Source organism: Delphinus delphis, chromosome 9, assembly GCF_949987515.2.
Source record: "Delphinus delphis chromosome 9, mDelDel1.2, whole genome shotgun sequence".
Lineage (NCBI taxonomy): Eukaryota > Metazoa > Chordata > Mammalia > Artiodactyla > Delphinidae > Delphinus > Delphinus delphis.
The window spans coordinates 99901564-100045742 of NC_082691.1; the positions used below are offsets into that span (position 1 = coordinate 99901564).

Sequence of the window (144179 nt, forward strand, 5' to 3'; positions counted from 1 at the left end):
ACAGCCAAAAAATAAAAAAAGAGGAAGCAGTTTCTAGGTAATTATAAATTTTTTATAAATTACAAAATATTGAAGAGAATTTTGACACACGGAACGGTGTTGTCATGGTGCCTTCAGATTTGCTTGGGGCAGTTTACTCTGAGGCTGAGGTGCTGCCTGTATTTGGACATCAGGACTGCGGTCAGACGTGTGGGCCCTCATGACCATCAGGGGAAAAGCTTCAGGACTACAGACACCGGCCAGCTGGGCAGCCTGTTGTCGGGTTCTTTATCCTCAATGAACAATGGGTGGCATCCCTAAACCATGGAAACTATTTGAAACGTATCCGTATCTTGTGGTAACTCGTTACACTCATCTCATCCTACTTAGGCGTCTGTTTTCCCTGGTAGGGAACTAACCACCAGGCTTACCCACATACAAAGTCAATTACCACCTCGGTGAGGGGAGCAAGGGGAAGGGAGAAAAGCATGTACTTAAACTTAGCTTTTGCCAATCTTCTCTGTTACCTGGGTATTTGAATACGTTGTGTCAGGCTCTGTGGTTTTTTCCCCCCATTACAGATAAAGGAAGATCTAAAGCTGCCTGGACCGAAGGACGCTCTTGATCACATGGGATGTAGCCGTGGCTGCGTGTCAACAGTGTTTCTGGTCAGAATCTCCGTGTCCACGAGGTCAGTGGGTAGGTTACTGGAGGTATATTGCAAATCAGGGTACAAAGCCTGCTGTGCACCGAGAATACACACCAGCTGGTGCTCGCAAGGACTGCCGTCCATCGGTACAACTGCTGTCTTTCTGCTGCATTTGGGCCTCTGGTGTACTAAACGAGCAGAACCTACCTGAGCTCAAGGACCCACCTCCCGGTGTTGGCGTCTGGGGACAGGTTGGGAGCTACACACAGTAGAAAAGTTGTGGCTGGAATGAGCTCTGTCAGTAGCTGCTGTTGGGGGCGAGTCATCCCTGGGGCGTCCCGAACAGGCCCACGTGCAGCAGGGAACAGACGGGCTCCGCTGGGGCTGAGTGCCAAGGGCTGGATGCGGTGATCAGGCAAACGTGGGGTGACCCTCCGTGAACAGGTCAGTGACAGGCGGCCGAGTGCAGGTCCCGCTTCCTGGGTGGGGCGTGGGGACAGGACATCCCAGCAGGGTGGCGGAGAAGACACGGATGACACACGAGACTAGCCCCCAAGGCTGGGTCTCTTCTCTTCGGTGCCAAAGCCAAGGGGCCCATGAACTGTGTGCCAGGACTCAGGTGGCTGTGGCTTGTGCGTGGATGCAGTGGGAACCAGTCTCCTCAGCGTTTGTGCAACTGCAGAGGCAGGTGAGTTCTGACGGAGCTTCCCGTTAACCATTACCATGTTATAAATCAGTGAAAATTTACCAAACTCTAGTAGAGGCAGCTACACACCCGGGCTGACGACAGCCGTCTGGGCTCTCCCACCACGACGGCGTCACTGTGCCACCGCCGCCTGGCCCGAGGAGCAGCGCCACCTCCTTGGGACGTAAGAAAGAGGGTGTTCTTATTACTTCTTCAAGGAGGTATGAACCTAGTCTGGCTACATATCCCCGTCGTATCTGAAGGGCTGTATCTTCTAGACTTGTGGGATTTAGAGCTAGATCGGTTCTCAGAAGTCGCTTCCTCCGATTGTCTGTTGTTTCACATGGAGAACGAGGCTTAGAGGGTGCGTAGCTGCAGGCCTCTCGGCAGCCGGGGACGTGCCCCGCACTGGTCTCCGATGCCAGCAGTGAGTCCCTTATTAAATTGTGACGTGTATTAGTGGTAGTAGGTTTATATGTAGGCATATATTTGTTATATTTGGTATTAACTTGCCTAATAAATAGGCAGTATTAGTGAAACCAAGATTTCAGTAGGATGGCTACTGGAAAACGGAAGGAGTTAAATGTTTTTCCCATTAGACTCAGTCGTCTTTTTCTAAAATCAATCAGCTGAGGAAGCTGTGTGACAGATGACAACGACGAGGAGAAGTTCAAGTATTCTTTATTCAAAGTTGAAAAATGTACCACACTGCATTATTGCAAAAATTCACTGGTACAAAACACTTTGCAGCTGGTGAGAAGGCAATAAAAAGTTGATTTTTAAACTCATTACTATAAATTATTCTTACAGTACTTTTAGCAAATTCAGAATTTCAAACTGCATTTTCTTTTTCTAAATCGCCCACAGTACTCGAGGTTCCTGAAGCTAAGGCAGCTGTTCCAAGAGGAGAAGGGGGGAGGTAGCAGACGTCAAGGGATTTCCATTTCTCTTTCGATGCCCACGTACTTGAGGGCGTCAGCCTGGCTGTATCTGAAACAAACAGCAAGAAAAAGGGGTGAGTACTATCTGAAACAAACAGCAAGAAAAAGGGGTGAGTGCCCTCCAGCCCGGGGTGAGATCCAACACAACCAAGTCCGCTTTGTTGAGTGTGTTGCACTCACACGTCCACAAGGAAAAGCACACACGCATCCTGTTACACAGCTGCATCATTGGGCCAATTCCAGTTGCAAAGTGGATGGAACTGGTAGTACAACCCTTCCCCAGTTCTCTCCCCAGCCAGCCCTGTGCCCCTGAAACCAACCTCCAGCGAAGGCAGGCCCGCAGCGCGGTGATTAGGCCTAACACGGGGAAGGCAAAGTAACTGCGACGCGGCAGAGCCCTGACTTGGGCCCTTAGTCAAAGCAGCCAGAGCTGGTCACACCCCGCCCCCGCCTTGAAGAAAGAACAGGACAGAGGCCAGAAGAGGCACCTGCGACCTCCACTGCCGGCTGGAACCTACAGTGCACCCAAAGGAAGGTCTACCAGCTGCCCCTCACTCAGAGCTGGGGGGGCTACGGCTTCGTAACCTCCCACTAATTTTGCCATTGAAAGTGGCTACACACGGGCCCTACTTTACGACAACTCAGCACTCAAGAAACAGCTTCTGGATGGGATGTACATTCAGCCACAGGATTCGTTTAACTAGACAGACATCTGAGTGCATTTAAATAAAAATTATAGAACTTGTCAGTTTATCCCCCAGAGCTTGACAGCAGAGGCTGCTGGCCGGCGTGCCTTCTCCCGCAGAAAGGACCCCAAAGGTAAAATGCAGCTGTCCACATTTTTTTTGACTTATATTAAAGCATTACTTGTATAATGGAAAACTACGTTACCAAACTCCCACCACTGCCCACGACAAATAACGACCAGAACTCTGTTACTCTAACGACAGAAGCTCCAGCCTGGAGCTGGACCAGAGAGGAAAAGCCCTTGATGACTCTAGAAATGTACTGTTACCAACCTGTAATCAAAAAACAGCTCTTCACCAGTCTGGATGGCTCTCTTAGCAAAAATCCCTATCCTGTGATCGCCGTTAACCATCATCACTGCAGAGAGAGATGCCGGGGTCAGTGAAGTCGGGCCAGGAGAGGTGCTGACCGTTCACGTAACAAGTGTCAACCCAGAACCACTCAGGCCAACCTGCGGCAGCTCCACCTCCGGGGACACCTACCTTTTGCATAGCAGTTTGGATTTACTGAGTGATTTGCAAAACGAATTTTGTTACCCTTGCGGGTTGCATCCACCACAAAATCTAAAGAAAGAGAAAAAATAAGCACAATCCCATAAACAATTTCAGCTATACAGAGCAGTAAACACAAAGTTATTACGATTCTGGAAATACAACTGGTTATGCTTCTTCAGGGTTCGCCTTCAAAAGCAAATCATTCAACCAACTTCACCTAGTATGAAATGACATTTGGAAGAAAATGTTCTCTAGGTAAAAATTAATCAGTGATTCCAGACAGTTATATCAGCTGTAAACACCTGTTACTGACCAAAGCATGGCAAAAAATAAAATCTAACTAAATTCTTCCCTTCACATTTTAAATTATATTAGTTTTCTTCATTATGGAGCACATTCATGAAAGAACCCACTCTACCTGCTTCAGCTGAGAGGCCCCCTGAATAGCTTGGGTGTGACGTGCACACTCCCAGCAGTGACCCGACTACACCAGAAGTTTTCCACCCAGGATCAGCATCTGCACACGCAGCGCCCTCTACCCTCGCTGTCCTCTGAGGACCCCCAGGAGCGTTGTGGAGATGCTTCACGAGGCCTTGCTCCACACCCTTCCCAGGTCAGAGGCACTAACTGGAGGAGGTGGGCCCAGCCAGCTGGTACCTGTGGCAAGAGGGGCACGAGAGGAGAGCCAGGCAGTGAAGCCAAGGAACGGCCCGGGGCCAGGGCAGCGATCTCTCCCTGCACACAGAACCCCCTACGGCTCAGGGAGCCTCCACCTCCACCCCCAAGTTACACTCATCCAACCTGGCTGGCTTCCCAGCAAACAGCCCATTCCTTAGCCCAGGCTGGGGCTCCTTCCAACACTGCAGACACTGGGGGCCCCTAATGTCGTTTCTGATACTCAAGCCACCAGAAGGGCCCGTGCAACCCGGGAACCAAATGCACTCTAATTCATCAACATACCATTGTTCAAGTTGAAGAGAAAGCTGCACATGTATTTATCATATACTTTCCCTCTTCTGTCTGCTTCATCTTGAGAAATAATCTAAAAGGAAGGACATGGGGGAGGTTATTTTGCAACAGGTGAGCCTGGTAGGCGAACACACACCAGCTCATCAGGAACAGTTGGGACCTTGAGGGGTCACTGTGGCCAGTTTCTCTCTTTGTCAAAAACAGTGATATTTTGAGGACTCTAACTTAGAAATATTGAATCCTTCCACATTTAAAGTAACTATGCTTGGACAAAGTGATGAACAAAAGTCTTTTTACTCAGTACAAAATACAAACCGGGTGGGTTAATCGCACAATGAAGCCAGCCCCAGGGTTTTTCCTGACTTAGGTCCTTATCAACTTGGCTGTGGATTAAGTAGGACAGACTCCTCATTTTAAAGCTCTTGTTCTCCCCCTTGTCCCCAGGTGATAAAAGCTGTGACAAGGACTGAAGCCGTGTAGCTTAACTTCCAAACAAACCAAACCCACAAGCCCAAGCTGAAAAGGCATTTTAAATTCACTTCTCATCAAACCCAACAGACTTGCCCAATGAAAATCAGTCCCAAGCAAAGTGAGTACAGATGACGCCCGCGAGCATCCCTCTGTCTGCAACTGGACGGCTGTGCCTTACCTCTCCGCAGTATTCCGAGATGAATTCGTTCTTCTGTACAGGATCTTTGATGAAAATCCCCCAGCCCGCCACATCAGACGGTGCCAGCAATAAATGCTAGAGAACAATAAGCACAGTCATATGATCAGAGGAGAGCGAAGTGGACAAACCAGACATGGGATGACCCAGGGTAATTCAGCCACGGGCGGGGGAAGGGGTCAGCTCCCCCGCGTTACCGAAGGGCTTGGCAAACTGCAAGAACGTTTTGGTTTTTGTAAATCAAGTACAGAGCCTGAGTATCCTCTCTCTCAGAAATACGACGTCACCTATGCTGGTGCGGGTCCCTCCGACTGCGGTCCTTGCACGAGGCATCCTGACACGCTGCACCATTTGCTTCCCTGTCCGTCCTTCCGCCCTTGACTTCCTGGACTTCACGTGCAACGTGCCTGTCACACAGGGACCCCTTGCTCCCCCCCTGTCCGTGCCCCCCGCACCTCCCCAAGGCGGCCTCTATCACCACCTCCTCCGGGTCCAGTCCCAGCCCCCGTGGGGCCCTCTCCTGGCTCTTCACCAGCTTTTATTCCTCCCGAAGCGCTGCCCTTCCTTCCAGGGCGCTTTTCTCTTGGGCGCATCCTTCCACAGCCCTTCCTCACGACAGCATGAAAAACCACCACGAGGGGCAGCACGATCCCGTGGGCCAGCATTCTGTTCTTAGCGGATGCCAAGATGGCTGATCAGTGCTGTGGCTTCTACCGTTAGAGTCTGTTTGGGAATGAGTCCCTGACCTTTCATCGTGGCTCATCATTATGCTTTCATTCCAAGTATCCTCGTGGCCTCAAAAAAGACCCCCGGGTCCCCAGGTTACCGATCTGTGCTTGTTCTGACTCAGCCTACACTCCCTGTCGGGGAAGAATTAACCAAGTACCTTCCTGACCAGCGAAATACTGTTAAGCAAATGAAACCCCGTTGGTACAAAGTATCTACACAGTTTTCTGTTTTAGGAGATAAAAGATGTGTAGAAAGACATGTCGCCATTAGGATTATCCACTTTCTGAACTGAAGGAGGGGTTTTCATCATACAGTGGGAAAGTACAGGATTGAGGGAGAAATGGGAGTTCTCAGGGCTGAATGGGTGTCCCCGGGAAACCACGCCAGCATCACTGTGACGTGAGGACCTAGAGTAAAACCGTCTGAACGCCTGATAGCAAACGCCACAGCCAAAAATATAAAGCCACTGCCATAAACAGAACTTCCAGTAGAGCAGGACTGACAGTACTGCGATCTCAGTTACATTACACACTAGTTCAAGACCCTAAGAGAAGAGCGTGCTGCGTGCACACGGGGTGGTCACTCACGGCACAGGGACCGGGGCCGGAACGCCTGGCTGAGTTCCTGCTCCTTTCCTGACAAGTCTCAGAACGTTGGGTTTAATGATTATTCCTAACTCAGGGAGTTAGGAAGACTAATGAGTTAATACACAAAGTGCTTAGACCAGGGCCTGCTCTGTATTAAATAATAAATGTCAGCTATTATTATAAAAATGATTAACTGAAGAAATCTATCAGCTACCCTAAAAAGCCAAGATACTGATAGTACCCTAAAAACTAAGTTTCTTTTGGTCAGCAATAAACTCCCTGGTTGCAACAAGTCAAGTCCATGCAATGCCCAGGCTTCAGTTATGTAATTCCTGCCTGTGTTATTTTCAAGGTTATTACAGAAACTACTGTGGGAAGTCCCACCTTTTACTCTGTGCAAAAAGGAACCCAGAATACTATTTGATAAGAATGGGTCTCTCTGTTCTGACAGGAACACCACTGATTTGCTCTAAGGAGACTAGATAAACCACTTGTTCTATTAACTAAACTTAAAAAAGAAAATCGAATCATCTATTAAACAACTAGAAAAATACCTCTTATTCAAATCCGATACCATTAACAGCTGCTTCTCAGAGTTGACTGGTTCATCCTATAGCAAACTATTCTACAGAAAAATCAACCATTTTCCTTTTACCAGCTGTACCATTCAATAATCACTTTTTTGCCCCAGCTAAATGGTCTAAGACTATCCTGACTTTGACATCTCTCGGAAGCCCACCAACAACGATCACGCCCTACCTTCTTAGAGCCCCGCTGAATGCTACAGTTCTTGCAGGACACGTTTTTACTGTCCCAGTGGTCAGCGGCTCCACAAGTAAGACAGAGGTCGGGGTCACACTCTCGGACAGCCAGGTAGCACGGGCACTGCTTGGTGTTGCACTGGGCTTTGCAGCGGCATCCCGGAAAGCGGTTCTGACCTTCAGAGAGATGTTCTTCGTCAGACGAAAACCTTGCCTAATGGTGCAGCTCAAGTCTGGCGCTAAGGCCCTGATTAATGCACGGAGGCCTCACAACAACTGTATTATCCCATCGTACACATGAGGAAAGGGAAGTAACAGGAAAGTTAAAGCTGTCCATGCTGAAAGAGATCACTGAGTTCCTGTCTCCCCTTTTTTGTCTGTTAGATGGCATGTGTACGTACAGTTCTTTGATTTATAAAGCAGGTGTGAAGGAAGGATTTGGACTACATAATATCCACGGATCTCAACCATTCTGATAGTCAGAGTTCTAGGTACTTCCTTGGTATCCAGGCTTCAGTGCAGTTTCATTAAATCATTACAGTCGCTACCCTGATGCTACACATTCCTGTATTCTGAAGACTAAACCCACCTAACTCTTAACAGTTTCTGGTGTCCAAAAAGTATTTGGGTAGCTATTTCTAGAGTCCCCTTCCATTCTGTGTCAGCTCTACTATGATTTAAGTTAAATGATCAAGGGGGAAAAAATAAAAGCTCCTTTAACCCACATTCGCCTAAACCTGCCCACATACCCGTGTCAGCCAGGAGGCTGGCTGGATACAGGCCCAGCGCCACTCCTGGGCGCCATGCATGCTCGTGGCATAAGTGAATTTCCCAAAGGGAAGAGCACGCAGGAGCTGCCGTGTCCTTGTGCCGACTGAGGTTACAGTTTTAAATTGCTGGCCAACAGCCTATTGAATTCTCACGTAATCACATCAAGACAACATACTTACACTCTGAACTACATTGACAAAACTTTTCACAAAAATTCTGGGCTATCACACAAGGGCACGAGCTGTCGCAAGGCTGCCGCGGGTGGTCACAGGGCTGGTAGTTGTAAACATGGTTGGAGGAGCCGTCTGCACAGAGACAACAGCACCACGTCAGTCCAGAGAGCAGCAAGGGGAGCACACGCCCGACAAGCACATGCTCTCCCCGTGGCCCTCCGAGCTTAGCGGGTTGTCTTTCCGTGTCCGCAACGTCACACACACTGTTTACAACAGGTCAGCAGAAATTAGCCCCACCCGCCAAGAGCTCGGGAACCCTGGGGCACTGTCACACACACCTCAGTCAGGTTCCCAGAGTCGTTCTCCTCTAACCGACTGGAAATTAATCAACAGACAGCCTCCATTTAATGCACTTCTGTGCATTAAACTTCAGTGCACCAAAGTCGGTTATATTAGAATATCCCAAACTCTAATCCAATTACTATTCTAAGACACGAGAAGTAGACCGAGTTACTAATGAAGCTGAACGGAAAGGTGCCGACCCTTCTTCAGCTGTATCTTTCTGCAGTGCGCAGCCCACAACCTGCAAAACACAAAGGAAGAAAACATCACCCTCGTGACCTGGGGCGCACAGTCAGCCACATGTCAACAATCGCAACTTAAATGCGTCAACCTGGGCCATGAATGCAGCGGGGCTCTTAATCCAAGTGACCATGAAAAAGGAGTCACACGCCACCCAGCTCACACCTGGCGCAGGTGTGGAGCAACGTGGGAACAGCTTAAGGGCTGTGGCCTCAGAGAGCCAGCCCAGCCCCCGGGGGCAGGTTTATCCTAGTGTGGATGATTCTGCCACAGCACACCTGCTCTCATTTCTGGGCTCTTGCATCATTTCAACTGAGCTATATGGTCAGAGAGAATCCAAGCAAAAAATGCCTAGGCGTCTACTGAAGCCTGAATTAAGCTGTAGACAGTTTCTGAAGCATAATGTAGATGTTCCCTTACCCAACACCCAACTATGTTTCTCTCTAAAAAGAAAAAAAGGACCGGGTGGTGGTTACAGCAAGTAGTCCATCCAGCCTCCACACATCCGAGTCGGCCTGACACCTTCACTGCCCCCGTCACTCGCTCACCCAGGCCGACGGCAGGGTGGGCGTGGAAAACTCAGGCTCCTAGAGTGAAAACCGGCCCAGAGCTCACAGCCTCCCGAGATCCACACACGAATGCCAAGTAAGGGTTTATGCAGCCTTCACTGCAGAAGCTACTCAATAATTCTTCGTGACCAAAATGTAGCATAGTAATCATAAAATTTTTATGACTCAACACACCAAATCTCCTGACAGCCACTGTGTTCTTACAGAAAAATGCCAGCAATGCCCATGGAAACAAGACCCCACAGGCCTATTTCTGAGGCCACTTAAGCTTCCTTCCTAATCAACGGAGTGGAGCCACCACTGCCCTCACGAGCGCCAGGCCCGCAGCGGCCTCCGCATCACGCCGCAGACTCACCGGTGTTTCCTCTTCTTCTTCCTGGGAGGGGTGTCAACGTCCTCGGCGGGGGCTGGCGCTATGACACTGGATTCTTTGACTCGAAACTCATACACCTGACAAGAGGCAAGGCCACAGGGCCGTGAGGATCGTCTCTTTAAGCAAACCAGTCTCCTGCTCATTCCCACCAGAAACTCTTTGTCTGTCCTGGGACGCTGCTGCGATTACACTCTTACTGAGAGTCATGAGGCTAAATCTAAATCGTTCCTGGTTTTTAAAACCCATCGCCAGGATTCCCTGGCTGTCCAGTGGTTAGGACTCTGCACTTACACTGCAAGGGACACAGGTTCGATCCCTCTTTGGGGAACTAAGATGCCATGTGCCATGCAGCATGGCCAAAAAACAAATAAATGAATGAATAATAATAAGATAGAACCCATTGCCAGCTAACCTAAAACATCTAAAGTTGAATGAGTAATTTCCTTTCAGTATCCTCTCAGTGAAAAAAAAAATTTTTATACTTCTTTTCAGAGGAACAGCAGTTTGATAACCACGAGTGTTCGTATGTTTGGACAGTGACCACGTATCTCTCCATTTGAAGCTGACAGTATTTTTATCAGGCACGCTTACCTGTCGACATGTTTTGGTCCCAATCAACCTGGCGATGGCACAGAAATTGTCGTAGTACGTGCCGATGAGGACCCTGAACATGGAGGCCTCAGCGCCACTCCACTCCACGTTCTCGGGGGGCTCGGCGTTGGGCTTCATCTTTATTGGTGTTTGACACCGAGAATTCGCTTCTACGAAACCAAAGTTAAGCAATGGTCAAGAAATAGCAATGGGAGGAAGGAAAGGGAAAGGGAAGGAAGTATCAGTAGGCTTTTCCCCCATGGAAACCATGAGAGCAGGCTCCCTTTAACTCAGCCTTCTAAAATGAGAGCAAATGGGGTTACCCTCCTGTTACTTATGGTGTAATCCTAGGGCTGAGAAGACACTCCATAACATACTAGTCAGTGGTTCTAATTCTCTCTCCTAACCAACACTACCCACAGGGCGTCAGGAGGATTCAACTGAATGATGAGAATTCCATCATGCCCCTGTGAAAGCTGGAAAAAGGAAAGTGACCCACAGAGTGAAAATAAACCGGATGGTCAACTTGCAAGTAACCCAGACAGATCAACAGCACAGGCGAGGGCTGGGTGTGGGCCAGAAGAGAGCAGTAAGAGTCACAGCCACACAGCTGTGCTGCTGGGTTTCTCACCGTGTCTGTAACTAACCAACCGAGGAAAGTAACTAACACCTTACACGACCCAAACCTCGACAACATGAGCCCTCCGAGCGGCAGGAAGACCCCGTTACCAGACGCGTCTCACCTGAGGAACTGGAGGTCTCGTCCTTCTTCTCCTCCTCTTCCTTGTCGTTGCCCTCCCCTCCAGTCTCGGTCCCCGCCTCCCTGTCACTGTCCGTGTCCTTCGACTCGAGCACGTTGGTGGTGGGGGTGCCGGGCCTGCTGCTGTTGTTGGGGAGCCGCCCTCTCCTGCGGCCGCCTGGGCGCTTCGGGGGCGTCTTTATCCGCTCGGCAGTGAGGGCGGCAGCAAACTCCTTCGCGCCCTCCTACGAAGGAGGAAAAGTGCAGACATCAGGGTAAAGTTCTGCAGCTCATTTTGGCAGAGGAGAAAAAGAAAAGGATGGCGTTAGCACGTTAGTCAAATGTATCACAGTATCCGGCTTTCACAGACAGTCGCACATCTACATACAACTGTTTTCTATCTGCTTTTGAGGGTTTGAAGATTTGCGAAAGATAAATATGGCTTCCGTACAGTGCCAGAGCAGCACAAAATCAGGCAAGACGGCTCTATATTAACTGATTATGAGTTAAATAGAAATATACTTTAGGTAACAGTCTATTTAAAAGTGAATTTTAAGAGGAAGCACACATCTAATGTGCATCTAAAGTCACACTTTCCTATTTCAGGGTTTCTTAAGCCAACATGTCCCCTTCTAAGGTAATATTTAAAGTATACAAGAAGAAAACAAAACATGTACACATACTCCACTCTTTCACTTTCTGCCTTACAAGTAAAACATCCCATTTATTTTTTCCCTGTGAGGGATGCACAACCCAGGAAGACATGAAAGGAACTCGACGAACAAGGCGGTGAGGGTTACATTCTGCGTTACCAGGTGTAATAATCCAGTCTCGGAAAGTATACAACAACGGGAAGGGCGTGGACTATAGAGACACCACAGACACATTTTAGATGAGCCAAATAAAATTCTGCCTTGTCAGGAATATTATATATAAAACAGTGCTCAAGAATTCCATTTTTAGTGGCAATAGAAGGGAGAAGTCTGAGAGCAGCCAACAGTTTTATACTTCATTCTACAAAAACCAAATTGCTTAAAAATAGGATACCTTCTGCAGGTGCCATTCAATGAATCTTCTGTCCAAAATCCAACAGGCAATATATACCCATTTAGTTCCTAGGTAGGAGTGGCTTGGTTCAAAGAGGGGAAATGGTAAAAATAAGATAGTACCCGTAAAAAACAACTTTTCTACCTCATATTTTCCTAAACCCTTACCTTTTCTCCATCATTAAAAAAAAATAAATAAACATACAAAACCTCTCCGGGGCCTATATATAATATAGCTCAACTACAGTGGGTCTACAACTCAAAGAAGGGCTATGGCTCTGAGCAAGGCCCGGGAACTACTGCACTTCTGGGGTTTAAAAGGGTCCTCTGTGCTTCCCATTCTCGTAAGCTCTGTGGAGGTACAGGAGGCCTGGATCCTAAAGACCTCCATATGCTGCTGAAAAGACTAACAGAGATAAAGAATAACGCGAGATAACAAAAGACTAGAACGTGCAGTACTACCAAGAAATGTGACTGAGAAACCTCTGCTATCATATGGCCAATCAAAGTATGGGAACAGTGAGGTTACCGCTGACTTTACAGACCTCACCGAAGTTCAAAATTAAGACTTCTCCAATTCCCTCTGGAGCCCCGCTGTGCATGCTTACCAAGTGCTGGTAACACTGGGGGCCGCAAGGCTTGTTGTCCAGAGCCGTCTCAGTGTTCTTCCGCTTGTAAGTGTTGGGTGTCGCATGAAAAGCTGCAAAATAAACATAAAATATCCAAACATAACTAACATTACTTTTACACATAAACATAACATTACTTTTTCATGTCTCCAGTTCCAAAGGAGAAAGTCAATTACTACATTACACTTTTGCTAATAATGTTTACATTACAGAACTTTCCTTCAAGCTCTTATTGAATTTCCACAATGTATTCTCCTCAGGTCTCCCCCAGAACACCTGAGCGCTAATTATAAACATTTATTTGGGTCTTGAATGTCTCCATAGAAACAACTGATGTATCCTCTACACAGAAATCAGATTTCCTCTTTTTACAAAAGAATTCTGACATCTACAATTTATCGATTTCCAAAGAAAGGTCAGCAATCAGCTTGTCAAATGGGGGAGAAGAATGGGACACCAATTGTTAAAAACCAGTTTTAAAAGATAATGAGGACAGCCTCGGAATACTACAAGTCAATTTCTTTGAATCACACACAATTCAAGAACCCAGCGGGAGCCTGCACAGTCAGCACCCTTTCTGCAGGAAAATACAATGGTCAGATAAAACAGGTTTTAGAAAGATAAAAGTGTTTGAAACTTAAGATTCCCAAATAATATAATAATATAACAGAAAAATTCAAAGTCCAGCACACTGGTATACTAACAAGTATGAAAGCGCAGCAGCGAGAACTTCAGACAACTTGGGGAGGCTCTGCTTACAGCGCATAAAGGCAAATACTAGAAATGCCCTATCCAGAATTACACAAGATGAAAATTAATCTGGATGAAAACAAGTGACAGATTCATGAAATAAATCATTTAAAAAATGAGCCATGGCCGCTGAGCCTGCGCGTCCGGAGCCTGTGCTTCGCAACGGGAGAGGCCACAACAGTGAGAGGCCCGCGTACCGCAAAAAGAAAAAAAAAAAAAGCCATACTTCTATCCATAGAACTTAAATGGGAAATGAAGACAGTGATGAGGGAAGGAAAAAAAGTTATGTTTTTAAAATAGAAATTCAAGGCTCAGACTGTTTCAAGTATGTGAGTTGGTTTTTCCCAGAACAAGAGCTTGATACCATATGACTTATTTAGCACTGAATTACATTTTGCACAGGTGAAGACCCCAAAATACAGAGTGAGCACTAGAAGATTAAGGTCACATAAGCAGAAGGAATTACATCCATCCAAAAACAAAATCGTCCTGAGCCAGAGGCACATCCTGACTGACACGCTTTAGGTGAAACCTGTGTTTAGTCTGGATGTCTCCTCTAGTACATACTATAGTGAGAGACTGATAGTTTTGCCCCAATTCACTGAAGAAGACACACATGTATCTGTACACACACACGTACACAAATGAGGACAGCAGCCTCTGCTGGTGATGAGACAGAAGAAGCCGCTAAGTCAGGACTAGGTAACAGTATCAGCATCATAAGCCACAATTATACAGTCTCCAAGGTAAGAACAAATTCAGGCCATAAAGGAAAAGTTAGCATGCTAATAATAAAAGTACTTTAAAAATTTTTAAAGTACCATTCTTCATCTCACATTGCATTTAGCTAAAGAAAGAGAACTATTCTTACAACCACATTTCCTTCAGCAAAATTTCCAACTTCAATTCTTTAGGAAAACTAAGTATATAAAGAATTCCCTCTTCTAGAAATGTCCTGACTATTTTTTTAACATCTTTACTGGACTATAATTGCTTTACAATGGTGTGTCAGTTTCTGCTTTATAACAAAGTGAATCAGTTATACAGATGTCCCCATATCTCTTCCCTCTTGTGTCTCCCTCCCTCCCACCCTCCCTATCCCACCCCTCCAGGTGGTCACAAAGCACCAAGCTGATCTCCCTGTGCTATGCGGCTGCTTCCCACTAGCTATCTATTTTGTATTTGGTAGTGTATAATGTCCATGCCACTCTCTCACTTTGTCCCAGCTTACCCTTCCCCCTCCCCATATCCTCAAGTCCATTCTCTAGTAGGTCTGAGTCTTTATTCCCGTCTTGCCCCTAGGTTCTTCGTGACTTTTGTTTTTCTTAGATTCCATATATATGTGTTAGCATACGGTATTTGTTTTTCTCCTTCTGACTTACTTCACTCTGTATGACAGACTCTAGGTCCATCCACCTCACTACAAATAACTCAATTTTGTTTCTTTTTATGCGTAATATTCCATTGTATATATGTGCCACATCTTCTTTATCCATTCATCTGTTGATGGACACATAGGTTGCTTCCATGTCCTGGCTATTGTAAATAGAGCTGCAATGAACATTGTGGTACATGACTTTTTGAATTATGGTTTTCTCAGGCCATGTACCCAGTAGTGGGATTGCTGAGTCATATGGTAGTTCCATTTTTAGTTTTTTAAGGCACCTCCATACTGTTCTCCATAGTGGCTGTATCAATTTACATTCCCACCAACAGTGCAGGAGGGTTTCCTTTTCTCCACACCCTCTCCAGCATTTATTGTTTGTAGATTTTTTGATGACGGCCATTCTGACCGGCGTGAGATGGTATCTCATTGTAGTTTTGATTTGCATTTCTCTTAATGATTAATGATGTTGAGCATTCTTTCATGTGTTTGTTGGCAAATCTGTATATCTTCTTTGGAGAAATGTCTATTTAAGTCTTCAGCCCATTTTTGGATTGGGTTGTTTGATTTTTTGATATTGAGCTGCATGAGCTGCTTTTAAATTTTGGAGATTAATCCTTTGTCAGTTGCTTCATTTGCAAATATTTTCTCCCATTCTGAGGGCTGTCTTTTGGTCTTGTTTGTGGTTTCCTTTACTGTGCAAAAGCTTTTAACTTTCATTAGGTCCCATTCGTTTATTTTTGTTTTTATTTCCATTTCTCTAGGAGGTGGGTCAAAAAGGATCTTGCTGTGATTTATGTCATAGAGTGTTCTGCCTATGTTTTCCTCTAAGAGTCTTGACTATTTTAGACTTCCAGAAAACTGAAAATAATCTTTTCAAATAGACATCTTAAAATACTAGTATTTGCAATACATTATTAAAATGTATTTCAAACTAAGTATAATATGGGCAGGTTGGAGAGAAGATTATATAAAATTCCCTGATCAGGAAAATTATCAGATGGAAAATTAAAGCAAGATACTTAAAAGTTTCACAAAAAGAAAAGAACATGGATATTAAAGGCTTTTTTTTTCTTTAATTTCAAAAGCAACTTAAAAGAATCTTGGTGCAATATCTTATCTAAAGGTTTTCAAGCAAAGGTAAAAGACTTATAAATTGTAATATACAATTCTAGCTACGCTCTAGGCCTGTATTGGAGATTAAAGTCCCTCTAATAGAAAAGATCCATGATCAGATACCAAGCTTCTGGCCCAGATGAACTGCCAATCCCCTGCCATCAGAATATCTTCCGGGACTTCCTTGGTGGGGCAGTGGTTGAGAATCCGCCTGCCAATGCAGGAGACACAGGTTTGAGCCCTGGTCTGGGAAGATCCCACATGCCGTGGAGCAACTAAGCCCATGCGCCACAACTACTGAGCCTGTGCTCTGGAGCCCGCGAGCCACAACTACTGAGCCCACATGCCACATCTACTGAGGCCACGTGCCACAACTACTGAGCCTGTGCCACAACTACTGAGCCTGTACCACAACTACTGAAGCCCACGCGTCTAGAGCCCGAGCTCCACAACAAGAGAAGCCACAGCAATGAGAATCCCGCGCACCACAAGGAAGAGTAGCCCCTGCTCGCCGCAGCTAGAGAAAGCCTGCGTGCAGCAACGAAGACCCAACGCAGCCAAAAATAAATAAATTAATTATTTTTAAAAAAGAACATTTCCCTTAGAGATAAAAGTGGCAGACACCCCTAACATCTAAATAACAAGTAAGGCCCAACATCAGTGAGGCTGCCAGCACAGAAATAATAAAAACAGTTAACATCCAAAAAAGGCCTCTTCACAATGAAGTTTTAAAAAGTCTCCCTTTGGGCTTCCCTGGTGGCGCAGTAGTTGAGAGTCTGCCTGCCGATGCAGGGGACACGGGTTCGTACCCCAGTCCAGGAAGATCCCACATGCCGCAGAGCGGCTAGGCCCGTGAGCCACGGCCGCTGAGCCTGAGCGTCCGGAGCCTGTGCTCCGCAACGGGAGAGGCCACAACAGTGAGAGGCCCGCGTACCGCAGGAAAAAAAAAAAAGTCTCCATTCAACAATGAGTTAAAGGAAATACAAAACATTCCCTCAAATTCCTTTAAAAAAAAAATAGTAATAATACCAAATATCGGAACCTAAAAGAAGTTGAAACAGCGCTCTAGAGACAACTCACTGTGTTAAAATACATACATCCAAAAAAAGAGGAAAGAATGAAAATGACACAAACATCAGATTCACTAAAAGAAAAACAGTAAAAACTAATACAGTAGCTGATTCTCTGAGGGAAAAATATACAAAACAGATTTTCTAAATAAAATATATAAACCACTTCTTAATCTCTTCAAGAAAAAAGAATCAAACACGGAAGAACAATCAAAGAAATAAAAGAAATTGAAAGAATTATTAGAACATGCAGATCAAATTATACAAATAAATTTCAAAATCGGAATGAAACGGGTAATTTCCCAAAACTGATCGAGGAGCAGTAGGAAATGTATCTCCTAGCACCACTATTATTTAACATGCACTGAAGATACAGTTAGACAGGAGAAAGTAGTTAAAGTTACAAAGATTGGAAAGAAAGCAAAACCATTCATAACTGTAGATAATTACAGCTGGAAAACTCAAAAGAATCTATGCAGAAACTATCACAAACAAGGACAGCTCAGTAAAGTAGCAGGGTATCAAACATATATGATACAAGGGGAAAAGCCCAACACATTTAATGCCTAGAAATCATCTTACCAAAGAATGTAAATACAAGAGCTACGGGGAGAAAATCAGAAAGCTTATTTTAAAGGACAAAAGGAGACTTATCCCATAATTAAGACATACCCTTATTTTAAATTGTCAATTTCCCCTTAGATAATTTATAAATTTAATGAGATTCCAATAAACATACCACCTAGAATTTTTTTTTTTTTTCAGTACGCGGGCCTCTCACTGCTATGGCCTCCCGTTGCGGAGCACAGGTTCCGGACGCGCAGGCTCAGCGACCATGGCTCACGGGCCCAGCCGCTCCGCGGCATGTGGGATCCTCCCGGACCGGGGAACGAACCTGTGTCCCCTGCATCGGCAGGCGGACTCTCAACCACTGCGCCACCAGGGAAGCCTCTAGACTTTTTAATTAGACAAACTGGTTCTAAAATTTATATAGAAAAACAAGAATGGCCAGGAGATCTCTGAATAAAGCCCCTTGGACAGACTCAAGGAACGGAACCCAAAGACCAGAAACAGACCCCAGCACCTGTGGTGACAGTGATGAAGGCAGCGGCTCAGGGCAGCCCCAGAGGGACTTGTCAATAGATGGTGTGGAGGGAAGAGATATGGGAACATATGTATATGTATAACTGATTCACTTTGTTATAAAGCAGAAACTAACACACCATTGTAAAGCAATTATACTCCAATAAAGATGTTAAGGGGCTTCCCTGGTGGCGCAGTGGCTGAGAGTCCGCCTGCCGATGCAGGGGACACGAGTTCATGCCCCGGTCCGGGAAGATCCCACGTGCCGCAAAGCGGCTGGGCCCGTGAGCCATGGCCGCTGAGCCTGCGCGTCCGGAGCCTGTGCTCCGCAGCGGGAGAGGCCAAAACAGTGAGAGGCCCGCGTACTGGAGAAAAAAAAAAAAAAAAAGATGGTGTGGAAACAGTAGCCCTGGAGATGCAGAGAACGAGTTGGATCCAAAATTCTAACAGAATAAATTCCAAACGGATCAAAGAGTTAGATGTTATTCCCCCAAAAAAGAAAATAGCACCAAAAGCCTAAAACATACTAGAAAAAAAGTGAGACGTCCTTTAAAACCTTGGAGTAGTAGGGAAAGCCAACTGATAAATTCAACTACCTTAAAGGTTTTTTTTTTTTTTAACTTTGCTATGGGATTTTTACCAAACAACAAACTGGAAAAAAAAACCCACTGCAACTCATCTCAAAAAATTTCCTGACTATATAAAGAGCTTCAAGATATCAAAAAGACCAACAAAGCCAAAAGGATAAAAATAGTTCAGAGAAAATACAAATCTCTTAATCATACAGGAAGAAAAATGCAAATTAAATTACGCTAAAAAGCATTTTACTAATTCAATCAATAAAATCAAAGTTTGTTTTTTAACACACTCTATTGGCTGGGCTCTGGGAAACAGGCACTCTTACTTTGCTGGTAGTTCTTTAAATTGGCAGAGCCCCGTATGGCAGGTAGTTTGGCACTGCCTACACAGAGTGGACCGGGTTAACCTGCACTTGTGGGAAAGGACCTACAGGTCCACCACACAAGGTTATTCACTGCGGCACCATTACCATAAATGTTGACCTTCGGGGGACGGGCTCAGTACAGCAGAAGACTATGCAGCTGTCCAGACAGGAATAATATCTACAATGTTAAGTCCAACAGGGAAAAGACCTGGAGAGTATGGCACTATTTGAATAGGGTGGTTGGGAAAAGAGAGGAATGTATTTGTATTTGCCAGAAGAAACTACAGAAAGACACAGAACAACTAACAGCAGAAGTGGTTTACCTACAGGGGAGTGAGGATGCGGACAGGAGGGGTGGGGGATTTCGCTGGATGCCTTTTAATGCTTTTTGGAAATGTAAGTCATGTGAATGATGATTTATTTTAAAAAGAACAATAGCTAAACACACGCCAAGTGCTATTTTAAGTATTTTGCACATAGTAAATAATAAATTTAATCCTCATGACAGTTTGTATTATTCCCATTAGACAAAGAACAAAAAGCACAAAATGCTATATTTAACAGGTATGTTTAATAATGTATTTAATGACTTCTTTTACCTAAGAAAAATATATAGTGTGTGATATTTTGTCCAAGTCAGTGTAAAGCAATTAAATGCCTGTAGAATGTGTTAGGGTTACACTATGAAGAGCCTGGCTCTAGTGGAACAAGGGGGAAGGGTGGGCACAGCAGGGCTGGACCCGCGTCTCCGACGCACTGCAGTGAGCAGCCCACCGGTCAGTCCCAGAGAACCAGCTTCATTAAGCACAACACTTTTCTCCTCCTCTCCCCAGCATGAATAATGAGACGATGAGCAGGTTCCAGGTTCATCCAAATTACTCAGATTGGAATAGCACAATAAAATAACTCTTGTAATAATGTTTAAAAGTAGTACCCTCCTGCCTTGGCTCATCTGTACAAAAAAGGTCCATCAAATGCTACATCTATAAACAACAAATTGGAGGGACCACTGCATTGACTCCAATGAAAGAGCTCCCACCAACTTTTTTGCTATAGTGATATCTGAATGCAATTTACAGTATTCTTAAGAACTGGACATTATGTTATAAAATGATCGTGTGTAAAGGGGAATTAAATGCAATTCAAAACAACTACTTCAAGGCCTGTGTAACGACAATGCTGCCAAGCCCAAGTCAGTAAGCCTACAATGGCTGGAGTATGGCTGGCTTCTACGGATTATTACAACTACCAAGTCATCAATTTAGGAGCACGGACAACAGCTGCAAGGAGATACAATGGTAATTCAGGAAGTCTACTTCAAGTTTTTCTAAATTAAGATAACTAAACCACTAATACTTCACACACACATACACACAAACACACAAATGACCATTTCCAGACCTAGATACACATCACGTAACAAATTATGTGCTGCAGCAAACATTAAGTAGATAGAGCAAAAACTCAAAATAAGGCAAGATATAGCTGCTTAGGCAGCTAATTAACATTAAGAGGTACCACTGGAAAATGAGGGAAAAAATTGTAAAAGGTGGGCACAGGAACTCCAAAAGGGCAAAGCAACATGAACCCATTTAGCACAGAGACAAAGGTGTTATGCCACAGATGGTCACACAAAACTCTAATGTGGAAAAAGCTAACCTACATTAAGTAAACTCTGCTTAGGAACCAGGAGGTATGAAATATATTTTCAAAAAACGTGCCTCAAAAGTAGCTGGTACTTTCTAAATCGTACTTAATTAAGTTCCAGGTACCTGGAAATTTTACTAAGAAACTTCATTCCCCAGCAATGTCAGAAAAAGAAAGTAATATCCTATGTACCATACGTAAATCTCATTAAGAACATGTTATGCTTTACCTGTATTCAAATGCAGGTGTTTTTAAAAGCAACATATTCAGAGGATGCCCCTCCCCCCCCAAAAAAACCAGATTTGGCACTAAACAGACAAGAATATATAGAAACACCTTTTTAGCCAATTTCTTATTCACCAAGTTATTCATCAGTATTGGCAATGTTGCTCTGGGCCATCAGCTAGGTCACAGTAAGTTTTATTATAAAACAATTGTTCGGTTAGCATTTATGGAAAAATCACTGATCTGTATTCCAAGTTAGTGGGAGACAGAGCAGTGTCAGCTTAACATGTGCAAAAGACTTCAGAGCAACCCTTAAGCAGCAAATTAGAAAATAACAATACTATGATGCTAACATATTTTTCAGTCGTAACTGCAAGATTAAATGACAAATTCTAGTGGTAATCAATGACACTTCCCAAGTTGCTTTAACACATAATTCCACAACAAAGATAGAAAATGTAAACGTACAATAACTGCACTTACGATGTAGGAAGCAGTCATATTTAAAACATCGCCTACAGAAAAGCGTATGAAATGAGTGCAAGCTCTGCTCCCTCTGAACAGACTTGGCGTTTGGTCCATCTATGTTGGGGGTACACTCAGGGGGAAGTGCACCTGGGAGCTGCTGCTCAGTGAGTTCTTTGTACCTAACATTAACCAAGAAAAATGGAAGTAAAGGTGAAACAAGAATTACATCTTTGAAAATAAATTTTCTACAAGATTTCTGTGTATTATTTTTGATGTTTATCTTGCCTAAAACACACAAAGAAGTTTAGCCTACAACAATATTTAAATGAAGAGCCAATTAAATATTATGCATGGTATATCAAGAAACGAATTCACTAATGTGATTCAGATCTGTCATGAAAAATGTTACTATATTCATTAAAATGAAACATCAGCTGCACTAAAATTTCTACAGGCATCCCGAGAGATTTCCTCTTACACGCATTCCTGTAAATTGTGTGTGTACGTGGGCGTGTCTGCACGCACGCGCGCAAATTTATCCCATCTACCATAAATGGAGTACAGGGTACCAGATACATACACGTATTAGTTCAAGTATCCTGCAGATGTTGGGAACACACGAAGTGGGGAGCTCACTGGCTACATTAGTTCCATTTCTAAAGAACCAAAATGGTGAGTTAAAGACCATACGAGGCAAAACCATGGCCAAAGAACAAATCTTACTTTTCCTTTAGCTCTTCTGCTGTGCCCTTATCTGGAAACATTGAGGAAATAGCTTCAAAAATTTTATCAGAAGGAAATTTCCGAGGTGGGCGACTTTCTTTATCTAAACAGGGAAATGTGAAAGGAAAAAAGAATGAAAGTGAACAAGCTTGCCAGTCTTTCATTTCCCTCGTGCCTAACGAAGCTGCCTTCCCAGGAAATTGCCAGCTCTGTTTCACTTCCTTCCGACAAATCTCACAAGGACCTGGGAGGCTGGTGGGCCAGACGAAACTCAAGCTCAAGCGTGGGAAGCTGCAAGTGCGCCGGGAGGCTCAGCCCCTAACTGACGCCGCGGCCCTGTCTGGCCACTGACCCACCTTGGCTGTAAAATGAGGAGCCAGGTGATCACTAAGGCGCCTGTTATAAAAAACTGTACGCTTCTTTGAAACTGCAATTTTCCCCCATATTCTTCTATGCTGTCTTAATAACGAGCTTTGTCCGGTCGTCACCAACTGCCAAGCTCTAAGTTGGGACCCTCTAATTTTCTGGCAAACCGTAATTAGTGTAGCGGTTAAAACGTATGCTCTGGGGTCAGTTAGAGCTGGTTCCGAACACAGCATTTTCTGGGTTCTGTTTCCTCCCAATACCGTGATCTTAAGTTACTTCACCTCACTAAACCCATCTCCTCAACTATGAGGTGGATCTGATGATAAAAGCCACCTCGTGGAATATTATGAGAATTAAATGTCTATACGCATATAAAGTGAAGAGCACACAACTTGTTCATAGTCAATGACCAGTATGCTATATATATGTTATATAATGATTATGATGACTGCCCAGGGAAACCAAAAACAAAACGTTATTTTGCTAGCCAAGGGAAATAAAGTGCAGGATGAAATGTTATAAATAATATTCTAATTTTGATTATACTACCACTGATATGATATTTAACAAAAGAAAAAAGAAGGAAGGAAGATTTACCTATACTCTATTGTTTTTGAAAATTGCTGTAATGGCTACACGCAAATGTAACAGACAGACGTACCTTCTCGGTTCTCCTCTAGATCTTTCTGTTTTTCTTCTCTTTCATCAGGATCATCTCCATCATCATCATCATCATCGTCATTGTATTGACCAAGAGCATTCACCAACTCCACAAAAATTTCATCATTTATAAACCCACATTCTGAAATTCATCAAGTCAAATATCAGAAATACACAAAAGTTCACCTATGCTTTTGTTACTTTGTAAGAAACAGCTGGAGCCTATCAGTCAGTACCATAACACTATTATTAAAATGCAGTGAGGAAAGATCATTTTCAGGACTGGCCTGAGGCAAAGTCAGAAGTAGTACTTATCCTCAACACCTGTCATTTTCACAAGTTTCCAGTGCCTGCGACCACAGCCTAATTCTCTAGAGACTAACTATGGCCTTCGCCTCCTTCCAAACAATGCATCTGCCAGACCTTGCTGTCCACTCCTGACAGGAACATGTGAGGATGTTACACGTTACCCTCCTGCCAGGAACTTTAACAGGGTCTCCTGTTAAATCACCAAAGCTGTGATTCTAATGACAGGATTTCAGGTCCTGTGGTTGCCTAGTGGGGAAGGTATTTTTGAACATAGGGCCTTTTGGAGCCCATGTCACATAAGCAGAAGCCCTATTCCTCACTGATTTTATTGCTAAAGAATCTTAAAATCTACATACACTCAAACAATTCTATTTAATTTACATGTTATTGACATCAGAGTTTGTTATGACCAGCTATGAATTATTTTCAACTGGCAAGCATGATCCTTCAATTTAAAAATAGGGTGCTAACACATATATATGGAATCTAAAAAAAAAAAATGGGGCTTCCTTGGTGGCTCAGTGGTTAAGGATCCGCCTGCCAACACAGGGGACACAGGTTTGAGCCCTGGTCCGGGAGGGTCCCACATGCCACGGAGCATATAAGCCCGTGCACCACAACAACTGAGCGTGCACTCTAGAGCCCGTGAGCCACAACTACTGAGCCTGTGCTCTGGAGACTGCGAGCCACAACTACTGTTTTAAAAAAGTAATAAAATATCAATTCTCTGGCTGCGTTTCCAAGAGAATAAACACATGACTCACCTCTATCCCCGTGTACTTTTCCATCATAATTTTTTATTAGTTCTTCAATGAAAGTCCCGTCCTGGTCTAAAACTTCATCCCCCATGTAAGGAATGTTATGTAAAACAGTTTCATCTTCCACCTGAAAGTAAAAAATACTTAAAAAGCAGGCTTATCCTGAGTATCAAATTTTTTAAGAGTAAATGTAACATAACTGAAATACAACAATATTTTTTCATAAGTAGATGTCTGTACCCAGTTCTCCAGATCTAAAATAATAGACATCAAATTCTAAAAGCCACAAAGAAGTAAAAAACCCTTCATATCAATAAGCATATCTGAGAAAACAAACTGTTTACAGGGAAATAATTTAAGAAAAAATACTGTATTACCTAATCTAATATGTCATCAATCATTAAAACTTACCGTTATTTTATGTACCTCTAAGAAAGGAAAAAATGCTGCAAATTACGACTCATCATCAATTTTAAGACATGCCTATTTCAGACGTTTCAAAGTTTTCTTAGGATCGATGAAATATGGTTTATCAAAACCAGCGAGGGCTTCCCTGGTGGTGCAGTGGTTAAGAATCTGCCTGTGAATGTAGGGGCCACGGGTTCGAGCCCTGGTCCAGGAAGATCCCACATGCCGCGGAGCAATTTAGCCCATGCACCACAACTACTGAGCCTGAGTACTGCAACTACTGAAGCCCACGCGCCTATAGCCCACGCTCCGCAACAAGAGAAGCCACCGTGATGAGAAGCCCACGAACTGCAACGAAGAGTAGCCCCCGCTCGCCCCAACTAGAGAAAGCCCGCACGCAGCAATGAAGACCCAATGCAAAGACAAAATAAATAAATTTATTAAAAAAAGGATATTCCACAAAAAAAGAACCCATAAATAACCATACCCCCCAAAAAGGAAAAGGAAATAAAAACTAATGTAAGGGCTTCCCTGGTGGCACAGTGGTTGGGAGTCCGCCTGCCGATGCAGGGGACACGGGTTCGTGACCCAGTCCGGGAAGATCCCACATGCTGCAGAGCGGCTAGGCCCGTGAGCCATGGCCACTGAGCCTGTACGACTGGAGCCTGTGCTCCGCAATGGGAGAGGCCACAACAGTGAGAGGCCGCGTACCGCAAAAAAAAAAAAAAAAAAAAAAAAAAAAGACATGAAGTTTCTGAAGTCCATATCTAAATATGGAGACTAAAACAAGGATAGGTCTAAGTCTTAAGGGGCCTCTGAACAAGGTATTGGTTAAAAACAGAATTTCAGAAAGATAATTCTGATAAACAGAATGGACTGGCTAAGACTGATGGGAGGACATGGCAACTATGTCAAGTGTGAGGTGCCTACCGCTTCTCGGCCTTTTGGCTAAGATCAAATGTCAAGCGTGAGGTGCCTTAGGCTGGCCCATGATCGACAGGGAGGAATACGCCGGCAAAAGGCCGTGACACACACACGGAACTGTCACGTAGGAGCAGGCAGGAAACAGGAAGAAAAGGGAAGATTTTCAAATTATTCCTACATAACAAATTTAGGATAACTGCAGAGTTCTTAAAGATAATGGTACCTTCGACAAACAAGGAAAAGGGAAACTGGGAGAAAAAGTGCATATGGGGTATGAAAGGAAAATTTAGATGTTAATGTATTTATTGTTCTGTTCAGGGTCAAGCTTATATACAACTAATGAGTCTAGCTGCCATCACACCTCACCTGCACTAATCCCATTTAAACTGGGAGAGTTAATTATTTTGGACACAAGCCAAAATTAAATGACAATTGGCTATTTTGTCTTCCCAATTATAGCCATATAACCTTTGCACCTCAAAATATATCCCAGCCATAATAAAGACAGCTTGCCTGACCTAGCTTTCGTCACCAGCAAAACCCATGGATGATGACTCATAATGTTTATTGACACCTTTGGAGGGGGAGATAAATTAGGAGTTTGGGGTTAACATATACACATTACTATATACAAAATAAACAAGGACCTACTGTATAGCACAAGGAACTATAGTCAATATCTTGTAATAACCTATAATGGAAAAGAATCTGAAACAATCACTTTGCTGTATGCCTGAAACTAACACAACAGTATAAACTGACTATACTTCAATTTTTTAAATGGTTTAAAAAAAAAAGAAGTAAAATTTATTGACTTTAAACACTATATGCTTTCAGAATTACAGTCTGTGAAAATATGAACCCTCCCAGAAGCTCCTGCAACATGATTCTCAAACAAAATGTTTCTGAATAAAGCCTTAAATGCACAAAAATACACAATGGCAAAAGAGAATCTGAAGTTTGCCTTTAAGCCTCCACTGCAAAATTTTTAAGAGCAAAGTTACTGAAGCCATTAGAAACATCTATTTATTTAAAAATCTAGCAGGTAATTCTGTAAAGTAGGCTCACCAAGGACTTCCATCAACACTGAAATAGCCCTATTATTTTATATACCAACTAAGTAATAAAACTATGTATTTTTAATTTAACAACACAAGTCAAGAATGCATACTCAAATTTCTCTTTTGTTCCATCCTCCTTCATCCTACTTCTATAAAGAATTAAATACTGGCATTTCATTACAAAAGCTATTGTGCCAGTGTTATCTGTGGAAAAGTGCTTAACCTTGCCCTGAGAATATTTCATAGTGTACATTATCATTTAATAACATGCTGCCTAAAATTGTTTTAAGTAATACGTTCTCAATTAACAAAACCTCAAAGTCAGACTGAGATTACAGGATACTGACTAACATCTTCAAGGATAAGAACTAGAAGCTTCATCTTTCAAATATATTTTTAATCCCAGGTATGGCTTTTGCTTAATACTTTTCCTTTGGAGAATATTTTAACTAGAAAGGACTAAGAAAAGAGCAACATCAACACCGAAAAGGCTTAAAAATACATATATTAATTGGTTTAAAAAATTACTCTAAGTACTCCCATTTCGATAGCTATTTTTACTTATACTATCTTAACTCACCTTGACAAGAAAATTATCTATGCTTTTTTATTTAAAAGAAGTGATTAGCAAATAAGAAGACACACTATTTACATACCATGAAATTCTGCTGTAGAGGAGACCAAGAATACATTATGGGTACTGAAGCAACTGCATTCAGAGTCTTTAACGGGATGACTTGTGTTGGAAAATCCAAGTCACTGGTCACCGAACACTAGAACAGAAAAAAATAAAATTGACTCGTAAGAATAAAAGGACAACCTGAAGCTGTAGGCATCATATTATAAAGAGATGCTGCCTACTTACAGCATTTTGAAAAAGAAATTTCTTTACTGAGACGGTAAGTTCATAAAAACCAGAAAGGATTCTCTCCTCTCTTTTACTTAGCAATAGAAAAAGCTTCAGATTTTGCAAATTTTCAAAACCTTCCAACCCTTTCCATACTTACCAGTATCAATAAGAATCAAATATTCTAATTAGGCTGGCCTCAGATTAACTGCTCCTTGCTTTCACTATAAATTTTCTACCTCACTGCTTAATTTCATTTACATCTCATCCACATGGAATAATATATATATATATATATATATACCAAATACGCCACTTAAATCTTAATAAGAATATAGAAACTTGTAAGGTTAACCTTTCTTACCTTTACCTTCTCTTTTTAAAAACCCAAGTGTCATTTGCTGATATTATCAGATGATACACAAATATTAAAGGTAATAGACCTGAATTTCAATCACAACGAAATGGATTCAAATCAATTCGCAGAAGTGTAATCTCTAAATTATTAACAATAATAGCTAATGTTATTAAGCACTTCCTATGTGCTAGGCACTATTTTAAACACTTACACGTCTTATATTTAGTCCTCATAACAGCGCTGTATGATGGGGACTATTCTTAGCGCTCATTTTACAGGTGAGAAAACTAAGATAGAGAAAGGATACGTAACTGGCCCAAAGTCATACACTGTTAGGGCTAGAATTTAAACCCAGAACGTCTGACTCTGGAGCCCCTGCTCTTACCCACTACACATATTGTCAGGATACCACATTTCTATACATTTCTAATACTGGTTAAGTAAATATATTTCCCTGAAATACCGTATTTCATCCAATCTACGATGACATCAATTTCAAAGCACACCATTATCTTCTGTATCATTAAGAAAATAATGTTGCCAATTAAACTATAACACAATGCTTTCTTATCATAGTGATTCTAAGACGCATGCCAGTTTCAGATGTTAAAATGTTAAAAAGTTTGCATCTTTGACTTGATGAAATACGGTAAAGATCTGTGCCCAAATACCACAGCACTCTCCATCCTGTCTAGGAATCCAGCTTTTCTTAAAAGAGTACCATTACCCAATTATCAGGTCTCCAGAGCCTTCTCAAAAATACCCTGGACATATAATCCATGAAAATAGAGCAAAAAGAAGTAGAATTGAAGTAGTAAAATGAAACCAAAAAAGTCATGTCTATACAACACACATAATTATTAAATGTTTCATTTTTATTTAAGAGGACTTAAAAATCGCGGGTCTAGATTTGGTGAAATCAGAGTGGAAGTCTTTGGCATCCAGGCCCACCTGGCCCTCAGCACTTCCTCAGGCCAGGGGGATAATCTTCCAATAGTCACAGTCACCGCAGCACAAAAATAGTTCCTTCCTCAGTGGAAGTGAAGGTTTAAAGATAGAGTAGTTAGGAAGAACTGTGACAGTGATTAATCCATTAATTTGCTTTCCAAAAGGGCAAAGATTAAAGATAATACTAGAAAGCTCATAGCTCAAGTAAATAAGAAGGTGTGAACAGTTTACTAAAACTCCAGAACCCGCAATCTTTCCGTTTCCTTCTTTGGCCTCTGATGCAATTCCTCATCCATCCGTCCAATAATAACAGCAGTTAACATTTATTGAGCACGTACTATGTTGCAGGCACTGTGCTAAGTGCTTTATATACATTTTCTTAACCACTTCTCATCTTAGCCTTTGGCATCACGATTTCACAAAATGAGGAGGAGACTGAGGTTCAGAGAGGTTAAATAACTTGCCTAGTCAGAAAGGTAGTAAATTACCAAGCCAGGATGGAAGCCTAAGTCTGATTCCAACACCCACAAGCTTCATGCCTATGCTCTAGTTCTCACCCTGAGATGCCCGTGCAATGGGTGCTGTGCAAGAGAGACACCCAACAGTGTCACAGGGCATCTCCTCCCCCAGCATCTGCCTCTTGTCCTATTCCTACCATGTCTTCATTCCTTCTTAAGTTACTTAACCAGGTCACTCTGGGGCAAGGAGTGGTTATAACTACGGAATAAAGTGCTATACACTACCCAGTGATTTTAAATACAAAATAATTTCATTTCTTGCAAAACAATTAAATTGGAGTTTTTGATTTTTGTTCTACACATGGTGGAGGTAAATTAATTCTGTGATTTTAATTCTGAAGACTGGCCCCCTTTAAAGCCTGGGGGGCGAGGGGGAGCGGCTGCTTCTCCAACTCTGACTTATTCACCTGCTTTAATATCTAAATCCAAGGTCACACTTACGGGAGGACTGCTGAATATCCTATTCAACTACCAGACAGGAGGAACGCTGGCTCTGTTCCACCTGTTTGCTCTAGTGACAGAAAATGCTCTGAGTCTACTGAACAAGGTCAGCTGACTTTTCCGTTAACAGAAAGAACGTAGAGAAGCACAGAAAATAAGACAGCAAAGGCTGCAGCGCTAAGTACTATCTCCAACCCCACACCTGCCATACCCCCATGACCCATCACCTCAATTCTGAGTCATAAAAGTGTCACCAAGGGGCTGGAAATAAGCTCTCAAAGCGGCTGTGGCAGAGTGTGGTTTTACCTCTGTCTCGCAACAATACTCAGCACAGTGTCTCAAAAAAGAGTAGGCACTCAAAAAATGTTTCTGGAACAAACCGACTGCATTTGCTGATTTTTCCCTAATGGAGACTTCGACTTCAATTTCTTTTTAAAGCTAAGAGAACACCTATTTAGCAAATTGAAGGTCTATACCCACCTCATTATCTATGTAGTATCTCTAGAAACCTACCCCATTCTTTAACTATTAACCTTAACTAATAACCATATCCCTTTCATTTATGAAATAATATTCAAATGCAAAAGCATTTGTTGGTAAAACAAGTTTGGGAATTCTTATTTATTGACTTACAGGAAAATTACTCAAAAATCCCAGTTACTTACCAGTAACTTTTTTTCTTTGAAAATGTATCATCCTTGACACTTTATATTATTGTCTCGTATCACTCAGAGCACTGAAAAGGATTTTGACCTCATGGGTCTCCACAGCATTTTACCTGATCAGAGTCATATGTCTTGGACTCAGGAACTCACTAGGAGACCAATAGCAACAAATTAAATTCTCTAATTCTAGTTCCAACCTGAGGATCACACAAGGAAGTTGTTGTAGGTAATCCATCATTGATGGTAAAGAAAGAAAACAACTATATTAGTTGCCAAGGATGCTACATTTTCAGAGAAACACAGCTTACTGGTAAGTAACCAGGTTCCTCTGAGGATGGATAGACTTACATCAACCAGCTGGTACAATAGGCGACTGTGTGGCTGGACCACTGGGAGCTGGAGAGGGAAGTCAAGCCAAAAATAGTAGTTGTAGGAGTACACAACCAAACTGAGACTCTTGGCAGAAGGCTGGTTCCAAGTAAAAACTGTGTTATGGAAAATCGTAGAGGGAAGAGCAGGTGAATGGCCTGCAGGGAAGGGAAAGAAATTAACACACCCTACTATGTGCCAAGCACTGTGCTAGAGACTTTACCAAAGTTAACTTCTTTAAAATTCACCACTACCCTAGGAGGATGACTCCCCATCTTACAGTGGGACATCACAAAGGGCAACAGTCATAGCCATCGGTCTCTCAACAATCTTTAACATTAGAAGGGTTATGTCCGAATTCCATATAGTAGGGGGAAAAAATACACTCAGTTAGCCAAGTTAAAAATATTCTTGGATCCTGGTTGGTCCATTTAATTCAAGCCAGAGACACAATGAACTGGTGATGTTGTCTAATATCCTTTAGCTTTTCCGAGTAAAAACAATAAGGAACTGCCTCACATCTGAGGTGTATGAAAGAAAGCATCAGCTGCCACCCAGCTCCAGGAAAAGCTGAGGATTTCTGAAACTACCCACATTCTTCAAGATTTGAGTAGAGAAAAGATGACACACCAAGTTTTAAACCAGCTAGGCCTTCTGGTGAAAATGATCGTGTACATAACTTAATTTCAGACTGCTTTTATGTGAAGTAAGTACTGAAGAAAAAACTGGAATGAGGTAAGTATCAGGTCTGGGTCAAGAAAAGCTCATAGTAGAAGTGAGTTCCTAACTCACTCAGGATGATTAGGAGAAGGGTGGTTAAGGAGAGGGTCAGAAATAAAACATCCTGGTCAGATCTTGACACAGGCACATTTAATTAAAGCAGCTAATCAAGGGCGCTGGAGCTAAGGAGTACAAGAGTGGTTCACGCCGGACTGTAAATTATTCTCATTTCTGCTGCTGGATATGTATGTTGCAGAGCCGTCCGGACTGGGGGGAACCTCCACCAGCAACACGAGGCTCCTGCCCTGAGCTCACTTAAGAACAGAAAGATGCCGCCCTATAAGCATCAGTCTGGAGCTTCTTCCAGGGCGGGGGCGGCATATACAGCATTTCACACAGAACAGGTAACATGTGAAGTACAATTTCAGGAAGTTTGGACCCTTAAAGCTCTTCCCTGCGTCCTAGCTTCAGAAGCCTGAGCCCAAGTAAAGAGGTCATAAATCTATAAACCTGGTTAATATAGTAACTATTAAAAACCCAATGCAGTCTGGGTCTGAAGGGGGCTGTTAGGGTAAATCATCTCCTCATAATCTGCAGTTTTGCTAAAATACTGGAGATCAGAAACAGAACAATAGTCACAGGACATAAGTTGGTAAAACTACAAAAACACCCAACACAGCATGTAAAGCACGTAACCAGAGCCATGTTTGTCCGTGACATGCAAACTCAAGAACCTAATTCAGTAATAGTCCTGCGAGTGGCAAATAAGACCATTGCTATCATTGAAAAAAAAAAGGAAGTAAACAAAAACTAAGAAGCAGAACAAAGAATAAAGTCATGGTTTCCATCAGCTGTGGCAGCAGAGCCGTTGTGAAGCCTCGCTCCCGTGAGTGGACGTGGGGCTGAACGCCACAGAGCAGCAGAGCCATTGGCTAAGGTAAAAGGGCAGGACGGCCACCGGACCGTAGTCTCAGAAGCGCGAAGCCCTTGCTCAGGTGCTAAACCTGCTCCGTGACCACCAATCAGACAGGCCAATTCTGCTGATCTTTGCAAAACAGATTTATAACCGCTCCCCAATTGCTCACGGATTGATCATTTAGTGAATCGTGCTGAAACAACAAAGCCAAATAGAAAAAAAATTGAAAACAAAATTCCCCACTCACTCTTTACAAAAGGAAATTCCAAATAGGTTAAATGATGTTAAAATATAAAAATGAAAACTAGAAGGAAAGATGGGTAATTTATAATCTTGAAGTGGATAAAGGCTTTGTAAGCCTTAAAGAAACACAGAAATCAAAAGAAGAAATTCTAATTTGACTACATAAACATTTAAAACTTCTGTATAACCAAAACATCCCAGAAATAGCATGAAAATGGGGGGGAAAATCTGCAGAACGGATGATTAAATCTAGTATTTATAATATACAAAAAGTCCTTTAAAATCATAAGAAAAAGTCCAACCCAATTTTAAAAGATCCAAGACCATAACAGCCAACTCATAAAAGAAATATAAGCAAATAAGTACTTAAAATTAACTTCACTGATGAACGAAAGGAAAACAAATTACAGTAATGTTTTACCTATCACACTGACAAAGATTAACATTTTATGTTGGGAATATAGATAAACAGACACCACTATAAACAGCTGGTGAGAGTGTAAATGTAAAACTTTTGGGGGGCAATTTGGTAATAGCTATTAAAAATTTAAATATGCATATCCTCTTGACCTAGTAATACTGTTTCCAGAAACTCTTCCTACAAAATTACTCAAAAGATGCAAAGATGTGTATGAAGGATATTCACTGAAAGGCTAACTGCAAAAGGAAAAAATAAAAACCTAAATGTTCATCAATTATGAATAGGGCAATTAATTATGGTAAATCCGCAGGACCAAGCACTGTGCATTGTTGAAGATACTGAAGACCTGGACAGATGTAAAGCGATGGCCCCAAAAGGCAGGCATGTTTTATCTGGGAATAACTTTTTAAAATAAAATATATATTATCATTATAATTAACATGTCATAGAAAAAGAAATCAGAGAATAAAAGTCACAGGGCTTGGACGACAGGGCCTTTTGCTCCTGTTTCATATATTTCTGTTTTATTTGAATTTTTACAGTTAATATTTTACAGTGACCTTTTAATTGAAGAAAAAGATAAAAAACAAAAGTTTCATTGACCCAACAGATATTCACATTAGCTAGTATTAAAAGTGCCTCATCGGTTGCCAAGGTAGCTCATGAAATCTACCCAACCCTCTCAAAATGGTACTCAAATAATATTCTTTTACAAAATCTAGTAAGAGGAGATAAAACAGAATCCTAAGCAGTGGATTTAAGTCAATCCAAATTATCAAGCTAAATTGTGATAGTAGTTCTAGGTCTAATAAAATTTTCTTATTTCTTCAGAGCAATGAACAATTTTTAACATTGCAGACTAGATAAGCATTTCTTTGGGTTTTGGTTCATTCTGTTTGTTTTCAAAACAGCTGTCAAAATTTGGTTTTGCATTTTGAGGACAGACTTGATCTCTGTACTGGTCAATTTAACAATAAATTTTAAAACACAAACTATACACAGTGTTCTTGGAGAAAAACAGCAAATTAAACACAACTTCTGGTTTATTCAGTAGTACAAAATAAACATTTGACATTTTTGAAAAGTTCACTTTTTAAACTTAAGATATATAATCTTAAATTTAAAATATGAACTCAGACATCATAAGTGTATGATATATCTTTAATATATGATGATAATATATAAACTCAAACAACAGAAGTGATCTTTTTTTTACATGGCCTTTTTGGAAAAGCATAAAATGCTTATGTTAGCTTCCTTTCAAAAGCAAAGGAACACCTCCTTATGGTCATTAAGTAATATTCCATCTATTTCAGCCGAAAGAAAGCCAGAAAGGAAGCAAAGGCTGCCGTGATTTGAAAAAGTGACCCGAGCAGGAAAGACTGGCAGAGTTAACACAAGATTCAACCAACAGATGGTTAAGAGGGACAAAGAGCAGCAGAAAGCAACTAAGAAACCAGTTTCTTGAGGAACCAAGAAAGGATGGATATGTTCAGACTGAGAGTAAAGACACACACTTGGGAGAACCATTCATCTATGTCTAAGACATGAGAAAAATGACCCAGCTCCCTGCCACGTCTGCTCAAATGCTGGGCAGGACATATTGGTCCTATAATCCTGAAATTCACAAAGGAAAGAAAGCATGTTACTGTGTTGAAAGCTGGGAGTATATTTAAGTAAAGAGCACTACACATGGGGTACACCAGCATGTTATTTTTTCTTTGTGTGTAGTAACTAAATTTCTATTTACAATTAACTGAGGAAAGTGCATTACCACGTCAATAAATAATGCAATCAAGTGTTTACAGGTAAACAAGACAATGTTTTTCTTCTCCTTCAACAAAAATAAGCCCGAACTGCAAACTTACGAAAGAACTTATACATTCTGCATCATGAAGGAAGCCTCCCCCCCTGAAAAAAATTCATTTGCAAGTAACAAATGATAGGTGATGAACTTAAAATTTTAAGATATCAATAGGAAGAGCAAACCTGTACGTACTGAAAAGTCCAAAAGACTTTTAATTCTTCATGAATATGAGGGCTAGGAGGTCCTTCTGATGCTGCTTGATGTATGTGCTAAACATTCTGAAGAAGCCCCACTTTTCTTACTCTTTCATTAGTAAACAAGACACAGAATTCTTACAAGAACATTACATTCTCCTGGGAATCTAAAAATGCATATTGGCAGGATATTTTTAAATTATTAAACCAATCACACCACTTGCCCAGAAGACAGACATCATTTGAGCAAGCCTCCCTTTCACAGTCATAATACATACAAGTAATAAAAATCCTGATATGAAGAATCAATGAAAGGGAAAAGTGCCTTGTTGTTTTCAGCAAGAAATGGAAAATGTACAGAAAGAAATGCACTAGTAAGAACTACAAGAGTAACTCCTAAACCAGCTTCTTCGTCAAAACTGGAAAAACAGACACATTAAAGAACATGATTACCAATGTGCAGACTTAAAGAAGATAAAGTTCTTTACTGACTGATGAGACAAAGTAATGAATGTCCCCTAGAAATAGTCTTCTGACAAACAGCCACATATTATGGCAATACGGCATACATCCCTTGGCCTGTATGTATCGTTTCATAACATTTTTAAGCTGAATGCTCCTTAAAAAGATAAACTGAAGAGCAAAGAAAATATATGTAACATATATTACAGTCACTGTCTTCAAGAAGTCAGAAGTATTTTTAAAAAGAGAAAATAGACACATACTCTGTATTAAGATCCTATAGGCAACACGGCTTAGGTTCTGTAACTTCAACACCAAAAAATAAGTACCCACAAGTCTCCTAAAAGCATGCATTAAGGAAACAACAGACTAAAGATGTGGTCTCCAGGTCGACTGCAGGGCTCCTTGATCTCAAGTCAGAATCTACAGCAGTCACTTCATGAGATCAGAAAGTAAACTTGTCAGACTTTCTTTACTAAAATAACCTAGAGAAAATTGGTCATTTTAAAACTGAGCTTATCCCCTTCTACAAGTACAGAAGGGAATAAAGTAGAAGACTTGAGTGAATGACTGAAAATTGTCATTGAATCGTCGTCATGCTCAAAGGATTTAAACTGAAGACAGCACTTATAAAGGATCAGCTTATAAAAATAAGGATTAATTAAAACACTGTTACAACAGCACTTCCAAATGTTGAAAGCCATGGACGTTCTAGGTGTTTGGGTCAACAGTGCAGTCCCAAACTCTGCCAACCCTACAAGCCTATTACTAGGAAAGTCGTTGCAAAAGAGGCTAACTTATTTATCCTCCTGCTTCTGACCTAGTTGACTCCAACTTTTAAAGCATATAAAAGAAACTGATATATTGCTGGAAATGCTCAAACTGAAGAAAAAATAACAGGGATATAGTCTCATCTGAACAGTAAGGAGACTAGACAGAGATCATTAAAGTCCTTTCTAGCCCTAAAATTCTTATTTATTGTGATAACACCAAAAAGCTTATCACAAACTGTATAAACCTTCAGCTTCCAAAAGTCAGTGATGATGGTTTTAAAGGGGCCGGTGGGGGGGGGGGGGGCGCTAGGAGGAGTAGAAGACGAATCACTTCAAGCAGAATCAGTAATTAAGAGTGGCTCAAAAACAAACGTGCTTTGACCAGAGTTCCATGCAACAAAACCTGAATTCCTGAGGCTAGGGGTTACTTTCCTCCTTTTCCCCTCCTGTTTTGTGAAAATGTTTTTTCTCAACCTGCATGGGGTACTAAGTTTAGAAAAACACTTGTTTCATTAAAATGCTAATTTCTTCTTACAATTTCTCTCACGAACTCAATAAAAAGTTAGGTATCTTTACATTCAATAACTTTTATCTCCACTTGACAAAATTAAAAGCAAAATGCAATTAGTAAATACTCATTTGAATAAACTGTACTCTTAAATTTAACACCAAAAATTGTATCATGAGCAATTCCGGTTGTACATAAATAATGAACTTTAATAATTTCTTAATGTGTCTGAGCAAAGTGTACTCTTCCAGGCCCACATCAGATCATTAGAGCAAGGAAACTGACTTTAATTCTTCTAAGGCTCAGTTTCCTCACCTGGGAATAAAAAAGTGGTAATACAACCATCACGAAGACAAAATGAGGTAGAGTAGTACCTAGTGCAGTGCCAGAAATCATTACTGCTGTTCACTTTTATTATAAATGTAGGCTGGGCTTTCAACAGCATTTTGAGCATTTGAGGTTTGTAATGGGCGGCAAAATTAAGTATTCCGTGTGTTCCTACTTTATTTCTCCAAATTTCTAAAATGTATCCCTCTGGAGAGAAAAAAACGAGGTTTCTTCTTCCTTCCCTTCAAAATTTCCAAAAGGTCACTTTCGAAAGAATTAGAGGCTCCATCCTGATCCCTTTCGGGAACATTCTGACTGGCAGAGAAAAGAATCCCTTTCACCCTTAGTATATTAATTAGTCATTTACCTCTAATGTGTAGGTCCTGACCTGTTGCAGAAGACTGGAAGGTGTTAATAACATATAATACATATTTATACAACTGCAAGTCAGAGCTTAAAGAGCGGTCAACTGACAAAATGCATACATAACTAAGAATCATCCCAAGCCGTATGTATCAGCATCAAGACCACAACACCATCACTGAAATCACCACTAGGACCATGTCTGTAGCACAGACTGAGCTGCTATAACAGCACTGACCAGTCTCTGAAGCCAGTGCGTCACACAATCTCAACAGGTCTCATAAGACAGCAAATTAGTGCTTGATTATTACAATATCATATAAAAAATGACTGCTCATTGAAAACATTATTTTAGAACAAATTCCATTGTTTAGATGCCTTCCATGTTTAGACACCCAGGTCAACAATCATCTACTACATGGTATAATCTAAATTTCAAATCACTTTCTTCCCTCTTTTTGCATCCATGCCCATTCAAATAGCATTCCATATCATATGCCATGTCTTCCTGCATAAAACAGGTACTTAAACAGAAATGCTTTAACCAAAATCCTACTGATTGGTTCTATACTGTGTAAGTTTCTGCCATTTTCTTTTCATCTTTCTGCCACTATGTTTTAATGTGTTATCTCATTATAAAATCTACCACAGATTTATTGCCTTCCTTTGAAAACAGTAATTTTTTGGAGTGATTAAGATCTACCTCGTTCGTTCAAAAAAATTCTGTTAAAAAAGGAAATTCTGACCTCTCAACCCCAAATTTAAAAATTCTTATAGAGAGAGCCTTAGAATTTGGACAAAATGTATAATAAGAAGCTTGTTTACTCCATGAGTATGGATGAAAAAGAACCATTTCTTACAGCACGGCTAATTCATATGAAGGGGGAGGAAAAAAGACAACTATGCATCAGAAAGCCTTGCTCTAACTTGTGATCTGATGAGGACATTCGAGAGTATTTAAAGTTCTTTTTTAATGAACAGTCTTATAAAAATCTAGGAATCAGCTGCATGTTAAAGAGAAATAACAATAAAACAAGGGACATCCGAGGTCAATGGCCTCCTCTCGACAACCAACCAACATTCCAAAAGCAAAAACCAAAATGCACTGATAATTCATACAGCGCATGAGTTCACCAACCTCCCTGGTCCCGCGCAATGAGCTCACAGAAGTCAGGATGTGCACAGGCTGGATCCTTCGTTGTTTCCATTCTTGGTTTAAGATTTCTGTTCTTTCCAAAATTTTCTGACGATTGGAACTAAACATACTCTTTAAAAAAATGAAGGAGAGGAGAAAAGAAATTGTTCATTGTTAGAAAATTTGTAACATCTCTAATGAAGGTTAAAATTGAGTGATTCCTCAAAAGTATCAGGGACATTCCTTCAAAAGCATATGGATTTTACACTAAACTGTGGTTTCTCACGTTCAAGTAATACAAAAACACCACACCTATTATTTTACTGAGAGTAGAAGGGGAAGAGGAAATTATTTCCATCCTTTCTTTGTTAACTCTGTATATATCTATATTTTTTTTAAATCACAATGACTTTAGGAACACAGTACCATGAAACACATTCCTTTATATTTGGGTCCTGGGTCTCCACATGCAGTACAAAGTTACACTGAAAAGATGGTGATTTCCAAGTAGACTGAATAACCATTAGATTAAAATCTTTCCACTTCACTAATGTGCATGGTACGATTTTTATGTTAAGACAGACCAAGGACCTTAACTTCCAAGTTTTTATTTATCTTACAGTAAATAAGACCATTTACCCTTTCAAATTAAAACTTATCTTTAGGGAGTAAACCATCCTTAACTGTACCCGCATTTTCACAGAAGACGGAGGATACCTTGACTTCGTCAGCTCGCCTGAACCTCTTGAGCTGCCGCAGGCGCATGTACTCTGACTTTACACGCTTCCGCCAACACACTGGTCCCTTCTCAGATTTCTTCCCAGTCTGGCCCATGATTATTCTAAAAGCAATGGTTTCATATTAAAATCACTAATCTAACCAGCCTGAATATGACCACTTGTGTTTTAATCCCCAGCAAACTAACAATCAACAAAAGAAATGACACATAATTACACTGTTCATATTTGCAAGAAGGGTTCTCATTTGTTCTGCATGGTGAAGTCCTTAAAAACATTTCATTCCAAGTATAAATTTTTATTTAATACAACTTTTAAAAGACATTTTTATTTACAAAGATACTCCACTTCTAAACTGCAGTCATCCTACAGAAACGTGACCCATTACAGGAGTTAAGTATATACAGTAACGAGCTGTGAGATCCACACTTGTGGAGTGAAAAAAAATGTAGACAGATATTCTAAGTTTTTCATCATTAAATTAGTTGCTACAGGCATAAATGAATGACTGAAAAAGATAAATCTGAAAAAGAAGTAAAATCTACATACAGCACCGAAGGTAGAAAATATACAGTACAACATGTGATAACTGTACAAATTGAAGTATTCCTCCTACACGCACTTTCAACCATGCTTCTCACCTTCAACACTGTGATGAAAGTCTGTGTCTCTGCCTCGGGCCACCTTTCCTCCCATGGGGGCTCCTCTGCTAGCCAGAGGAGAAGGAAGGCAGGGACCCCTTCCGCCCCATCTGTGGTTGCAGAGGCTCTGGAAGCCGGTTATGTGCAATGTGGGCTCAGCCTGCAGTCCACCGGATGTCCAGTTCACACCACAGAGTCTAAACGAGTGTCCTCTTCCAGAACATTTGTTCATCAAAGTGTTAAAACTGTACTTGTATCTTCAAAAGATTAGGACATTCCTCTATCGGATGGTGCAAAGGTGCCACATTAGGGATTTGTGCTTTAATTTATCTAAGTGCAATGGAAAGTCATAGAGTGTTTTAAGTAAAGGGGCAGGGGGAAGATTTACACTCTGGAAAGCCCAGCTGACTGCAGTGCAGCGGCAGGAGGGGCTGGAAGAGAGTAAAAGGCAAAGGTGAGGCCAGGTGAGACTGGAAGGCGGGACTGTCCCTAGACAAGAGACGACGCAGCTTCTTCAACGACACCAGTGATGAGAGAAAGGAAATGATTTCAAGAGTCACTTGAGAGCCAACATGGCAAGGATTTCAATATGGGGAAGATGGCTTTTCTGGCCTGAATAACTGAGTAGGGTTTCATGTGCCTGCTTACATAGAGCCCTCGGGCATAGAGAAAATTGCCTAAGGAGAGGAATTAGAGAAAGAAAAGGAAACCAGAGGTCAGTGGTAACTTTCTGTACGAATATTCCACCACCAAACCACGAAAGAGAACACAAATGGTGGATTATTCAAGCTGAGAGAGGGGCAAAGAAAGCACGTAATTAATGACTAGTAAGAATCAGGCAATGAATATACAAAGATGAATGAAACGCAGAACTTGCCCTTGCGACGCTTATAACTGACCTAAGAAGACCTAAAGGAACGGACTTTACAATATGAGATAAATATGCAAAAGTACTGGGGCTGAGGGTGGGGGACACAAGCAAGGAGCTGCAGAAGGATGGCAGCAAAGTGACCACTCAACCTTAAAAGTTGAGCCGGGTTTCAAAAGGCAAAGAGAGAACGGAAGGGGCTCAGGTAAGAGCAGGAGCCAGCTGGGTTCGGGGCTGTAAGGGCGGCGAGGGGCCGCCAGCCGACCCTGCAAACAAAGGTGGACCCCAAATTAGGTAAAGAGCCCAAATTACAAGAATCGAGGGAATGAGAAGAATGAAGAGATTTCAGAACTTAAGATAAAGACAGTTGAACTTAAGATAAAGACAGTTCAATGAGATCACAGAGATAGGACTGAGTCCCATAAAAGCTTCAAAGTGCGACCTTGCCTGGGGTGCTGAGTGGAACAAAGATGACAGTCCTCAGAGCTGAGAAGACTAAACCCCACAGCCCATCCCAACTTGGCGGAAACACAGAAAGCGGGGAAGAAGTTAGGAAGACGGTGAGGCGGGCAAAAAGACGCCAAAGTTAGGGAGAGCCTGGAGCTTTATTCTAAAAACGATTATGTGGCAGTTTTTTGCTTTCACATCTGCTGGTTAGTTAACAGATGAGCTCAGGTAATTCTATGCAAATTATTTTCAGACACTTAGCACTTCAAAGGCCTAGCTAGAAAGGAGAGGAATCAGATAAAAAGGGATGATCTGTTGTTGCATTAGCTCAGAAACTCATCACAACTAGTCCCATCTGCTGCTTCCACAAATTCATGGTCCTGGGAGGCGGCACCACCATGCCTGATAAAAACCTGCACTGGGAACACGGCTTTCGGCTTTCGTTTTCATTGATACGCAACACGGGTATCACTACAATGCATTTTTTAAGGTGCATTTTTTATGTCGTGGTGAAGAGGTATCATTTCAATAGTTAGCACTTCATGTTTTCCACTGGAACCCTCCGTGTCTAACACGCTGTAATACCTTCTATGTGTTTCTACCATTAGTATCAACACCTCTGGAAAAGTATGTCAGGACAAAACCAAAGCTGTTACACTAAACTAACAAGTCGCTCCATCAATGACAAAACACTTCAAAGCTGATTTGGAACCAACCTCTCCGTAAGAGGGCATGAAAGGATACGTTTCCACGTTTATAAACGTCACAAAGTTCCTCCAAATAAAGAAGTAAGTAAGTGAAAGTTTTAAGCTACAGAACGATCTGGTAAATATACACAATAGAGAGGAAAAGAAAAAAGGACAGTGATTCATTTAGGGGAAATTATCAAAATATAAGAATCATGACCTCCGAATTAGGATAAGAAATGAAAGTGTACAGACTGTTGTTTAAAAGTATAGGGATAAACAGGCAGATCCATGGAAAAAAATAACAAAATTTAAGGCACCATCAGAAGGATGTTTTACATAAAACACACTGCCTCCGACTGTCATAGCATTTACAACGTATTAAAATCACATCTTCACCTTCTTCACCCCACTTCACCCCCACTGGAAGTTCCTCAGTCTCAAGAACAATTTTTCTCCATTTGTAAAATCGCAGGCTGTGTGCCTGGCAAACAGATTTAAAAACAAACAAAAGGCAGGTCTATTAACATGCGCTGATCATGAGCCGCTGTGCCACAAGGTATGAAAGGAAGGGTGGCTGCCATGCTGAGTGCGGGAAGGGAGGGGGAGTCACCCCACCCCACCACCGACAAACCCGGGAGATGAGTCTCAGGGGCTGTCAGGGCCCTATGGTCCCGCCGCCTTACAAAACCTGGAGCCTCTGGGTCTTCCTTAGGGAAGCTGATATTGCCTGAGAGACCTCATCCAAACAACTGGGGTAGCATCACCTACCCCACAGCTGGGTGCGAACAGCAGACACCAGCAGGCTCACCCACCTCTCAGGCCCTGCGTGCAGAGACTTCAGGCCTTCAAAGGTGAGCTCCCCCGCTCCTTCCCGCCCTGAAGGCAGACAAACCAGCTCTTCTGACTATTTCCCACTATCACAGCCCAGTAAGTATTATGATACAGCTTGGAATACTCGTACATTATTAGCAAAAAGAAACATTAGAATGACTTGCTACTAAATGCATGGGGATTTGTGAAAAATCCAATTTTTAAATTTCTCACTCAAAAGATTTGTTTAGTTTCATAGGTGAAATGGCACGAGTTTTATCCAGGAAAAAAACAGCTTCTCTTATTCAAAACAGGTTATAGCTCAAGTCTACTTGTATACAGTGAAACCAAAACAACAGTTATGCTTTAATTCAAAGACAAACCAGGTTATGGCAGGGAACCATCCAAACCTTAATACAATGTAAAGCTTTACAGGATCACAAACATGTAAATAAAATAAAGGAAAATTATACAGTCCAGAGTCTTATTTATGAATCAACCAAACTCAGTTTTTGCCGCCCTGCATCAGTTCACCTTCTCTGGGAACTTTGCACCCACCCTTCTCTAAGGACTGTCACCTCCATGGGAGGCAGCCCGAGGCCCTGGCCCACAGCCCCTGTAGTGACCAGTGCTGGGATGAATACACGACCAGATGTGAAAGTCTCAGGAGGTTCCCTGCAAGGTCAAGAATGCTCACCCTTTCCACTTAGGTTTGAACCTGGAAACATGCTGCCTGAAGAATCGCTGGAAGCCAACTGCAACCACAAGAGGAGAGCCTGCAAAGAACAGTCAACAAGAGAAAAAGAAAAAACACCCAAAGCCAAGAAATGGACTCTAGTCCCATCACTGAGCCCTGACCAGGCGTGCTTTGCCAAACCAACTCCACAACTGTTCAGTTATGTGAGTCAAGGAATTCCCTCTCTTTTGCTTAAACCAGTTTAGATTAGATTTTCCGCCACATGAGACACAGAAGGGGTCTGAGGTATCGTTTTAATATTGAGATTATATACACAACAACGCCTGAGTGAACAGAAGACAGGTTCTCGAGCCGTATTTCCTCATGGTCAACAGCATCGGCTCCACTCCCACGTGGTGAGGAGCTCCGCCCCTGCCCTGGGTTTGGACGGCCCTGGTGACCCCAAGACACACCTCTCTACCTCCAGTGACTGGGCCACACAGCACTGGAATCAGCATTCTTCTCCATCAAGTCCAACTCTAGTCTACTTGTAAGGGGTCTTTTCCGAAATAAGGTAACATTCCTGCCCCTCCTTACTCAGTTGCCAATGATTGAGGAATTAAAAAAAAAAAAAGCCCTAGGCATTTTCAGTGCACTTTATGCCCTTCTTTAAAGGTTTTTCATTCCTAAAGGATTTGCCAAATCAAGGCACTCGCCATCTACTAGTCTTGCTGAGTTCTGCTTCTACTTGTCTGAAGAAAACTAAAAAATAAATTACATGTACTACTTATCCTTCTCAACTAAGTCAATAGCATCAACTTTGACTCTAAACTGAAGACCAGACTAAGGAAGGTAAAATCCAAATTTAACAACATTTAAGTAATAATGATTGCAATATTCTCGATGTCCTTCCCTAACTGAAATTGCCAATTTTGAAAAATCACCCATCTTCAATAGTGCTTTTATATTTAAAATGCTTTGAGGGCAGCTGTTAGTCACATTTACCAATTTCATTTACTTTTTTAAGTTAAGATCCACTGCTTTAATAAACTCAAAAGGAAATTAATGGTAAATAAGATTCTGCGGGTAAGGCTAAGGGTTAGGGTTAGGAAAACTTAGACCTGTAGATGTAACTCTTGGTAAGAGATAAAAATTAATAACCTAAGAGAACTAGGTCTTACGCCTGAGGGGCTTTATGGAAAACACCCCCATGAGAAGGAGACTAGGAGTGAGGAGCCCAAGGAGGCAAGCGCACAGGGCTGCTGCCTGCGTCCTCCATTCAAGATTCGCGAGGACAAGCGGACTCCACTGCATGTCACCACCCTGAACCTTACAGCGACCCACTCCAGGCTGGCCATGCTCTGGCTCAGCAGGAAGGGCGCTCTGGCGATTAACAACACCTGTCATGGACACGGGGCAGAGAACGTGGGCAGCAGCGCTCTCCACTCCAAACTAAGTCCCAACAATAAACCAACAAGATGGCATCTGGTCCTATTAAATCCTAAGTCCTATCCACAACTTAAACAAAGGCAAGAGCACAGCCTGCAAAGCCAGCCTCCCTGGGTTGGACTCCAGTTCTCCCAGGACCAGCTGTGTGTGAACCTGGTCAAGTTCCCAAACCTTTTGGTTCCTCCCTCTCCGCATGCTGTGGGGAACGTCCTCGTCACAGAGTTGTCCTGAGAAGTCCACTCATGTAAGGATGTAAGGCCGCAGGACAGCACCTGTCAGAGCAGGCACTACACCATGTAAGTCCTGGCTACCATCACCCAACAGCAGGTGAGGGCGATCAGGATACGATTTGCATATAAAAAAGTTAAGTTAGACAACAAATCAATGTGAAAAGTCATTTTCTTAAATGACAGACTGTATGCAAGTAAATAAAACCAAAACAGGATGTCAGGGGACCTCAGGAAGGAATACAGACCACACAATGAGTTGAGGTATATTAAAACCACATGAGATAAGCCCATGGAAACGGGTGGGGAGAAAAGGAGCCAACCTAGGAAACTTTGGAAATCTGTGTTCTGACTGGACAGAGGAAGGCTAAAGACGAAAAGAACTGGACAGAAACACTGTCCTCTAGTTAAGCTTTCTCACGGGTACCAGGGCCAAATAAGCAAGAGGTGGTGATGGACTAGAGTCAGAGACAGCCGCGTGAACTCTTCTATTTTCATACACACGCAGAGAGGCGTAGAGAGACTCGCGTGCATCCCTGGGTGAGCAGACACGTGTGGGCTTCCAGGCACCGCCCACAGAGCCCAGGAGCAGGACCCCCAGCAGGACCCCCAGCGCCCACATCTTTCCCTCCTGAATCCCACTACCCGCACAAGGAAGCCGGGCTCTGGATTAACGGCCAGCTCATGGGCTGGGACGGGGAAAATAGGAGAAAAGCCTGTAGCAGGAAGGGAACGCCGAGAGGATGAAAGGACAGGAACCAAAGCGAAGGCACTCCCAGGGGCCAAAGCTGGAGCAATTTGAGCAGCAAACTAAATCACAACGGTATTATAACCGAACTAATGAAATAAGTATCCATGAGTCTATGAGAGAAAGAAGTGATTAAATAAACAAGTAAATGGGGGCGGAGGGGCAAGTCTTTCTTACACGAATTCCAAAATCCATGTGCACACTTCCCGAGCCCACGCATGGAGCTCTAGTCCCTTCCCAGGTGAGTCGCTTTCAAAGCAGAATCCAGGGAGGGGAAGGGGACGTCCCAGCAGAGAAACCAGTGACACCCCTGCCACGGTTAGATCACCCGCCACCTGCACCCCGATGTGTGCTGAGACCAGCACCGCACCCCAGTCGTATTCTTTCCCCAAACCTCACAACCTCTCACTTCAGTCATCGCTAGAAAACATCACATCAACCCAAACTGAAGGACATTTCGACCAAACATCTGACCAATAAATAAGGTCATGAAAACAAGGAAAGACGGAGAAACTGTCACAGATTGGAAGAGACTAAGGAGACACCTAAATGCGACCTGCTGTCCTGGACTGGATCCTGGAGCAGAAAAAGGACTAAACAGAAAAACTGGTAAAATCCAAATAGTCTCCAGTTTAGTTATAACAGTAACATAATAATACTGGTTTCTTAACTCTGACAAATGTACCATGGTTACAGAAATCTAAAATTATTCCAAAATAAAGTTTCTTTTTTAAAGAAGAGAATTAAGTTATACAACAACCTAATGTAAAGACATTCATTTTTAAAATAGGCATCGACTTTTTAAAATGATAAACAGAACAGAAATATTGATATATTAAAAATTAAAATGCTATGTAAAATGTTAAATAGGAAAAACAAAAAATATACACAGACGGAATTTGAGGGGGAAATTCCCACATCTAATTCTACTATTTAAAAACTCAGACATGACTTGAACAATTTAAAAAGGGGGGAAAAGATCTCCATATGAACTTATAAGATGGTGTTCACTTAAAAAGATAATACACTTACAGGCTATATTAATAGAAATACAGACTCTGAACCAAGGAAAGTAATTGTGCCACTGATTATACATATACTGATCAAAGAAATCAAACAATTCTATACAATTCAGGTCCAGTTTAGTTGTGTTTAGGATGGACAGAGAAACATGTCTTTGCCCCAGCTGGAAGACAGCATTAAACACATAACACAAGAGAAGAGCATCTGAGTTTGGGGTTTTAAAAGAGAAGTGTTAATATGCATTCACTCATTCATTCAATATTCACTGAACATTTAACACATGGCTAGGTACTCTTACAGAAACGGAAGGCTCAGCAATAAATAAAACAGACAAAAATCTGTGACCTCATAGAACTTAAAGTCTACTTAGATGGAAACGATTAAAAACAAAGAAAAATGTTTAGTATGTAACGTGGCGTTGAGGGCTATGAAAAAAAAAAAAAAACAGGAAAGTAAGGTGAGGCACGTCTGGTAAGGCTGGCAAACAAAGGAACCGGTGCTGAAGCGCTCAGCACCCAGTGCGTGCTGCAAAGCCAGTGGGATGCAGAGGTCACCAACTTGCATTTTGTTCCCACCAACCAGCAAACCCAGTAGTAAAATATGTAATGATATTTTCTAGTAAAGACTCCAAAAATAATTGATTCAATATCTATCCAATGCAGGCTTCAGTAACTCCACAGTGCTCCAAGGATCAACACAGCTTTACAGAATTTTCAACTGGCATTCAAGGATTGCTAGGTGTCACAGCGCAGGGTAACCACTAGGTCTAATTATCCTGAACAAATAAGGACTAAAAGTTAACAGCATTTTATAAAACACATATATGCAAACAGCCATTCTCTGTGTTAGCACTATTAAGCCAAATTAAAGAAATAGATTGGCTATTCATGTTAACAAAATAGCATCATTAAATACATGTTGCTGATTTGATTGTCCGTGTTTAATCTGTAACTTTGCTTTGGTTTTACCATAAGAAGTTTATATCTGTACATTTTTAGAAAGCATATAAAGTCAAGTCAACCCTGGGGTTGCATTCAACATACAAGTTTGAAAACTATATTAGAAACAACTGGAGTACTGAAGTAATTCAGGAATAAAGTGATAAGAGTTCTGACTGGGTTGACAGTAGTGTGAATGGAGAAAAAAGATGGCAAGAGACATTCTCAAATTTAAAAACCAGATGCACTCATGAGGAGAAAGAAGAACTGACCAAAAGAGGATAAGAAGCCCGAAGTGAGCCACTGCGACCACTAAGAATTTGAACTTAGATCCAGATTGAGACATTAACTACTCACATGGCAGTTACCAGCACAGACAAAGAGAGAGGGTAGAATGTTCAAAGAAAACACCAGACACCATTCTTAAGCATTTTGGTCTCAGGACCCCTGTAGTTTATATGCGGCGTATCTACTGAAATTTTGCATATTAGAAATTTTAAACTGAGAAAGTTTTAAAACATTAATTCATTTAAAAATAACAGCAAGCCTGTTACATGTTAATAACACATTTTATTTTTTAAAAACTATTTTTCTTTTAAAATAATCAGTGAGGGACACTGTTTTACATTTTTGCCAATTTCTTTAATATCTGTCTTAATAGAAGACAGCTGGATTCTCATATCTGCTTCTGCATTCAATCTGTTCCAACATGTTGTTCTGGTTGAAGAATATAAAGAAAATCCTTTCCCAAACAGATACTGAACTAGAAAAGGGAAGAGTATCTGGATAGCCTTCTGAGGTAATGGTGAATCTCATGCTCTGATATTACTCCAAAACTGTTTTAAGAAAAGAGTGGCGAGTGCAGCTTGTAATTCAACCTCATAGGTGCTTTTCCTCAAGACAACCACTACCCTTCAGTAAGCAGTGGCAGTTTCTTAAAAGATGAGTTGCAATGTGGAACCTGAAATTGTATCAATAAACTTTTCGTACTCTGCTACATTAAAATTCATTGGCCTGTCTCCTTTGAATGCATCTTTAACCCATGCGTGACTTTATAATATCATTTCCTCAGTATGAAAAACACTGACTGGTCCACTGAGTTGTGCAGATTTTCCATAAGTTCATATATTTCAAAAAATCATACTTGTTAAATCCACTGATGTCATCAAAGATGTCTTTAAGTATTTATTGGGAAAGTTGTCAACCTCACAGTGACAGATGCAAGTTTTCCAAAAATTCTAAATTTTGCTTGAAAACTCAAACATCATCACCAGCAACAAATAACGCTCAGTTGTTTTCCTTGAAGCGACAGGTTCACTTCGTTGAAAAATGGCTGCCAAATACCCAAGTCAGAATAATCACAGTTTGTCAGTCAACCCCTCTGTCACGTGAAAATGGTCCCCCATGAAAAAAGCAGCTGGTGCGGCCTGGAACTCCATCCATAAGTGCAGCTCCCAAAGAAGGTCACACTCGGGCAGCAATCGAAGCCCTTTAGGCACATTCCCATCCTGTGGCACAGAACATTAAGATGTGTGCACAGGATCAAGAGTATATAAAATTAACAACCTTTTTCACTTCATCGAGGACATTCTCAAAACTGGCTTTTTTTTTTTTTTACTCTCAGTGCTAAGGTGCCAACAGTCCTTACCTACCACTGCTTTTCCACCACTGGTACAGATGTCAACACGGTAAAAAAAAGGCAAATAACATCGTAAAATTATTACAAAAATAATTTTTACCTCACGGACCCCCTGAGGCCCACAGAGCTCGCTTGGAGAACAACTGCCATCAGTATATCCAGACGCCGTATGAATCAGAAATCCCAATACCCCGCCTCTTCATTTGCCTAGCAGAGAGCCTGAACTGGCATATATTCAACTTATATTTTCTAAAAGACAAGTCTGTAAGAATGAAAGCCTAGAAATCACCATTCTTGCAACTAAAAAAACAAAGCAAACAAAAATCTATGTGAAGAATATTTAATGAGGGATACTTTGCTATAACTGTCAACTATAGAATCCAAAAGAAAGTCTGCCATACATGTGTGCCAAATTAAGGGACTAACATTAACAAAATTTCTTTTAAACAAATTGCTTGTTTTCATCCATCTGTCCTACCCTTCATGCTCATAAGAAGATAATCACCCCCAATCATGGTCACTCTTCTGACCCCCTTGCTTACCTAAAACAACCCCATCCTCCCAACCAACTCCCCATATATTCAAACTTCACCCTACACACATAAAAGAAACATAAATAACTTGTTCCTTTTCACTTCCTAGCATGCCTCTATTTTAATTCAAAAAGGAGAAAAAAGTGACAAAAATACACAAGCTCACTACTGTTGGACCCAAACAGTCCACCCAAATGACCTGCAAAAATTTAAGGAAAAGGAACTTCTGAAACTTCATTTTGAAGGATTTGGGAAAGCCAGGAATAGAGGTATTATCAACCAGTCAATATGAATCTATGAAACATTCTGAAAGTGCTAAATCCTGTGACAGACACAAGTTTGCAAGATACAACAGGCACCTTAGCGCCTAAACTTCAGTGGACACGACTACAGGTGAGAAAGCATTATAAACAGCAATTGTATTCAAGAAGTTTTTAGGAAACACATGTGCCCCTGACTAGTGATAAGGGAAAATAAGGGAGAAAAAAATCCATATCACATTTGTAGCCCTGGTTTAAGTAGTGCTAAAAAGGCACAGTCGTGTTAAAAGGCACAGGAAAATTACAGTAATGTGGCAATCTTAGGTGAATGATAGAAAACATTCACTGGATTGTTTCAGCAAAAATGAGTAGACTCTGCAGTAATGTATTTTCTACAAAAATAAGATCATTTTCCTTCCAGCAGAAGAGTAAACTAAACTCCTAAGTTCAATAGTTCAATACGGAGTCTACAGACCAGCATTCCTGTGTTTATTCGTAAGTTCTATCCATTCACAGACCCGTCCTAGAAAAGAAATGGCATATAAATTTACACCAAGTGGAAAACTGAACTATCATAAAGGTTATAAATAGTTTGCTTGGACAACAGATAAAACAGATTAACTAAATTGGCATCTAGAGGGTAAAGTTTTCTTTCAAAACTGTATGAAACCTATTTTATAAGCTAAATCCTCTCATTTTGTTGGGTATATACTCAGTTTACTGAGACACTGTCGGAGGGGAAATAGAACAAAGACTGATGTACCTGAAACTAAAACTATGATACACAACTCATTGTAATTCAAGGATGGGACATGGGATACATATTATTTCTTCAACACTCCTTTTGATATAGGCAAAAGAATGAAAAGGTAGGTTAAGTCTGATGACAGCCTTTCTTCCTTATAGGAAGTCTATTTTAAATCTTATACCTCAAATAAGCCAACCTAGTACAAATTTAACAACATATTGATATACTGGCAAAATTTTAAGAGAAACTCACTTTAGGTAAATACAAGGGATCTACCCATCATTCCAAACAACAAGTTACCTAAGTGAGCATAAATAGGTGACAGGAATCTGCTGTCCCCACAGCCTGCTCTGCACATCCTTGACACTATTTCACCACGCAGAGTGATTCCAGAGCTCAGCGTTTTCCATATAGCATTGGCCCCTAACTGCAAACAAACAACTCTGTGCTCAACAGAAGAACAGTGATCTGTTCGCATACTAGAGGAAAGATGGGCTGCTTTTGGACCTAAAGAGAAGGTATTTATGATATGGAATCTTCCTAGAAACTCTCCATGGGCAATTCTGCCAACATACTATTGTTGCCTGAGACACTGACCTTGTATCTTAACCCCCAAACAAAACACAATTCCCTCTATATTCTGAAGACAGAATCATAAAAAGGACTTGGTAGTTCAAACTACTAATCCCAAAGTACTTACAGAACCTCTCAGAATTTCCAGGCATCCTACAACCAAGTAACCCTTACCTGGTAGTTTCAGCACTGGAGTTTGGTGAGTTTGGTGTACACCACAAGGGGGTAAAAATATTTGCAAGTGCCATTTATTTAGCCCATGGACGACAGAACTCCTCAGAAACCCTTCAGAAACTCCTTAGGCTCATCTCCACTCTGAAAGTCATTCTCTTGCTAAAAACAGTAGTAGTTTTGGGCCAACATGGAAGTATAGGAGGTAGGGGCAGTGATGAGCTATAAGTCTTTTCATGATTTTCCTATACTTAAGGTTCATGACAAATATCCATATAAATACATTGCTGAGGTACTAGAAAATGTCCAACTCTTCAAGTACTATTTACAATCAATGATATTTTCAGTATTTGTTACCAAAGTATATTGTCTCTTTTATTACTATAACATCACTTACCACAAATACTTAAGCCCTGAGAAAAAATATTTTGAGTCTCCAAATAACTATGGAAATGCTATAAAGAATCCACCAACTACAGGGAAACCAGTTGTACAATCCCTGCAGTCACCTCTCTGCAATTACCACACTAACACTAAGGTTTTTAGGCAGGAAAAAAATACTTCAATCCCAGCACTTCCTATGGTAAAAGAAAAGGAGGGGGCTAAAATGAGTGCCTTAACATTTAGGAATTTTAGACTCTGGGCACAGAAAAGACATGACTTTTTGTTTGGTAATCTAGATTTAAAAGTTGTAATAGAATGTCTCTTTCTCAAGGGTAAGGAAGAGAGTATCTCACCCTTTATTTGAACAGCCGTAATGGGTGAAGACTGAGGCACCCAATAAATAGTTTGGGGAAATTTCTATTCTAGGAAACTCTATGGTACAGCGAGCCATTTAGTTATATGCTGTTAGGGGATAACAAGTGACACCAGACTAATAGTAAAGAAAAACTATTTTATTTCTTTAACTACAAGAGTAAATTCTATAGGAAAAAGTGGGAAATAGTAGGTATGAACTTGCCAGTGCAGATCTGTGCAAAGTGTAATGTTATGATAGTTTTCATTTACATTACACACAATATTCTCTGAATAGTGCATTTCTGACACTTCCCGGTCACCAAACGTGGAGTGTTTCCCCTCACCAAGCAGTTCTCTGCGACACTAGCTGGGTATCCTACACTTCAACTCAAATCTGACACTATCTACCTGGAGATAGGTTTTCATTAATTAATTTGCTAGAGCTGCTCACGGAACTCAGGAAAACAGATTACCAGCTTATTAGAAAAGAATATAACTTAGGAAGAGCCAAACCGACGAGGTGCACAGGGCCAGGCACGTGGGAAGGGGCACGGGGCTTCCACGCTCTCTGGGCCTACCACTCTTCCTGAATCTCCATGTGTCCACCAACCCAGAAGCTACCCGAACTCTGTCCCTTTGAGTTTTTATGGAGGCTTCATTAAACAGGCAAGGTTGGTTGATTAGATAATTGGCCACCGGTGACTGAACTCCATTTCTAGCCCCTCTCCCCTCCCCAGAGGTTGGAGGGGGGTGGTGGTGTCTGAAAGTTCCAACCCTGTAATCTCAAGGTTGGTTTCCTAGCAAACTAGCCCCCATCCTTAGGTGTTTTCCAGAAGTCACCTCTTAGCATAAACTCAGGTGTGGCTGAAAGGAGTTGGTTACAAATAGCAAAAAACACCCTTATCACTCTTAACCCTTAGAAAATTCCAAGGGTTTTACTTAGGAGCTCCGTGCCAGAAACAGGACAAAGAGCAAATATATATAAACTTATTATAAATCACAATATCCCAATTTGATTGTTTAGAAAGCGAGTTTAGTCAGATATATCATAGTCCTAAAAGACTTTTAGGTGCTATTATGCCTATCATGCAGAGGCAAAAAAGAGGAAAGAAGAGGCTTATAATCAGCATTAGATGTTTTATGAATTGATGAACTGGTAAAGGAATTTGGGAGAAATGCATAGAACGCAATTAAATGCCAGCCAGGGAGCACGGCAATTACCTGCGATAGTAATGTGAACTCAAGTCCACTATTTCTCAAACTCTCCAGAGAAACAGATCTAAGTGGCTAACAGAAGCCAAGCACCTAGCAAGCATCTCAGTATTCGAGCTAAGCAGGACCCTAGAAGCAGCAAAAGCCTATTCTCAAAGGGATCTTGGTCCTCCTGGTTGCATGAATTTAAGCAAGTTACTTACCTTCACCAAGTCCCTATTTCTTTATCTGTGAAACAGAGACACAGATATCCTCTTTGAAGGCACAAGGTAGATCCTCAATAACCACAAGTTGCTCAGTTTGCTCACCTCGGTCATTTAGCAGTGGAGATCCACGAAAGCTACTTGCCAAGGAAACACAACTAGTTTAACGGCAGAGCCTAGCCTAGAGTCTGTGTTCTTTGCACAATATCCAGCTGCCTCTAAAATATCTTCTCCACAGCTAACTTGAGCTCTGTATTTCAGGCAGACAAATATTCTCTGAAGAGGCAAAATTACTTACGGGGCACGGAGAACAATTCATCCTCTCCTTCCTTTAAGCCTGTTCAAGCAACATTTCTGCCATTTAAAAGTCCTTACTGATTACTCTAGAAGGGCATTTCCCAACCTTTTCTGACCAATAAATCCTCTGCATGGTAATTTATCTCATGGTACCCATTAGAGATTTAAAAAATAATTTTGCAAATTTTGCTTACACTATTAAATAATCTGAATACAGAAACATTTTAGATCAGAATTTTATGAATAAGGATACTCACACCGTAGCTTTTGTCTACCTAATAATATTATACTGTCTACCTATAACATCATACTGTTAAAAGATTATGAAGTTCAAAAAATAAAAGGATTGTGAAGTTCATCTTATAGAATCTTTTATAATATTCAAAGAACAGATAATTATTTTCTCATTTAGCAAATACTATACGGTTTTTTAAAGTAATTAAAATGCACGACTTCAACAAATTTCAAAAGTAAAATGTTTGGTTTACAGGCTGCATGTATATTAGGCAAAGGGCAAGTTCACAATAAATAGTAGTTAGTTCCATTATTTGTAAGCACACAGTAGGTATTCATGTACCTATCAATAGCATACAGTGAAATTTCACTATAGGCAATGGCATCAAAGACAAATAAAAGTTGCTTTAATAATGATTGGAATTTTCCCTGTTTAAAGAAAATCAACTAGCTTTCTTAAATTTTTGTGTTTTGCTTATAAAGCACTTCTCAGATGGTCTTCAGTAACAAAAACCAAAGCACTAAAACGGATAAAACAGTCATGACGTTTTGTCTTTTTGACACTTTTTAAACCTACTAGAAACATCTTGACATGCTATGTACGACAGCATGCATTTAGCTCGCATAAACGCAACAGAGGGATAGAGATCATCCTGAGATAAATTTGCAGAATCATTATTTTATGTTCTCACTTTTTTCCATGATCAGAGTTTCTCAAGCTTTCTAACTTTAGTCAAGAGTATACTAGGGATATAGGGCCTCCCTGGTGGCGCAGTGGTTGGGAGTCTGCCTGCCGATGCAGGGGACGCGGGTTCGTGCCCCGGTCCGGGGGGATCCCACATGCCGCGGAGCGGCTGGGCCCGTGAGCCATGGCCGCTGAGCCTGCGCGTTTGGAGCCTGTGCTCCGCAACGGGAGAGGCCACAACGGTGAGAGGCCCGCATACCGCAAAAAAAAAAAAAAAAAAAGAGTATACTAGGGATATAAATTAAAATTGTATAATAGTACCTGACAGCAGGTAGCAAAGCTCACTGGGTGATACACAGAACAGCCGAAAAACTCACCTGAGACAGACTCTTGAAGGCTCTGCTTTAAAGGGTCGGGGTGCTATTTAAATCACTATTTACTGAGTTGCTGCTGAAGAAGAGAGCCTCAAGTTTTCAGGACTCTGGCCCTAAATCAATTTCACAAAATTTTATTTCTATCTACTATGTACAGAACCCTTTTTTTTTTTAAGGAAGGTACTTTTTCTTTTTAAAAAATTTATTTATTTATTTATATTTATTTATTTTTGCTGCGTCGGGTGTATGTTGCTGCACACGGGCTTTCTCTAGTCGCGCTGAGCAAGAGCTACTCTTCGTTGCAGTGCGCGGGCTTCTCATGCGGTGGCTTCTCTTGTTGCGGAGCACGGGCTCTAGGTGCGCAGGCTTCAGTAGTTGTGGAACGCAGGCTCAGTAGTTGTGGCTCACGGACTTAGTTACTCCGCGGCATGTGGGATCTTCCCAGACCACGGATCGAACCTGTGTCCCCTGCGTTGGCAGGCAGACTCTTAACCACTGGGCCACCAGGGAAGTCCCAGAACCCTTTTCTAACCTCTACCATGCAGACGTGTAAATTAGAGCTTAAAGTCAAGGGGAGAGGGAAAGAGAAAAACACAAGAGAACTGCTGTGCATTTCCCTCGAAGCAGGAGAGAAGCTGTCTAGTTTGGTTGGGAGAGGGGGATGGGGCATTCTGAGCCAAACAGGCTAAACAGCATCTTCAGATGCTAAAATGGTATGGAAGACACTGCGCAAAGAGGACAGAGCACAGACTCTCCATGTGAGGCTTCCTGGAGACAAGTAAGAAGACCAGTTGAGCTCAACAGAGGAAAAGTAGAAGAAAACTATCAGAGGTGAGACTAGTTGAAAGAGGTAGGGCTGTTCCGTAGCCAGCCTGCAACACTAGCTTCAGGAGTTTTGCGTGGAATTGATGACAGCCATGGAAGACTTGAGCTGGGCAAGGACGGGACCACCTGCAGAGGCATACGACACCCAGCAGAAACCCAAATGCTTGCTTTTTTTTTTTCTCCTTTATTTAACAGGGAAAAGGAGGTATCGTGTATTACTTGAATAATGAAGAAAAACTAAAAATTATTATGGGAGTAAATTAGCTGTTGAGCAAAAGAACTGATACTCTTCAGAAATAAAACAGTCCACAAATCAAGTATATACTCTGAAAAGCCATCTGATCATATAGGAAAAAATTTACTTAACTATCAAAATAGGTAAACGAAGCCTGGCAATCTTATCAACACTTCTACATTACCAGAGTCTAAGATCAAAGTCACTTTTACTATCCCCATTTATCCTCTGAAGAAAAAAAATGTAAGAAAAATGTTAACTCACTAATAAATGAAAAGGTCCAAATTACCCAAAATGATAATTTAAAGAATTACTAAATATTATCACTTTCAAAACTAGTTAGCTTAATTTTAAAATTCCTCATGCCACACACCTAATACCATCATTATAAATAATATCCTTTAAATGTTCATGTTTCTGCAAACACAAGACATTTTGTTATACCAAGAACTAAATGATTTGTGGATTAAGAATGAATTTGTTTTCACACAATTTAACTGGATTTAAACAATTACGCTTCTAGTACTATTACCTAACTTGATCTATATATTGTCAAAAACACAAAATCAAAGTAGAAAATTAAGGAGAAAACATTTGCAACACATACATCTGACAGAGAATGTGCACCCAGAATACACAGAGACCTCTTACAACTCAATGAGGCAAACACCCCAATTTTTTAAATGGACAAAAGGCTTGACCGAAAAATGCATACAAATGGCCAATAAGCACGTGAAAAGATGTCCAACATCACTGATCACTTGGGAAATGCAAATTAAAACCACGATAAGATACTCAGCACTCAGAGGCCAGCGGCTTAAATGACAGCAACACGGGACATGGGTGAAGACTCAGCAAAAATGTGGAGAAACCACAGCTCCCACATGGAAACAACTCAACCCTAACTCCACGCAAAACGGGACAATCGCTTGGTGAAATGGTCTGGCAGTTTCTCATAAAATTAAATCAATATTTACCACATGACCCCACAGTCCAACTACAAGGTATCTACCCAAGAGAAAGTAGAAGATATGTCCACAAAAGGCTTGCCCAAATGGTCACAGAGGCTTTACTAATAAGAGCCAAAACGGGACACAGACCCATCAACAGGTAAATGAAGAAAACATAGGATAGTCACACAATGGAATATTACTGAGAAATAAAGAGAAACTACTGAAACAAGCAACAACATACATAAATCCCAAAAACACGCTGGATCAAAGAAGCCAGTCACAAAAATGTATATTCTGTGTAATTCCATTCATGTGAAATTCTTAAACAGGAGAAATCTGACTGGCAGTTGGGAGCATAAAAGAACTCTGAAATGATAGCAAGGTTATATCGTGATTGAGGTGACAGTTACACAGATGGTTACATTTGTCAAAACTCTTCAAACTGTACCCTTCAAATACGTGCATTTTCATGTATATAAACTACACTTCAATAAAGTTGATTTTGCACACTAAAAAATGGATACCTCTCTAGAAAGTGATTTGGCAACATCTATTAAAACTTGAAATGTGCATAATCTTGAACCAGCAATTCTCCCTATAGAAAGCCATCACACAAATGTTCAAAGCTACATAAGGATGTTCCCTCCTTGCGGGGAGAGCACAACGTCCACACAGACGGCTGGTTCACTGCACGACGGCACAGAAGCCGGCATACTGCGTATCCCATATAACAAAACAGCCTGAGAGCTTAGAGCAGAGGGCAGAAAACTTCTGCAAACAGCCGCATGGTTAAGTGCTTTGAGGCTTGGCAGGCCACACCCAGTTGCCTTGCATATTCTTTTGGGGTATGTGTTGTTGTTTTACAACTCTTTTAAGAAATGCTAAAATCATGGGTACCTCGAGGGCCTTACGAAAACAAAGAACAAACACACACACACACACCCCAGGCTGAGAAATCAGGGCTTTGAAGCCCAAATTCAAATCCGTACTCTACCACTAACTAGTTACCTAAGCTCTCCATCTCTTGTTATTAGTGTCTGTGTAAAATAAATGAAAGCACTTAAAACAGTGTTGACCACATAGCAAGCTTTAAAGAAATAGCAAGCTTTTAAAAATGAAACAGATCTCTGCATTGACCTAAAAAAATGTTTCATAACAAAATAACTTGATACTGTTTTTGTAAAATACATGTATTAATATATATTCATACGGATACATTGGAAAGTTTGGGAAGAATATACAGCAAACTGTTAAGGGTAGGGAATGGGGTTACAGGGATCAAGAAAGTTTTCACTATATAAACGTCTACGTTGTTTTCAGTATTTTAAATTGAACACATATAACCTGTTTTTAATCAATACATAATTCAAAGTAAACAGAAATGAAAAGCGTACATGGCGCCGTTTTCTTCACATACAGGTTCTAAGCACGTACTTAAGCTTGGGAAGTGTTTAGTTCCATGAATGAGAAAGTACATCAACTCTTATAAACAATATTAGTGCAATAACTAAGAATCACTTATCAAACAATTTGTGCCAGCTGTAGTTCTAAGGGCTTCACATGTATTAACTAATTTAATCCTCTCAACAACCTTATGGAATGAGTAGTTATCATTAGGACCACCAATTTACAGATAGGGAACTTAGACATCAAGGGCAACGTGACGTGACACAAACTGGCAGTTCGGGAACTGGAACCCAAGCAACGTGACTCCAAAGACCACACTCTCAAAATCTGTACTGCCCCCAGAGCGCACACTAGTACAACTCCGGCTGAAAAGAAATCCACAAAGACATCTTTTAGTTTGTCTAGGGCATCAGATCCCATAAACCTACAATTATCTACTTCTAAATATAACTCTCTGATTGATTCAAATAAACTCACTCTTCTTGGAACCAATCTGTCTTCAATCATCCAGGAGACCAGCAGATAACACGAAGTAGATAAAATGGAGCCAAACAGAATCTAAGTTTGGATCCTGACTGCAAATTCCTAGTTGGATAATCCTGGGCAAATTCTTAACCCTCTACATCAAAGTTTCCTTATCTGTAAAGGTCTGCAGAGTGTGTTGTTGTCATTGTTAAAGTTTTTTATGGTAAAACATACACAAAATTTACCATTTTAACTATTTTTAAGCACACAATTCAGTGGCATTAGACATGCAAAACGTTGTGCAGCCATTACCACCTTCCACGTCCAGAACTTTTTCACCTTCCAAACAGCAACTCTGTCCCAATTAAACACTAACTTCCCATTCCCCTCTCCCCTCTGCCCCTGGTAACCTCTTATTCTACCTTCTGTCTCTGAATTTGCCTGTTCTAGGTACCTCCTATAAATGGAATCATACAATTGTTTCCTTCTGTGTCTGGCTTATTTTCCTTAGCATAACATTGTCAAGTTTCACCCATGTTATAATATGTGTCAGTACATCATTCCTTCAATAGCTGAACATTCCATTGTATGTATACACCATATTTTGTTTATCCAAACATCTGTTGATGAATGCAAGGTGGTTTTTACAAGAATTAAAAACAAAGCCTCTGATGTGAATGTTACCACAATAAAAACAAACAAACCAAACAAACGAATGAATGAATAAAGAATCTGGCAAATAGTAGGCTCTTTAGTATTAATGTCTTTTTTTTCACTTCATTTTTGTCATATTTTTGCACCACGTAGTGGTGCAGTGGCAAGATATAAAACAGTGCAACCATCTTAAAAATTTATCAGCTATGCCTTTTGAGATATTATTGGATTTACAAATCTACATTTATCATATGATTTTAAAAGAATGATGAAGAACATCCCAATAAATAATCTGTAATTACACTGGCACTACTTCCTTCAGTTTTAGCTTCAAAACCTACCTCAAATTATTCCAATAAAGAACTCATTAATGGTAACTAGACACCTTTCGATTAAAAGATGTACTCGCCCCTTATATTTTTGTACAATTATCAATTTCAACACAAATTAAGCAGATACTATATGCTACGTAGCCAGATGACCCATCAAGCTTCTCTCTAGCTGCCTGAAATACCAAATATGAAAACCAATAGTTGCACCTAAAGGATATCCAATTTTCAATACCTCAGGGTGTTAATAACTAGGAGAGACCTTGGAACTTGTACATCTTGACAATTATTTTTCTTTATAACCACTGCCTCTCAAAGAGGGAGAAAAACACCTTCCAAAGTTCCTCACAACATAAATATGAATATATCCTGTTTCCTTTGCAAGTTCCTTTGTCAAATTATTTCCCTACATTTGTTGGATTTCCTTCATTCGTTCAACTATTAACACCTACTCTCTAGCAACCACCAGGTATACAACGAAAAGTAAGACAGAGCTTCTGACTCAAGGCACTTAAGAGTGTAGTGAAGGAGTCGGAGGCACCAGCAAGTGATTACAATACAATTGGATACATGCTACAATAAAGGTGTGAACAAAGCCTTTGCAGACACAGGGAAGGCCTCTAGCAAGTGAAGCTTTCTCTGAACTTAATGAGCTGTTCCTCTCCTGCTCTTCCTCCAAACTGAAGATTTCACCTGCCCATCTAGAATTCTTCATCATTCACAGAAAATGTTTTCTTCATTTGTACGGACATAAAGACTTCAAGGCAAATCCATAAATCATTTCTAATTGACCCCAAAAGACATTAGATCCGCTGAGAAGCAGATTTTTCCTTGCTGTTAGTCCTTTAAAAGCAGATCAACTTTCTTAATCACTTTTTAAGGCCAAGACAGAACCTAATTCACACTCTTTGAGCATGCCAGCTCAAAGGATGGAGGATATCCTGGAAAACCTCAGGGTGAGCTGGGGAAATGTGCCTAAAAATTTAAGCAGCCAACACAAAGATAATCACATACGTATGCATGCAAGGCAAAGCTGGTATAAAAGTATTAGAGCTTTTTTCTTTTTTTACCTAATTACACTAAATCAACAAGTGTGTTTTTTTAATCACTGCTACTTAAACTAAACATTCTCAATTCAAATAGAAAAAATTTAAAACCAATTCCCAAAAAAAACTTTAAAAAAAATCTTGTGGCAAGTACAAAGATAGTAATTATCAAATACAGTGTACACAAGAAGGGAAAAACTGGAATTTTATATCCTAAAAGATCCAAATTTCTGCCAAAATCTGCGTAACTAGTTCATCTCATAACAATGGGCAAGACTTTTTAATATATAATTACCAGCAACTAATATAAATGTAAACAATACTTAGGAACAGCACCTGGAATGTCTGTTCAGTGGTGTCCAACACTGCAAAATATGTAATAAAGACTTTTACAATGCAGTTCTTTGTCTCCATTTTTATGAAACCATAAGATAGGTTGTACATTAGATCATCAGATAGAATAATGCAAATCAGAAGAGTGTCTATGTGTTTCTAAATTCCTTTTCTTTGAATATGTTCACTTTCCACAAAAATCAGAATTTAAGATGCCATTTTCCTATGTGCTTCCAGGACTTTAAACACTACATTCTCTAACACACCTCCAAAAAGAGAGAATGGGATTCTTTATATCTAGGACTAGCATCCTATCTATTCCTATCTTTAGGGAATATGAAAACGAAATTAAAATATATCTTAAATACTTTCATTTTCTTGCAAATAAAATGATCAATAAACTAATTAGGATTACACACTTGTTCTACATTTTATTCCCAAACATAAAATAATTGCTAATGGTCATGAATGAAGAGTAATGGAAAACAAACTCCAAGACCCCCCCTAGCTCCCTGGTGGTCTAACGGTTAGGATCCCACCCAATCTCAAAACCCCCTAGAAGTATAGATTACAGTCAACTGTGTCAGCATTAGTGTTTTTTAAAGATTTTTTAAAATATTGTTTTAAATGTTGTTTTATGTGACACTGAAACGCCATAAAACTAAGCTGATAATGACCTTTCAAACCCAGCAAGTAAACCCTGTAGTAAAATATTTTTAAATACCAAAGACACATCTTTATTTCCAAATGAATTTAAATTTTACAGATCCTGTGTGACAAACAAAGGAAGTTTAACTTAACTGTGGACAGCACACATTCGATTTCTTAGGCAACAAACATTTCTGCAGCCAGCCTTTTCTGACTCAACAAAGCTATTGTTCACGGAAAACAAGACCAATTAATGAGAAATTGCTAACCATACCACCTAAACACACGTTTGTCATAAACATTTTCTTGTGATCAACTCTTTCTACCATCTCATCCTCATTCATCCCCTAGGGATTTGGGGAATAATCGCTTACTAAATGACAGCTGATTTCGTTAGCACCTGTCGCCAGTCTCAGCTGTATCACACAAGTTGGCCGAAACAGCCTGTAATTTTTTTTTTTTTAAAGATTATGATTCTTTAGAAAGTGGGGACTCACCAGGCGTGAGTTCACCAAGTTTTCCAAAATATCGTGCTTCTCATTCTTCCCATTTTTCAAAAAGTGACCCTGTGGCACCGACTTTTGGGTGGGCGGGGGGGAGGGGTGCCACAATGACGCGGGAACTCGACGGAAAGCCCTCCGAAACGAACAAAACCGGGAAGGGGGAGAACAGCGAGACCCTTCCCTCAAACTTAACAGAAAGCCCGCCGAGAAGGCGAAGGCTGCCGCGACCGCCTGGTCCGAGCGGGTGGAGACGAGGAGCTCCGGGGCTGCTTTCCGGGGAAATGTCAGACGCGCGGCCGCTCGGAGTCCGGTCTCCGCGCGCCGTCCCGGCCCCCACGGCCCCGGCCGAGCCTGCGCCCTCACGGGGAGGGGGCGTGGAGCCGAGCCCGCCCGCTGCACCGCGGCCGCCGCTCCCCACGCCACTCTCCCGCCCGCTGTCAGGCCCCGGTGTCACTGCCCCTTCCTCGCGCCGAGCTCCCTCGAGACACAGTCCGTCCTTTGTCTGAGTGCGCACTCGGCGCCGAGGTCCCACCAACTTGTGTGCGTCCCGTCCCACCCGGGCGCTCCCGCCGCGGCGCTCCACACAAAGGAGACCGGGGCTCGGGCGGCCGGCCCGCCCCGGGCACCGGAGCGCCCCCAGCCCAGCCCCGGCGCCTCCGGAGGGGCGGGCACGCGAGAGAACCCCTTCGCTTGCCCCCCGCGGCGCCCGCCCGGGCTCCCGCCTCGGGTCGCTGGGTCCGGCACTGCCCGCCCGTGGCGGTCTCACAGGCCGGCCCGGACCCACGGCCCCTTCAGAAGGTTCTCCTCTCACCCCGCCAGCCAAAGCGGCACCCCGAGAGAGCCCGCTCGGGGCGATACCCGGACAGGCAGAGCGGCGGCGGGGATGTCCCACCACCGCCGCCGCCGCCCCTCGCCGGGCTCCAGAGCCCCGCCAGCCGGCCGGCCCGACAGCGGCGCGTTACCTGCGCCCCGCGCCCCAGCCCGCGCCGCTCCCGCGCGCCGCTCCCGCGCGCCGCCGCCGCCGCCGCTGCCGCCGCCGCCGCCGGGGCTCCACCGCCTTCTGCGTCCCAGTGGGTGTCGGACGCTCCCGGACCGAGCGCCAAACCCGGCAGCCCAATCGCCATCGCTTTTATTTGGCCCCCCCTGTCCAACCAAGCGCCGCCCCGATTGGCGGGACGCGAGGCGGGCTCCCATCCAATCACAGGGCCCGCCGGGCTCTGAGGCGCAGAGCCAGCCCCACGCCGAGGCACCCGCGGGACTCGGCCGGGCCGGGCTGGCGGCGCGTGCGCGCGGGCGGGCGGGCGCCGAGGGACGCCGCCGCCGGTGGAAGCGCTGCGCCGGCTCTTTGTTCTTTCGCGGAACGCACGGCGCCTTTCAGGAAGGCGGTGGGCCGACGCGCGGGGACGAAGGGCCTCTGGAGCCCGAATCCCGGGCCGCGGGCGGGAGGCGGACAGGGCGGGGTGGCGGGAACCGGCCGGAGGGCGGGACGGCGCGCTCGCGGCTCTTGGCGGGAACCGCCGCCTCAGAGTTCCCGGGCCGGAGGGGCGGGGCGGGGCCGAAAGCCAAGTTTGAACCAGTTCAAAACTCGGGGGTGGTAACGGTTTCAACCGCTGCACTCTTTTCCCCGCGCGCGGAGCCGAGGCCCGGGCCGGCCGGCGAGCGCGCGGGAGGCGCCTGGACAGGAGGGCCCGCGGTGCCCCGTTTGCCGGCCAGATGCGCTCTGGGGCCCCGGCTCCAGCCCGGCTGGTCTCGGGCGAGGAGCCGCGAGCCTCCCGCGCTCCAGTGTGGCCAGCGTGCCGCCCCCGAGCCGAGCGGAGCGCCCTGCCCGCTACTTTTGTCTGCTGCCGCCCCTCGGCCGCTTGGCCCGCCTCGGATTCCCGGCCCGCTGGACTTCGGTTGGTCGAGCCCGCAGTGCCCTTGCCTTAGAAACCTGGCACAGAGCAGCGTCACAATTATTTCAAATTCCTCATTTAGAGCGCCTTGTTCAGACCCTTCCAGTGCTTGTAGTGCCAAGCACGTGTCAACGTTAAAAATCATTTATCAAGGATGAGTGCCGTTCACTTGCCTCGTGCTAACGCCTCTGGAAAGTATTAGGATGATTGCAACATTTTTCAAGTATTAAAAAAAAATGATCTTGGGGTAAGCCTGTTTCAACCCAAAGGAATTAGGAATATTCTACTTCAGATACAGTCTCCACTTTTGATTTTTCTGGCAATGAAGTTAAGGTTATTACGAATTTTTTTTTTTAATAGGATGCAGCTATAGGGCAAAGTAACCACTCACCCATATAAACTGGGATTCCATACTGGGAGTTCAGATGCGGTGCGGGGAGGATGGTCAACTATGAACTGGAGTTAAAAGCCTAACGGAATCATGTTTTTAATATTTTTAGTTACATTTTTAAATGATTAAGATTTTTAATGACTAGTTCCTCATGTGGTGATTTAACCCTTAGTTCTACCAACTTTCCTAAGTCACCGTCCCATTCCTCACGTATATTCTGGACCAACTCAATGTTAAAAGTTTAGGTGGAGGGAAACCAAAAGATACAGAGAAAGTACAATCATGTGCCCAAATAAAAGCAGAGTTATGAATAAATGATAAGAATAGTGCAAAAGTAAGTAGGTTATGCATCTGAGATGTAACTATAAACTAATGTAACAATTCCATCTGTCATATACCAACAGTCACCAATACATTCGGAGTCCATGGTAAAAGGCTTCCCTCTAGACCATTAATTTACAATTACTTTTTAAACCAGCCATTTAAATCTCAAGAGTTAACTTTATCCCTAAGTCACTTATCAAATTACCGATTTTGCCTGTCCTTAATATTAAATATTAAAACAATGTGGGCATTTTTTAAAGAAAGATCAAGGAAATTACATTAGAGCTTATCAGCAAATCCAGGCAATATATAAACACATCCAGCATAGTGTGAAATGCCATATAAATTGTAAGGCATTTAGAACCAAGGAATGACGTTGGATCAAGATGTTCCCCCAAAAACTCAGAAAAGGAAATTTTAGCTGGACCCTAAAGAAAGCATAAGATTTAGATTGATGGGGCAGTGAGGGCACTTGAGATGGGAATGAACAGGTACTCCGAGTGATTATGTGGAATCTAACTAGAGCTGAGAGCACCAGTTGTGAAAGAGAGAGCGGATTAGAAAGCCAATATTATAATATTTATATTTACAATACACATTTATGTTAAGTAGAATATGAAGGCTGACTTGGAGCAGGAAGTAGGGGTGCCAGTGGATCACAACATTGTCTTAATTCAGGGGTAACATTATCCAGTTAAGCAAGATGTTTTAGGTCACAGTGATGGCAAGAAAAAAGGCTAAATTGAAAACTGCCAAAAGGCTTCATTGCATGTGGAGGGCATACATTATCTTGCAACTCAATTTTGTATATTCGCAAATACAGGAAAGTTGGGAGGGAGAAGAATTATTTCATTTTAGATACTAAGAAAAATTATCTGAAGATTTCCAAGCAGGGAAAGCAAGAAAATGTGTGTGTGTGTGAACCCCAAATTACTGAAGTAGAAAGCCAGGCTGAACACAAAGGTAGATGTGAAGGGTGAGAGTCACCAGTAGTAGTTATGCTACTACTAGTAGGTCATCCTGTCCTCTGTTAAAGACAGATTTACTATGAACAGTTACAGGATAAAACCAAGAGTGGAGAGTTAAACTCTGAAGTCAGGACATAGCCCTACCTTAGCCAGGGCTGTTCTCCCAGGGCCTACCACTGCCTGCACACAGTGTATCATCAGGGTTTTCCAGGGGGCACAGGAGAAGGTCAAGGGCAAAATTAAGGCTGTTAGCATCACAGAACTCCCCTTTCAACCCCCTGAACGGGATTTACTTCTCACACATTCTTATATTCACTCAGCATTCAACAAGTATTACGGAGGGCTCACTATGTGAAAGCACTGTTCTAGGGTCTAGGAATACAAAGAGAACAAAAGAAAAGTCCCTGCCTTGGTGGAGCTGATAGTCTAGTGGAGAGAAACAAACAATAAACAAATTATACAGCATATGAGTGATAGTAAATAAAACGGGGAAACACGTAGCATGGAAGGAGGGAAGCGTTGAATGTAAATGCTGCAATTTTGAAATAGCTTTCGGAAGGCCACACTGAGAAGGTGACATGTGATGGAAAACTTGGAGGTGAAGGAGCACCTCCTGAGAAAGATGTTCAAAGAGGAGGGGATGGCAAGTGTCTGGGCCTGAGGTGGGAGCCTGCCTGGTGCTCTAGGGGGAGGGGGAGACTGGTGGGAGGTGAGGGGGCACAGGCAGATCTCGCGCCTTGCGGGCCGTTGTTAGGACTTGACTTTTTACTTCAGTGAGACGATTTGGAGCAGAAAGGTGATTGGATGATTTAAACGAGATCACTCTGGCTGCTGTGTTGAGAGTAGCCTGAAGTGGAGCAAGGGCCAAATCAGAGAGCAGTTAGGGGTCTATCGTAATAACCCAGGCAAGAAATGACTGTGACTGGGAAGCTAAGTGGTGACAGTGGAGCTGGCAGGCTGTAGTTAGATCCTGGGTGTGTCTTGCAGGTACAGGCAGTAGGAGCGGGATAGGGATATGGGGCTGGAGGTTTGGAGATCAGAGTTTAGTTTGGGACACAGTAAGTTTAAGATGCCTGTTTTCAACCAAGTCGAGCTATCAAGAGGTTGGTAAGTTATTGATGGGAGGAAAACTTGTCCTCTACCAATTTAGGACCTAGTTATCAGTGCCAGCAAATTAATTCACAGCAGAGTAACAGGATAAACTTTCGTTTATTATGCCTGCAGGAGTACTTCTACAGAGAGAGTAGCTCCCCAAACAGCAAGAGGTCAATGTTTATATACCAGCTTAATAAAGGGCGGGGGAACAGGGGAGGTTTAAGCCTTCCAAGGATGGAACATTCTGATGAGGCTTGTTTAAATGACTTTTTTTTTCTTCTGGAATGTCCCAGTGCCTGAGATAGGTCACCTCCCTGACGGGAGACTTGCTGGGGAGGGCAGGTAGCTGACTCTGTGAAGCTCTCACTTTAGTCAGATAAAGGGAGTCCAATAAGTTCTTTCAGCATGTTAGAGCTGAGATGTTCGCACTTTGGGGTCATCTTTATACCATTTCTGTTATAAAAAAAAAAATTAGTTATAGGAGTCTGTACTTAGGGGAGAAGTTGTGACTAGGAATGTAAGTTTGGGAATCATCAGCATATAAATGGTGGTTAAAACCAAGGGAATAGGGGTAGACAGAAAAGAAGTTGAAGGTACTCTACCGTGACGTTTGTGGCAATGAGGAGAAACCAATAAAGACAGAGGGAACGACCAGCCAAGTGGGAAAGTGTGGCATCCTGGGAGCCAAGGGGAGGAGGTGTTTCAAAGAGGAGAGTAATCGTTGCACAATAAGTAAGATGTCCAAGACTTAACCCTCGAATTTAACAACATGGAGAGCATTGGTGACCTCGATAGCACACTTTCAGTAGACTGGTTGGAGTGGATTTCATAGTGAATGAAGATTGGAAATAGCAATTGTAGCCAACTCTCTCAAGAGTTTTACTACAGAAGGAGAGAAAATATACTGGAACAGTAAGTGGGATCGAGAGAAAGATTTTAAGATCATTAAGAGAAATAACATACCACGTTGGAATTCTGATGAAAGATCTAGTGGAGATGGGAAAACTGGTGATTCAGGAAAGAAAGCATATTGCTGGAGCAACATCTGGTGTGTTAGGAGGCATGGACTCCAGACCCTGAACAGGTGAAAAGAGATGGGTCCTGGAGCCTGTCAGCACCCTAGCAAAGACTGACCTTTGCTAGGTAATGGCCAGGAGAGAAGGTAGACTACCTGGACACAAATGCAGGTACATGGGTACATCTGGTAAGCGTTTACATCTGATTGCAACAGACACCCATCGGTAATTACCTGACTGAGAATGGGTAGTGTGTAAATGAGTATGCAGTTTGTTAGGGCAAAAAACTGTTTAGACCATTATATTCCAGCATCACATTTTTATCAACTCTCCCTTTTTGGTCTTAAAATAATTTCTCAGTCCTAATAGAGATAGAAAACTGATTATTTGGGTTTTAGACATAGAGAATACAGAGCAAAAGCAAAACATCTAAACGTTTTGGAGGACAAATGAAGAGCTATAGGATATAAAATTTGGCTAAGAGGTTTGAGCTTGTCAACAGAGGAGTAGCAACTGAAGGCCCGAGAAGGGATGAACTCTCGTAAAGAACGAGAGCGGCCTTATACTGCAGGCTGGAAAACACCCAGGGCTGGGGCCAGGAAACGTGTGGCATGTAGAGAAAGCTTAATTAAAAATTATAGCATTGGGCTTCCCTGGTGGCGCAGTGGTTGGGACTCCGCCTGCCGATGCAGGGGACACGGGTTCGTGCCCCGAGCCGGGAAGATCCCACATGCCGCCGAGCGGCTGGGCCCGTGAGCCATGGCCACTGAGCCTGCGTGTCCGGAGCCTGTGCTCCGCAACGGGAGAGGCCACAACAGTGAGAGGCCCGCGTACCGCAAAAAAAAAAAATTATAGCATAATTTGGTCCTGATTTAAATTAGCCTGCCCTTTTAAGAAAAAGGTTGAAATAGTCACCTCTAGAAAGCCAAAGGGGGCTGTGATAGGCAGCCTCTAAAATGCTCCCAGGTGTTACCGCCTCTTGATCTTCACAGCTTTGTGTAATCTCCCCTTGAATGTGGCTGGATCCACTGGCTGATTCACTTCTAATTAATAGAATACGCCCACATGAGTAATGGGATGTCATTTCTGAAATTAGGACCTACCCCCCACCTCTTTCTCCCTCTTTCTCTCCCTCATCTCTTGCTCTGGATGAAACAAGCTGTCATCAGTTTTATCCCTTACGCCTCCACCACCCTTAATTCCAGCCATGTTGTACTACCCACTTTCCCAAACACAAATTCAGCGAAATTGATCAGGATGTTACCATTTTACTTCGACTTTTAAAAGAGAAATTTGATCATGTCAAATGAATAGATTAAAATAGATTTAAACATTTAGGCAATCTAGAAATTATCTGAGAGTTTTAAAGGAATCCAAGTGTGAAACTGAGGGATGCTTGGCCAAAATAGTGTTACAAATGACCCCTGGGCAGAATATCATTTTACAAATGCGACACTTGTCCTACAAAGGATTACTGAGGATTTGGGGAAGCTGAGAACTGATGAATCTTACCATGACTTTGAACTATAATGGGAGAAATGATCAATAAAGACTAAAATATATTATATGAAAGAGAACATGGTTTTAGCAAAGGATAAGAGCTGGAAAGGAAAAAATAAAATTGATTACATGATGGCATACATAGATACTCCAAAATAATCTTCAAAGTATTAGAATTCATGAATGAAGTTAGCAAGGTCACTGGATACAAGGCTAGTTTACAAAAATCAATTTCTATATACCAGCAATAAACAAAGAGGAAATTAAACTCTTAAAGTAAAACCATTTACCTTTTGAAAAACATCAAATACCTAATAATAAATCTGATGAAAAATGCACATGACCTCTATCCTGAATATTACAAAATGATACTGGGAAAAACTTTTAAAAGACTTAAATAGGGGGAATGTCATTTTTGTGATTTAGAAGATGCCTAGATTCAACACAATGCCAATCAGAATCCCAGGAGGGTTCATGGGTGTGTGTGTGTGTGTGTGTGTGTGTGTGTGTGTAAATTGACAAGTTGATTCTGAAACATATGTGAAATGCAAAAGGCGGAGAAGACCCAAGACAATCTTGAAGAAGAAGAATGAAGCTGGGAGACTTCATGACCAGATTATCAAAACATAGCTTTTTAAAGCTATGGTCATTAAGACAGTGATATTAACACAAAGATGGACAAATGGACCCATGGGAAACAAAATGGAGAGCCCAGAAATACACCCATACCTATATGGTTACCTGATTTATAACAGAGGTGACCTGGCAGCTCAGTGGAGAAAGGAAAGTCTTTTCAACAATTGGTCCTGGATATCCTTATGGGGAAAAAAAAATCTTCGCCTCTACCTCTTACCAGATGGGTTACTGATTTAAATGTGGAAGAAAACGCAGAGAAATATCTTTATGATCTTGCAGTAGGCGTAAAGTGCTTAAACAGGATGCAAAAAGTGTTCACCGGGGCTTCCCTGGTGGCGCAGTGGTTGAGAGTCCGCCTGACGATGCAGGGGACACCGGATCGTGCCCCGGTCCGGGAGGATCCCACATGCCGCGGAGCGGCTGGGCCCGTGAGCCATGGCCGCTGAGCCTGCGCGTACGGAGCCTGTGCTCTGCAACGGGAGAGGCCACAGCAGTGAGAGGCCCGCGTACAGCAAAAAAAAAAAAAAAAAAAAAAAAATGCTCACCATAAAGAAAAAAAATGATAAGTTGAACTACATTAAGAACTTCCATCCTTCAAAAGACACCATTACGATACTGCAAAGGCAGGCCAAAGAAGAAATCCACAATACTCATATCTGGCAAAAGACTTGTAATTAGATTATGTAAAGAACTCCTAGGGACTTCCCTGGAGGTGCAGTGGTTAAGACTTAACCTTCCAATGCAGGGGGTGCAGGTTTGATCCCTGGTCAGGGAGCTAAGATCCCACATGCCTCATGGCCAAAAAACCAAAACAGAAGCAGGGACTTCCCTAGTGGTCCAGTGGGTAAGACTCCACGCTCCCAATGCAGTGGGGGCGGATTCGATCCCTGGTCAGGGAACTAGATCAGCAAGCTTGCTGCAACTAAGAGCAACTAAAGAGTCCACACACCGCAACTAAGAAGTCGGCACACCTAAGCTAAGAAGTTGGCATGCCGCAACTAAAGATCCCGCATGCCGCAACTAAGACCCGGTGCAACCAAAATAAATAAATAAATATATATTAAAAAAAGAAGCAATACTGTAACAAAAAAAAAATTCAACACAGACTTTAAAAATGGTCCACATCAAAAAAATCTTAAAAAAAAAGAACTGCTATAAAACAGTTTGAAAAAGAAGACAAAATATTAGGAAGTGGTCAAATACAATGCACCTTAAACTGGCACTCTGAAAGAGTAAATGTACAAATGTCTAATAAGTATAAAAAGGTGCTCAATTTCACTAGTTATTAGAGAAATGCAAATAAAACCATAACGCAATACCACTACATACATACCAGAATAGCTAAAACAAACAAAATAAAATACAGAAGATACCAAGGGTTAGCAAGAATGTGAAACAATGAAAATTCTTATACACTACTAATAGGACTATGAATTGGTACAACCACTTTGGAAAATTGAGAAGAGGTAGTGGCTACTGAACTTGAACAAATATTGAACCCTCGGTAACATAGCAACTCTACTCCGAGGTCTAGATCTAGCAGGTATGTATGTGTGTATGTATACTTACCAAGAATATACTTTCTTGAACACATGTATGAGAATGTTCAAAAGAGCAGTATTCCTAAAAGTCACAAACTGGAAACATCTAAATGCCCATCAACAGTAGAATGAATAAATTGTGGTCAGTTCACAGAATGGAATACCCTACAACAGTGCAAATGAACAATCTACAGCTATGTAGAACAATGTGAATAAATCTGATCAACATAACAATTGAGTGAAAGAAGTCAAAAAAAAAGAATATGTATCATATGATTTTGTTTATTTAAAATTCCTTAACAAGCAAAACTGACCTGTGATGTTACAAGTCAGGATAGTTGGTTATCCCTGGTGAGGCTAGTGACTGAGGAGAACGTGAGGGCCATTTCTGGGGTGCTGAAGATGTTCTACTCCTTGATCTGAGTGCTGGGTAAACAGGTGCATTTTCTTGGTGAAAATTATTTAAGCTATTTCTATTTGTATGTTATACTTCAATAATAAGTTTTTTTCACTTTTGGGTTTTTTTTTAAGATCAAGGAGAAGAGAAAGAGCCAGCAAAGAAGACTGAAGGGGGTGAACAATGACAAAGGAGGAAAACCAGAGTGTCGTGTCCCAAAAGCCACATGAAAATAGTCTATGAAGAAGGAAGAGGTGTACCCATAATATATGAAGAACTCTTAACAACTCAACAATAGAAAGGTGGATATCCCAAATGTATAAACAATAAAAAGACAAATAGATAAAGGATTTGAATAGGCATTTCTCCAATGAAGATATGTGAACGGCTAACAAGCACATGAAAAGATGCTTAACATCATTAGTCATTAAGGAAATGCAAATCAAAACCACCACTTCTCACCCACTAGGATGGCAATGATCAAAAAGACAGACAATAACAGGTGTTAGCAAGGATGTAGAGGGATTGGAACCCTCAGACATTGCTGGTGAACTGTAAAATGGCGCAGCACTTTGGAAAACAGTCTGGCAGTTCTGCAAAATGTAAAACAGAAAGCGTTACCATATGAACCAGCAGTTGCGTTCCTAAAACTATTTCATTTCAACGAAGAGAAATGAAAACATATAGCCACACAAAACCTTGTACATGAACATTCATAGCAGCGTCATTCATAATAGCCAAAAAGTAAAAAAAACAACCCAAATGTCCACCAACTGATGAAAGGATAAACCAAACGTGGTATATGGATACAATGGAATATTATTCGGCAGTAAAAGGGAATGAAGTACTAATACATGCTACAACAGGGGTGAACCTCAAAAACATGGTAAGGGGAAGAAACAACACAAAAGGCCACATATTGTATGGGGCCATTTATATCTAATGTCTAGAATGTGCAAATCTAGAGAGACAGAGGTAGAATAGCTGTTGCCTGGGACTGGAGGGGAGGAGAGGGTGGGGAGAGACAGGAGGAGTGACTGTTAAATTATACAAGGTTTCCTGGGGGATGATGGAAATGTTCTAAAGTTAGATTTTGATGATGGTGGTACAACTCTGTAAATATACTAAAAACCACTGAATTGTATAGTTTCAAAGAGTGAACTTTATGGTGTGTAAATTACATCTCAAAGTCATTTTTAAAAAAGAAGGAAGTGGTGATTACTCAGGAGAACTTGCTTTGACATCCCCACCCACCAAAAGATCCTGCTTCCAGAGAAAGGATATTTGCTCAGATGGAAAGTTCCAGATAACTTATTTAGGGATAAAATAAATCCTCTATGCATTAAAAAAGAAGACCTCTGAACCATTGGTCAAAGCCTCAGGAAAGGTCCCCCAGGGAGTCAGTTGCTTGAAAATAAGGGCTTTAGCTCCCCAAAGGCAGCAAAACATTACTTGTCCTAGCGTCAGGCTTAAAAACGAGAATAAGGTCTTCCCTGGTGGCGCAGTGGTTCAGAATCCGCCTGCCAATGCAGGAACCACGGGTTCGAGCCCTGGTCTGGCAAGATCCCACATTCCGCGGAGCAACTAAGCCCACGTGCCACAGCAACTGAGCCTGCGCTCTAGAGCCCGCGAGCCACAGCTACTGAAGCCTGCGTGCATATATAGTCCGTGCTCCGCAACAAGATAAGCCACCGCAATGAGAAGCCCGTGCACCACAACGAAGAGTAGCCCCCGCTCACCACAACTAGAGAAAGCCCGCGCGCAGCAACAAACACCCAAAGCAGCCAAAAATAAATTAATTAAATTAATAAATAAAATTTTAAAATGGGAATAAAAAGCTTTGAGGTGTCCACAAAAGGAAATACTGCAAGCACGTTTGATCACTGCACCTAAAAGGATTAGAGAGGGAGAGGGGCAGATGGGTGTTGGAAAGGGAAAAGAGAAGAAATTCTGCTGAATAAAGACAGCATCAGAACACTTGAGGCTAAAAACGCAAAAGTTGAGAAGCGACTCAGGTGTTCGGATTCTCTGAAAACGTATGCAATCTGGATAAAGTGAATCCAGGTTTTCTCATTGAATCCCAAGATGTTTCAATTAAAAAGTACTGCTTGCATTCTCTATAATGTACAATGAAAACAATTAAGAATGACTTCATTTGGTAAGTAACAAGCTAAGGAACTCATTATGTAAAAATACAGCATAATTAGACAAACATAAAAGAGTTTAAAATGTTTGCATAAATGTTTAAAAGTCTGAATCATACGCGACAATTTATTTATTCACTCAAAATACATCTACTTAATGTTTGCTTTGGTCCATGCCCTGCAGGAGTATAGCCAGGGGAGGGACACAGAGAAGGATTCCTCAAGAAAGCAAGAGGAAAGCAAGGGAGGGAGGGAAGGAAGGATGGAGGGCTGTGGGGCTCGGAGCCAAGGAGCACAGTTAGCAATGACGAGGGGAGAAGATGTTCAGGTGGGCAGCGAGGCAACCCAGACCTCCTGATCCCAAGAGCAGAGTGACGTGGGTCCTTTCAGCAGCCCATTCCCATGACTGGTGGGGTTTGGGTGGGGGAAGGTTAATTTCCTTGGCCTCTAGAGGTGTCATCGTCTAGGATCTCAGAAGCAGGGTGTGTGACCAGGATCCTGCCTCAGGACCAGGCTCAGTGATTCCTGAGTCTGGGGTGGGCAAGCTCCAACTCTTTGGCTAATAAATCTTCCCGATAACAAGATCCTACACCTGATTTCTTCCACTGTTCCAAGTCCAGGGTGGAACCCTCCTCAAACCCTTGCGCATTCTTAGTGGGTTTGAGCTGCAAGGTTCCCTCCAGCACCTGCGGTCCGGTGGGCAGTGCTGCTGCACATGCACGTGCTAACATAACCAGAGCTTTTGAAGCTCTGGTTCTGTACAAGTTCCATGGCAATCTTTTGACGTGTTGCTTTGCAATTCTCCGTGTTCTGCTGACTGTTGACTAAATGCTTATTCCTCCCATTCAAAGAGGAGCATGTTCCAAATCAATATCTTTAATATAAGAGACGTTCCAACTGCAGAAATTTATCCCTAACTTGAGGAGAAAATATTTTCCCACTGATGAAATTTATCAAACTGGTGTATAATATTCTGGGAAGAAAAACAGTAGCAGTGATAAAACTTCAGCTGGGAACCATATGTTTCAAAAAGCAACCATTTTAAACTAAGGGCAGTATATCTGTGATAGAGCAGGTTCATTCTGCAGTGTTGTCACATCTGTACCACCTGTGAAGTTTTTGCAAAAAAAATCACTGAACTTGGAATACTGCACTGGAAATAGACCTCATAAGTTACTTTTCAAATACTTTCCTACAAATATTATCCTAGGGTAATCTTAAAAGAATGGCCCATTGCTCAATAGTTTATTATCTTATAAATATAAAAGAGTGCATAACAGTCAGTGCACACTGGCAGAAACTTCTCAGTAAAGACATCCATTGTGCCCATAATTTTATTATTTTTCATACCTTATATATTTTACAAGGCAATGTCTTTTAAAGTAGGCTGGGTTCTCACAGAAAATGGTGAGATTATTAAATTTTTTCTAAGGTGCAAAGCTATGCCAGCCGGCCTGCAAACGTGTGAGTGACAACACCATTGCTGTTTAAGCAACTGAGTTTTAGAGGGGTTTGTTATACAGCAAAAGCTAACTGATGAACTTCCAACCCTTCACCTTTGGTGAATTGTAGATAAAGCTTTTTAAAAATAATCCACAAATATATATATACGTATGGATACATATGAATTAATGTTTAAGTTTATATAAATAGCATAGAAATACATGTGACTAAATTTCCTGGAGGAGAATGTGCTAACTTAATTCAGTGGCTTTTTCCTTCCTCAAATTTTCCAAGGGACTGATATGTCAAAATGGCTTTAACAGAATATAAAAAAATAAAACAAACAAAAATTCAAACCTTCATTAGTAGATTTGCCTTTTATGTTAGTATGTAGGCCATATGATGAAATAGCACAAACATTTATGGAGATAGAGATGTTTAGAACAAAAAAGCATGGATACTTAAAATTAATTCCCACTTTAGTTGAAAGTAGAGATGTAGTCTCTGCCTATATAATTACTTCTGTTCATTGATTATGGTATTATTAACCAAAAATAAGGTAACACCCACCATTCTTCATATCAGGAAGAATACTGTTTAAGTTCAGAGGATCATTTATTTCACTCCTGAATTTCCCACGTTTCCTGCATGTACATTGAGAAGGCTAGCTTATTAATAGGGTTAGTGTCATCCAATGAAAACAACATCTAGCTACTAGTGGTACATTTTGAACAGGCAGAATCAGTTGATTATATTTTAAGCTGAAGAAGATTATTCGTTATACCCACTGAGGTATATTTGGATGCAAGTAGCAGAAACCCTAACTATAGGTTAAGCCAGAAGAATGTTTATTACTTACTTAAGAAACTCAAAGACAGTCCATATCAGGATTGACCTGCCAACTTACCAATGTCATTAAAGACTCAGACTCTTTCTGTCTCTCCATTTTGCATATTGGCCTATTATCCCCATGCACATCACCTCAAGGTTACAAGATGGCTGTGGAAGTTCCAACTATCACAGGCAAGTTCAAGGCCAAAAGAAAGGGGACGGGGCTGAGGCAGTCACTTCTTTCTTATGTATAAAGAAAGCAAGAACTCTCCAAAAGCTTCCCTGCAGCCTTCCTCTTGCATCTCATTGGCAAGAAATGGAACACATGCTGACGACACCCTCACTGAAAGGGAGGCTGAGAAGTTGGCAGTCTAATGGAAGAGGATGGGATTGTCCTGACTGGTTTTGCAATGTCATGAGTCATCCTCCCAGGCTAGGCCCAGTGTCACCCTGAGCAAAATCGGGGTTCTATTGGCAGAAAGAAGGGAAGACAAACAGCATCCCCACATTGTCTTGCTGTCCTTACATCCCTCATCTTCTCGACCCAATGGATGCAGGAAAGAAGAAGACACGGAATTGTGGTTTTTTTTTTTTTCTTGGCAGGGCAACCTGAATCCCTTTGAGCATCTAAGCAACAGACACTGCCCCACCCTCAGAATTTCCAAATAGGGCATTTCAGGGAGTGCCCAGAGCCCCTGAGGCCCATCCGTGGGTGACTAAGTTGAGAAATCCACCCACAGTCTTTCAGCTTGGTCCCCCACATTATACAGCTTCTGGGCTCCACTCTGCTCTTTCAAGTATGGTTGTGTTGTGGGTATGATGGTTGCTGATTCTGAATGTAGCAGTATCTCCTCTCTCCGTAACTAAGTTTGCAACTGAGGAAAATGGACAATGTCTAAAATGGCTTAACAAGAAAACTTAAATTTTCACTCTTTTCAAGGTTCATTATGTTAAAAATAAACAGACCAAACGTTAAACTGAGTTCCTACTTCAAAGCATTATCATTATTAAGCATCTAAGTGCAAAATATTACACGCAGGGAACTGCATGTGGCTGGTGGCTGCTGCTAAGAATCTATAATCTGAGACAATCCGGTGATTATCTCATTTGGGTCATGGGGGAGGGGCATGAATAATGTTATTAAGTCATTAAATAATACCTGATGACTTTAAGAAGCATAAACTGTTTTGAAAATACAAAGTTCTAGATCAGTTGTTAAGTCCTGACTCCATGCTCCAACAAGTAAAATCAGAGATCGCCAATGATGCCCAAAATCACATCTGAAACTCTAGGAAAACAGAATACTGAAGAAGCTTTTTTAAGTTAAGATGTAACTGACATACAACATTGTATTAGTTTTATACAACAACATAATGGTTTGATATAGGCACATATTGCCTGCATACGCTTCGGTTATAAAATAAGAACATTGATTTCCTTGTGTGGCTCGTGGAATCAGAAGCCTTCCTTTGTAGTCACACCTTGTAACAGTGTGAGACAGATTTCTGATAATAATAAAATGATGATTCAGGGCTTCCCTGGTGGCGCAGTGGTTGAGAGTCCGCCTGCCTATGCAGGGGACACGGGTTCGTGCCCCGGTCTGGGAAGATCCCACATGCCACGGAGCGGCTGGGCCCGTGAGCCATGGCCGCTGAGCCTGCCCGTCCCAAGCCTGTGCTCCGCAACGGGAGAGGCCACAGCAGTGAGAGGCCCGCGTACCGCAAAAACAAACAAAAAAAACACAAAAGATGATTCAAAATTCTTCGGCATTCCATACACCTGAAACTAACACAACATTGTAAATCAACTATACTGCAATAATAAAAAAAAAATTCTTAGGCATTCTTAGCCAGAGAAAAAGGGACATATAGAGACTAGAACAGAAAAGTGTAGAGGAAAGGTGAATCTTTTTTTCTTTTTCCTTACTAGATTGGAAGAATTGGCTTTTCCATTTTATTTCCTTCTTTGTCAGTGCAATAAAGTGGTATCATGTGCAACTTTATGTCTTTTTTTTTTTTTTTTTTTAAATCTAAGCTTCTGGTTCAACTTATCACATTTCCTAACAGCAGACATTCTCTACAGGTCCTCTTGTTCTCCGCGGGATTCTGTACTTTGTACTAGTTCCGATTTTGTGGAGACCTGAATCATTCTGTAAGCAGTTATGAAATATCTCCTGTAGAGTCATGGCCCAGGACAGATGGAGGAATTAACTCAAAGAAGAAAAGCGCACTCTGAGCAACCTTATTTTCTGGCAGACAGCCGTCGCCGTGATCTCAGGGATCAGTTCCTCCCCCTGGTCCACGGATCAGCCTGCACGGCCTCGGTTCCAGCGAGAGAGGGTCTGGGCTCCGGTTTCAGCCCTGTGGCCGTAAGATCCTATTTCCTCCGTGTCTGAGCCCAGTGATCTGAAGCAGATGCTTGTTGGAGGCTGCTTGCAATTCAACCTTCCTTCAGCCCCTTATCATCTCCTTCTAGCTCCATACCCCTGTCCCAAGTTGTCCTAGAGTTGAGATAAATAACCCCAACCTTTACAGAGCTTCTTAAGGGTGGGGAAAAAAGGCTGGGTTTCAAGGAAAACGGGATAAAATTTCTCCCTGAACATAACCCAGAGTACGGAGACTTTACATCTACTTTCTTTTCTTTTTTTTCCCATCTATGCTTTCTTTTCCCCTTTTTTAAACACAAACTTATAGCAGAAACCTGCCATTCTAGTATGTAATTTAAAATCTATTTTACTCTAGTATTAAAGATGTCCCATATAAGAGAGCTTATCGTTCATTTCATGAAAATTTATTTCCATACATACGAACTAACAATTTCAAAGATGCCAATGCGTATAAAATTAATAAACCTGAATGCTGCTTGATAGCACGACCGTGGTGAAATCTACAAATTGAAATCACAGTTACAGCCCAAATATATTCACGTTTTAAAACTAGGTGGCTTTCCTAATCAAATGCTTGCGGTGTCGTTAGCACTCTTGGGACGGGGTTGAGGTGTAAGAGCAAGTTCAGACGTCCTTAGGGCATCTGAGTTAAGACACCAGCAGAGGGTCTAGATGTGGGTCCATGGAACTGTCCTGGTGATGGACCAGAGTGGGCAAGATTCAGAGTAACCCAGGATGACCTGGGCTCTTGCATCAGAGAAGAGAGAGAGGGGGAAACCAGCAACTATTAAGTGCCTGATATCTGCCAAGCGTTTAGATACATCAATTCATTTAATCTTCATGTTTCATATATGATGGAGGGAGGTTTTCCCTTTTACAGATGTGGAAGCTGAGTTCTCTGGGAACTCCTTGGTCAGCAATCTTTGTCCCATAAGCCACCTGATGGCATAGGTCCTATTTATCTTACTCTACGTTTTTCCATTGTTTCGCATTGTGCCTCATCTAGAGAAGGCATTTATTTAATACTTGTTGAATAAGCAGCCTCCCCTGTCTTCCTGGTGAGGCCCATCCCTTAGAGCAGAACTCGCTAGACTTTAATAAGTCCTTAACTAATTAAGGGTGTTCTGTATTTCCTTTGAGGCAGGGGATCATCCCTAAGCCTCTAGTTCCCTGATACAAATCAGGACCACATGCTGCGGCCACATGTGTGTCTCAGTCCGGGTGCTCATATCCGTAGAGAGGCTCTTGGGGTCAGGTTCCGGGGTCCACAGTCCATGCCCCAGAGTTGGTATCTGGAGTTTTCTTCATCAGGTTTCTCCAAACAAAGCAAGCACATGACCTGTAGCATCTTTCCTCTATTCGACTTACTGCCCTCCCCAGCCAGGTATCTTAATAATATTGTGTCCTGTGTCCCCAGGAACGTTTGATAAGAGCATTCAGAACACATGCAGACTCCCCAAGGGATTACAGTCCTATTCATTTTGATTTTCCATCTACATTAATCAAATTAATTCCTTCTGGGCTGAGATTTATGTGTATTTCACGATCCCTATAACAGCAAGAAAAGGATCTTTTCATTTTCTGTTATGATTTATTCAATTCTATCTTTTTGCATCTAGAAAAAGCAAAAAGATTGTTTCACAAAACATCCGAGAAGTTGAGGCGATCGGTACAGAATCAGGTTGCGTGAGTCCCCATCTCTTGGAGGCACTATTGAGTTTTTATTGTTTCCCACCCACCTCCACCAGCACCCGCCCTTCTCCGTTGTTAGTGTTATATAGTATGTATTAAACTTTGGGGACTAACTTCTTAATTCTGAAAAAATTTTAGACAGAAAAAAGTTGAAAAAATTGCGCAGGTAATTCCCATCTCTCCTTCATTGACATTCTCCAAATGTTAACATTTTACAACATTCTCTCTCTCTCAGTAAGTATACATATACACACAAAGGGCACTCAAAGCATGCTGACTTATTTAGTATTTTGTGGGCATTGGATTATATCATTTCTAATCTTCCTTCTCTAAAGAGTGTATGATTTTCTCACCTGTATATAGAGTAAAGCCTTTTATAATATTTGTAATATGTATTTGTACACAGTATCAAAACACTAACAGCTAATCAATTCAGCCCAATGATAAGCTAATAGCTCAGATGCAAATATTTGGCATTTCCACAGTAAACTATCACACTAGATGGCAAGTCAGAGGAGAACTGTAAACGGGACATGAGTGACAGTGAATTACCCCCATCCAAGAAATCAAAAATAAGAGAAAATAGATGCTCCATAAGAGGTAAATGGAAAAATCAGCTGGGGATGGGTCAAAACAACCCTTCCGTCTAGGACTCACTGAAGCTTAGATGCACGTGCCCAGCTGCCAGCCTGAGGTTCACATCCGTGGGTCCCACAAGTGCCACAAACTGAAGTGGCCAACACCAAAGACCTTAAGTCTGCCTGTTTTCCTGTGTTCTCTCTTCTTGGTGACACTGAGACCAATTCTGGGACTTGGGATTCCTCCGTGATGAAATTTTCTATCGTCCCCAGCTTCTAATCAGTCACCAAACTCTGCTCATCTGGGTGGCTAAGACCACCCAGGAGAGCAAGGAAGTAGTCCAGGTGAGAGGGGGGTGAGTGCCTCACACTTAGAGGATCTTAATCTGAAGATGCCCAAAGATAAATATTTAAGGAAATACGGTCCAGAAAGCTGCCCGGTGAAGCCCGAAGCCTGGTGTATTTCTGCGGATGTAGTGGTTTCTGTTCCACTGTGTCTTGTAAGGTTAGTGCCAGCCAGAGTTACAGAGAGCTTGTGTGAAAGAACTTAGACACGGGGCCCTGAACGGATAGCCAACCACCCCTGTGATGGCTCTTCAGACCCAGAAGGACCATCAGGTCCCCTGGTGGTTTGGTGGGGGCAGTTAGCCGGGTAAGGACCCCAGAGAAATGCACTAGGAAACAGCCCGAAGAACGCGCCTGCCTCCTGCTGGGCTCACCGCCCCATTGCCGAGGAACAGCTCCATGTTCCATCACATTAAAGGTGAGCATTGGGCTTCCCTGGTGGCGCAGTGGTTGAGAGTCCGCCTGCCGATGCAGGGGACACGGGTTCGTGCCCCGGTCCGGGAAGATCCCACGTGCCGCGGAGCAGCTGAGCCTGCGCGTCCGGAGCCTGTGCTCCGCAACGGGAGAGGCCACAGCAGTGAGAGGCCCGCGAAAGAGTGAACCCTCATGTAAACTATGCACGTTGGGTGTTTATGGTGTGTCAGGGCAGGTTCATCAGTTGTAACAAATGGACCACTCTGGTGGGGGGATGCTGATGATAACACGGGAAGCTGTGTATATGTCGGGCTAAGGGTATGTGGGAACTCTCGGTTCCTTCCTCTCAATTTCGCTGTGAATCTAAAACTGCTATTAAAAAAAAAAAAAAATGGGGGCTTCCCTGGTGGCAGTGGTTGGGAGTCCGCCTGCCGATGCAGGGGACGCGGTTCGTGCCCCGGTCCCAGAGGATCCCACATGCCGCGGAGCGGCTGGGCCCGTGGGCCATGGCTGCTGGGCCTGCACGTCCGGAGTCTGTGCTCCGCAACGGGAGAGGCCACAACAGTGAGAAGCCCACGTACCCAAAAAAAATTAAAAAAAAAAAAAAAAAAATGGGATGAGGGGCCTTGAGTCTCTTTCCCCACACCCACTTCAGCCTTCCCTTTGGAGGTCCCTGATGCCACCAAAGGTCCTGCAGCGGCTCCACCATGAGCAGTATAAAAGCCACTGGCCGCCCCGCCAGGGAATAACCCCCTCTGTGAAAACCCCAGAGCAGTCACGTACAGTTTGCCCCAGACGTGTGGGACTGCTCTCTTTCTTCTAACCCCTCTGCACTCTGTTCCTGGGTCTTCTCCCCCAAAGGCATAGCTGGAACCTATCTCCCAGAGGGTCACTCCCAGCCCTCACGCCACCTGCAGCCTCTCAGGTCACAGAGAGCTTCCCTACCCTGTCAGAGAAAGCGGACCCCCAGAGCTAGAACATGCCTGCCCCAGCGCTGAGGCCCCGGGGCGCCTCAGGCCCAGACAGCGTCTCAGGCAAGCCATCCCGTGGGAAGGAAAGAGTGTCTGGGGACAGACACGGCCAGGATGGCTCCGAGACCCCGAAAGGAAAAAGGAAGAGGAAGGCTCAGAGAGTCTTCTTGGTTCCATCTCCCCGGACTGCAGGCATATTTTTTCTTTCGAACTTCTAAAATTCCTACTTATCTCCTTGTCTCATCAGCCAGCACCATGCGGACCCCCCAGGAGACATTTACCGAAGGCATATTGAATAAAGAATTGTGAGAATTCTCCTTCAGGGAGACGCTTTCCTCACCTGCTAGGGAATGCCTGAACATTGCTATAATCGTTGCTATATGAATGATTCAAAAGCAAGGAGGGAGGAAATGTCTCCTCCAACCTCCTAAGCTGCGACCCAGGGGTGAGAAACTTTCTGGGAGGAAAACTGGTTTGAAGGAGCTCTCCTTGGGATATAGAATCCTTGGGGGTTTTATTAGGCCTTCTGGGTCCCAGGTGGCATTTGCTCTCATGGAGAATGTTTTCTACAACCTCGGCTTGTTAATCTATATTACCAGTGGAAGGCAATGGCTCAGAACACCTCAAGGAGGGACTTTCCTGGTGGTGCCGTGGATAAGACTCCGTGCTCCCAACGCAGGGAGCCTGAGTTCAATCCCTGGTCAGGGAACTAGATCCCACATGCATGCCGCAACTAAGAGTTCGCGTGTCACAACTAAGGAGCTGGCGAGCCGCAACTAAGGAGCCCGCCTGCCTCAAGTAAGACCCGGTGCAACCAAATAAATAATTAAAAAAAAAAAGAACATCTCAAGAAACTGTCCCTCAGTCACTAATGTTTGCCTCCTTGAGAATAGAATAGAACAGAGGAATAGAACAGAGCAGAAGAGATGCTGCACAGGTTTCTGGCCAGGGCCTTACTGCCCCTTTGGAATGGTCGTTCTTGAGACACTGCCATGCTTCGAGAATCTGAGTCACATGGAGAGGTCACATGGAGAAGCTCCAGTCTAGAGGCACAGCTGAGCCCCCCCCCAAAGACAACACCAACCTTGGGCATGTGAGTGCGTCATCTTGGACATCCCGCCCAGTCATGCCTTCAAATGACTCTAGTCCCGGCCACTGTCTAAGAGATCCTGAGAGAGAAGGACCCACCCTCGCCCACTCAACCTGCAGAAACATGAGAGGTATATTCACTCCCCAGGGCTGCCTTCCACAGTACCGTAAGCTGCGGGGCTGAAAATAACAGAAATTCATTCTCTCACCGTTCTGGAGGCTGGAAGTCTGAAATTAATGTGTCAGCAGGGTCGTGCTCCCTCTGAAACTTCTAGGGGAGGGTCCTTCCTGGTCTCTTCCAGCTTCTGGTGGTCCCAGGTGTTCCTTGACTTGTGGTAGCATTACACCAAGGTCTGCCTCCGTCTTCCCATGGCCTTCTTCCCTCTGGGTGTCTGGTGTCCAGATTTCCCTCTTCTTATGGGGACACCAGTGATACTGGATTTGGGCCCTGATGCCCTCATCTTAACTTGATGACATCTGCCAAGATCCTGTTTTCAAATAAGGTCCCACTCACAGGCCCCGGGGGTTAGGACTTCAATATGTCTTTTCTCTCGTTAACCCATAACAAGAGGTAAAGATAAACTGTTGTAAGCTTCTTCCTTTTGGAGAAGTTTGTGATGCAGCAATAGAATGGTTGACACTTGTGGTCCACCAGGCAAATGAGTTGGATGTCTAAGGGAAGCCAGCCTATGATTAAAACGTGGATATGCAGATAATTGAAACTTTGTGAAACTTTGTTTCACTTGGCTGTTGTGTAGAGGTGTTTTATTTATTTATTTATTTTCTTCCTAGGGTGTTTTCTTTTTTTTTTTTTAATACATTTATTTATTTTATTTCTTTATTTTCGGCCGTGCTGGGTCTTTGTTGCTGCACGCAGGCTTTCTCTAGTTGCGGAGAGCAGAGGCTACTCTTCGTTGCGGTGCACGGGCTTCTCACTGCAGGGGCCCCTCCCGTTGTGGAGCACGGGCTCTAGGCATGCGGGCTTCAGTAGCTGTGGCACGTGGGCTCAGTAGTTGTGGCTCTCGCGGCTCTAGAGCACAGGCTCGGTAGTTGTGGCACACGGGCTTAGTGGGCATGTGGGATCTTCCCGGACCAGGGCTTGAACCTGCGTCCCCTGCATTGGCAGGCAGATTCCCAACCACTGCACCACCAGCAAAGCCCCCGTAGGGTGTTTTCTTCATTGATCTCTATGTACTTTTACCAAATTCAAGGTCTTTATTCTAAGCCTACTCTATACCAAGAGCCATGGCTGAAAGTCAGAAGACGTGGGTCTCTCCCTGAGTAACTGTGTGATCTCAGGCCAATCAACCAGTCTCTCTGGGTGCTAGCTTCATTCACCCAACAACCATTTATTAGGATTCTGCAAAATGGTGGTGGTGGGAGGAGATCAGAGTTCATACAGCCCAGCCTCTCATTTCACAGACCAGAAAGCCGAGCCCTGGGAGGTTAAGGGACCTGCAGGTCATAAACTAGCTGCATTCATCTGCAAAATGATGGGCTGGGAACAGATATTCTCAAAGGCTCTTCAGTCATTAAACTGATTCTGATTCTAAAACCATGAATCCCTCCAATAAAGATGTTAAAATGAAAAAATAAAAAAAAATAAAACCATGAATCTATATTTTACCCATTTTAAATTAAAAAAAAATACTACATTTCGATTCAGCTGAATGCATTTCTGAGACTCAGAAATTGTGACTGCAAAATTATGTCGCCAGTTTCCATGACTTTGATGCTTGTGAGTTATGAAGCCAGTGAAGAGAAAGTTTCATCAAACCATCAAAAGCCAAAATGTTTCTTTTTGTACTTTCAATTTGCATGACTTTGACGATCCTGTTTTTACTAATCTTAAGAATGTCTCCATGCTTTTAAAAGCCTCCAGACTGCCTCATTATGGCAAAGTTGAGTCACAGAGCTCGTCTGCAAAGAGTTCAGCCTTGGAAAGGGTACTCATTGCCTGATTTGACAGAAAAAAATAATAATATGAGACTAATGTGAAAAAAATGTCAGTATACTCATATATCATTTATAGTATATACATATCATATATACATGTATAGATATCATATATACTCAAATACATATACCTATATATCATATAGTCATTTATATATGAGTACACTCATATCATTTTCTTTGAAACTAGGAAGAAATCTCAAATGTTGTACAGATGTGTTGGGATTATTTGTGGATTCATCTTCCAGTTATGCCTGGTACCAGAGTGTATAGGGTTCATGATCTGCAGGAACATTTACATGAACAATTTGCTTTTGGAAATGAAAGCACATCGTATAGTCAGATAGTGACACAAAGCACACACTGGGTAAAAAGATATTTTTATAACATATCATGAGAAGACCTGGGTAAGTGAGATTAACAGACATTTCATGGCTGCATGTCCTGCCATGGTAGCGAAACCTGAGAATACGAATTAAAACGAAAAAGTCATAAAATGAGAAGGTATTTGCTCCATGATCAGGGCATGATATCAACCATCGTCAAGTGCAAATGTTGGGAGCCTGTGTCGGGAGCACGCAGGGAAGCCGAAAGGACCATTTCTTTGTTCGTGAGGGGTTATCGGCTTCTCCCTCTCTGTTCCCAGATCCTTGTAAAATGTGTTTTTATAGCATTTGACCCCTGTGTGGTCATTATTAGTTTATAGTTCACATCTCCGTCTAGGCTGTGAGTATCTGTGGGAGAGAAATTAGGTCTTAACTCTCTCTGCGTACCCAGGGCCAGCTGGTGCCCCGGGTACAGAAGGTGATCACAGGTCATCTTTCTCCAGTCCCTCCACCAACGGTAGCAAAGATGCTGTGGGTGATGCAGGCATGAAGAGGTAGCTGAAATGATGTGGGTTTGGAAGAGAATGAAATTTTCCTCGCAGGCAGCTCCAGGTAAGTAACCTGATATCTGTGATTCATTCATACCTATACCTTTCCCCATCCATCCCTGACTTCGGCGTGGGAACATCTAGCCTCTGGACTGTTCAGGGAGGTTTTCATCACCACCTGATCCGCAGCCTCAAGTGCAGCTGTCTCTCCAAAGCACCTGCCGCTTACTCAGAACTCACCCTGAGAGCGACTTCTGACAGGTCCTCTTTCACAACTGCTTGAGAGAAATCCAGAGCGTGACTCACCCAGAGCAATTATAAAAGAGAGGGAAGTATTCTCAAGAAAAAGAGTTTTGGAAGCAGTGACTTGCTGGGCCTCCACGTGGGCGGACCTCAGGTGTAACTGACAAGGGCCCGTGTGCCCCGACGGGAGGGGCCCGGCCCCAGCTCTGCCCCTGCTTCCCACACCTCCTCCTCCGCCAGCTGCAATTCCAGGAGACCCAGCCAGGAGAGCATCTCAGCACTGAGCCCAGAGCCAACCTGCGCCCTCTCCTCGTTCCTAGAACAGGAACCCTCCGAGGGGCTGTGTTCTGGTTCCCTGGAACCAGGTCAGCAATGCCCGGGGCCAGGTGTGAGGCCCTGCAGTTCAGGTTCAGCTGGAAAGTTGTTTTTGAAGGTGGAGCTGGGATTTGTTGGGTGAGATGCCTCCCAAGAGTTCCTGCCAATGCCTGAGCCAGCTGTGCTGTGGCTGCCTCATGAGCTGTATGAGAAACTCCTTCACAAGTTATCTTTTCTCCTCCTCCCTGACCGTTTTTGCCCGTGAACATATGGGAGGCGGGTTCTGCTTTTCAAACAGATGTGAGTCTCACAAAATGCATGGCTTGCTACCAGGTGGCAAGTTCTGTGGGGCCTCTTTTTTATTTTTTTTCGCCTCTAGCTTCCTTTCCCGCCGTTTATATGAAGGGCATTTAGTAAGGGCCCAATCAGTACTGGCTGAACCAGCGAGTGATTCCTCCCATTTGCAGTACTTTCCACTTCTTATTCAACTTCCTCAGAAGAGTTAGGCCCCGCCCCTCACTCGTTCACATGTCTGGCCTCAGAAAGTTCCTGCCGACCCGACCCGCTCTTCTCAAAGGAGGAGGAGAAGACGTGGGCAGTGTTGCCTCCAGCCCCATCACAGAAACAGAGACTGACAAGAACCAGCCATGCGTGGGCTCTGGGCACCTGGGGCAGAGTCCTTTGACGGAGGGGTTCCAAGACAGGACGAACCTAAGGATGTGTATTGGGTGCTGCTGAGGGTTAGAAACTACCTTACTTACGCTTCACCTCCACAATAGCCCTACGAAGAGGGTGGTCTTCCCATTTCACAGATGGGTAAATGGTGGCCCGGAAGTACTAACCAGCTTTCGCAGGCTTACACAGCTAGGACGCGGCACGGCTGGGCTTCAAGCCGCTGTCTCGCCGTCTGCGGAGAATCATTTGTTCACGTTTCATTTGATTACATCACTAAGCTCCGTTTTCCTGTCCTCATTCTAGTATATTCTTCATGTGGAAGCCTCACACACGTCAAGGATTAGAGAACCCTGGTTGCGGTCTGTCGGCAACCTTATTGGGCCAGAGTTCAAAGGAAGTACGTTAAGGGCAGTCTTCTCAAAGGGAAGTCTGTGGACGGGGGTCCAAAAACGTTACCAATCTGACCAGAGATAAATACAGAATCTGAGATTCACCACTTGAAAACTTTTAAGGCAGGATTTTTCTGCCTTGGCACTTTTGGTATTTTGAGCCCCCAAATTCCTTCGTGTTAGGGCCGTTCTGTGCACTGTGGTCCCAACAGTAAGTAGCATCCCTGGCCTCCACCTACTAGGTGCCAGTAACACTTCCCTCCCCAGTCGTGACAACCAAAAGTGTCTCTAGACTTGCCAAATGTCCCCTGGGGGCAAAAATCACAGCTCACCACCCCAGTTGAGAACCACTGTTTGGGGTTTTGTTTTTTTTTTACAAGTTTTTGTTTTATTATTAATTTTTAATAGAGTATAGTTGCTTTACAAGGTTGTGTTACTTTCTGCTGTACAGCAAAGTGAATCAGCTATATGTATACATATATCCCCTCTTTTTGGGGATTTCTTTCCCATTTAGGTCACCACAGAGCATTAAGTAGCGTTCCCTGTGCTCTACAGTAGGTTCTCATTAATTATCTGTTTTATACATAGCAGTGTATATATGTCAATCCCAATCTCCCAATTCGTCCCACCCCCCCGCCCCCTTGGTATCCATATGTCTGTTCTCTATGTCTGTGCCTCTATTTCTGCTTTGCAAATAAGTTCATCTGTATCATTTGAGAACCACAGTTTAAAAGCAACTTGACAGAGGAACTTTATGTCTATTCTATCTACTAATAAAAATATTGAACCCTGAATTTTGCATGTCTTGGTTGGTTTTTAATTTCATTTTTGCAGTAATTCATTTTTATTGGTTTTATTAAAGCCTCCATCTGCAAGGCATTGGGGAAATAAAGAGCAAAACAGAACTGGTCTTTCACTACCGATGCCCTGTTCTAGAAGCCCTGTTGGGGGCAGAGCACAGCAGGCGGTGGGTGTGAGAAGCCCACTGGGAGGAAATAGAAAGTACCCCATCAGACTCCTGTTCTATCTTGACCAGTAGTTGTGGCTTGTGAACTTAAGTATAGCCTTTTAACATTTTAATTTTTTTTTAAACACGTGGCACAAGCACTTGGTATAAAATTGAGAAAGTTCCCCCCAGCAACACAGGCCCCTCTTAGGCCCACCGCACTGCAGACAGACACACATTCTCACGTCCTCTCTCTCTCCCTTGGATGATGGCCTTTCGAGGACTTTTTTTTTAATGGCAGAGCTTTTGCCATTTCAGGCGTGGCTGTAGCAAACATCCCTGAGTACGCAGGCAGGATGCAGTTTTGGGGGTTGGGTGGTTTTGGGGGGTTTTTTGTTTGTTTGTAGGATGCAGTTTTGATAGATGACTCTGCAACTAGATTACTTTCAAGCTCTTTTCAATACTATTTTTTTTTTTGCGGTACGCGGGCCTCTCACTGTTGTGGCCTCTCCCGTTGCGGAGCACAGGCTCCGGACGCGCAGGCTCAGCGGCCATGGCTCACGGGCCCAGCCGCTCCGCGGCATGTGGGATCTTCCCGGACCGGGACACGAATCCGTGTCCCCTGCATCGGCAGGCGGACTCTCAACCACTGCGCCACCAGGGAAGCCCTGCAATACTATTTTTATTGTAGATGTCATCAATTTCAGCTCTATATTAATATATCATTTTCTGATTACAAAAGCAATATAGGCTTCTTATAAAAATTCAAGTAGTACAGAAATATGTAACTAAATGTAAAAATACCTTATAATCTCACTCCGCCCTGATCCTCACCAAAACCACTGTGACGTTAGATAGCCTTCCGGGGTTTTTTGTGTGTGAATGTGTGTATCTACGCACACACAAATGGGATCATACTGCATATTCTGTCCTGTAACTATCATTCTTAGATATTAAAGGTTACATACAAAATGCCAGCCAATGGTTTCTGATATTAAAACAAGAACAATTCCAAAGAATCTATTTGTAAAGCAGAGAATTACTGAGAACACATCTCTCCCGATTTTAGAAATGTGAAAATCCACCGATGTGTAGCCATATGGTACTATATTTATTTCCTTGAAGTTCACCCCAAAGGATTGTTCTCATGCAGTATTTATTAAAGTGTATGTTTTCTGTCTAACATTATTGAACAAAACAAATATTTCCCTGGACCAGCCTAACCATCATATTAACTGTAAATTGCATTATCTGAAAAGCAATCAATATTCTTCTGGTATACAGTGCTCCTAATGTATAATTCTAAACCACATTAGGAGATGGAGAAGGCTGCCTAAGATTTAACAGGCTTTGTCTAGCTATTGTTCAGATTTCTTCATCCAAACCGTGTAATCTGAACTGAGCAGTAATTATGACCGAGAGCAGGGAAAATGTCGTTTGAAAAAAGCCACCATTGACTATCGTAGGTAAGGAAATGGTACTTGCAGGTTTGGGTACCTAGATCAAACATTCTGGCAAAAAATATGTTTTGAGCATGTTTTATATTCTAAGCTCTGAGCTGGGCAGGTCGGTGATACAAAATGGTTAAAACAGTGTCTGCCCTTGCAGAGATTTCTTAGGAGATGGTTTCTCTCTCTAAGCAAGAATCTTGTAAAAACATTCACCATTTGGTGATTTAAGCTCATATACCAGATACCAAGCAAAACTCTTTGCTTTCAAGCCAGCATTTTTGCTGCTCAGGTGCATCTTAATATCCCTTTCTGAGTGTAGAGGTCTCTCACCCAACACAGGGGAGAATTGTTTTAAGTTTCCTTAAAGTGAATCTCTGCTAAATGAATGCTTCCACTATAAAATCAGATAGGCTTTCTGTAAAACAAAGCACAACAAAAAAGCACCGTCTTTGAATGTGAGAAAATTATAATTAAAAAAGCAAGCACCTAAAAATCACATATACTGAGAATGCACGTATATACACGAATCATGTACGGCATGTAGGAAGTACTCAATACATTTCCACTGCTGAATTAACATATTAATAAGATCGGCTATATTTTAAAAATTCTCCTTTGTCCACAAAAGGCTTACCCACTTACTAAATCTGACCCAGAAAATGCCAACACAACCAGAAATGCCAACTACAAAAGGAAACATATCTAAATTTATCCAGAAACCCTGACGGTAATTGGGTGTTTCACTGTTTCACATCCTAGTCCTGCTATAGATATGGTAGTTCCTGGAGTCTTAGGATTTGGTGAAGTTCTACTTCAACTTCAAATCTCCATACCTATCTAGCTGTATCTTTAAAGCAATTTTTATAGGTTTTGCTTTCATTCCGCTTCTAGGAGTGTACTTCCACCTTACCAGTTTATTAGGTAAAGAGGTAAGCGGATAGTGATTAGTTTCCCAAGACTACAGCATCTAACATCCAAGTCTTTTTAAAAAAATTAATTAATTAATTAATTTTGGCTATGTTGGGTCTTCGTCGCTGCACACAGGCTTTCTCTAGTTGCCGCGAGCGGGGACTACTCTTCATTGCGGTGCGCGGGCTTCTCATTGCGGTGGTTTCTCTTGTTGCGGAGCACTGGCTCTAGGCGCACGGGCTTCAGTAGTTGCGGCACACGGGCTCAGTAGTTGTAGCTCGTGGGCTCTAGAGCGCAGGCTCAGTAGATGTGGTGCGGGTTTACTTGCTCCCTGGCATGTGGGATCTTCCCGGACCAGGGCTTGAACCCATGTTCCCTGCAGCAGGAGGCGGATTTTTTTTTTTTTTTAGGAGGCGGATTATTTATTTGTTTGTTTGTTTATGGATGGCCGCATTGGGTCTTCGTGGCTGTGCGCGGGCTTTCTCTAGTTGCGGCGAGTGGGGGCTACTCTTCGTTGCGGTGCGCGGGCTTCTCATTGCGGTGGCTTCTCTTATTGCAGAGCACCGGCTCTAGGCGCACAGGCTTCAGTAGTTGTGGCAGGCAGGCTCAGTAGTTGTGGTGTATGGGCTTAGATGCTCCACAGCATGCGGGATCTTCCCAGACCAGGGCTCAAACCTGTGTCCCCTTCATTGGCAGGTGGATTCTTAACCACTGCGCCACCAGGGAAGTCCTATTCAAGTCTTAATATGAGCGCTTTGATTTCTAAAAACACAACTTTCTCCTTACTAATCTGGTGAATCTGACCTGACCAACACCATTGTTGCTCTCATTAGAGAGAAAATCCAAAATTTTCACTGATGATGTCACATCATCGGTGCTCAGTGACACCATGTCTGCACACAGTCTGATAGAAAGTACATTCCTGTCTATACAGATATGTGTAAACCACTGGAAGTGCTGAGTTTAAGATGACATGCCTTTTGGACAAAATTTGAAATTAACTCTACAGTACACAACTGAACCTTTTCTACTAGGTCTGAACTTTTCCCATAACAGTCTTTATGCTAAATCTACTCTTATCCCAGACCTTTATTTAAAAGACAATCTTTTAATCCACCCAACTCTGCCTTTGACGTCAGGCCCTGGGGACACTGGCTTATTTGCTTTCTGATTCTATCTGTCTGTCTGTCTGTCTCTCTCTCTCATCTCTTCCCCCTCCCTCCCCTCTATTTAAGTCTTTCCTTCCTTCATCTAGCCCCAGATGTCAGTGAGAGCCTAGAATTTCTCTAGCTTTCTCTGTTTTTCTTTCTGCACTCAAATTTTATAGCCAAATGTCTATGTCCAGCGGCTATGTTGGCAGGAGGGGGCAGTGGGGGATTCCTGAGTTCCACTAGTCACTAAAAAAGAGGAAAATCACTTAAATCACTGCTATCTAATTTGCATAATACCCGAATTTACAGGCTTTAGGTTCCAAGGCGTCCCTTAACAAGGGACATCTGTGATATCTCAAGACAGCCAAGTGACAGCATGACACCTAAACCTCCACCTCACCTACATGCTCAGCACACACTAACACACTGATGCAAACACACATACACATACACACACTCTCACACACACACACACACACACACACACATTTACACATATTCACTCAATTTATGAGGTTTTAAGCCTACAGAATTTCAAAAAACATCAGCCACGGCTACTACAATTTTATGGGCTGGCAAAGTCCATGGATGAAGACTCTTAAGTGTTTTTAACGGTAGCCAGCGTGTTGGTATTACAATTTCTTGCCAGGATGTCACCCCACTGGCAGACTCCTTGGGGTGTCTCCCTCCTCTGTAATTGTCCAGGACTGGTCCCCAGCAGCTACTAGATCCTCCTTGTGGAATTATCCTGTTGCACCCTATACTATCCCTTACCAAGGTCCACATATGATGCTTTTTAAAGGGAGAAGGGATAGGAAGTGAATCATTATAAGTTTGGTTTGCTGGGAAGGAAAGATGAGCACTCCGGTTCCAGCCTTGACATGTTATTATGGGATTGAACTGTGTCCCTCCAAAAGATAGGCTGAAGTCCTAATTCCCAATGCTTCAGAATGTGACCTTCTCTGGAAACAGGGTCTTTGCAGATGTAATTCATTAGGGTGCAGTCATACTGCAGTAAGATGGGCCTTTCATCCAACAGGATGGCGTCCTTACGAGAAGAGGGAAGAAGCCCATGTGAAGAGAGACACACAAGGGAAGGCCATGTGGCCGTAAAGGCGGAGACTGGAGGAAGGAGAGGGAGTGAGGCGTCCACATGCCAAGAAATGCCAAGGGCGGCCAGCCACCACCAGAAGCTGGAAGAGGCAAGGACGGATTCTACCCCGAGTCTCAGAGGGATCCTGGCTTGCATCCTATATACACAATCTGAAATTTTCACAATACAAGATCTTCACATCATGCTCTATGACTTTTGCACTTTTAGGAATTCGGTTGGGGGTTCAGTAGAAACGATGTGTAACTGCCTTATAAAAGCAGTTTTAAGTTTAGGACACTTTCATTACACAATTATATACAATATAATACAGGTCCTATGACAAATGAAATTGGATGTCACAGAGAAAAGGTAAGCTGTACCTTAAAGCCAACAGCAATTCAAGTCCACATTTGCTATGACAGCAAAGTCCGAAACACTCAGGAATGTTATATCAACCAGTGCTATCCTGTCCACAAGTTCAGCGATTAGAGTTAAAAGTTTCCAAACTGAGTATGGACTTTCTGAAGAGTCTAAAAGCTACAAATTGGGGGAATTCCCTGGTGGTCCAGTGGTTAGGATTGGTTGGGGAACTAAGATCCTGTGTGGTGAGATAGATAGACAGACAGACAGATAAGTAAATGCTACAAATTGAACTTGTCATCAAAATAGCCTCCTTGACTTGAGGTCATCATGCCTCTCTCCCTTGTCTGTAGGCTTGCAAGTTGGGGTCCTTTTAAAATCCTGTATCCTGGGAACTCCCTGGCAGTCCAGTGGTTAAGACCTGGGCTTTCACTTCTGTGGACCTGGGTTCGATCCCTGGTCAGGGAATTAAGATCCCCCAAGCCGTGTGGTGCGGCCAAAACCAACCAAACAACCAAATCCTCTTTCCTTTGCCGTCTGCACGCAGCCCATCACCAGTGCACTTCCCAAATGTGTGTTGGCTTCAACCTTCTTTTCCTTCCCCAGAGTCAGCAGCCTTACCTCACAGCCTCTCCCCAGCATGGTAGCTGCCATCTCCTGACCAGACCCTTAGGCTTGGAGTCTTCCCTGCTCTAAGCTCTCTGGCAACCTGGTACCCTTGAACACTTCCAGCCCAAATCTGGTTGGTCATGTCATATGAGATGAAGTGAGCTGGGCAGTTTCCTGGGCTGAAGGTTTGAGGTACCATCCAGTTCTCGTGAGAAAACTGTGGCCACATCTTTGGGAGCTCTTCGGGCCACCTCCTCAGGGGCTGGTCAGCTTTCCATCCGTGAATCCCTGGGAACTGTGTATAATGAGGATAAGCATAGATTCATGGGGAGGGAGACCATAATTTTCTACTGTTTTCTTCAGGGCATGCTTGACTCCTCAACAAAAGGATAAGAACTACTGACTTGAACTATTAGAATCTCTTCTGAATTTCAACACCGGCCAGACGTCAGACTGAAACTGGCTGTTCATTCCTTCACTCATTAGAATAAAGGTGACGGGAACATGAAGCATCCTCCAGGGTCAGTCCTTTATCAGGGTAGATCACAAGATGAGAAGGCACCTGCATAGCCAAGGCTTCTTGAGAAAATGAAGTGGTTGAACTACGGTTCGAGATTATGACCTTGGCTTTTTTTTGGTCAAGTTTTATTCAACACCGCATTGCTGAGGGAAGCAAAGGACACGTATATAGATTTGGGGGAGAATGAGGCAGCCCTTGCCTGTGAAACTGTTGGAGAATCACTGAGTCTTCCTAGGTCCTGACTGCGTCAACATATCACCTTTCTCCAAAACCCCTCTCCTCCTCCTGACCTCCTGGAGTGGCCAAATGGTGGTCTGGAATGACATCTCCTGTGAGATGTGACTTATTTGGGGAAAGGGTGTTTAGCAATGTAATTAAGAATATCAAGATGAGATCTTCCTGGACTCAGATGAGCCCTAAATCCAGTGACAAGTGTCCTCATACGAGAGGAGAGGTAACGTGAGGACGGAGGCACAGACTGCAGCGATGCGCCTACCAACCAAGGAACACCGAGGGCTGCCGGCAGCTGCCAGGAGACAGACATGAAACGGATTCTCCAAAAGGAACCAACCCTGCCAACACCTTGATTGCAGACTTCTGGCCTCCAGAGCTGCAGAGAAGATACTTCTGTTCTTTTTTGCGGTACGCGGGCCCCTCACTATTGTGGCCTCTCCCGTTGCGGAGCACAGGCTCTGTACGCGCAGGCTCAGCGGCCATGGCTCACGGGCCCAGCCGCTACACGGCATGTGGGATCTTCCCGGACCGGGGCACGAACCCGTGTCCCCTGCATCTGCAGGCGGACTCTCAACCACTGCGCCACCAGGGAAGCCCAACACTTCTGTTCTTATAAGCCACCAGTCTGTGATAATTTGTTCCAGCGGTCCCAGCAAGTGGGTGCATTGAATACACCTATTTCTCCTGGCTTCTTACTTTTGTCACTCTTGAGTCTACCTAACATAACAGCCAGAGTCAGAAGTCGTTCTTCTGCTGGAAGCCCCAATGGTCCTCTCCCCATCACTCCCTCCTTTTTAGAGGAGCACACGTCCACATTCAGGTAACCAGATGGCTCATTCTCTCATGCCCTTCAGGTGTTTTTGTTTTGTTTTTTAATTTATTATTTATTTTTGGCGGCATTGGGTCTTCATTGCTGCGCACAGGCTTTCTCTAGTTGTGGCGAGCGGAGGCTACTCTTCGTTGTGGTGCGCGGGCTTCTCACTGCGGTGGCTTCTCTTGTTGCGAAGCTCAGGCTCTAGGCGCGCGGGCTTCGGTAGTTGTGGCGCACGGGCTCTAGAGCGCAGGCTCAGTAGTTGTGGTGCATGGGCTTAGTTGCTCCGCGGCACGTGGGATCTTCCCGGACCAGGGCTCGAACCCATGTCCCCGACATTGGCAGGCGGATTCTTAACCACTGCGCCACCAGGGAAGCCCCAAGTGTTTATTTAAAAATCCTCCCTCTGTGATATCTTCCCTAACTACCCTACTTAAAACTGCACCTGCCACACACCCTAGCTGCCTCCTTGCTTCATTTTTCCCCGTAACAGTTACTACAACCTAACATGCTATGTCTTGTAGTTATTTATTTTACTTTTTTGTCTGTCACCCCACTGTTACACTGTAAGTTCCATAATAGTAGTAGGTACTTGATACATTTCTGTTGAATGAATGAATGATGATTTAATGGAGGTACTTGATACATTTCTGTTAAATGAATGAATGGATAATGTTCATCCAGTGGAACTTTCCACGCCACCGTTAACTCCTCCATCTCAAGTCTCACTCCCCACATCTGAATTCATCCAGACTTACTGATCACTCACTTCCGACAGCCTCAAATCTACCCCTTCCTCCTTTGGTCACAGCTATCGCCACCGTTTTGTCCAGCGACCCATGAATTAGCTTCCTACATAGTCTCCCTGACTTAGCTCTTCCCCAGTACATCCTAGACTGCCTGTCATGTGAATTTTCCTAAAAATAGCACTTTGATAACGCTTCTCTCCAACAAAAAAAAAAAAAAAAGAAAGAAAGAAAAAAATCACAATGGCTCTGAAAGACGAGATTATGAGTGAAGTTCATCTCCTTCTTTATACCTTTCTGGGCTTTTTTTCTGATTTTTCTACATTAAAGGTATATTCTTCCTATTATAAAAATTTATTGAAGATAAAACTTCCAAATGGTTCCCTCTTGCCTATAGCAAGGCCCTCCATAGTGTGGCCCCCACTGTCCTCTCTCCCCTCTGGACCATCCCCACCCCTCTCTGCACGGACCGAGCCTAAACTCTGACCCATACTTCAGTGGGAAAGTCTCCCCCGTATCCCACGAAAACTGGACAGGTACATGTAAAAGTATGAGATTAGATCACTCCCTAACACCATACACAAAAGTAAGCTCAAAATGGATTAAAGACCTAAATGTAAGGCCAGAAACTATCAAACTCTTAGAGGAAAACATAGGCAGAACACTCTATGACATAAATCACAGCAAGATCCTTTTTGACCCACCTCCTAGAGAAATGGAAATAAAAACAAAAATAAACAAATGGGACCTAATGAAACTTCAAAGCTTTTGCACAGCAAAGGAAACCATAAACAAGACCAAAAGACAACCCTCAGAATGGGAGAAAATATTTGCAAATGAAGCAACTGACAAAGGATTAATCTCCAAAATTTACAAGCAGCTCATGCAGCTCAATAACAAAAAAACAAACAACCCAATCCAAAAATGGGCAGAAGACCTAAATAGACATTTCTCCAAAGAAGGTATACAGATTGCCAACAAACACATGAAAGAATGCTCAACATCATTAATCATTAGAGAAATGCAAATCAAAACTACAGTGAGATATCATCTCACACCAGTCAGAATGGCCATCATCAAAAAATCTAGAAACAATAAATGCTGGAGAGGGTGTGGAGAAAAGGGAACACTCTTGCACTGCTGGTGGGAATGTGAATTGGTTCAGCCACTATGGAGAACAGTATGGAGGTTCCTTAAAAAACTACAAATAGAACTACCATATGACCCAGCAATCCCACTACTGGGCATATACCCTGAGAAAACCAAAATTCAAAAAGAGTCACGTACCACAATGTTCATTGCAGCTCTATTTACAATAGCCAGGACATGGAAGCAACCTAAGTGCCCATCATCGGATGAATGGATAAAGGAGATGTGGCACATATATACAATGGAATATTACTCAGCCATAGAAAGAAACGAAGTTGAGCTATTTGTAATGAGGTGGATAGACCTAGAGTCTGTCATACAGAGTGAAGTAAGTCAGAAAGAAAAAGACAGATATCGTATGCTAACACATATATATGGAATTTAAGGGAAAAAATGTCATGAAGAACCTAGGGGTAAGACAGGAATAAAGACACAGACCTACTGGAGAAAGGACTTGAGGATATGGGGAGGGGGAGGGGTGAGCTGTGGCATGGCGAGAGAGAGTCATGGACATATACACACTAACAAACGTAAGGTAGATAGCTAGTGGGAAGCAGCCGCATGGCACGGGATATCAGCTCGGTGCTTTGTGACCGCCTGGAGGGGTGGGATGGGGAGGGTGGGAGGGAGGGAGACGCAAGAGGGAAGAGATATGGGAACATATGTATGTGTATAACTGATTCACTTTGTTATAAAGCAGAAACTAACACACCATTGTAAAGCAATTATACCCCAATAAAGATGTTAAAAAAAAAAAACCAGATGGGCCGGGGCAATTCCAAGGCATGAGGGGCTACAGATGTAGTCAGATGGAAGATGTGTTAAAGTCGCAAATGTGACCAAGAATCCCCAAAGGCAGACACTTGAGTCTCCTCACATTCTAAAATTCCTTCTCCTCACTCTGTTATACTTAATTTGCGTTTGGAATGTTGCACTGATTTTTCTCATTGCTGGCTTTTGTAATGCTAGCGTGGTCATTGTGCTTTCCTATTCAACAAACCATAAGAATTCTGAAATGCAAGCCCTCCTCTGATGATAAATGAAATTGATTTTTAAAAAAACATTTGGATTCACCAGAAACAACGGCCTCAACACTTGTCTGAACTCCTACCTAATTATTTTTGGGGCTTTGGGCTAGGAAGCAAATTGCATTATATTCTTCTAAAAGTATATACTTACAGAACCATCTGTAATCCCTTCAAAGCAATCTTTGCAAGTCACTACTGGAATATGTAATGTTATAAATTCTATTAGATCATAGAATTACAGGGCTGGAAGTGATCTAGAAAACTGACAGATCATAGAGCTGACAGATCCCTGCTGTCTTCAAAAACCGCATCTTAACTAGGCCAGAAAATAAATGACCAAATGTATTTGTTCCAAAGTGCCTTCCTGCTTCCACCTCCCCAAAATGTAAAAAGATTTTCATGTTGAGTGAGACCAAGCCGTAAAAATTTAAATTTCAAAAGGGAATTGGGAAGAACTTTCCAGTGCCACTATCCATGATTATTTCCCTTACTATGCACATTCGTAGGAATCACGTGTCAGTACTCTGAGGCCAGCCCTACCCTTTCCTCTCCTTTGGTCACTAGGTTATCAGACGGAGTTAGCCGCGTACCTCCCAGGAGCCCAATCTGCTCAACTGAGTTGACCCTACCGCAAGTTCCCGTGACAGAAGCCAGCAGAAGACAGACTCTGTGTCATTTCTATTAAAACAATGCTTCTTATCACCAAGGCCAGGTTCATTCTAACTTGGGCAAATGCTAAGAAGCATTTTGAATAGGGTAAAGGCAAGTCAGGCCCTGTCTTAAAGGGAAACGTTGATTAAAACCCCAGCCTCACCTTTGTTGCCACCACTCTCCCCACCCACCGGCTGGCCTTCCCACCTCCCTCCTCGGACACCCAGACTCATAGAACCTTCCACCACCCCTCAGTCAGAACAGTCCCATAACATGTATTCAACGTTCATCGCTCAGCACGTGTTTTTTGAGCACCTTACTGCACTGACCACTTCACGGGGATATTCTCTCTAATCTTCACACGGGGACTCTGATGTGCGTGCCGTGGTGATCTTCAGCCAGCTGGTAAAGTGCTGCACAGAGAAGTTAAGAAATTTGCCCAAGGTCACAAAGCTTGTAAGTAGTAAACGGAGCAGACACTCGAACCCAGCAAGTCTGACTCGGGTGGCCATCCTCTGAGGCTGCCTCATTCAGCCTCCTCGTAGGCCTGATGCCTTTCCGTTGCCAACAGCAGTGGTGCTACACGTTAGGAAGAGGCAGAACGGCCTGACCTAGTCGGGTGTAGCTTCTCCGAGGGCGCGGCATTGAAATTAGGGCCAGCGGTTAGGAGAAGCAGCCGTAGAAAGGGGTACAGAGGAGCATTTCAGCCCAGAAAATGAAGTCATTCATTCATTCACTCATTCATTCATGGTGTGATGCTGAACTTCCGCTTTCTTGGAGGCACTGGCGTCTGCAGCCTATTCCCCGGGCAGGAAGCACTGGTTGATATTCACGTACTCGTTAACCTGTAAATATTTATTGATCCCTATGCTGTGCCGCTGTTAACCTAGGGAATCATGAGCTGCCGGAGGTCGTTTGGCAAATGGATAAGAACCTTTCCTTTCTTCCTGAGACCTTCATGGGAAGGTTACTTGGCAGGTGAGGCCAACTCTGGATGAAGACCCTTGACTTGGTTTACTGGTCACTAATATGCTTTTCAAAGGAAGAGGCCAAGTGCTAACTGGTGGTGCCCTCAGGGTGCAGAGCCACGGGTGAGCCCACGTGGAGGCCCCCCTGTACCCCTGAGTTCTGAGAAGGAGGCTATCCCAGAGGACAGACAGACGTGATGGCTCAGCTGAGCAGTAGGTGCCCCCGCAGCCTGTGACCGCCCAGTGTTTGATTCACAGACTCAAACATCAGACCAGGCGGGAGGCTTCTGTGATGTGTCCCGTGTTGTTCTAGGTGGTGTTCACATGGGTGTGCTCATCATGTATAAATGCATCCGTTGTGCACCTTCTGTATCTTTCTTACACTTGAATTTACAGGTTTATTTAAAACATCAGGCCATGCAATTTACTTTCTGGTTATAATAAGCATGACGGGAAAAGATCACATGTGAGCTGGCAGGGACCTCTGAGAGCGGCTAGTGCAGCATTTATCAAAGTGTGTTCCACGGAACCCTGGCCCCAAGAGATGTTCTACCAAGAAGAAATGGATTATGGGTTATGGATTATGACAGATGCTGCATACTATTGATTTTAGGGGTTTGAGATATCAGCTCCCAAACGGAGTTCACTGGTCTCCACACATCCCTGCCACCATCACCTCATAAATATTCCCCATGTCAATATCACTCGCTCTGCATTCCAGGCACTAGTACCAGTATCCCCCAATGGCACAGACCAGAAACCTGGGCATCATTTCTGACTCCTCTCTTTCCCTGACTTCTTTCAATTACATCTCCAGTTTTTTCCTCCAGTCTGCCCACTTTGGCCCCATTTTCACTGCCATCATCCAACATCACCAGCATCTCCTCTCTAAAACACTACAGACCCCTAACGGTTCTGCCTCCATTAACCTATTCTCTCCAAAGCAGCCAGAAGGATGGATCTCTGCAAAATGTAAGCACCGCACGCCTAATGAAAATCTTCAGTAGCTTTTTGCTCCCCGGGATAAAGTCCCAAATCCCCCAAAAGGCTTCAGAGGTCCACAGTGATCTGGCTCGAGGCTGGACTCTCACCACTTTCTCAGAAGTTCCACATGCTCTCAGTTAGGAGCATGTGCTTTCTTCTCTGCCACTCCCCACCCTTACTCTGGGCTCCTACTCACCCTTCAATTCTCAGCACTCTGTGTGGGCTCCCCCTGCCATGCGTTCCTGACACCCCTTTGCAACTTCTCTGTAACTGACCAGGGTTTGCTCAAGTCTGTCTTCTGCACAGTATGAATTCCACTGCAGAGACTGTGTCTGGGCTTAGGGGCCCTACCTCTTGTGATCATGAGTCACTCAATAAACGCTTCTGAATAAACAATAATATTAAAGGTAAGATAAAAGAAAAAGCCCTTTTACACTTTAGATAACACAGAACTTCCTGAACATAACTGTCTACAGAATTCCTTTCTCATTTAGCCCAACAAGACTGTACTGCTCAGAATACTCAGGGGGAAAAACAGATCCAGTCCAAGCCTCTCATTTTACACAAGATTTTGAGGCCCAGAGAGGTGAAAACAATGACCCAAAGTCATCTAGCATGTTAGTTCTTGAAAGAGTGCAGTTTGTCCTCAGAAAATAACCTACAACATAATAAAATTTAACTTTTTTTTAAACACTCCCTGCAGGCGTTTTAAAGCCAAGAAATACCATAGAAATTAGAAATCTTAATTAAGATAAGAGGGAAGAGCCAGGCAAAGAAGATGAGAAGCTGGTCTCTCATCACTCACACTGAAATAAAACTGATTAAAGAGTTAAATGAAAAATAAGAGCAAAACCTAGAAGAAAACACAGGGGAATATTTAACTGAATTATCAACAGGAAGGACTTTAAACTTAAAAGCAATGGAAGAAACCACATAGGAAAAGATGTGACAACGGAAAATTAAACTCGGCGTGGGCCACCTGGCCGAGTCGGGACTTCTTTCCCTACATGTAAACATAACTGGCTGTATCCCACTAAGTAGCCTAAAAAGAAAAGAAGGTATCATTAGCATAAGTCCAGGAAAATATAAATGCTTTCGATGACAAGAAAGGAAGAGAGGGCACAGATGCAATGTTGGTCAGTTATCAAAATTAAAACTCTCGGGCTTCCCTGGTGGCGCAGTGGTTGAGAGTCCGCCTGCCGATGCAGGGGACGCGGGTTCGTGCCCCGGTCCGGGAAGATCCCACATGCCTCAGAGCGGCTGGGTCCGTGAACCATGGCTGCTGAGCCTGCGCGTCCAGAGCCTGTGCTCCGCAACGGGAGGGGCTGCAACAGTGAGAGGTCCGCGTACCGCAAAAAAATAAAAAATAAAAAAATAAAGCTCTTGAGAATCAAACTCGATGGTCATTAATTAATGAATTTAAGTGAACATTTACTGAGTGTGCATGACACATGCCAGGCATTAGATTACATGCCTCTGACACCTGCAGCAACATCTTTGAGGGAGAGAAAGATGCCTGGGGTAAGAAGCAGCATTTAGGCACCCGTTCTACCTTTTACAGGAAGTTATTTACTTTCTCTGATTTAACTACCTGATGGAGTTGTTTCGAGGGTGAAATGAGATAATGCTAGTTAAAGCTCTTAGCACAGTGCTTGGCAGGGAGGTAAATCTCAATAAAATATTAAAGAGAGCCAACTTAAGTTGGGTTCTGAAGATCTAGGTCTAAGAGCATTTCTATAAAGATCTAAGGTATACTCCTCTCCCCCACGCACCTCATTTAACCTCTTTGATCAGTACTGATATTTCACGGTATTTCCTTTAGGTCAGCAGGGGAAGGAAAAAGTTTTCCTCTAGGCTTTCAAGTTCAGTTTCTGGGGGCCTGTGAATTAAGCCCAACAAAAGACAGGACGGTAAGGGGGAAGAAAGGAGAGTTTCCTTATGCGTGTAGCACTCATACATGCAGGAGTAATCAATGAGGAGTAACTCAAAGGGGTAGTTAGAATTTGGAGTTTATACACCTAACTTAGTAGGGGGAAGGGAGGGGAAAGAAAAGGCTACTATGGGAAGAGCAGAAGGGTTTATTTAGGAAAGCCAAACAGGAGAACAAACAGGAGAGAAGGAAGTTTGTGATAATGTTTGTCTATATGGGTTTGAGTAGTCTTTCTTCTTCAGGGCCATAAAACTCCCCCAGAGAGGACATTTATGAGTAGACCCGCCCCAAAGAGGGAATTTATGGAAGCCTTATTTCCCCGAAGTTGCCGCTTTGGGTCAGATAAGGGAAACTCCCAAACGGCTTCTTTCTTCATCTGTTGACTCTCAATTGTCCTCAGCTCAAAATAATTTTATGCCGAAGTAGCATATCCTCATTCCCTTCAGGTCTGATAAGTATAACAAAAGGGGGGAAAAGCTGACGTGTGCAAACCAGTTACTAAAGACACGAGTACTATAATATAAATGAGATAATACAAAGAAAAGTATAAATGATTATACAAACTGCAATGATTACTGTTATGTAAATTCCCACCTCAGTCAAAAGACAAAACCCCCCAAATTTATAAGGATGTCACTAGAGCAATTATCCACATCTAAAATAGAGCATTTGAGAGCATTCCTAATGTCTTTCTTAATCTATTAGCCTTTCCTAGATTATATGTATTTTTAAAAATCATTGAGTCAGCTAGCTTAGACTTTGGAAATCTCTAAGCTTCTGGTACCATCATTTTCTCTAGGACAATTTTTCAATATCTTATTTTAAATTTGACGATTTCTCCATTTTTCTGAAATTCTCAACCCAGCCCCAATATTCCCAATTTCCCAAATTTTTCTCACTAATCATAATAGGTAATTAGGAAGTCAGCTTGGGCCTTTTTCTGAACAATTTCCTGGTTTTGTCTTTACAGGAAGAAAGAACAGTAAGTTACTAGGAAAACCCTAAGAAATATGTTGAATAAGAGCTTTATTTTGAGTAAGTGCAAGAAATCTATCAAAGTTGCCCCAAAAGGAATTTTTTTTTTAACAACGACAACCAAAAAAAGCAAAACTATCCTTAGAAAAGATTCAGATGATGCCAATATTCCAAAGGGCTTATTTCTTAAATCTAGTTCATATTTTAGTTTCTGGGTATAATTTATATCTGACACGTAAAACCGAGGTTCAGCCCCACTTCCTCAGCCGAAACCCTCTCCCTTAAGGAAAATAACTTCATGTTTTTGTTGGCAATGTTTTTTATGTGGAAAACACTTAAGTGTGGGTAATCTCTCAGTTTGTCCTTCGACTTCCACTATAAATATTTAAAGCTTCGGAAGTTCACCAGTGGTTTGCATTTTCCCAATCAGTTGTTGGAAATAAATACCCCCGCCCACAATGGTAGGTTGAGAAAAGGTGAGTAATTTATGGGTGATGTAAACCATTGAAGAACTCCCAGAATAGGAGTTCAGCACACACGGAGTTTCATGGGTGGTATCTTTACCCGAGAGGGAAAGAGGAAGTCTTGCTGAAACCACCTGTTTGACTGCTATTGACTCACTCTTAATCCCTAACCAGTAGAGACAGGGATGTAGACATCAGGATTTCTGGGGGAAGGGGTTTCTAATGACGAGCCGGAAGGTGGTACCCGCCAGTGCCGGGAGAGGGACCAGCAGACCAGCGCCCCCTACCTGCCCGCCTGGCCTCCGCGCGCTGGGACAGCGCACAGTCCAGACCCGCCGCGTGCTCCTGAAACTGACACGACACTGACAGGACTGCCTGCCAGGGCGCGCCCCGCACTGGGGCCCCAGGCAAGCGCGTGACTTGGTTTCCTCGTCATTCCGCGCGGCCCACCCGGTCGGGCGGGGCGTGGGCTCCCAGCCAGGCGGGCTGTCCTCAGCCAGGCGAACCCGCCGCTCCCGGAGCCCGCGTGGCTGGCAGCCGCCCGCCCGGGTTTACTTTCATATTTAGCTGGGCGCTACCCACAATGCATTTGTAAAAATGAAATGCAAAAGAGGTTAGTGCTTAACATAATCCTTACAAACACTACTTTTCAAAAGAGCGATTTGGGTTTTTTTTACATCGTATTTAATCGGGAAGTTGAACGCATCTTATTTTTCATGGTTGTGACATGGGCCATGAAAAGTCTCCTTACTTAGAAAAGTCTCTGGGAAGGAACTATAAATAAACGGAGACCTATGCCCGCCCACAGTCGGTCCAAAAGTTGTGGGTTATCATTGATCTGTTTGACGTGGTCTCACGCCACAACTACGTCTGACTGACTTTGCGTTTTGCTTTAATCAAGAAGCAGTAATTGGTAGTGTTTACATAAATTAACCAAAATGCAAATTTAAGGAAATTTTTAGTTTATGATCTAAAAATGTAAAGACTTTGTAAGAATAGCTTGCTTGGGACTCACAGACATAGAGAATAGACTTGTGATTGGCAAGGGGAAGCAGGGGGAGGGAAGGGGGAACTGGGAGTTTGGGATTAGCAGATGCAAACTATATATTATATATAGAATGGATAAACGACAAGGTTCTACTGTATAGCACAGGGGAACTATATTCAGTATCCTGTAATAAGCTATAATGGAAAAGAATATGAAAAAAATAAAATAAACTGCTTGGTTACATGTGTTTTTTTGGTAAAGTTACTTTCCAGCAGTATTTATGCATTCACTTTCAAAGTGCCTGGAAAAAAAAAAAACTAATGCAAAAAAAGCAACTTTGTTTTAATTAGCTTTAAACTTACCAAAGAATGTATCGGTTTTTAGAAATCTTATATTGAAACTCGTTAATTCATGGTTAAACAGCAATGCATTTCTTATAAATCAGGAAAAAGAAGGGGAAAACCAATTGAAGAAGCTTCCTTTCAAAGCTGCATATGGCATGATCTCATATGTCTATGTATGTGTATATAAATACATGTGTGTGTTTGTAGATGGATAGAAAAAACCTGGAAGGTACACACCACATTATTAACAGTGATTACATAACTCTAGGGAGTGGGATTTCAGGTGAGGGCATTTAAAGAAACTTCCAGAATGAAAAAAAGGTACAGAGCGTTTGTTGCCAAAAATTCAGCATATTTGTAGGTGTCTGTGAATGAACTTTGGACTGTTTGTTTCACAACAAATAGAAAGTACATATGTTCACAGACCCAGATGGATACCCAATTTAACACCAGGTGGGAAAGGAGGTGTAAGTCCGTTTCTGATTTATGGCAAGACTTCCTGACACCACGTCGTCCATCATTTCTGTCTGCAGTTGTCAGCCAGCAGATGTCATCTCTTTGGTTCAACTGTTGTGATCAGTTAGAGTTTATAGTCAGATTCAAGCAACAGGTTCCAACACACTAGCTTTCCTCATTAGCAATGAAACTTGACTGCTCTGTTGATTAATACACACCCTCTGCTGTAAATTTTTTTGGGGAAAAAATCGTGAAAAAAATTGGAGAGAAGGTTCTATGTTTACCAAATCTTGATAGATGAAAAGGGCATCATTTGTTAGTAAGGATGGTTCTCAGCTGGAGAACACCCCCAGCTCACGCTCTCAGGCTGGTGGCAGCTTGTTAAAAACAGGTGCTTTGTGTCAGTCAGCCTTGTTGAACTTAATATTAAGTTAATTTCTGAATTTAAAAGCATTAAGCCGACTGGTAGTCTAGAAATGTTAGAATACCAGAATCTTGTTCAGTGTTATAATCCTGATAGGCAGTTCCATATCTATTTCAGATGCCTAAAAAAATCTATCAGAGGTGAGGTCATTATGAGGGAAATGGACTGGAGCTAACATTTTCCTTATATAATTTCAACCCATGACCCAGGCCCAAGATAACAATTATTACAACCATGTTCTTAGTGTCAGATAATTTTTCCACAATAATATCTGTATCACAGGAAAAAAATGTAGCATCCCTACAAAACAATGAAATTAAAAAAAACAATTGGAGATACATATGTATGTGTGTGTATATATATATGTATATATAGAGAGAGAGAGAGAGAGAGAGAGAGAGAGGGAGAGAGGGAGGGAGAGAGAGGGAGAGAGAGAGAGGGAGAGAGAGAGAGAGGGAGAGAGAGAGAGGGAGAGGGAGGGAGAGAGAGGGAGAGAGAGGGAGAGAGAGAGAGGGAGAGAGAGATCTTATGGAAATGAGTGTTATCTTTCAACCCTGCCATCTCACTTCAGGGATTTATGCAATGATTCTGCCTCCTGGTATTTGTTCCTGTGTAATCACATCTCCAGGAGTGAGACCTGAACTTACTAATTCATTTCTAAGGAAAAGAATAAGGCAAACTTATAGGGTGTCACCTTCAGGATTAGTTTCAAAAATAACTGTAGATTCTACTAGGATTCTCTCTCCCCCCAGCCCCATCTCCACCCCCGCAATTGCTCTGGGGGAAGCCAGCTGCCCTGTACAGAGCAGCCCTAGGGAGAGGCAAGGAAGGGTGTTTGCAGCCAACAGTCACTCAGGCCTGAGGACATGTGAGTGAGCCAACAGCCTTGCAGAGGGCTTGGAAGTAGATGTCTCCCCGGTGGAGCGCTGAGATGAACACAGCCCTGGCTAACACCTTCAGTGCAGCCTGGGGAGAGACCCTCAGCCTGAGCGCCAGCTAACCGTGCCCACATTTCTGACCCATGGATAGTGTGAGAAAAATGTTAGTTGTCTTAGATTGCTGTGTTTGGGGTTAATCTGTTATACAGCCATAGATAACTAATACGTGTCCTTTACTGAAAGTGCTGCCATTGCTTAAGCATCTTTGGAACCCTTCTGTTTTGAAAGTTGCCTTCAGGGTCCAAGTGTGAGCCACACACGAAGATGGACTGCATTACTTTAATTACACCTCGTTTTTGCCAAGAACATCCTTCCAGGCTTGTTCTCATCACATTCACCATCCTTGACTTTGACAGACTTGGGGCTGTTTTAAAAAGCAAATCTGCTTCCAAAGAGGAAGAGTCACTGCCACAAGGAATACTAAAAACGAATATGCCACGGCTTCTGAAGACAATTTCACTTGGCTTCAGATACATTCTGACCGACGGCTACATCACTGGAATAATTCTTCCAAGGTGATTATTTTGAAAGGGATGATACTCACTTTGGATGTTTAATGCACAGATTACTCAATGAAAGAGTTGTGCTGTGTTTATTTATTTAGTATCTAACAAACATGACACTTCCTACCAATAATTACTCTGTGCAGTAGGTGCTATTATCTTTTGTATAGCCGAGGAAACTGAGGCAGAGAGAACTTGCCTGAGGTGCACAGAGTAAGAGGCAGAGCAGGAGTGTAATCTGGGCAGAGTCTGGTTCAGGTCTTTGCTGTCCTGCTTCTGTTAATTCACTCTGTGTTCTAGTTAGATCTCACACCTTAACAGGGTCAAGACAATCACAAAGCAGAATCAGATTCTTATTCATTGTAATAAAATTTCATCTCTACTCAGACAATATTCCAATTTGATGGGCTTAGGAAATGTACAAAGTACTAAATTGACGTTCCTTCGTACATTCTCCTGTAAGAAGAAACCTTCATACATTCTCCTGTAAAAAGAAAGGTTTCTTTTCCCTTAAAAGAAACCAGAACATCTGTCTTTGGTCAAATTTAGGAAGGTGCAAGTTCGAAACAGCAAATTAAGATTTTGGTCTTTATGTAAAGCCTGACAGTTTTTTTTAAAAAATTAGTAACCTATCAGACTTTGGGTAGAACTTTCCACGCATTCGGGTGTGATGTTTCTGACTGAAATGCTGGCAAAGCTCACACCAGATTTGGAGTCCGGCTTCTGAGAAGAGGGCTTTGCGGCAGCCACCCTGTCTTGACAACTGCTGGGTTACTTCAAAGAAGGTGCCTTTACTGATAAGCCTCCCTTTTCTTTCTCTTCTTTGGTGTCTGAGGGTGTCCAGCTGAGCGCACCTCCTCCAGCTATAACCAAGGGAAGTGTCCTTTCTGATGTGGTTTCCTGGAACGCATCTCTCCCTTCAGTCTGCTCCTCCTTCCTGCGAGACACCAAAGACCCTTGTTTATAGCTTTATTTTGTGTCGCCACTCAGCAGATCCTTTGTTGTCTTATAATAATTTGTGAATTTGTCCCCAGGTAGATTAGAACCCTTTTAGGGGCGGTTATGCAATTGTATTGGTTCCATTAGCCTCACAATGCCTGGAACACAGGCATTGGTTTTTTTTTTTTGTTTTTTTTTTTTTTGCGGTACGCGGGCCTCTCACTGTTGTGGCCTCTCCCGGTGCGGAGCACAGGCTCCAGATGCGCAGGCTCAGCGGCCATGGCTCACGGGCCCAGCCGCTCCGCGTCATGTGGGATCCTCCCAGACCGGGGCACGAACCCGTGTCCCTGCATCGGCAGGCGGACTCTCAACCACTGCGCCACCAGGGAAGCCCCTTTAATGCTTATTTTTAAAAATGAATGAACTGTTTCCATTTCCAAGGAGCCATGTTATTACCTATAGACAGACAGGATGTAAGTTGGCTTCCAAAGTCATGCGAGCACCAGAAGATGCCCAGTTTCTGCTCTTCACGCTGCTGCAGCCAACTTTTTAAAGATTCCAAACTACTAGGAATAGCAACGAAACTCAGCAGGACAGAGTCATGGTAGTGAACTTGACCACTCTGATGAGTTTCCAGACTACTCGTTATTGGAAACGATTGTTTAAGAATGGTTACTTGACTTGTATACCTTTGTGCATTATTTAGCAATGTAAATAATTAGCCTCAAGAACCTTCTGTGATTCCAGTGCACATTTTTTAATCCCCAAGAGCTTGAATTCAGAAAGGATTCTGTGTATCCATGAGGTAACCTTCCTTTTCTCCTCTTCTTCCATCCTTTACATAGAGGCATAAACACCATCATTTTAATAAGGAAATTGTCAACAAATATTCACTGGCCCCTGCTATTGGCAAGCTCTGTGGCCAGAAACACACAAGAGAAACAACCTCTGTCCTTAAGTAGCCAAGTAAATAATGTATGTGATTTACCTGTACAAGGTAACACCAAAGTATGATGTAAGGTTCCCGAAGCACAGTTTACAGACAAGGAACTTCAGACTGGAGAGGTTGGGCGGCTCACCCAGAGACGCACAGCTGCAAAATGACCCAACCACGACTCAACTCTGGTTTTCTGGTGCCAAGCCCAATGCCCCTGTCCCAAATGTGGATGGATATGTAGAAATATACATTCAGCCGGAGGAATGTTCAAGGAAAGAGCGAGACAATTCACGGCTTGGATAAAGAACTTTTATTGCATTTTTAAGAAAATTATAAGCATAATCCAATTCACAAGTAGGCTATTCAGTTCGTGCAACTGACTAAAGAAAAAAATTTACATAAAATTGTAGTAATATATTTAGTAAAGAATGCTAATGGCGAAAGAATATATTTCCAAAAAAAGAACATATGCAACTTTTGGTCAACAACTGCTGATGGGAAATCCATGCCACTGTCCTGTGCTGCTATCAGGCTCAGTAGGATGTGCTCAAGGCTTATAGGTTGGCAGGAGGAAGCTGCAGTGGGGAGGGGGACAGTGTCCCACAGCAGGGGACAGTGATCTCTGTGAGACCACACACAGTCACTTCAGCACCAAGAACAGATAGCTGGAGCATCTGGCAACAAGTCCCACTTTAGTGTTGCTTTCCTTGAAATAACTTGTCATTTCCATTTGCTCCTTTAGGAGGTAATTAGCAGGGGTAAGGTCACATGCCTGTATCTTCCTGCTTGCAGTATGTACTCAATGGCTATTTTCAATTAAATGAAAACCACATTCTACAGCATAAGTGCAGTCATGTTTGGATGACTTAACTGCTGATGTCTTGGTCTAAATGTCACATACAGAGAAAAATTATGAGTGCTAGGGAAGGTTGATAAAATAAAACCAAAGGCTGTTGCCACTTGGTATTGACTGAATATTTGTGTACCCCCCCATATCCATATGTTGAGTCCCCAACCCCCAATGTGATGGTATTTGGAGGCCGTGCCTTTGGAAGGTGATTAGGTCATGAGGGTGGAGCCCTCATGAATGGGATTAGTGCCCTCTAAGCAAAAACATGAGAGATGATCTCTCCCCCCACTATTCGAGGACACAATGAGAAGACAGACATCTGCAAATCAGGAAGAGAGCCCACACCAGGAATCAAATCTGCAGCACCCTGATCTTGGACTTCCAGCCTCCAGAACTGTGAGAAATAAATGTTGTCTAAGCCATCCAGTCTTTGATAGTTTGTTATTGCAGCCTGAGACACGCCTCATCACATTCCATTTTTGCCACTTACTACGCGTGTGATCACACACAAGTTAGTATTTTGACGCTCAATTATCTCATTGTTAAAATGAGTATAATAAAACATAGGTGGTAAGCACCTCCAAATCAACCTTTTTTTGGATTTGACACCAAAAGCAAAGGCAATAAAAGCAAAAATAAACAAGTGGGACTACATCAAATAAAAAAGCAAAGGAAACCATCAACAAAATGAAAAGGCAACCTACTGAATGGGAAAAAATATTTGTAAATCATATATACAAGAAGTAGTTAATATCCAAACTATATAAAGAACTCAAACAACTCAGTAGCAAAAATACAAACAATCCAATTGAAAAATGGGAAGAGGATCTGAACAGACATTTTTCCAAAGAAGACATACAGATGACCAACAGGTACAGGAAAAGGTGCTCAACATCACTAAGCATCAGGAAAATGCAAATTAAAACCACAATGAGGTATCACCTCACACCTGTTAGAATGGCTACTATCAAAATGACAAGAAACAGCAAGCGTTGGGAAGGATGTGGAGAAAAGGGAACGCTTGTACACTGTTAGTGGGAATGTAAACTGGTGCAGCCACTACACTATGGAAAACAATATGGAGATTCTTCCAAAAATTAAAAATAGAACTACCAATATGACCCAGCAATCCCACTCTGGGTATTTATCTGAAGAAAATGAAAAACCAATTTAAAAAGATATCTGCAGAACTACCCTGGTGGTGCAGTGGTTAAGAATCCACCCACCAATGCAGGGGACATGGTTTCGAGCCCCGAATCGGGAAGGTCCCACATGCCGCGTAGCAACTAAGCCCGTGCTCTGCAACTACCAAAGCCCGCACGCCTAGCGCCCGTGCTCCACAACAAGAGAAGCCACCGCAATGAGAAGCCCGCGCACTGCAGCGAAGAGTAGCCCCTGCTCACGGCAACTAGAGAAAGCCAGCCCACAGCAGCAAAAACCCAACACAGCCAAAAATAAAAACCACACATATATCTGCACCCCGATATTCACTGCAGCAGTGTTTATAATAGCCAAGACATGAAAACAATCTGAGTGCCCATCAAAAGGTGTATGGGTAAAGAAAATGTTATTCAGCCATAGAAAAGAACGAAATCTTGCCATTTGTGACAACGTGGATGGTCCTTGAGGGCATGATGCTAAGTGAAATAAGTCAGAGAAAGACAAATACTGTATGACCTCACGTATATGTGGAATCTTAAAAAAGAAATAAGAACTCATAGATACAGAGAACAGGTGGTTTCAGGGGGTGGGAGTGTGGAGGGCAGGCAAAATGGGTGAAGGGGGTCAAAAAGTACAAAATTCCAGTTGTAAAGTAAATTACTCCTGGGGTTCTGACGCTCAGCACCGTGACTCTGGTTAATAACACTGTGTCGAATATTTGCAAGTTGCTAAGAGTAAATTCTAAGAGTTTTCATGAGACGAAAAAGTTAGTAACTGTGTGCTGAAAGATGTGAAGTGGACTTAGAGTGATCATTTTGCAATATATACTAATATCAAATCATTATGTTGTACACCTGAACATAATGTTATGTGTCAATGACACCTCAATTTTTTAAAAATAGAAAAAAATGGATATAATAATAGTACTACCTCACAGAATGATCAGGAGGGCGAGCGACCGCATTTGGCACGGTCCCAAACGGGAAGAGCTCAATTCATGCTCTTTCACTACTCTAATGATGATTATTATTCCCTGCTCTTTATTTCATAGACATGATATTTTTCTATATTGCAGCAATGACCATTGTTCTGGTATAAATTAAATGCTTTAAATAATATTATGAGTCTGCTTTGATGATCCTAGGGACAGATAAGGAACTTGTATGTAATCTGAGAGCCCAGGTACCAGGTGGGGCCAGCCTTAGCCCTCTGCCAGATTCTGTTCACCTGCTGCTGACTGTTCCAAGTCTATTCTCCCGTCAACTCCTCCACACCTGGCCAGCCTTGGTGTTTCACCCACCAACTCTGCTTTCCTCCACCCAGCTCTGGGCCTGCGACCCGCCGAATCCGGCGGTTTCACCATCCAGCCCTGAGGCCTCTGCCTGGCAAATGCCCTGAGTAAGCAAAAACTCACCTCCAACCAGCGCACCCCACCGTGGACCAGAGGGTCGGAGTCAAGGATTATCCTTGGAGCGCAGTGTCCACATAAATGCCCCCCCCCCAAATATACTTAAAACTTCCAGCAGCGACCCTTAACAATACAGTACTCACGGCCTTTGAACAAGGCCATTCCAGCTGGCTTTGAAGCCTCCAGGTGACAGATGAGGAAGGACCGGGGCCACAGCAAGCCAGCGCGTCCAGCACAGCAGCGGTGGGAACCGCTCCCCCGACGGCCGGCCCCTCCATCATTTGGGCCGGGAGGCGCTCGCACCCCGTGTCACGAAAGAGGAAGGCGAGACGCGAGGGACAAACGCTTGCCTGGTAAGGAGCGGCAGGGCGGGGACAAACCCAGATCCCGAAGCCTGGGTCCCCTCCCGCCCCACCGCGGGCGCCTGCAAGCGGGAACCTTCCACGGGAGAGGTGTATCCGAGGAACACAGGTTTGGGCAGAGAGAAAGAAACTAGTACAGAGGAGAAAGAAAGAAGATTTTTAAAAAGGAAAAAAGTTCCAGCCGGGATCCACCTGCCAAACCAGAACACACAAAGCGCTCCTGTTTGGGTCTGCGGCGGTCCGGCTGCCTCACCTGACACCTGGACGATTCCGCCGAATGGGTCACCTCCCGGGGCCGGATGAGCGCGGCCGCCGCACAAAGGCCGGCTGTTCCCTGCGGCCCGCGGCCCCGCGGCTCCCGCCCGCACCGCCCTCTCAGCGCTGGCCCGCCTGCTCAGCCCCGCGAGGTCCAGGTGGAACCTCTTCAAAGAGAAGCCTCTAGACGCTGGCACCCGAGGAGGCCTGTTTAAGCACCGCAGAGCCGTCCCACCTGCCCTTCCCCGGAGGTGCAGAGCCCGACTTGCCCGCCTCCTAGCCCACCTTAGCCACAGGTGAGCCTTCTGGAGGATTCCCCAGGCTGATGCGCCCTCCCCCCCGACGCCCTCATCCTACAGCAGCCCTGCCTGTGAATAACAAGTACCGTCTTCAAAAACCAAGCCTTCTGCAACTAACACAACACTTTTAATCACCTATACTCCAATATAAAATTTAAAAAGCTTTTAAAAAAAAAAAAGGGTGAGGTACTCTCTATATATTGACTAAGATTCCCAAGATGTATTAAGCTAAAAATAAATAAATATTGCAAATAAAAGAAGCAACACATACACGCCTCCGCAGGAGTCTTGGAAGAAACACTGCGAAAATATTTCAATGGATCTTTTCCTCTTTCAAGCTGGAAAAAAATGTTAAGAAACCTGCAGCTTCTTTGCAGAAGGCCAGGACGCTCTGGCTGCTTAGATAAAGTCCCTTTTCAGGGTCATTTCGGGTTGGGGGAATCCCATTTAGATCAGATATAGGGGTTTATATGGTGTTATCTACACCATGTGGAAATTTGTTTACTCAGCCTTTTTTTTTTTTTAATTGAATGAAACTCTTTAAATTCTATAGTGCTTTACAATTTTCAAAAGTTTCACACACGTGATTTCATGTAATCCCATAATAACCCGTTTTTCATCCCCTATCCCTATACTGCCCCTCCCCCTTCCCTCTCCCCACTGGTAACCACTAGTTTGTTCTCTATATCTGTGAGTCTGCTTCTTTTTTGTTTAATTCACTAGTTTGTTGTATTTTTTAGATTCCATATATAAGCGATATCATACAGTGTTTGTCTCTCTCTGACACTCAGCCTCTTTTATTCTAACTTAGTTGAGCTGGCTGCAAGGAAGGAATGAGATTCCTAATTCTTATGTAAGTAGCACTATAATACTATCTAGTAAATATAGATATATAGACATAACAAAGGAAAAAGAGACACTGGCCCAATAGATCACACTTCCGATGTTCAGTTTTCTTTGCTTATTCCCATATAATTCTCCAATAGGTGTGAGCACAGTATGATTGTTTTGTTCTCCTGCTGAACTGTATGTGTAAGTTTCCTTTGTACTACTCAGTCTTAATAATTCTGTTTTAAATCTGCATAACTTTCCATCTCTCAAATAGATGTATAAAAATATACTTAAAACATTTCCTATTCTTGGGTGTGCTCTGGGGGAATAAGGGTTTCTATGACCGGGAGGAAGGGGTAATTTGGGGCACTGCTTCCCAAGGGCAGCTCTGGGTGGGACAAGGGGATGTAGAAGAGAGTGGAGATAAGGATGGAGGAAGTAGACAAACGTGTCCTGGTTTTGCAGTTAGCCGTCTGCATTCCTCAGGTTTAGATCAGACTTTCTCAACCTGGGTTCATGATTGGGCTTGGAGCTCCATAACACCCTGACATTGTACACAGAATGTTTGTACATATGCAAATATGTGCAATTTTGTGGAATAGATGCATAACTTTCATCAGAGTCCCAAATAACATAATGGTTTTTTGGGTTTTTTTTGGTTTTTTGTTTTTGCGGTACGCGGGCCTCTCACTGTTGTGGCCTCTCCCGTTGCGGAGCACAGGCTCCGGACGCGCAGGCTCAGCGGCCATGGCTCACGGGCCCAGCCGCTCCGCGGCATGTCGAATGCGGGATCTTCGCGGACCGGGGCACAAACCCGCGTCCCCTGCATCGGCAGGCGGACTCTCAACCACTGCGCCACCAGGGAAGCCCAACATAATGATTTTTAAAAGATTTTAAGAACCGCTGGTTTTGAGAGAAAAGATTCAAAGGGCCAAGCTCCTTTGAATTGCTAAGCTTCTGCCATCCCCAAAGATGCATCTGAAGGAGAGCATGGGGGGGGGGGTGTGACACATTGGTGTGTGCCTTGGGGACTGGACATCACAGGCAACTTGTAATAATAATACACTTCCATAATTATGACACATTTAAGAAACTGAAAAGTGCTGTGACTGGGGCATGTGAATAAAATTAGATTGGCATTCAGAGGAGAAAAGATTCCTTCAGATTGAGAGGAAAAGAGAAACAAGGGAGGCAGTCTTGCTGGGAGAGATGAAGCCTCAAAGATACTTTTAGGGAAGCATGTGGGGTGTGGTTTGATGTGGTGAGATGTGGAGGGCAGATCAAGTAAATGGGGGAGTGTGGAATAAAGAGGGGAGGTAGGTCGGCGCCAGGGAGTTTAAGATGTATCACTTAAAAACAAAACCCCAATAAAGGACTTCCCTGGTGGTGCAGTGGTTGAGAATCCGCTTGCCAGTGCAGGGGACATGGGTTCGAGCCCTGGTCGGGGAAGATCCCACATGCCGCGGAGCAGCTAAGTCCGTGCGCCACAACTACTGATCCTGAGCTCTACAGCCTGTGAGCCACAACTACTGAGCCCACGTGCCACAACTACTGAAGCCTGTGCCTAGATCCTGTGCTCAGCACTAAGAGAAGCCACCACAGTGAGAAGCCTGCGCACCACAAAGACCCAATGCAGCCCAAAAAACAAAAAATACCCACAACATTGTAAATCAACTATATTTCAAAAAAATTATTTAAAAAAACAAAACAATGAACGAAACTGCTACCTCTGTGGCTTCACCTGTAGCTTCATCACCTCCTGCGTGATTGTTGTTTACGTAGTCATGTTCTCCTCCTGCATTTTAGAAGAGGCATCTGTTTATATCCTGCGCACAGAGATTTTTAAAGAGAGGAATCATATCAGAGAACTGCTTAGACAGAGCTGGCTAAAAGCGCTTTTGGCCACAGAAAGATTCCCCTTAAATAATGGTCTCCTTCCCTTCCCTGCCTTAGACGGCTGTAGTTATAAATCAGGCTGAAAGGGAGAGGGGAGGGCACAGAGCCACGAGCAGTTCTTGGGTCTGGTTGGAGAGCAGAGGTCTTAGGCCTTGGGGTGGGAGCAGCTCATGCCTGTGGAAGACAGACCCCAGAGAAATTAGGGAATTTAAACATCATCAAAGACAGCGGGGTGCCATGGAATGGTTTCCAGCATATTCTGAAGAAAAGCACAGGTTAGCACATGAAAAAAAGGGTTCTTCCCTGGGTGCCCAGTGACCAAATGGCGCATCTTCCTAAAGAATTGCTATTTTTCCAAGTAGGTCATAGCACAGCTGTGAAACAGATTAATCGTGACGTCTGCCCCTCCCACCTCCTCTTCAGACCTCCTTCCTGGCCGCCCCCTGGTTCTTATCAGTGCTCATCTCCAGCCCCAGCAGCATCACCTGGATGAAGTTTTAGGACCTTGACCTAAGCATCTGTTAAATGCCTACTGAAGTTACCTATATTCCTCATCTCAGCCATTTGAAACTCACTTCCTGGGTTTTGGTGAAATTCAGGTATCACTTTAATGGTTATTTACACAATATTTTTCTTTAAATAAATTAATTTGTTTTACATAGATACTTCTTTATTTTTTATCTTTATTGAGGTATAATTTGTATACAGTAAGATGCACCCATTTTAATCGTGCTGTTCAAGGAGTTTTGACAAATGTATACATACATGAAATCACAACCAAGATGTAGAACTGTCCCATCACCACATAAAGTTCCTTCATGGCCCTTTGCACAGTCCCCCATCCTTAACCCCCGTTCTATGCAACTGCAGATCTGCTTCTATGATCATAGATTCGTTTTCTCTTTTCTAGAATTTCATGTAAATGAAATCATACTTTTCGTGCACTGCCGTATCTGGATTCTTTTTTTTCATTATTATTCTTGAGATTCATTCATGCTGTTGCATCTATCAGTAGTTTTTCCCTTTTATTCCCAAGTAATTTTCCAAAAATACATTTTTCAAGAAAACTTTACATCTCCAGTAAAATTAGAAAATCAATATCAATTACCATAAGTAAAAGGAACCATAAATATGAATACTATGGAAACAAAGTAATGTTTTAAAATTCTAGTGAGATACTGTTGCAGCAAGAGGTACTTTCCTTTTGCTTAAAAAAGAAGCTTAGCAAATGGGAGGTATTAGTGACATATCATCAGACTAAGATTTTCCCTCCTTGATGTAATCATAAGGATTGAAAGAAAGTTGGAAAAAAAAAACTTTTCTCATTATAGGGGTCACTGCTATTTAAGTCCGTGTACAGTGCTACCTAAAGTTTCTCATACCTCACCATGATCTGGTGATATATATCCCATGCTTTGGGTATCCTCTTTCTACCAGCTAGGAATGTGTTGAGCTGCATGTAACAGCAAAGCCAAATAAGAGTGGCTTGAACCCATGCAGACTCATTGTCGTCAGATCACAAGAAGTGTGGAGCTAGGCAGTGTCCAGGGCCGGAGCAATGCCCCACCAGGTCATCAATACTCCAAGATCTTTTCTCTTTATCTTATGCCATCCTTTGGGAGGGCCTCTGTACTCAAGGTTTCAGAATGGCTTTTCCCACTCCAGGTACCAGTCCCCATTCCAGGCAGGAGGAAGGGGTGAAGTATGTCTTCTCTCCCTTCTCTTTCCCCCTTTTCTATTGTTTCACTCTAGTTTTAGTGGGATTAGAGAAGGAATTCAGACAAATGCATGTGTTCAGGCTACCATGTTAAACAGAAGTTGAATACTTAGATGTTGGTAAGAGATGTCTGAGACCAGAATGACCTTCCATCCAAATGAACTGAAGACTCTTTCAAATGTGGGAGAGATGAAAGTAATTTCGGACTGGTCAGGCTTCCAGGAAATCCCAACTAGCCTACTTTGGCAAGTGGTCCCAATCACCGCCTGAGAGATTATAAAGATGAGGATAGAGCCTGTATCTTCTATTCTTCATCCCCCAGAAGGCTCAGCCCTTCACTTCTCTCAGCCCCAGATCCCAAGGAAACTTCATAATTCTTATTCCAATTACTTAAAAGAACTTTCTGTTATTGACTAAGCTCGATGAAGGTGAGGTCAGCAAATGCTATGCCTTACCAAGCGGCATTTCCTAAGCATTCGTATTAATCATAATCTTCCCACGTTTTCTTCCATCCTTGAAAATTTCAATTCACTTTAACATTTAATATTTTAAAGTACAAATGATTTAAAGCAGGAAAATTAAGATTTGACAGGCAAAGATAATAACGAAGATTTCTTGATCATTTTCTAATCACTTTCATTCATTTTCTTCTGATTAATGTGGAATTTCTTACCTGGATTTTGGTGAGGGTGCTTATATCTAATCATTGAGTGGGATTTGGCCCCAATAACAAAACCATTGGCAAAAGACCATTTTCAGCATTTTATGGTAACTCCTACATCACAGCAGCAGTCTTTCTTAAAGGTGAAGGATACGGTCATATTAAACTTGGCCTAACTATTTAACTTATTATAACGATCAGGGATTATTAAGAAAAGAAGTCTAGAATAAAACAAGTATAAACATTAATTGTATTCATGGACGAACTGGGAGATTGGGATTGACATATATACACTAATATGTATAAAATGGATACCAAATAAGAACCCGCTGTCTAAAAAAATAAATAAAATAGAATTTTAAAAGTAAAAAAAAAAACGTATTCGTGGACGAGAAGTTCTCTAGTCAAAGCTCTAGATGGAAAGTGAATCTTCTGTGTAGTACTGCCCTCTGCTGCTGCCCTGAGTCAGGAAGGCATTTTGCAGATCATAGACAGAAAGACGATTACAAAAAAAACATAATCAAAGCTCATTTTGTTGACATTAATTTTTTTTTTTGGCTAAACATTGGGCACAAATATGTTCATTATTTATTTATTTTTCTGTGATCCCTGGATGTCCTAAAATATTTGTGAAGGACAAGAGGCTTCCATCTGGTAATTTGTTTCTATTTCCCATCATGCAACTATATTCATTTTGAATATCAGTTTGTGTTAAGCTGTTTAAAATCTAGGGAAAATCATCAGGAAAGGCATCGGTTTCTGTAGCACTATATTGTATGGCTCATGTAACATTAAGACGTTTTGAAAATGATTAAAACAACTCATCCTAAGTTATTTAGAGTAGCTACTGAAGAGATTTATATAATGAAAGTGAAAGTGGTTCTCTTGGCTGGTCCGATGGTAGTGGGTTACCAGAACTTATTAACGTTAGTGTCACTAAAGTTGGTATACAACCCCCCACTGCTAAATTTGACTAGCTTTTCACCTTTTGAGTTTGTAGCCAATTAAAAAAAATAACTTTGCAAAATATTCATTTTTGAGGAAAAACAATCTTAAAAAAATGCACTTATAGCAACTAGGAACAATACCGTTCTTTTTCTAAGTTTCATAACAAGTGCATTTTTTTTTTTTTTTTTTTTTTGTACTGGAAATGGCCTTTTGCAGGTTTGAGCCTTTCATTTGTACTTAACCTGAATGGCAGTTCCCTATGGCTTTTGGGTCGGAGCACACTTCTCGTGTCGTAGCCCTTGGAGATGGGGCAGGTACAGCGTTACTGCCAAGGGTTAAGCTTCCCTGGCAGCATGTCCAGGGTGCTTTTTTGCTCAGAAGGGAGGAGTTTTCAAAGGACCCGGTACAATCAGATCTGATTGTCTCCTCTGAGGACCAAGGCTCTCTTTACCATCATGGTTATCTATTGTTTGAGCTGCAAACCCTTGTCAATGATGAAGCTCTGTAAGTATCTCTCAGTAGCTCAGGCCTAATCACTGTGTTCAGAGGAATTTAGGGATAAGAGCTAAGGTGCAGGGCAAAAGGGAGAAATCCACAAGTCTTTCCTTGACCCTTTCTATTATATTTGCTTTAGTTCAAAATAGTAATGATCATTTTTTTAAAATAATAAAACCAGCATAATCTGTCCTTTCTAGAGAATGAGACTGGCCATCAGAGCAAAGCAAAGAAAATAAGGGTGATATCATTCCCCAAAGCTCCTGATTATGGAGGAAACAGTACATATATCTTTTCCTTTGTTCTGCAGTGGGGATGAAGGGCAATGGTTGGCGGTTGAGTCACTGAAACAGAAATAGCCTGAGTCTCCAGGAACACCCCCTTAGATGATCTCTAGTCCAAACCCCATCGTGATTTCAACTGACAGACAAAGTTACAGGGAACAAAGAATTAAAGCAAATACGGATAATGAGGCAGCTTTCCCATTGCTCCCCCAACCCTTTGCCCCTTGTATCCGACTAGTGTCTTCTCAGTTGCCTGGATCATGGCCTCTGTCCTGGGTGTGTGGGTGTGGGTGTGGGACGAGCATCCCAGAGACCAGCGCAGCAAGAGCGGTGTGCATGCCTCAGGGACCTGGGGTGAAGTGTGACTGTAGCAGCCATGCTTCTCCTCTGCATGGTCCATTGAGGACTAATAATTGTGTTGAACTGGATATCAAATGCCTTGCTCTCCAGGGGCAGAATGGAAATTGATCCCTTGGAGAGACTATGCCTCTAGGGCCCACCTCTCTGATTCCCCTGCCCCATCTCTAAGCCCCTACCCACTGCCTTTGGCAAAAAACACCCTACCTTCCCCTCCAGGCAGAGTTCCCCATGCTGCCTTCATGCAGCTACCTATTGCCTCGTATTCTCATTTTCCATCCCCTTTTCTGGCTCCCCAACTAGAGAGGGAGAGTGTCCCGGGTTCTTTCATCCGTGCCTTCCTTCTGCCTAGCACACAAACCCCCTCTTCACAGGTACACAATGAGTGTTTTGGGAATGCCTGAAAAATTGAGCGACTAAGCATTTATTTAAAGTTACTGACTGTAATATAGAAAATTTTCCAGGCCTTGGTCTAGAAGTCGATTTATTCCTAATGGGTGGGCGAAGTAAGTGGAAGGGCCCCTCTGGGAGCTGGAGCAGGTGGTAGAAGGTGTTGGTGAATAATGAGATTTAGGGGCTGCCAAGGAAAGGACAGAATGGAAACCGACGCTGCTGAAGACAACGCACTGGGGATGCCTGGCGCTCTGTCCCCAGGCTTTGGGGCTGTAGCGATCAGAGGTGTGTTCACAAAGCCCTCCTCCTGACCCCACGCTAATCAGCAGCAGTGCAGAAGCACCTTCACCGGTTCTTCCCACCTTCTGGAAGCGGGGGGGCAGGCCCCGACACTGTTTCCTATCAGCCCAGAGCCTCAGTCCGGGGCCATTTCCAGAAAGACGCCCCTGTTCACGTTGTGAGCTGCACCTTTCCACAGAGGGGTTCATTCAACAGCCCTGTGTCCACCGCTCTCACATTGACTCGTTACATGCATTGCACTTTATCTTCAGAATAAAAGTCACTCAGAAAGTTTGTGTGTGCTTTAATTTTCAGCTCTGCTGTTCCATGGAGGTTCTGCAGGACACTTCTCAGTTAAGCTCTCAACAGCCTTCTTTCAGAATCAGTTCTTTTCCCTTTCCTTCTTTGCTTCTGTCTCTACAGACAGAATCGTTTGCTTCCCAGCGCACCAAGGAGTTAACAACAGAGGTTGCACTGGAGAGAGATAACGGTGGCTCCAGAAAGCTGGATTCTTCCACCCCGGCCCCAGGGGACAGAGGACACCTCCCCAGGAGCCGGGAGCAGGCCCAATCATGGTCACCACTAAAAAAGATCCTGAGACAGTAGCCTGGAGAACATTTGATTGACTCTGTGTAGCAGCGACCAGCCCCTAGCCCCGCCCCACAGCAGACCAATCCTGTTCCATCCGTTCATCCGTCCCAGGATTTCATCCATTCCTGTTTCATCCATTCCCTCCTCAGATCATTTTGAAGCAAATCCCAGACATCATATTTTCTTCAACTGCAAATATTTCAACATAAAATTACAAAGGAAAATAACTCCTTTGAAAACTCTTTTTAAAAACATAACCACCGGGCTTCCCTGGTGGCACAGTGGTTGAGAGTCCGCCTGCCGATGCAGGGGACACGGGTTCTGTGCCCCGGTCTGGGAAGATCCCACATGCCGCGAAGCGGCTGGGCCCGTGAGCCATGGCCGCTGAGCCTGCGCGTCCGGAGCCTGTGCTCCACAACGGGACAGGCCACAGCAGTGAGAGGCCCGCGTACCGCAAAAACAAAACAAAACAAAACACCATAACCACAATACTATCACTTACCTAAAAATTTAACAATAATTCCTTAATGTCATCAAATACGCAGCCTTGGTATTTTCCTGTCTCATAATTTTTTCCAGCTTGTATTTTGAATCTGGATCCAAATAAGATCCATACACCATAATGGGTTTGCATGTCTCTTAATTCTCTGTAAAAAAATTTTTTAATTAAGATATAATTCACATAAGATTCAACTTTCTAAAGTACACAATTGAGTCCTTTTCAGCATATTCACAAGGTTATGCAACCATCGCTGCTATCAAATACCAGAACATTTTCTTCACCCCATATCCATCAACAAACACTCCCATTTTTCCCCTCCCACCTCGGTCCCCGGCAACCACTAATCTACCTTCTGTCTCTTAATTCTCTCTCTTTTTTTAAAAAAATAAATTTATTTATTTATTTATGGCTGCGTTGGGTCTTCGTTGCTGCGCGCGGGCTTTCTCTAGTTGCGGCGAGCGGGGGATACTCTTCGTTGTGGTGCGCGGGCTTCTCATTGTAGTGGCTTCTCTTGTTGTGGGGTACAGGCTCTAGGCATGCGAGCTTCAGTAGTTGTGGCACGTGGGCTCAGTAGTTGTGGCACGTGGGCTCAGTAGTTGTGGCTCACGGGCTCTAGAGCGCAGGCTCAGTAGTTGCAGCACAAGAGCTTAGTTGCTCCGCAGCATGTGGGATCTTCCCGGACCAGGGCTCAAACCCGTGTGCCCTGCATTGACAGGCGGATTCTTAACCACTGCGCCACCAGGGAAGTCCCTCTTAATTCTCTTTTAATCTGTAGGCTTCTCCCCTTTCCGTCTTATGCAATTTACTTGTTGAGGAAACTGGGTCATTCGACTTCAGAGTTTGCACAGGTTGGATTTCCCAGATTGCCTCCCTGGGATGTAGTTTACAGAGTTCCTTTGTTCTGTATCTCCTGTAAATGGATAGGGAAGTCTGGAGTCTTGATCAGATTCAAGTTGGATTGGGGAGGCATTCCTGGTGTTGTGAACATCTGTAAAGAAGCACATGATGTAGGATTCTCTCTTTTCGCGGCGTTAACAGCTGTTGGTAACTGTTGCCCGGATCTATTGATTCATCCAAGGTCGCACAACGGTGCGGTTTTAACTCAATCTTCCCTTCTCTTCTGTGAGTTGGCATGACTCTACGAAGAGAAACTTTCCTTCAGCAACTATGAGTTACTCTGAGGTGCAGCATATTGTGTAAGAGCAGGATAAATGTTTGAGTCTTTTCCTCTGTCTACAGTTTTGAAAATAATGAGTTTGTTCGCAAGCATTCTCCAAAGCTGATCAGTGAGAGTTGGTTGGTTGGGTTGTTGGTTTGTTGGTTTTGGGTTTTTTTTTGTAGCATAATTATAAACCATGCATTTAAAAATCTACTATAAATGTGGGAAAGGTAGAATGGGTCCAGATTCTGGAGGACCTTAAAATGTGGCAGAAGGGCATAAATTATGGCATTCAGAGAGCATTGTTAATTTCTGATTGAGGTGTTATTTGGTGAAATGGTGTTGAAGGAATAATATTAGAAACGGCAACAGAGGAGAGGATGTGGAGAAAACCGAACCCTCCTACACTGTGGGTGGGAATGTAAGCTGGTGCAGCCACTATGGAGAACAGTATGGAAGTTCCTCAGAAAACTAAAAATAGAATTACCATATGATCCAGTAATCCCACTCCTGGGCAAATAGCCAGACAAAACTCTAATCTAAAAAGATACACGCACCCCTGCGTTCATAGCAGCACTATTCACAATAGTGAAGTCATGGAAACAACCTAAAGGTCCCTCGACAGATGAATGGATAAAGAAGATGTGATACATATATACAGTGGAATACTACTCGGTCCTAAAAAAGAACAAACGAATGCCATTTGCAGCAACATGGATGCAACTAGAGATTATCATACTAAGTGAAGTAAGTCAGAAAGAGGACAAATACCATATGATATCACTTATATGTGGAATCTAAAATATGACACAAATAAACCTATCTACGAAACAGAAACAGACTCACAGGCATAGAGAACAGACTTGTGGCTGCCAAGGGGGAGGGGGTCAGGGGAGGGATGGAGTGGGAGGTCAGGGTTAGCAGATGTCAGCTTTTGTATATAGGATGGATAAACAACAAGGTGCTACTGTACAGCACAGTGAACTATATTCAATACCTATGATAAACCACAATGGAAAAGAGTATGAAAAAGAATATATATATATATATATATATATGTATAACTGAATCACTTTGCTGTACGACAGAAGGCAACACAACATGGTAAGTCAACCATACTTCAACTACAAAAAAAAGATATTGAAAAGGCAGCAGATGTCAGGACAGACTCAAGGTGAGGGCAGGGGATAAATAAACAAGAGTCACAAAGATCAGAAAGGATCTGTTGCTACAATTTAATGAGAGAGAGAGAATAAGCTGAACATGATTAGAAATGAGGAATAAAGGACACACGTTTTGAAGAACAATTCAGACACTGCAAGTGATTGGCAGGGTGTGGGAAACATGAACTCTAAAGGTTCAAACCAGGGGCAGAGAGAATGGTCATTCCTTGGCTAAAAACAGGGCAGCTGGATGAGGGAGACAGTTCTGAAGAGAGAAGATCAGGATGATGGGGTGGGTGCCAGGAAGGTTGTTTGAGGTCAGAGTGAGACGTCTGTGTGTGAATATCCAGGCATCGCAGGCGGGCATAGCTGAAGCCGGGAATATGAAGAGAAGGACGTGAAGAGATTTGTCAAGGGAGAGACAGATACTCAAAGGGCTGGAGGAGGGAATAGGAAAGGATAGAGGGGGAGTTAAGGCAGGCAGCCCAGAGCCAGGGAGAGTGAGGAGGGAGTCCCGGCTAAAGGTGCCACACAATTGGGTTGGGTTACGGAAAGTAAGAATTGAGACAGCCATTGGATTTGTCAAGACAAGGAACTGGAGACCCTGGAGAGAGGAGGGAGGTTTGGAGAAAGTTAAGGAGGGAATCTGTCCTGGATTTTATCTAGTGGTGGACAGTCAGTGCACATTTCCATCCCTCTTCTATCTCACTCCAGTACCACCGAGGCTGGACACCTGGAAAGCGCACTTCCCAGCCTCCTGTGCCAGCAGTGGTCCACGTATAGTTTGTTTTCTGCCTGAGATGGACTGGAATGGGATCTGGAAATTATACAGGAGGTAGAAGCTCTTTTCCTCCTGCAATGGGGGGAGCAAACACCAAGTTGGACAGCTGTGCTTTGAGCAGCCATGCCCTGACCTCTATGTAGCTTGACAACCCTGGCTTTCTGGATCACGACTATGGCCGTGAACCTGAGGGAAGCAGTGGTCCCGCTCTCTTCCTGTGCTGTTCAGACCGTCCCAGCTCCCTCGGCTAAAGTCCTTCTGCTTGAAATTCCTAGTGTGGCTTGTCTCCAAGTGTCAGAGGTTAGGCAGTGAGTGGAGGGATTTAGGAATCAGCCTGTGGAGTTGGGAGGACCCAAGGCGATCGTCATTTTTCAAGGTGGGGAAGACCATGCGTGTCTGCCGGTGGCAGGGGTGGGGGGAGGTTGAGGACGCACACAGGTGGAGGGTAAGTGGGGGACCTGTGGAGTCAGGGACCACCTCACTACAAATGCAAGGGAAATACACTTGAAACATACCTCCCACCAAGAAATAAGAGATTTGTGGGAGTTTTCTGATTACAAAAACAATACACATACACTATAGAAAAAAAAAAAACCTGGAACGGTGTGTGTTTGTTTTAAGTAAAAACAAACAAAAAATCATGCACAGTCAAGCTCAAAGTCTTTGGCATCTTTCTTGCTGGTTTCTTTTCTTGGCACGTTACTCCTGGTTGGGGCTGAGTGAAAGCACTGGTGAGGTTGCCGTGTTGGCAGAAAAGCTCAGGTTTCCCCCTGGACTTAACCACAGCCCGGTACTCTATTTCAGCCTCATAGGTTCAGGAACATTTTTGTCAGTCCCCGGAGAGGAAAGCAATAACGGTGCTCCCTGAGACGGGCATGTGAGCCAGAGCGCCAAGAGTTCCATCAACCATGGGAGCTCCAGAGGTCACTCGGACCAGAACGCCATTAACTATCACAGCAACACCAAAATGATGCACTCGTGGTGAGTGTGCTAGTCTCCTAGGGCTGCCATCAAAGTGCCGCACACGGAGTGGACTGAAACAACAGAAATTTACTGTCTCAAAGTTCTGGAGACTGGAAGTCCAGCAGATGTCAGCAGGGCTGGGCTCCCGATAAGTCCCATGGAGGAGGGTCCTTCCTCGCCTCTTCCTGGCTTCTGGTGCTGGTTGGTCAGTTGACATTGGCCTTCCCTGCCTGCAGCTGCCCCTCTCCAGTCTCTGCCTGTCATTGCATGGTGGTTGCCCCGTGTGTGTCTGGTCTTCATATGGTGTTGTCCCCACTTCTTATCAGGACACCAGTCATATTGGATTAGGGGGCAACCCAACTCCAGTTCAACCTCATCTTAACTAGACTAATTACATCTGCAATGACCCTGTTTGCAAATAAGGTCACATTCACAGGTACTGGGGTTAGGACTTCAACATATTATTTGGGGTGGGGGGACACATTTCAACCCATAACGGGGAGCCAGGAGCCCCAAGCAAGGTGAAGTTGCTGAATGACAAATACAGAGGTCTGGTGGCCAGACATCCTCTGCTGGTCAGTTCATGGAGATTCACTGCCCACTCTGGGCTCCTCTGTTAGGCTCCAATCCAATCACAGTCTTTCCCCAAACAAGGAAGAGGACAGAGGCACACAAGATTCCACTCAGCTCATTATAACCACAGCCTGGTTCTGCTGCCCTAAGTTGACACTCGAATTTTTCCATCATACTATAAGATAGTTCCTTAGTTTATGCTAATTGATGGGTTAATTTCTAATTGGGTGATTTTCTCTGACTTCCCTCCGTCCAAGAGTTTAGAAGACACCTCACTGTTACCCCTAGGTACCACTGACATCCATAACTCTAGAATACAGTTGACAGACGGAAGATCAGTGTCAATGTCACATGCATGGCGAACGGCTGGCTTTTCCAAGGAAACCAGCTTTGCAGCCAGGACCCCGCGGACAGCGAGCTTTATCGTCTTTGCTCCGGTTGAAACTCTGAGCAAATCCCTTACTCAGAATGCCTTGGTTTCTTAACTGCAAGAGGATGACTTGTGCGATACGCACTCACAGGTCATTTTATACCGGAAGTGGTCAACTTTGAGTGGACCTGTTTTTTTGTTTGTTTGTTTGTTTTAAATAAAGAGACGAACTTTTTAGAACAGTTTGAGATTTACAGACCTATTGTGAATAAAGTACAGAGAGTTTCCAGGTACCCTGCACCCAGGGTCCCCTATTATTAACATCTTACACTGGTAGGGTACAGGTGTCACAATTAGTGAACCAATATTGATACAGTCTTATTGACTAAAGCTCCTACATTACTCAGTTTTCCCCTAACACCCTTCTTCTGGTCCGGGGTTCCATCCAGGACACCCCATTACATGTAGTCGTCATGTCTCCTTAGGCTCCCCTTGTCTGTAACAGTTTCTCAGTATCCCTGTTTTTGATGATCTCAACAGATTGGAGGATTGCTGAGCAGGTGTTTTGTAGACTGTCCCTTCATTGGGATTTGTCTGATGTTTTCCTCATAATTAGATCAGGGTTACGAGTTTTTGGAGAAAGACCTCCGAAGTGGCGTGCCATTATATTGTATCACGGTCACGTACTGTCACTATGACTTATCACTGTTGATTTAACCTTGATCACCTGACGGAGGTCGGGTTTGTCAGGTTTCTCCATGGAAAAGTTACTCTTTCTTCCTCTCCCTTTCCATACTGTCCTCTCCGGTGGAAAATCGAGTGGGCACGTTTCTGAATGCTGTTTATATTTCAAACCTTGCATCGCTCTGGCGGCCTGACTTCCCTTGGTGATAACAACCCGTGTCTGCGCACACACAGCACCTCCCACCCACACCCTCTCTGTTCGATGCTGCAGACACCTCTTCCATGCTCTTTCTCCTTTCCTGTGCACAGCTTGCTCTTGCGTCTTGCCAGTAAGTCTGTATTGCACTTTGAATAAATACCCTCGTGACGCAAGATCATGGCAAGTTTCCGTGACCTGGGGTGATGAGGCTGTGAGTTGCTGAGGAAGGTTTGCTTGGTTTGTTTAGTGCTATCAGATGTGACACAGGTAGCAGCTAATTAGCACATCAATCGTCTGTAGCGTAATTATCACCTCAGTTAAAACATCAGAGCCTGCTAGCAAGTATCATTAAGTTTAAATTGGATCCCTGGGCAATGTTCTAATTACAATATTTGAATTTTTTAAATGAACTTGTAGAAAGATTAGTTTCATGCTGTACTTAGTGATTTCTTCCTATCGGACAGGAATATGTACAATGTACCCTTGAAGTAAATGATCATTCTTTCCTTGTAGCACTAAGGTGAGCTTATGAGTACGATTAATTAAAGTAATTACATCTTGCTTCTTACTAGAATATATTAGATTCTAATTATTATGTAGTATAGTACATATAATATCTAATATATAATAATATATTCATAAATATATTTAAATATTTATACATTTATAGGTAAGTATAATATATTACATAGAATTATTTTGTTATATTATATGTTTCATATTATCTTATATTCCATATAATTTATTATAACATTCTATATTATATTATACATTCTTATTGGAAAATATATATACATACATATACATATATACAATATCGTCTTGGTTGAAAATCTGAAAGTGAGGAATGGAAGATGTCATTTCAGAGCAAGGTTAGATTACACTATGCAAAGTAGCAAAGGTACATAGGATATGAAAGAAATCAGCCTACAGGGAAGTCATATTTTAATTAAAATATAAAATGTAATCCTTGGTATTGGCCCTATGCTTTTTAGGTTCTTGCTGTGCAGGCATGGCAAACAGGGAGAGCCTGTTGAGAATGCGAGCCTTTCCAGGATGACCTTCCCCATGGCCACAGTGTATGGCTGGGCAGGCTGTGCACTGAACAACTCCAGGGGGTGCCATTCCTACAGAGACTATAGTATAGACTATACTGAGATGCTCCAGGAGTTATACTATGAGGCTCTGGATCTCCCATAAATTGTGCATGCAACAGGGAGTTTTTCTGAACACTTTCCTCATTCTCTCTTCCTTTTTTCCATTCATGGTACTCATGGGTTATTAAGATTTAATGATTTACCCATCTGGTATGGAATCTGTTTGGATCATCCACACCTGCGGGCAGTCTGACCATCTACCATCATTTGATTCTTTTGCACTACCTCTTTGTTTTCAATCACTCAACAAATAGGTATCAGTATTTCAGTCTATGCCTCCCCGTGGGCTATCCTTCTCTTATTTTGAAGAGCAGACGTGGAGAATCTTTTATCTCCTGCAATCTACTGACCCACAAAGCATATCAAGGTCTGCCAAAATAAAGAACCACATAAATTCACACTGGAAACGTCTACATAGGTGTTCACAGCAGTATTAGTATAACAGTAAAACGCAAATGTCCATCAACTGCTGAATACAGAAACGAAATGCGGTATGTCCATACAGTGGAATATCATTCTGCCATAGAAAGGAATGGATTGCCGATGCCTGACACAGCATGGCAGAACCTTGAAAACGGTGCAAGAAGCCAGACACAAAAGCCTATATATTGTATGATTACATTTATACGAAGGTTCAGAATAGGCAAATCTATAGAGACAGTAGATTCATGGTTGCCAGGGAGTAGGGGGAGTGACCACTAGTAAATATGGGGGGTTTGGGGGGGAGGGTGGAAAATGATGATGTTCTAAAATTAGATAGTGGTGATGTTGCATAACTCCATGAATACACTACAATGGCCTGAATTGTACACGTTAAGAGGATGAATTTTATGGTGTGTGAATATGTCAATAAAGCCATAATGAAGACTTAAATCATATCGGAATCTCATAACTTTAGAGATGCATTTTAGAGGGCTCTAGACCAATTCCTCCTTTTACATTTGAGGAAAATAAGGTTCTAAAGCAGTTGATTGATTGCCAACAGTTACAATATGTTGATTGCTGCCTTGTGATTAAATTGTTAGGGAGAAGGTGTTTTTGTGAGGGTCCCAATTACATATAAGTGGCTACCGGTGTATCCAGGAGATGGTCCTCACAGCAAATTACATTTCACAATTTAAAGGGCAGTTTTGGACTTCCCTGGTGGCGCAGTGGTTGAGAGTCCGCCTGCCGATGCAGGGGATATGGGTTCGTGCCCCTGTCCAGGAAGATCGCACTATGCCGCGGAGCGGCTGGGCCCGTGAGCCATGGCTGCTGAGCGTGCGCGTCCAGAGCCTGTGCTCCACAACGGGAGAGGCCGCAACAGTGAGAGGCCCGCGTACCGGAAAAAAAAAAAAAAAAAAAGGATCCTAGATGGACCTAGAGATGATCATACTAAGTGAAGTAAGACAGAGAAAGACAAATATCGTATGATATCACTTATATGTGGAGCCTAAAAAAACTGATACAAGTGAACTATTTACAAAACAGAAACAGACTCACAAACATAGAAAACAAACTTACGGTTACCAAAGGGGAAAGTGGGGTAAGGGATAAATAAGGAGTTTGGGATTAGCAGATACAGACTACTATATATAAAATAGATAGACAACAAGGTCCTACTGTATAGCACAGGGAACTGTATTCAATACCTTGTAATAAATATTAATGGAAAAGAATCTAATATATATATGAATCACTTTGCTGTATACCAGAAACTAACACAACATTGTAAATCAACTACACTTCAATTTTTTAAAGAAAGGATCATAGACCTAAATGCAAAACTATAAAACTCCTAGAGGATAACACAGGAAAAAAATCTAGGTGACCTTAAGGATGGTGATGACTTTTTAGACACAACATCAAAGGCATGATCCATGAAACAAATCATTGATAAGCTGGACTTCATTAAAATTAAAAACTTCTGCTCTGGGAAAGACACTATCAAGAGAATGAGGAGACCAGCCATAGGCTAGGAGAAAATATTTGCAAAAGACATTCATCTGATAAAGGACTCCTATCCAAAGTCCAACTCTTAAAGTCCAACAATAAGCAAACAATTCAATTTTTAAATGGGCAAAAGACCCAAACAGACACCTCACCAAAGAAGATATACACATAGCAAATAAGCATATATGAAAAGATGCTCAACATCATACGTCATTAGAGAATTGCAAATTAAAACAGCAAGGCACTACTACACACCTGTTAGAATGGTCCAAATCCAAAACACTGACAACACCAAATGCTGGTGAAGATGTGAAGCAACAGGAATTCTCATTCACTGCTGGTGGGAATGCAAAATGGTACATCAACTTTGGAAGAGTTTGGCAATTACTTTTTTCTTTTTTTGGCAATTTCTTACAAAAATAAACATACTCTAAATAACTATGTGATCCAACATCATGCTCCTTGGTATTTATCCAAAGGAGCTGAAAACTTATGTCCACACAAAAACCTGCACACAGATGTTTATAGCAGCTTTATTCATAATTGTCAAAACTTGGAAAATGTCCCTCTGTAGGTAAATGGATAAACTGTGGCATATTCAAACAATGAAATATTAGTCAGCACTAAAAAGAAATAAGCTATCAAGCCACGAAAAGCCATGGAAGAAACTTAAAGGCATATTACTAAGGGAGAGAAGCCAATGTGAAAGTCTATATGCTGTATAATTCCAACTATACGTCATTCTGGAAAGGCAAGACTATGGAGACAGTAAAAGGATCACTGGTTGCCAGGAGTTAGGCGGGAGGGAGGGATGAATACTGGAGCACAGAGGGTTTTTAGGGCAGTGAAATGACTCTGTATATTATAATGATTGATACATGTCATTAAACATTTATCCCAACCCATGGAACATACAACACCAAGAGTGAACCCTAATGCGAACTATGGACTTTGGGTGATAATGATGTGTAAATTTGTGGGTTGTAACAAATGTACCACTCTGGTTCAGGATGTTAATAGTGTTGGGAGGCTGTTTCCCATGGACTGGTCGCAGCCAGTCCATGGGAAATCTCTGTATATACTGCTCAATTTTGCTGTGAAATTAAAACTGCCTTAAAAATAAAGTCTATTTTAAAAAGGGGGAAGAAAACCCAAAACACCAGAGAACAGTGATTCTTCAGAAAAAAGTACATTACTTGAGTTACTTCATTGTATGTCACCGCTTGGAATTTTCATTTATTTAAAGTTTAATTGAAAATTAAATTAATTTAAATAAATTTTAAAGTTTAATTTCAAATAAATTGATTTAAATTGGTTTTAAATTTGAATTTGTTTAATATAAAATTTTAAACACACTATTTAAAGCAGGGACACAGCGGGAACTGCACCGTATAATATTTGTATTTGGTAAGTGCAAATCTTAATTCATGCATGAACTTATCTTACTGAATTTGGCAAAATCTTTAAAATGGACATTTCTTCCTTTTTTCAAATTGTTAATTGCTTGTTTTACAGCTAAAGGACGAATAGAGGAAACAGTGATTATTATTGATTATTACATGAGTATTACTGAAAATAATTTTGACGCACAGAGAGAAGTGTTCAAAATGACCTGCTCCGGGGGTCCAGTAGTTGGTCCCTGATACTGAACCTGACAGTGGTGACTTGCCCCAAAGCTGCCCTGCGCGCCCAGCTCTCACTGTTCGCTTCTGTACGACAAGACCCCCTCCCGCCCTCCTCAAAGCTACGGGGGAAAGGACTTGCACTTTGAAAAGACCGAGCAGCCAGTGGTGCGGGGCTGGAGGTCCAGGACCCTGGGGCCGCTCTGCGGGAGAAAAGGCAGGCAAGTTCCCAGCCCCGGTCTCCTGTCCCCAGTTACCATGCGCCTTATTTCTCCCAGGCATCTTTTTTTAAAACTCACTGCTAATTAAACACATTTTTTGTTTTAGCCGCCAGGGACGAAATTCACTGTTTCCCCTTCTGTGAGGACAGGGACCCCCCCCCCCCCATCTCCCTCCCGGAGAGCAGACAGTCCCCATTTCTGCTAAAAACAAAAGCCCTTGCGGAGAACAGGAGGCAACGACCACGGAGACCGCGGGGCGCAGCGCGCCGGGAGCTCCCCGCCGCCCGGGTAGGAGGTCGGGAGCCCGGGGCGGCTCGGCTTCCTGGCCGAAGACCCCGGCTCGGGAGGGTGAAGCCCCGCAGTGCGTCCCGGGCGATTTCCCTGTATCCCAGCCCGAGACGCGGGGCGTGGGGTCCGGGAAGCGGAACCTACCCGCGCGAGGCCGCCCCACGCAAATGTCCCGGCCCTTTGAGACTTAAGACAAACCAGGGGGCTCCCCACGCTTCACAGACCCGCCAGGACCCACCTTCGCGGTTCGGCGCCTTGGCCGCGGCTCGTTTTGCATGCAAATCACCCACAATGCTCTAGCAGGGCCGCCTGGAGCTGTTTGCATTCCACTGAAGAGGAAAGCCTCCTTTCTTGACGAAGTTCATATGCTTAATGGTTTTATGTTTTAAATATACGGTTGGTATATGAGGTGTATGTTTGTGCGTTTAAAAAGAACCCCTCTCCCCCGTGTCTATAGATAATCACCATAACCGTAGAAGGAATAGAATTCTAGAGCTTTATATAAGCAGCGGTGGAGACTCCTGTATCGGCTGGTCCGCGTGCAGTGGTGTTTACAATTAATTGATCACAGCCAGTTACAGATTTCTTTGTTCCTTCTCCACTCCCACTGCTTCACTTGACTAGCCTTTTATACCGCCTGAGGGAAATGGAGAATCAGTCTTAAAAGGTTTTCTTTTTCTCTTTGTTTTTTTTATCTTACAGGACAGCCAAATACTAAGTCCGTTTCTTAAACACACCATAAAATGCACTGTGCACGCCCGTCTGCCGGCGACGATGACTAATGGACCGCAACAGATGCCCCGTTCATGAGTCTGCAGGGAGGACGCCGGAAAAGAGGTCCCCTTGTCTCCGGATTGTTCCTTGAGAAAAAGGAGAGCCAGAGGTTTGGGTGCCTGAGGTGTGAAGGAGAGAGAGCAAGAGGTTCATTGTACTGGCTTAAGCCCTGGGTCCACTAACCTTTGCTTTTCTAAGAAAACGTAAAGATTTGGGTATTGGGGGGGGGGATGCGGGCTTTTGCAAAATCAAGGATATTTTGGCTTGAAACTGTGGTGTCTGCAATGATAGCAGGATATACCTTGCAATACTGGGGGTATACTTATATACTAAGACTTGTTACCTGAAATTCAAATCCGACTAGGCATCTTGTATTTTATCTGGCAACCCTATCTTAGTCGCACAAGTCTTACAAAAGAACTAACCCCAAACTCTTTCCTTTCTCGAGTTATTGTATGAATCTAGGCTGGCCTCATTGTTTCGTTGGCCATTCATTATTGCTTTGCAGTTACTATCACATGGTTAGGAATCTTCTGGAGACAGGATACATATGTCATCAAGACTGATGGAATTGTGGAGTCCCCTCACCTGTGGAATGAGAGCTTCCTAAGGTCGGAGAAACTGACTCTGCTCTCAAGTTTCTTAGCTTCTTCATGTCCATGTCACACTATTCCATCAAGTACTTACCTCTCTCCCTCTCTCCTTGTCCGTCTGTCTCATTTATTATCTGTCCATGTATCTACCTATCTTTTTTTTTTAATTTTTCATTTTTTTGCAGTGCTTCTATTGACCAGGACACCACAGCAATTGGTTTCATGGATTTATTGCCATTGTTTTGTTGTCCGTTTTTCATCATGCGGTGGCAGGGAGAACTCTTGAAGAAGAAAGATAGGATTTTTCTGGTCCTGCAAGTCATGAACTATGAACTCTGGCTGACCTTGAGCTGCCCGTGTGACCTCTCAGAAATTCAGTTTCCTCATCTGTAAAATGATAATGTCTGCCATCTCTCCTGACTGGGTTGCAAAGAATATTAAATAAAACAAATAATATTTGAAGATACCTTGCACCTTATAAAATACAAAACAAACGTAAGGGTTTTCTTTGGCACATACAGAACATTGCCTGTGGCCATCGGCTGTTATTCTCTTGCAAGATCGCTTATTATCATTATTTCTCAGATACAACAGTCGTGTGTCAACTGCTGGTGTGTGATCATAGCATCATCAATTGGCTTGAACAGTCCACTGTGATTAAGGCGGTTCGCCTTCTAAGGGTATGCCCATTACAGAGGGCTGGGCACAGGATCCAGACTGAGAACCCACACAGGGAACCCTGGCTTCCTGACGGTGGTACTTACCTCTCTGTGAGGTCAACTAAACAAGATGGTTCTAGTGGAAGCGCCAGAGAAATCCAACGTGTTCTCAACGCACCTTGGGTCGCCTCCACTTATAAGGACAAACCAAAAAATAAAGTCTCCTTTATTATACACACATCTGTGACAGTTACACAGTACTATGCCTTGCTGCCGGTGCTGTTAGGAATTTACATTTCCATCTAGCAAAGGGCTAAGAAGATCACTGTTATGACCCCCAGTGTCAGATGGAAGAAGAGGGCTGAATGGCTTTCTCAAGGTTACACGAGAGAGTAAAGGCAGAACCAAGATGAGAAACTGGCTCCAAGGCCCCACCCAGGAGTCCCACAATATACTCTGCCCTTCTCCCATTCTCTTCTCTATTTCCAGACTCTTGCACTTGGTTTTTCCTCCTCCAACATGTTTTGAGAATGTTCATATCTCTATCTTCAGAACTTAACAGTATTGTTGACTTTGAAATGTCTCTTAATTTTGTCTGTTAAGTGTTGTGACTATTATCAAATATTAATCTCTCATCCTGTTGATATTCAAAACACTTAAAAATCCTTACATATCTTTAAAGACGATTTCCTCTTTTTTGCAAGTGATTTAAAGAATGTAAAAATTAAATAAAACCCCACTCCACTAAAAAGTGGGAAAAATAAAATCCTTATTCACCCCCACCCCCACCCCATTACCCCATTTCCTTTCCTTGACCTCTTAGAATATATACTATCTTTACTATATCTATATGTGTGTGTTGGGGCAGAGGAGGATTCTGTGATGGGTTTCCCCAAACTTATTGTTAGCTTCTTCAGAGAAAGGGCTATTCTAAAATTCTTTTTTGTACTTCCACCTCTTATCTCAGTGATAAGATAGTGTTAACTTTCAAATTTTTCACATTAAGATAAAAGCAAGAGCAACATATTTAACACCTAGAAGGGGGGCAGCTGTACAAAAGACTAGTCAAGTGCAGTAGTGAGAAGGGGGGAAAGAGTAGAACGAGGAGTTCGATCTGTAACTGACTGTGAACAATCAATTGAGATAACTCACTACCTTCGGACCAGCCGATTCTGAAGCTGGCTGCGTACAGAATTTAAAGCCCAGGGAACTGTTCATTTTTACCTTATGGTGATATTCCAGTTGGCGTTTATGAATGACAACATTTACAGTATGTATGACATGCATCCCCTAACGATTTCCCCCAAGCACCTATTTATCAATAAATAGCATAAATGTATTTAACAACAAGAATCAGAAGCACTGCTGAGCACCCTGGGAAAGAGACATGCAAAATTAGCATCTCGTCACTAGGGCGTCTCTCCTCAGTCTGGTTTTTCTGGAGCGACTCCGCAGGATCCGGGAGAGCTGTCCGTTCAGCGCTGACCTCCTCTGTCTATTTACCACCTGTGACCCTCGAGACAGCTCAGTGAGGTCTGGAGAAAATTCTGTGAGCCAGAGCAGATAAAGTCTTGTGCTTCTCCACATCTGTAAACCCCGGCAGAGCCCCGCAACCCCGGAAGCAGCGCTCTCACATGTTGGAGTCGGCTCCCTTCCGAAGGGCGGAGGGGCCTCCTCCTTGCTCAAGATCTGCTCCTCCTCTTTAAATCCCAACTGATAAAAAAACAGAAACCACCACAGGAAAGGGAAGGTGAGTCACCTGAGACACTCAAACATCTTGGATGCTTCTGAGAATTTCAAAATTTAAAGAGACAAAAGACAGAAGCTGAAAGTCAGAAAGGAAGATGACTTTAAGCGAAGGCAAGAGGAACAGATTTCTGTAAAAGCATCAGAGAGACAAAGCTCAGAGAGACCTGAGGTTCACCCCCAATGCAAAGAATAGCAAAAGGACTGCAGGGCTGTGTCTGGGGCAGCCAGGTCAGGAATATTCCCGGGCAGAGGGGCAGCAGAGTTCTCAGCAGGAAGGCCACAGCAGGAGGGCAGGCAGCTGCCCCTTTGGGAGTTCACATCTCCAGGCCCAGACCAAACACACCTGTTACCCCTGATGTGAAAGCAGAATTGCTGGATGCCTGTCTGACTCCCGCTCGTGCCTAGCCCAGTGCCTGGCACATGGCAGGTGCTCAATAAATGTTGAGTGAATGAGTGAGTGAAAGAGATTAAGGAAAATGAACAATCCCAGAAAACCAGACACAAGCAAATGTCCTAATTTTCAAGAGGGGGAAAATGAGAGTAAAATGTTCATACATTACAATCTCTAAATAGATGTTGCTCTCCAGTAAAGTTCTAGAATGGGTTATTTAGGAGGTGGATGTGTATTGGGAGCCAATTTGAAATTAACAAGAAAAAGTCACACATCAAAATAACTTAATTTCTTTTTGTTTCTAATTGCACGGCTTGACTAAATTGTTTCCATCTCTTCTTCTGCCTTATGTGGGCTGGAAGTCCACTCGACAACAGGCTCAGAGGCTGCTGCTGGGGACTGAGGCCATCCTGGGAGAGGGGTGTCTCTGGTGCTGTCCCATGGGGCTGTTTCTTGGCCAGACCCTGTCTAACCTGTTTTCATCGTTCACGTGAATGAAACACCAAAGGCAGCTATTCACCTTTACTGAGGACACATTAGGTGATATGCTGTGAGAATCAGGAAGGCACCAGAGATTGACAGCGTGGGCTCATATCACATTATCTGGGCTTGAGTCCTAGTTTTCACCACCTACTAGCCATGTGTCTTTGGGCAAGTTGCTTACCTTGCTTGAGCATCAGTTTCTCCACCTTTAAAATGGGCATAATCAGAGTATCTATCTTGTAGGAGGTTGGGAGAATTAAGTGAGAAGCCGTGGAGAGAGTTCACTCGGGCACATTAAAAAGTCCTGTAAGAAGGTTAGCCCTCAATGTTCAGAAACATTTTCCCAGGCTGAACAGATACAATCTAATGAGAAACTAATAGATACAAACGAACAAGACAACAGATACAAATTAACAGCTGAAGTTTCCCTTCTCAGTTAAAAACAAAAAGAAAATCGGAGCAGGTACCAGATAAGAGAATCTCACAAAGTAAAAATGCAAATCCGAGTGTCCCCCTGAGGTATGCTCTGGTCAGGTGGTACCCAGAGCCCAGGGCTCATTTTTTTTTAAATTTAATTTTTATTTTTTAAATTGAAGTATATTTGATGTACAATATTATATGTTACAGGTGTACGGTATAATGATTCACAATTTTTAAAGGTTATACTCCATTGATATTTATTATAAAATATTGGCTATATTCCCTGTGTTGTACAGTATATCCTTGTAGCTTATTTTATACCTAATAATTTGTACCTCTTAATCCCAGGGCTCCGTTTTTAAAAAGACATTGGCAAACTAGAGTGTACCCAGGGGAAAGTGACCGAGGTGGTGACATACATTTCCTCACACTTTCTTGACTTTGCAAAAATGCTTTCAACTAACAGTATCCCATTAGCTTTGGTCTTCGTGACAATCCTGTGAAGGGAGTAGGATTGACGATATTTTTTCTAGTTTTCAAGCTGAGAAAAATGGGGCTGGAAGTGGATGGGGAGTTTGCCCTGTTAGCAAGCTCAGTGGCCCCAGACAAGTCTGGAGGGGGGGAGTCTCCGATTCCAGGTCCAGCTCGATCCCCAATGTCCACCATACTCCCTGCTTCCTGTCACTCCAGTGTCGAGGGGACCCTGGCTCCCCTGGCCCAGCTGGCTCAGAACCCTCCCCTGGGGCTCCCGTAGCCCTGGCGGACAGCCCTGCAGAAGGCGGAGGCGGCTTGGGGGCTGTCTGCCAAGGCTCGTGCCCCCTTAACACTTGGACTTGTGGGCCTGGTCAACCACATGAGGTGCACACAGTGCAGCCTGCAGGCCCTTCTTTCCCAGGAGGCTGTGTCCGCGGGCTGGACCAGGCAGGGCCCACCTGCAGGGGCGCATCTGCGAGGGTGATACAGGGTTGCTTCTTAATGTTAAAGTAGACAATGGAGGTACCTTGTTGAAAACCTTTTTGACTGTGTCTGTCTTCAAGTTCTAATCAATTAAGTTATGGCAAAGAGAAGACAGTTTGCCCTGATTTTTATCAAAGGTGCCTCTCCAGGGCTTCCCTGGTGGCACAGTGGTTGGGAGTCCGCCTGCTGATGCAGGGGACACGGGTTCGTGCCCTGGTCCGGGAGGGTCCCACATGCCGCGGAGCGGCTGTGCCCGTGAGCCATGGCTGCTGGGCCTGCGCGTCCGGAGCCTGTGCTCCGCAACGGGAGAGGCCACAACAGTGAGAGGCCTGTGTACTGCAAAAAAAAAATTAATTAATTAATTTTAAAAAGATGCCTCTCCAAACAGTCCTAAAATGTTTATGAAAGCATAAACATTTGTCTTTTTTTCTTGTCTTTTTTTCCCCATATGTGCCCTCCCAGGCCAGGTGAATTCTCTCAACCTTTTCTTCCCTCCCTTCACTCAAAACCTATCTGTGGTGGGTCCCATCTTTGCCACATCTCTCTCCCTCCCCCCTCACTTTCCAAGATGGGGCCCACCATCCAGCAAGATTATTTGTCCCAACAGGCAAGTAGTCGGGAGCCTGCGGTCACCACCACACACCTTCCCAGGTTCCTGGTTTTTCAAAGCCCCAAACCTGGGGCACTGAGGTCGGGAGACCTCCCTCACCGGGTCTCAGAGTTCAGGGAGGGCACAGCATCGACCCTCGTGTCTGAGCTGCTCTCACCCTGCTCACATGTTACAGCCCTGGATCATGGGGAAATAGACAGGGAACCAGAAGAAACAAACAAAAAAACCTGTGGGAATGACACTGAAAATTGTATGAATACCAGAAACCTGGGTAGAGAGAAATCGTGTGTCTCTTGACTCACTGACATTCACCTGGGGAGTTAGCTGAAAATCAAACGTCTCCCTTCTTTAGTCCCTCCTGCCTTTGAATTGTGAAAATAAAACTAAATAACAATTTTTTTTAATGAAATAGAAGACACCCCAGGCAGGATTTCCACAGTCCCATGGGGGGGTCCGTCTGCCTTTGCACCCGTCTGATGAGCTCCTGGGGTCTGAGTGGCCCACTGCACGAGGACTGTGCACAGTCAGACCAATAATACTGGTTGTCTTAGTTGGCTCAGGAGCTATAAGAAAACACCACAGACTGGGTGCTTAAACAACAGACAGGTATAACTCACAGTCTGGAGGCTGGAGGTCTAAGATCAAATCGCTAATCAATTCAGTTCTTGGTGAGGACCCCCTTCCTGGCTTGTAGACGGCCACCTTCTTGCTATGTCCTTACGTGGGCTTTCCTTGGTGAGTGCACATGGAGAGGAGGCTCTGGCCTCTCTCTTCTTATGAGGACACTAATCCCACCATGGCAGCCGCACCCTCAGGACCACATCTAAACCTAATTACCACCCAAAGGCCCCACTCCCAAATGCCATCACGTTGGGAGGTGAGGGTTTCAACATAGAGAGGTCGGGGGGGAAACATTCAATCCATAACACTGGTATCCACTTGGATTTGCTTTTTCTGTCCAGATAGCTGTAAAGGCTGGCGTGGTCCCAGGAGTGGGGATGGGCCCATCTGGGCGCTCCCTGCTCAGGCGCCTGAGATTGCAGCCCTCAGCAACTCAGAGCACGTAACTGACACTCCCAGGCCACAGCTGGAACACTGGGTCCCGACCAGGGGGCCCTTCGTCCCCGAGAATCTGTGTCCACGGGTTGGCAGCTTTCTGCTTAATCCCTCGAAACATGAAGGGCCTGCTTTCCCCCCAGTCCTACTCAAGGTGCTGCCACCTGCCGACCTGGTGACACCGGTGGGCACGGGGATAGGAATTTTCATCGACTTCGGTGACTCCCTGGCGCTCCCTAGGATGCTGTACCCCACACCCCCTCCATCCCAGGCAGCCCTTCCTAACCCACACAGGAGAATTAAAAACCCATAAAAATTGCCCTCCTTAGACTTCTCTGGAATTTGAACGGACTCGGGCTGGCCTTAAACACCTCCTTTTCACAAGCCCGGCTTCTGAGTCTTCTCTCCCTCACACATTTCATCCTTTTTATAGGAAGGCCCTCTCCTTTGCCCCCGCATATGTCTTCCTTAAAAACAGAGCCTCATAGGGCCGGAGGGAAGGACCACAGGTGCCAGCTTGGATGAACGGGGCCCCCTTGAGAGGTTCATGGGAGGACACTGCCC

At 43.1% G+C, this 144179-nt stretch overlaps 1 protein-coding gene and 2 long non-coding RNA genes across 10 annotated transcripts; 1 reads left to right on the top strand and 2 right to left on the bottom strand.

Annotated features, from left to right (window-relative positions):
* Positions 1-1865: 1865 nt before the first annotated feature.
* On the bottom strand, positions 1866-63926 carry EZH2 (enhancer of zeste 2 polycomb repressive complex 2 subunit). 8 transcript variants are annotated; one of them, XM_069541030.1, is made up of 20 exons: positions 63872-63926; positions 39309-39432; positions 38622-38723; positions 27233-27349; positions 24190-24310; positions 23118-23258; positions 22091-22193; positions 21368-21546; positions 12661-12752; positions 11011-11251; positions 10268-10437; positions 9659-9753; positions 8695-8735; positions 8159-8284; positions 7207-7385; positions 5114-5209; positions 4456-4537; positions 3484-3564; positions 3274-3358; positions 1866-2303 (listed from the first exon to the last, which is right to left on the bottom strand). In XM_069541030.1, exons 2-20 carry the CDS (start codon positions 39423-39425, stop codon positions 2243-2245), a joined length of 2229 nt encoding a protein of 742 aa, XP_069397131.1. In that variant the 5' UTR covers positions 39426-39432; positions 63872-63926; the 3' UTR covers positions 1866-2242. The 8 variants fall into 8 exon arrangements, with proteins under 8 accessions (XP_069397131.1, XP_059877041.1, XP_069397133.1 ...); XM_060021058.1 differs by having other exon boundaries at positions 38595-38723; XM_069541031.1 differs by having other exon boundaries at positions 1867-2303; positions 21383-21546.
* LOC132431272 (uncharacterized) lies at positions 2343-6612 on the top strand. The gene is made up of 3 exons (XR_009520693.1): positions 2343-2364; positions 3871-4108; positions 4909-6612. It is a non-coding gene; the product is annotated as an uncharacterized lncRNA (long non-coding RNA).
* Positions 63927-124378: 60452 nt separating the features above from the next.
* On the bottom strand, positions 124379-134122 carry LOC132430807 (uncharacterized). Its single transcript, XR_009520569.1, has 3 exons — positions 134048-134122; positions 124812-124956; positions 124379-124498 (listed from the first exon to the last, which is right to left on the bottom strand). It is a non-coding gene; the product is annotated as an uncharacterized lncRNA (long non-coding RNA).
* Between the last annotated feature and the right edge of the window lie 10057 nt (positions 134123-144179).

Bases quoted from the DNA above. Each gene is read 5' to 3' on its own strand.
- EZH2 (XM_060021058.1), bottom strand. From the start codon at position 39,425: ATGGGCCAGACTGGGAAGAAATCTGAGAAGGGACCAGTGTGTTGGCGG. The intron at 23,259-24,189 runs GTGAGTCATGTG...GATGAATTTCAG, and splicing joins AAAAGTACACGGGGATAGAG to AATGTGGGTTTATAAATGAT. The intron at 3,359-3,483 runs GTAGGTGTCCCC...CTCTCTCTGCAG, and splicing joins TCCAAACTGCTATGCAAAAG to TGATGATGGTTAACGGCGAT.